Here is a 144,179-nt window from a genome sequence, read left to right on the forward strand (position 1 = left end):
AAATGCTCAATAACACATGTCTTGCTGTACCACATTATGGCAATGCACCAAACCCATGCAGTGGTGCTGCATGAAAAAAATGCTATACATTGATCCTGTGTAGTGGCGCTGTACTCCTAAAACACACCAAACAATCCTACATATCCCCTCCTTTTTTTGAGAATTTGGCTAATCCGAGCAACAATTGGAAAAAATCCAACTTGCTCCTTTTCTTCTTTCAAAATGTAACAATCCAATGCAATTAACATTCTTGTTGTGAAGATGAAAATTGAAAAATCACTGTTCAATCCTTAGAATATTAAAATTTCATGAGTCCATCAGTTCTTTTAATATTTTTTACATTTCTTTAATGGAAGTGTCCATAGTCCAGTGTCCTATTTTTTTGTACCCGAGTTCAATCACAAAATAAAAAAATAAAACAAATAACTAAAACAAATAATTAACACAACAAATTAAAATAATTAATTAAAATAATAAATACGTGGAACTCCATACGCCAGGATGCTTGTCTTCCTCTGATATGTCACGACCAGCAATGTCACATCATTTGGTTCATTCAGGTACTCCGCCATCTTGGCACTCTTGGATCTTTTTCCATAGGAGTCATCCCTTGGCATTCCGGTTATTTTGTCTTCACCTCCACCCGGAGGCAGGTATCATCATCTTCATCCAGGGACTCCAGGACTCCATCGTCTCCCGTGACTTCCGGTACAAACATGTTAATATTCTAAATCAAAATAGAAAAAAAACAGATTAAGTATATAGCACAATACTAATTTCACCCTTTTGCCAAAATAAAACACGCTTTGTAAAATATTTCGCCCTTTTTCTTTCGCCTTCTGAAATTAAGCACAGGTTATAGAGAACAAGCATACATAAAACAACATTCAATATTTAATGCATTTTCATTCTGCACACCGGCACACCGACCATGAGTTTCCATTATTTTTTTTTATTTATTTACTTTTTATATTATCTATATTTTATATATATTTACATATATTACAGTGTTTATGTACCATTTCAACCATCTTTTTTTTAACTTCTCTGTCACTGCCTCCTGACTAGACATATTCACTCCACCTTTTTATGTTCAAGGGACTTTATCTGTTTCTACATGCTCAAGCTGCCTGATCTCGTGTCTGGGATGGCATGGCTTAATCTGATTTACGTGCACAAATTGCTGTATTGTTGTTTCACCTTCAGTCTTTAAAAGTTTATAAACTACAGCAGAAACCTTATCTATAATTCGAAATGGCCCCTGCCAGGCTGCTAGAAATTTAGAATTTTTCTGTTTACTTTTTCCAAAATGAAACTTATACACCTGATCCCCTACACTGTATTCTCTCACTGATGTTCTTTTATGGTAGTATGACTTTGCACTGTCAGCAGCTCTTTCTAGATTTCTCTGCACAAAAGCAAATGCATGTTGCAAATGCTTCCTCAATTCATCAATGTACTCATGAACTGTGGATGCACTCACAAGTGTCTGCTCATGTGTTCTGTATAGTAGGTGTTGTGGTAATACCATTTTCCTACCTGTTAAGACCTCATGTGGACTAATACCTGTTGCTTTGACAGGAGTTGATCTGATTGCCATCAAAACCAACGGTAAACGTAAATCCCAGCTGGAACCTGCTTCTGCCACACATTTCTTCAATATGTCCACAACAGACCTATTTCTCCGTTCAACTCCACCTGAAGAGGCTGCCCGATATACGATATGTAGTTTCCTTTTCACACCCAGTATTTGCCATACCTTACTCATTAGAGTACTTGTGAAATGACTTCCTCTGTCTGACTCAATTCTTTGTGGCAACCCAAACCTTGAGAACACATGGTTCACCAGCAATGTGGCTGCTGTTTGCGCACTACAATATGGTGCAGGAATACATTCAATCTACTTCGACATCAAACATATCACACTTAAAATGTAACGGTTTCCTCTGCTCGACCTTTTTAAAGGGCCTAAATAGTCTATTTGCAAATCTGACCATGGAAGAGTTAGGCCTCTTTTCATCAATGGGGCTCTATGCATTGGTGAAGCAGGTTTAAATTGGGCGCATACTAGACATCCTCTAGTATATAATTCCACATCTTGGGACATATGTGGCCAGTAAGCATAATCTTTTAGTATTTCCAATGTTTTTTGTGAACCTCTGTGGCCTGCAGTTATTGCATCATATGCATGTTGTAGCATTAGCCCTCTGAATGAAAGGGATACCACCCACTGTATTTGTCTAATCATGAGTCCATCCTGCAGTCTCACTTGTTTTTTATTCTTTAATAGCACCCTCATCTCTTCTTTTCCCACACAATCATTTTCTGCTAAAGGGTTTTGTTCAGGATCTATCAAATGATTATAATAGATTCGCAAAATGCGATCATTCTTTTGTGCCTCAATCAAATCTTGGTCTGTCCTATCATGACCCCACTGTAAAACTGGTTGATCTACCTCCTTTGGTGCTTTAGAATGTGTTACTGCATCAATTTGTATTTCACCCAGTAAATCATCTATAGGTAGCAACTTTCCCATCACAGCCCCAATTTTAGCCAGGTGGTCTGCCTTATCATTTCCCTCCTTATCCTCTCCGGGTGTTTTTAAATGCCCCCGAATTTTTCTCCAGTGTATTGGCAAATCATTTTCTGACACCAATTTGTCTATGGCTTGTATCATTTTTCCATGTTTCAGTGGCTTTTTGTTGTATGTAACCATGCCTCTCGCTTTCCAGCCAGGTAAATACTCCACAAAGCAATTTCGTGCATAGTCAGAATCAGTCACCAGGACAATTTCACTGAATTTATTATCAACTGCAGTAGCAATTGCTTTATAAATGGCCGCCAATTCCACCACTTGACTGCTTCTAGTTCCAATCCTCATCCCTACACTGGGTACACCTTCACATTTCAACGAGACATTTCCTATTCCTGACACTAATTGTTTATTACTGTCATTTTCAATGTGAAAAGCACAACCATCCACATATACAGTTGGCAGATCCTTGCATGTTTTTTCATCAAAAGCGTTGTGTGGTGATTGTTCAAATTCCTGCAAACTAGGTTCCACTTCCATTTCGTTTGATACTTGTTCAGCTGCACAGTCATGTAAGTCAGCTAACCCTGGAGCAATTGGACTCTTCTTATTTTGTCCATATCTCACTTCTACAAGAAAACCTTGTAATGCCAGCGTCCATGAAGTGATTCTGGACTGCGCTAGATTACGTGACCAAATTCTTTTACTCTCTAAAAACTGCAAAGGTTGATGATGTGTTTCAATAATCACCTTTTCTCCCTGAACAATAGGGCGGAAATGTTGTAGCGCCCACACAGTTGTTAATAGGGCCTTTTCACATTCATTGAATTTCATTTCAACTTGGGAAAATGCTTTTGCATTGCATATGCAATGGTTTTGTGATTCACATCATGTTTTTGTGATAACACTGCTGACATACAATGTTCAGAGAACCCTATTTCTATAAAGAAATCCCTACCCTTTATGGGATATGCTAAACATGGTGCCTTTACAAGACATTCCTTCAATTTAGCTACTGCCTCAGACTGCTCTTTTTCCCATATCCAGGATGTATTCAGTTTAAGCAGTTTAGTCAATGGTTGAGTGATTTCAGCATAATTTTCAATGAACTTTCTGTTATAGCCTGTCATCCCTAATAAACCTTTTACCCCTTTCACATTTTTAGGGTCCTTTATTTTTTGTATGGCCTCTATTTTCTTCTTTTGTGGATTTAGCCCATGTTTAGTCACTGCATGGCCTAGAAAGTTCACTTTTTTCTTGCACCATTGTGCTTTTTGTAAAGACACTTTGGCGCCTGCTTTCTGCAATTGGCCAAGCACATGTCTTATTTCATCAAAATGGCTTTTCAGGCTTTCATTTTTTATCAGGACATCATCCACATAAACTATGGTTCCTCTTTCCGCTGCATCTGGCATGGCCTTTCTCAAAAATATGCCAAATTCACTCCCACTATTGATGTACCCGAACGGAGCTCTAATCCAGGCGTATTGAGTCCTGTCAAATGTAAAGGAAAATAAAATCTGTATCTCCTCTGCCAATGGCACGCACCAATATCCAGAGGTGAGATCTAATGTGGTAAACACTTTTGAACCATGTACCTGAGCTAGGCCCTGATCAATGAATGGCAGTGGCCATCTGGATACTGGCACTCTTTTATTTAACTCCCTCAAGTCTGCACATAGCCGCCATTGACCATTTGGCTTTAACACACCTAAAATAAGTGTATTGGATGTGCTATGAATGGGCCTGATGATTCCCAGAGCTTCCAAATTCTTTATAATCTCTGCTAATGATTCTAAACATGCCAGCGCTAGTCTATACTGGCGTACAAATACTGGACTTCTGCTACACCCTTCCGGAAGTGTGGCCACATGTAAATCAGTTAAACCGCAATCATAAGCATCTTTTGCAAATACATCTTTAAATTCCATAAATATCTTTCTCAGTTTGTTCCTATCCCCATCGTTGTCACATTCATCCGCTAAGGAGATCGGCTCTTCTACCATTTTGGAAAATTCTGGAAAATCTTCTGGTAAGGGAATCTCGGCGCTTTCCTCTAACTGTGTGGCTGTGTCTTTTTGTAAATCTGCCACTTTTAAATATTTTGGCATATCAGCTTCCACTTCAATGGGCTGATTTTCTGTTTCATTTTCATTTAAATTAAATATTATGCAATCCTCTTGATGGCAGCACACTGTCTCATTTGAATCATAAGGATACACAGAATGAATTTTAAATATTCCTTTGGGCTGAGAGTCCAGGTGTTCTGGCAACTCACCCTTGGCATCTACATACTTTTCAGGGATATTTCCAATCACCATTTTATTTAAATCTGCCGTATAATGTGATTTTTGTATGGCCATTCCTAATGGGGAGTTTTCCTCTAAATGAATATCCTGACAATCTCTATTATTTACTATAATTTTTACAGATCCTTCACTAATATCTACCAATGGAATGCATTCAAAATCCAGGCCTTGCTGTTCTATGGATTCATTCAGGCATACAAATGATCAGAGTCTTTCATCTGCTGTCCATTTTTGCATTTCAGTGTTATTGCAAACTGTTTTGTAAATGCAGGAATAATAGTATATTTCCTCATTTGTAATTCCATTGCACAAGGAACCAGTTGTGCACAATGATAAGCCCTTCTTTTGTCTTCAAAATCAGGTGCCGGCCCACCTAGGCGTGACCATATTTTTTGATTAAGGAAATCTAACACCTTACACATTCTGTGCATGATGTCATTGCCCATGTAAAAGTCATTTTGTGCTCCACTCACCATCCATACATTATGGTAAATTGTTTTCTGCCCAATGCTAATTTTAAGCATGCATCTGCCTGCAATTCGGTTTTCAAAGTCTGGACTGTCCAACCCAGAAACATATTGGTTTTTAATCCTAAATTTCGGGATGTCTTCCCTCTCCATTATCTTTTGCAACAATTTCTCATTAATGAAGCTCCTCTCCTGTTCAAGCGCTAAAGTGGCTTTTATTGTTTTAAAACAGTCATTTATACCAACATGAACCCATGGTTGCTCATCTTCCATGTGTATTTCAGCAAGAGTGGTAATGTGTTTTTCTGAATGTGTTTTAGGAGCAATATTCTGTTTGATTGTTTTCTCTTTTAAATAAAAATGTAATGTGTGCTCATCTATGGCAGTCTGCCAATTTTTCCTTGGGTCCAAGTATATTTGTACAGGTAGTTTTTCATTGTCGCTCTGCATTTTGTCTTGACACATTAATATAACCATGACACCAGGTATGAAATATTCTGGAGATATACCTCCACAGCATCATTTGTTTTGGCAACGGTGTGACATTCATTTATGTTGCTGTTTTGTGTTTTTAGTTTCTTAGGTCTCAATGGTTTTTTGGTTAAGGACCACAGCACTCCATTCACCCCATCTATGAGAGGAGACAATCTTTTCAGGCAATCTGTCCCTATTAGAAATGGAATTTCACAAATAGATGTGATCAATACCTCTTGTTTCATTCTGTGCTTTCCTATTTTATGTCAACCTCAGTTACACCTATGATGGGCACCTCCTCCCCATTAAAGTTATGCACTGGACCTTGATTTTCCTTCACTGTGATCTGATTCTGTGGGGGTCTCCCTTCATTGATACTCTACACCAGCTCCTTGGACATAATTGTGGCCTGTGCGCCAGTGTCAATCATAGCAAATGTTTGGCATTTTTCTTCTACAGTGATGGGTGCATAATATCTGTCCTGAACTTCCTCTAATACACATAAGAAGTGTGAATTCTTACTGATTTCAGGGCTCACCTTTCTCAGGCCTTTTTCACTTTTGGCTAAGCACATTGGTAAATGGAAAGACATTTTTCCCTCCTTTTCACCCATTTCTGCGAGAGAGACTTTATTCATTTCTCCATGTTCAGAGGTTTTTTGGAGTGTGGCCACTGTTCGCCCACCCATCTGGGTATCATCAGGGACCACATTACAACCTTCCAACTGAACATGTGTAACAACATCATTTAGTAATTTGTTATTGTTTAATTCTGTGCATTTGTGATCATTTAGTGTTTTACCAGCCCTTTCAGCTTCTTCAAAAATATGTGGCTCCAAGAATTCTTCAGGTGATAGATTTGTACCCTCCTTTTGAGTAGTTCCTTTTTCTGTCTGTGTTTGTTCACCGTTTTGACTGTCCAGGGAAGGAGCTATAGCATCCCCACTTACTCCCTGTTCACTGGTGTTCCCCATGCATGAGTCATTTTTCTTAAATCTGTCTCTTTGTTCTCTTGTACTTTCAGGTTTTCTTATTTCATTTGTACAAATCTCCAATGTTTGATTTAGCTCTAGGTTAAACCGTACCTCTCTTTTAGAATTATTTGCACTTTCTATTACATGTTCATTCATTGGTGCTTTCACTTTTACATCATTAGGCATCTCAGAGTCATTGTGCAAAATTACATTAGGGCAATCTGTCTTTTCGGCGCTGTAGGTATCATGAGTACTTAGTCACTTTTCAGAAGAAGCCCCCCGGTCATTGCTATGGCCATCAGCCCCCTCTTTGGATGGTTGTTTTTGCACTGTTTAGAGCTTCCCTATTTGCTCAGCTAACATTTTCACTTGGGCCTCGAGGCACTGGAACCTTTCCATCTCTCTAGAATCCTCTTTCTGTGGCCTAGATCGATATTGGTTGTTTTCCCCCTGATTGGATCTATTCTGATACCTTTCAGGTGAGTGATTTCTATTGGGATAGTTCCTGAACTCTTGATTCATTTGTGGAGGGGAGCGGGGTGCACCCATCCTTTGGTTGTAGTCCCCTGGTGGGGAATCATTGTACTGACATGGAGTATAATTCATGTTCTGTCTCATGTCCTGTCTCTCATGTTGTGGGTACTGACCCCTATGTTGATTCCCATTATCAGCAAATCAATCCACATATTGGGGTGTATCCTGATTACCATATATCATGGTGTTGGGATCAAATCTGCTCTGTGTCCCCAATGTCTGATAGTGACCATCATTTCTTTTATCTTGATTTTGTCTTTGGTTATTATTCATACCTGACATATCAGGCTGATATCCTGCCCGGGGTCTATCCCCTAAATACCTAGGGCTGATGTAGCTCTCCCTATTACTAGGATCATGTGATTGGAACATTGGTGCAGAGTGTGATGACCTTTGTTGATTAACCCTTTGTTCAGGTGCCGATTTATTTTTCCTGGACTTTGAGCAGACTCAAGGGACATTTTGGCTGACCTGATTCCATCACTGTGGCTGAGGGTTCTTTAGATTTAGGTCTAATATCCTTAATTTTATCACTTTCTCTACCCTGACAATAGAGTACCTCATATAGTTTTGTGCTTTGATGTACAATCCATTCAAGGGACTTGTCACGGTCAAATTCACTGACCAATTGTGATGTGATGTCTTTCTGTAGCCCATAGAAGTATGCAGTTTTAAAATCATTGGAATTGGGGTCAAAAGATACATCAAAGCAAGAAAATGCCCTTTTTTAAGTCCTGTAAAAATTGGTGAGGGGATGTGTTAGGCTCAGCAGTGTTTGTGTAAGCGACTTTCTTTGCCTTCTGCAATGACTGAAAAGGAGAAAAATGATGCCTAATTTCTTTTTCAAACTCCACCCATGTCATATTCTGCTGTTCATGTAATCCCCTTATGATGCTGGCTGTCGGGGCATCTAAAGTTAAATGGAAATATTGTCTGTACTGTTCCTTAGGTATCTGGAGTGCTTTAGAAATGTCATGAACCGTTTCTAAGTGATCCTCTATACAGCATACCCCTCCTTTTTTAAATGGTTTGATCAGGGCTTTAATGTATTTCATTATCTTTATGGGGCTACTTGTTGCAATACATGGAATTGCACCACTTTGTGATTCAATCCTGGTTTCAGGTGTATGGGATTGGTGGCTGCCCCCAATGGGAGTATCAAATCCCCCAAGGGCGCTGCAACCAAGTTCAGTCACCGGCCCAGTCACTGGAGCACTAGCTCTTTGGGCAGAACTAGAATTCACCTCCACTCCATTGAATGTAGTACCCTGCCGCCTCTCCTGGGACCTGGGAATGCACATTTGTTATTCTAAGTCTTTTCACGTTTTAAGGAGCCTGCGTGCTTCATTTTGCAGATAGTTGTTTTCATCACTCATTTTATTTATTACCTCCTGCATGTCGCACATTTGCATTTGGCATTCATTGAATTCTTTGTTTCTCTTGTCTTTTTGTAAAATCTGCATTTCTGAAACAATCTCATCTTTATCCTGTCTAATGTGGTCCACTAAGGCTTTTAAGTGTACCAATTCTTGCTCACTGTCCTCAAATTGTTTCTTGCTTTTGGACAACTGAGCATCAAAATCTCTGCATTTTAATTGCATGTCTTTTTGGCATACATCCAATTCTGCTCTTAACATCTCCTCTTTTTTGCTTGCCCCATCTAAATCAGTCTTTAACCTGTTAATTAGCTGGTTATCATTTTCTTGCATTCGCAGGGACCTATTCAAAATAAACCAGATCTTGGCGCATAGCCGTATTAAACAGTCTTTCTCTGCAGTTTTATCGGCTGCATTCAATAACCTTGTAAGGCAGACCTGAATTATGCTGCCTTCTGCAAAAATATTGTCTAGTTTTTCTTTCTGCACCTCACCCTGAATGCGGTCATGCCATTCTAAGGTACTGTTCGATGACCACGTCCCATGCGCAAACAACTTTGCCTCTAAATATTGCACTAGGTCTGAGAATGTGGTTTCCCTCTGTGACATTCTGAAATTCGTTTTTAGTAACACACTGTTATTATAAAAATGGGTTCCCTTAATGTACAGATGGCAGTGTGAGACACACTTGCCACGCCCAGTAGGTTCTCTGTGATCACTTTCCAGGCCTGCAACTCACCATAAATATGTTGGGTATTTTGTATAGATTTGGGGCCTAGCAGTATTTTCTTACCGCCAAAATGAAAATAATTCAGTAATAATCACTCTTTGCATTCAGATTAGATTTGGTATATAGTATTATAGTATACATACATTATTTCAGCACACTGATACATTTAGTGGTATACATTATGTTGGTATGCGTTATTGGTGGTATTTCTGGTGAGCATAATCCTTTGTTTTATATATGTGACCACAAAATGCAGAACCCCTTATTTTTGTTTAGTTTGTTCGTGTGATCACTAGAGAGACCTCGGTCTTGCATTTCAGAAACACCACATTTCCAATTGGAGTGCCACCATGGGCTGTTCTCACTGACTTATCTACGACAGCAAGCTATATGTGGTATTTATCACCAACTTATTTACGTTTGGTGAGCTATGTCCAGGGCCTCTTTTTCTGCCGACTCATAGAACTTCGGCGGCAGGCTATTTCATTTTGTTATTATTATGTTCCATTCAGAAAACACACACACTCATACACTGAATGGATTCATGCACACAGCTACCGCCATGTCTTATCTTTTAGCAACTTTTAAAAATGACAATTGCACTGTGCAAAGATCTTCCCATATTACCAGTGTTATAATGATAGATGCACAAAGGACAAGATAAAAATGAAACACACTTCCCGCCTGCTTTCAGATATTTTTTTTTGCATTATAAAACTTGCATTTCAACATGAGCTTACTCTTTGTTTACAGAAATAAATGGAAAACTCACAGTAACAACATTATCTGTAACAAAATGAAAAGAGAGTGGCGAGGAACAAGAATTAAATTTGCAACATTAAACATGTGGTTAAAACACAGGAATCTTCTCTCCTACTCTGACTGAATATTTTCGCACACATACACCCAGCCCCCACACTTCAGCGAGATAATTACCAGGCTTGTTCAGCATGTAACTTCTTTGGCTGGTCGCCTTCTGGAGGGGTTCACCCAGCAAGGACAAGCATTTGCTGTCACTCAAACTGAGACTTGTTGACTGGAAATCCCAGTCTCTGTAGCAGTATTGAATCTGCTTTAGGAATCAGGCATCCCCAGCTATCAACCCAGTCCTTCTCAGAGCTGTGTCAAGATGTCGTCTCCCTTTCTCCCTCCCCGAGATTCTACCGGAAACCTCTCATTTCAGCCCACAGGGTGACGTGCACCCAATAGAAATCCATCATGTCCTATCCTCCTTCTTTACACAATGGCTCACCTTTACAGTCGCAACTGTAACAAAACTGATTTCCTGCTATTCTAATCCTTGCTTCCTGCAAATACTGTGGACAGAGCACAGAGAAGCAAGAAGAAAAAAATCTGCACACAGTCTGAAATGAGTTTCAGCCTGCCTCATTTTGCAGTGGAGAACACATTATATTATTAAGAAGTTAGAATCATGTTAGTACGGTTAATTATATTAGTTCATTAATCTTCAAGTGTGTCTCTTGCTACATAGGCATTTCAGATGAAAAAAAAAAAATGGTGTGCATTTTGAATGTGAAAAATAAAATGCACTTTTAAATGAGAAAATGGTTTGTTTTTAACCTGTGTAGCCTGTCTTCATTTACATATCCATATGTTGCACTGGCAACACATAGCTTGAAGCAATTGCATCAAACCCATGCAGTTGTGCTGCATAAAAGAAAATGCTCAATAACACATGTCTTGCTGTACCACATTATAGCAATGCACCAAACCCATGCAGTGGTGCTGCATGAAAAAAATGCTATACATTGATCCTGTGTAGTGGCACTGAACACCAAAAACACACCAACCAATCCTACAATACCAAGAAACAATTTGAAATCTTAAAATTCAAGTCGGAAGCAATCAAAAGCTGTTTTACATGTGTCAGAATTTCCCAAACACGGAATTCGTGGCAAACCTTTTGCTGCACAATAATCGTGATAACGGGAGAACCATATGGATTTGGGATGCAGATTCAGATGTGATTCAACCCTGTGGATGTTAACTACAAGCAGAAGTTGAAATTTTGTTTCTAGCACAAAAACTGTGGAAGTTATGGACGTTTTAGTGGAGGTCATTTTTCGAGATAGGCACAGGAATGGAAACAGGAATGCACTTTAAAATGACAAAAGGATTTCTTACAGTAGAGGATGACTATGAACAAAACGAATGCCCCACACATACACAGCCACTTGATCAGAATGACTGCCTGCTAAGGACTTGCCTTCTTCAGATGGGAAAAGATCAGCGCAAAGATAGTTTTTACAATACTATTACAGGAGGAAGATAGAATGGTTTGGAGAGAGTTCAGATCATTCAAAAATACTCCTAACAATACAGGTTCTGAATACAAGATAGGATGGGTTTAAGATAGGGATTGACTATGGACAGTACATATGCTAGTGACACAGTTCTATCTATAGATACTCACTAGATATGTTTTTAAACGGAACCGTCAGGATTCTGGTCCATCAACATTCTGGTCAGGGAACTGGATCTGGTTCTAGGACAGACAGCTGGGCACATCAGATTGTATCTGCAATAGGCAAGGTGCTCTGGTCACAGCACGGCACAGGACTGGACTGGATCTGCCATGCACTCAGGTCACAGCACGGCACAGAACTGGATTGGATCTGCCCTTTTTGGTTCTGATGATAATTCTTTTAGCAGGAAAGCAAGCAGTACGGCGCAGCCTGGCTGTATTTTGATGCTTACCCTTTGGTGTGTGGGGTTCTGGTTCTGGAATTTGAGGCCTAACTGAAAATGGTTCAGCTATGCAGTGGGTTTCTGCTTTGTCAAGTTTCTGGAGTCTGGAGCAAGGAAGATGTAGAGTTCAGCAGCAGGGTGCTACGCCAGTATCAGGATAGTGAGTGAATCTGTCTGCCCTTCTGAGTGGTGAGCTAGCTCTATTTATGATATGATAAAGGGGTTTGTGTGCTGGTTTATCCTACGCTCGCCCCTTTGACAGGTGATTGGGTCAGAGTCTCCTCTCTGCCTTGATAGGAGGAGAACAACTGTGTGTCACAGTGTGTTACCTTTATGGTGTGATTTTATGAGGCTGAGAATCCACCCCTCGCCCCTTGAACACAAAATCTACTTTTGGCACAATACATAATTACATATGTGCAACCTCTATAATAATCATATATATATACAGAGTACATATTTTATATAGCAGCTATCCCTCAAAACCCCGTAGCTGAGGGATCACGTCTCGGCTTTTCACAGAATTTTGCCCTTTTCATCAGGAACACAATGTCCAATGTTTAAGCACATTTCTACCAGTGTGTGTGTTTAACATGGGCATACGTGTATAAAGTTTCATACTTCTAGTAGCAATACATTTTGTGTAAAATCACATTTCTTGCCCCCTCTTGAAACGTGCAGCCAAAATTTAGATTCACAGATCTGTTATTTTCATATTTTTCACAATTTTAAACAGTAAGTTATCTGTCTTTTTAAAATGTGTTATTTGTCCTTGTTAAGCAACAAATGGTTGTTTTAGCTCCACCCCTTGGTCTCTCCCTGGAAGCCCAGGATCCATCCCCATGTTTGCTCCTTGCAGAAGCCATTTACGACTGTCTTCACACCCCACATTTCTTTAGTAGCAGCTGTGCATTGTTCCCTTTTGCCTCTGTAGACCAAGTTCTTTCCAAACCCTATAATTATGGCTTTGGTGTGATTTCCTGGTGGGGGGAAAGGCCATCCGTCTGTGGACAAACCTGATATTCTAGTTTGGTAGCGTTTAGCCAGGCTTGATTTAATTGTTAATTCTGTTGCATTTTCCCTTAGCTTAAAACAAACTTGTGATTTCAAAACAGCAGCTAGAATTCTGATTCAAGATTTTAAACCATGGGATCAAAACAATTACAAGATGGTTTCTCTCAGTAACAGGCCTCTTAGTTTGCAAACATTTGATTTCAGTTTATACATGTTTAAAGTTTAATAAGGCAGGTTCTTGACAGCTGTCAACTCAGCAGTCCACTGCTGCACAGAGATTTTTGACATCCACAGACAGGCCACTTTTGCTATAGAAATCCCTTTATGCTTTCAGATTTTCAGGACCTTTCCAGTTCACAATGATTTCTTAGTGAATTGTAGCACCCAGCAAGAATTTTGGATGTTTGATGGTGTTTTGTACTGGCATACTGCAGTTTCAGCAACCCAGAAAAAAGGGATTTTAAGCAAGATTTGGGGTTTTCATTAGCAGAACACCGCTTTTTCCTTCTGTACTCCATGTTCACGTTTTGTGGAGCCCAGTGACATATTCCAGGAGTGATATCTCTGTTCCACCACTGACATCAAGCGTGGCAGATTGGGAAACCATCTTTTTGTGCTTTGCAAAGCACGATTTTCAGGGGTTTTGGCGCGCACAAGGGTTTTGCATCCATTTTGATGTTTCTGGCACCATCATAACACAGTGCTGCAGCATAGCAGAGCAGAAAGTGAGTTAAAACATCCCACAACACTTTCATAAGGACCCAGAATCCCAAGACAACCTATCGTTCTCTGGTTATAAATACATGAGTGTGATTTGCTTCTCATAGAACATGGGTGTAAAGTCTCCAAGAGCACATATGAAACATAAGTCTACCAGTTCCCTGATTCCTTTTTGACTCTGCTAATCTCTGAGTTCATGCAACTTATTCCCATCTAAAAGGTTTTGAGTTTTGTGACCCTCATCTATAGTCCCAGTCTTGCTTGTTTTTTCTCTAGTCACTGTGGTCATGCTTCTTCTCAAATGAATGTTTGTTGTCAGGCTTTTGTTCCCAATTGGTGGTGTTATGCTTCCCCCCACTTCAGTCCATATCATCATGATTCGATTCACCCCCCCCAACTCTTCCATTATCCTTCCCAATCTGATGACCGTGTCATATCTGCTTTTTTTGCCCCAAAACATTTCTCAAAATCTTGTCACCTGTCCTAGTAGGATCGTTGTCTGTCTTCCCTCTGTTTCCCCTCCCTTCTCTAGTCGCGTCTTGAAACACATGTTTATAGGCGCGTTATAAATGCTTTATCATATCATATGATATGATATCATAAGGTCTGATACTGTTTACACTGCAAGAACTAAATGATTTAATAATGTCTGTATTATATTTAATTGTGGTGCAGTAAAATTACATGATCCTACAAGAAAATGTCAAACTTCCTGAAAAATCTTCCAAAAGTAGCCAAGCAACAGGTTGATCAGTTTGACTTCTGATATGACCTTCTGCATATTACCTGGAGTGTTAAGGAAATGATAACCTTTGTGACAGGCCTAAACACAACTAAACAATCTCCAATTCATTCTTATACAGAATCGTTGGTTTGAGGAAATAAGCCAGAAAAGCCTGTATCTCTATCATGTGGTCGCCTTGTTGGACAATTTAAGTAAAATCTACAGCTATACCCCGATTCTCATGCTGCAGAATGTAGAATGCTCCTGTGGAAATCAGCTTTTCCTGGGGGTTTTGTTCCGCATCTACTGATTCCAATATGTGTAATGTCACTGTATGCAGTGCCTCTGTTTAACTATGACTGCTTATTCCATATGGCGTAATGTCCTTGAAAATGCATGGATTGTCCATGGTTTTTCTGAGCCTGCAGTGACAATGCACTGTCTCTGCAAATGGACCTGGTAGAGGAGGATGCGGTTGTCATTCAGATTTCCAATGTGTGCATGTATCATGGCATACAACACCCCATATCCATGCATGTGCATGCATGAGGTGTAGAACTAGACCAACAACTAGAACACTCAGGACACTCAGGACTTCCTGCAGCAGTGAATCACTCATCCATCTCCAAACATGGCATAGATTAATAAGAATCATATGCAGTGGTCAGACAAATGAGGCAGCAACTAGACTGAAGTGTTGTGTTAAGGCTAATTAAGGTTTGTGAGAGCCTACAAAGGAACTAAGCAGGGTTTGATGCAGCAAGTTAACACACGTGGTGCACGATTTGCAAAGGTTCCCACTGGAGCAAATCAGGGGATGCCCTAAGCATGTCAGATTCATTGCTGCAATACAATGCCTGATTCTAAACCCTAAAAGAAGTACACATCATGAGATGCCTAGAGTATATCTGAGATGCCCTTGAGCACATCTTTGTGAATCAAATTTACAATATGATCATCTGAAATATGGAAGGTCCAGATGATCTCCACCTTTCAGCTTTGTGAAACAGGACAACGTAACAGGAGCACATCTGGGATGCTCTTGGCATCTCCTGATGTGCTCCTTTGCAAATATCTGTGAATCAAATCCCATGAACTTACAACCCTTGATGGAGATGTACACCCTGGCAATAGAGCTCTATTTAGAATTCTGTAAAACTTAATGTGGGCAAACTCTGATGGCCTAGCCAAGGACTCCATTATGAAACAACAACCATGGTGTTTTTTTTCTGTACATACGTTTTTTTCTGAAATAGTTGTTGTGACATACGTATCTTTGAAATAGTGGATGTCCGACTTCTTGACCCTACCATTATCCCCGGGGTGATTTGAAGGAGCTTAAGACTGAAATAGTAGTGTTTAGCTGCAGCCCACGGGATGAGTACATGGCCGAAAAACGGTTATTCTGACAGCTGGCAAGGCAAGTAAACAAACCGCACTTTCAGGTGACTCCAGAGTTGAATAAAAGAGTTGTTGAGTGACAGCTACACTAATGGGTGTCATTCATAATGATTCGCAACAGCAAGCTTCAAAAAGGGAGTGTCACCTGTTGTCTGACTACGCTATTTTAGCAGCGAAAAATGCAAACACACAACTGAAAATGACACAAGTCCACAGACGAATGTAACGCTAGATCTTGGATTAAAATGTAACACATAGAAATGGACATGTTGAACTTGTATTGTGTTTATTGAGCATAGTCAGTTTCCGTTCACATATCATGAAATGGTGGTGAGCAAACTATTCTACTTCCATCATTCTTTCATTTCTCAAACATATTATTCTTATTTGCAGACAACAGATTATTTTACTTTGACTTGTTCTTGTGTTGGATTTGCTTGATCAGAATTTTACCTTAGGGTTGAATACCTTTAATTTACTTACAATTGGACTTTGCTTATAACTAGGTTGCTTAAACTTTGTCGACTCTCTGTATAGTGACCGCTGAATAATCTACACTCTTCTCGCACAGATCCCAAATACTGTCTTGGATATTAAAATTCCTCTTGGGATAAGCTCTGATATATTACTGTGAAACTTGACAGTAATTTATACATTATTGAAAATATGTTCATGCGGTCCAGATGCGATGAATGAAAATATGCTCATGCCGCTGAGATATGATGATTGGACGTCGGAAGATTATGAAAAAAAAAGAGTGAGACACAGGGCTTCGGACTTTGGCTCCATGTCATTGTTTGCATGCAATTCTGGAGCAGGGCGATCATTCGGACTGTGTACAGAGAAGCCCACATTCGTCCTGTGGATGGGACATGGAGGGGTTGGGGCCGAGGTTGGCGGTGAATGCGTAGTTGGCCACCGCCCTTCACCTCTTCCATATTTGCATTTTCTTGGTGTATATTCTCTACATTCAGTTAATGTGCTATATCACTCAATGTTAAAAGATTTAAATAATGTAAACATTTAAATATATTTTGAATTGTATGGTGCTTTCTCAGCACTGGCTGTCTTCCTGAAATTTGAATATTGCAAAATTAAAATGTTAGAAGTTGGGTGAACTGTATTTGCATGCAAGTGTGATAATACATAATTGGCGTGGATAAGAGAGTGTGTCGGAGTGGACATCTGTCTGACAGAAGAGCTCAATTTAATAAAGCTCGTAACTTTACACCCGGGAGCCATTGTATTAACACCAGAGCGTAAACGGCTCCCCACTGCCAAACTGTCATTATTTGCATGGAGGGGTGCAAATGTGCATGGCAAAAGGTGGCATACATGTGTGTAAGCCACCTTTGCCCTGGCCTTTTGCACTTTGCACTCTGCCATGCAATGTGCGTAAACACTGCCTGGCACATTTACTTTTAATTGTGTGCGCCACTTGACATGCTCACGTGGCTAGCAGCACTCAGAATTACAATTAAATGCTGCCCAACATTCTCGCATGTCGGGCTGCATTTAATTTTCATTGTGAATACTGCATATTTTGCGCCCATGGAAAGCAGTGTTCACAGTTACAAGTAAGTGTGAGCATGTGGGGCAGCCTTTAATTTTAATTGTACGCAATGCCTGCCATGAGAACATGGCAGGCAGAGATAAAAATGGATCCCTATGGGTTCTGCATGCTTAATGCTGTGTGCATAAAGCCGGTGAATTCCATAGAGATCTCCATGCCAGCGCAAATGCTGGCACACTTGTTTGTTGGAGAGGATTGAAGTGGTAGGAAAGCAAGTTGTGTTCCGCCCCTCCTTTCCGACTTACACATGATTTAAATTGGGGCGTGACAAAACAAACGTGCATAAAAACCTCATGGAAGGCTATTATGCATGTTTGTTACGTTACACCCCTGACTGACACGAGCCCCAGAATGTCTTTGAAAGTTTGTGGCTTTGTGGTAGAATGTCGATGTGTGTCTTTGTGGCAATGTCTTTGACCATGTTTAGGTAAAAGCAGTTGCAACAGTTTCTGGATCTGTGGCAGTGCATTGTGTTAATGGACCTGCCTGGCAATGTGTGCCAGGTAACTTTGTGATTCTGTATCACTGTGAGTTTCTGAGAGTGTGAATGTGAGAGAGTGTTCCGTTCATGTTCTTATGTGTATCCTCAATGCACCCCATGGAGGTGTGTGTTTCAACAACCTATTCTCATTTCAACCTTCAACTGCAAGGACAGTTAATGACCGTGAAGGGCATATGTACATTAAAGTCACATCAATCATTTGCCTCTTTCCTGTACCTAGCGACACTCTATTACCCCACTGGGTGCTGTCTCTTATTCTGCTCGAGACCTTTGTTCTTAGGTATCTTGGAAAGAAGGAACTTGGTGTATTCTCTCTTGGTGAAGGTGATCCTGTCTGCAGGGTTAAGGATCTACAGATATCCAGTCTGTGACACGGCTGACGACCCCCTTAAGTGCTTCTCTTTACTGTGAATTTAAAGATGCCTTAGATATATTTATTATTATTTTTATTATTATTTTTATTATTATTATTATTATTATTATTAAAAACAATAATAATAATAATAATAATAATAATAATAATAATAATAATAATAATATGAATCATGTCCCTTATACACACTGTAATAACAGTTGTTTTTATTCGCCACCGCAATGTGATGCTTCCAAAGGATGCAGAGAGGTAATCATCCAGCCCTACCGGAATCCCAGACTGTGACTGCTGTTTGTAAACAGATCGGTGAAGCAACATCTTGACTCTCTGAGCTACTTAGTAATCTCAAATGCATTCTTTTGCAGAATCCTAATCAAACAACCAGTCTTATGTTTAAAATAGAGAGACAGAAATATATCAGCAATTAGTGACGCAAAGAAACATTATTTTCCACAACAGATTCATTCTGCAGCAAATTCACCAAGAGAACTGTGGAGACATTTAGAGAACCATCAGAAATCCACCCCCGATATGAATATGGGCAGGCATTCCTCACTGTGGTGCAATCAGATCCAGGGCCATTTTTCTAGTAAAATGACTAAAATCAGAAACTTTATCTCAGAAAACATGCAAACTATGAGGCATGGTTATACCAGACAGGACTAGATTATAGATCCCACATTTGCACTAACTAACTCTGATGCTGATTTAGAGCACTCCTTTGATTGTAACCCACTTCTCCCACACAATACTAAATTGAGCATTCTTAGTAATCGCCATACTAGCTGTGCAGGGTATCCTAGGCCATCGACTGTCATAAAAGACTGTGTAGACGTAATCTTCCCGACAAACACAAGATGTATTAATGCATCATTCCATGATGGAGGGTTGCAGACAATCTAATACAGATTTGGGTTACCCACTATTTAAAAAGACTAACCTGAACCCCAAGCATTGTAGCAACTACTGTCCGATCTCGAATTCCCTATTATTGCTAAACATACTGGATTAGCCTGCCTCCATGAAGTCCAGACCATTTTAGACTCTAAGCATATATTGGGGGACAGTCAATCTGGATATCTTCCACAAAATGTCAACAACAGGCTCTCATAGATGCTAAAGACTCTCTTCTTCGTATCATGGACCAAGGAGCTGCAGGTGTACTGATGATATTAGACTTGTCAGTGGCATTCAACCCACTGGATGGCTCCGATCTTTTACAACAGTTTTCAAACATCACGGGTGCCTCAAATAAATCCATCTCTTGGTTGACCTACTTTCTCAGCAACAGAACATCACAGATAAAACGGAATAATACATCCTCTGACCCAATTACACTGAGTTTGGTGTCCCACAAAAGCCTGTATTTCTTCAATTCTATTTATCTACAAGAATTAGGTGTTGAATTCCAAAATGATGCTGTGCTGATGATACTCGATCATTATGAAGATGGAAGGAGAACCCTAAAACAATCAAACTAAATCAAACACATTTTTGAAAGCCTTGAAATATGGATGTTTGAAACTTTTCTGTGTCTAAATACAAAAAAAAACAGAGAACACGATTGTCAGCACACCTACATGCTATGTCAGAATATTGGAAGGCTGTCCAGATTTCAGCTGAGGCGAGCACAAGATAACACCTGCAAATGCTGCCACAACCCTTGGAGTCCTGCTTGTTTCTTAGCTCTCCAAGATTCTGCATATTCTGTGATCAACCAATGTTCCTCCTATGCATCTAAGGCAGATGAGACCTCTATTATCGGAGCACCACTGTGCAATTATTGCTAGAACCATTGTGGGAGCAAGATTAGATGATTGCAATGTCCTTGTTGCCAGAGCTAAAAAATCATCTACACATTCTTTACAGTTACTTCCAAACACTGCAGCTCAGATAGTCATCAACTTCCCAAAACATGCCCACATTTCTCCAGGCTTCAAACTCTTCACTGGCCTCTTATAAAATCATATAACATAATTACATTGGTTTATTATATGAAAATGTCCCCACTTATTTAAAGAATACAATGTTATACATGTTGTCACCCATTACGATGCTCCTGTAAATATTCCATGTCTGCCCCTCATATAGACGAAACCAGAGGATATGGCAGATCAAGTACAGTACAAGCAGTTCAACTTTGTAACCGTGTACCACTTGATGAGGGGAAAATTGGAGTTTTGGAAACACATACAAACTTTCCTATGTTTAAAAAACTAAAAACAAGTTTGGAGAGTTCCCTGCCTTTCGTGCACATTGCATAAGCGTGCATGCTCACATACTGTAAGTTGTAGCTCCTCACTCAATCTGCCCTCCCAGCCTGCTATAGGAAAATTACGATAACATATGATACAATATGCTATGTGAGATTTATAAAGCATGCCTGTGAAATTTAAACAGACATCGTGGTGCTAATGACCTTCTTCGGGGATCGCTCAATTCTGGCCTATAGTTGAAATTCAACATGTATTTAAAGAGTAGTTGGGAGGGCGGTGCTGACTAGGTGTCCAAAACCTACTGGCCCTCCCCATTATGGTCCAGCATGGATTTGAGGGGTGAAGGTACTAGCCGGGTTATGAAAACCTAATGACCCTCCTCCTCCTCACCTTTCAAGTCGGTTTTGGTAAGGTGGTGTGTGTGCGTATGCGTGATGCGTGGCTGGTGTGGGCCAATGCTATCCCTGGAAGCCATTGCCTGTGGTGCTGTATTTATGAGGAGTTGTAGGGCAATCATAGTGTGCAAAGGTAGGGCCAGGGTTTACACTGGCAGTGAGGGTTGGTGTAACTTGTAACAGATAGATAGATAGGTAGATAGACAGACAGACAGACAGACAGACAGACAGACAGATAGATAGATAGATAGATAGATAGATAGATAGATAGATAGTGTCAGCAACACGACTCTGTCAGAGAGGAGCAGTGGCCCTCTCAACTTGGGTAGGTGGCCTACCCGGTCATTACCAGAGCCTGTAATCATCCATTTTCACAGTTAATCGACCTCATTATGACCACTTATTTGAAAATAGCTTTCAATCTCAATCGTTCTCTATTCCGTATCCTCATATGAACATATTTTTCATCCTCCGTAATCCTCTAATCCTCATCCTGTATTCATCAATTTTAACAGTTGAGCACTCTCACTTAGTCCATTTATATGAGCATAGTTGTGCATACTAAGTACTCGCTACTCAATACCCGGAGTTATCTCCTACTTAATGGGAGCTGCCTGATATCTTTCTCATCAGATAATCGGGACTAACATCAGGCATTTTGGCACTTGCCTCATTGTTAGCCACAATTGTTTGTCCTTAATACTTTTGAAAGTGTATTAACAAATTGAATTTGAATGCCTCTATGTGAGTAAAAGGAGAAAGAAGACAAGAACTAGAGCTCCAGTCCCACTTTAGCAGTCGTAATAACACATCACGTAGGAATAGCCATTGGTTGGAAGTGGAGGGTGGCATTCAGTAATTCCCCAAATTCCTCTGTGGTTTCTCCCTCTTGGCACAGAGAAACTCTTGCACCAAAGCACCTTTTATAAAACAGCCCGATCATTGTATTGGAAAATACCAGGTTGGGCTGTGTGTGATGCAAAATACAATTAAGGAGATGCTTGCTAAAATGTGAAATGGCCATTTAAAAATGGCTTACATGCAATAATGCCCGAGGTTCCTGAATTGCTTCTGCTTCATGGCCCGCATCTGACCACCTGTGATTGGGTGGCCTCTCTTGAAGAACCAGATGTCCCTGGAAGCCAGCAGGCATTGCCGGCCTCCTACAAAGGCCCACTAATAAAGCCTGTACTGATCCCCTCTGTCTTTCCCTGTCTGTCCATAGCTGCCAGACCATTGGATGCTTTTACCATTCACATGGGATCTGTGCTAATCCGACGCCTGGGCCCAAGAGACGTCCTCCCTCACATTAGGTCCACCACTCTCACCCTTCAGGTAAGAGGTGCACAGTCCTGACTCCACTCTTGTAAAAACACCTACCTGCAATCCCCGATTCCATCTGGTGGTTGCTTCGTCCCATACTCCCTCGACGTCCGTGATGTCTGTGCATTTCTGACCAGTGCTGTATTATAGTGCTCTATTAACATTTCAAATCTAGATGTAGTTCAAATCTGCACACTGATCATCCTCAAGCGTACTGGTCTTTCTGCTAAAATGTGGAATTTAGACGTGACTTTAAACCTGCTCATCAGGCATTTCTGCAATGCTGTATCTCTGTCCTATGATGTATGCATGCCAAATGTAGCCCTCGTAACGTGAGGTGAGGCTCTGCCAGACTATATACTGCCTCCCATTTTGTCATATGATGTCTGTATGCCTGATGTAGCCCCCCGCCCCCGCAACATGAGGTGAGGCATGTCAATGTTGGATTTCACCTACCACCATGATGCTGTAATCCTATTGCATGTTGTTGGACCTAAGAATTGTAACCATCACTTACTGTAACTAGAGTCTAGATGCCTCAGGCTTTGTGCGCTGAAATAAATAAATAAATAAATAAATAAATAAATAAAAAAAATGGAATGGCTGCTAATTTAAGTTGCCCGTTTTGGGAATTACAAACAGTACATTAGTAGTAAAAAAGCTCTCTCCCAATATAGTGAATCACATCTCAATCCACTTTAAGAATACATTAACACCCTGGCAGTTGGAGGGGTGGAGGGCTGGCATACTCCCAGACAATCAAGAAGCTCAGAAAAGAGCTGATGGTAAAGCCCCCGTTTTGAGCCTCCTCAGAAGCAGGAAGTCACCCACCATCAACCCTCCCATGTCAAAGGTAAGTTCACATCTGCACATCCCTCATCCCATTTTCACCACCTCTCACCCACAATTTCCACATCCCTAACCCCAAACTGCCCTCACCCCCACTTATCTGTCAATCCCTTGTACTTTGCTGGAACCAGGAACACTCAGTGTTCCCGGAGAATATCTGTCACGGGAAAGGAAAGAGAGAAGGGACAACATGTAGTACCATTCTCCCTTGTCCATGGTGGGCAGTGTGGTTTGTAGTTTTTTTCAAGTTGGGAAACGGCTAACTATTAGCATTCCAGTAAAAAAGCATTCCGGGATGCTAATATCAATACACACCTCTAGGAGCAGACATTACTCGGTCTGGTAAGGCCTAGAGATAACGGTTAGGCCCATACTTCACTCAGGCTTGTAACTCAGCTTGGGGACATTACCTGACCAAGTAATTCCACCGCCTGTTAGGGTTTATTGGTTCAATACACATCTATACCAGGCTATGTATATATTTTGTTTCCGGGAAAATGAAATAGTTATTTACCATGTTGGGATAGATTTGCTCCAGACCACACATCATTTATCATGGAAGATGTGCAAAGGTGCTTCTTTCCACGTTGGGACACTGTGCCATTTCAAGTGCAGTCTGGACGTGCCAAATGTGGAGACATTTTAAGATAATTTTCTTCTTTCTATATTTTAAATTTTCTGTATTTTATTATAGTGTATTATTTGTTCATGAATTGTGTTCTATTCCCTCTTTTAGAAGGTTCTGAAATATTTAAGGGAACACATTTTACAACCCTTTACTGGGCAAGTTGTAGCCACCATACTTTTTAATATGAATGTGAAAACTATTAAATACGTGTTACTGTCCTTGTGAAAATGCAGAGTGCAGTAATTGATCACCTGTAAGCAAACGTGATCTCTTTCTGGGCCTGTGAAAGAGCTAACCTGCTTAGCCTGTGGACACTGTGAATACCTGTTACTGTGCATGTGGTTAATAGCCTAATGTTAGAGAACAGGAATGTATACATTGGGGATATGCCTTCACATGCATCAGTTTCGCAAATGTTCCCAATAATGTCAGATGTATCCTTCCACACCTCCTTGAAGTCTTCTTAAAATCTTAATCCCATAATATTTTATTCACTTGCATAGACACTTTATAATTAAATATCCTACTATTAATTGACACTACCACTGGTAAAATTTAAGAACAACAGATTACTTGTTATATTGTAAACGGCAATGGTGATCTGTGAGTTGTGCGCCAGCCATAGACATATGTGTTCTGCCTGTAAAATACAGGTTTGAATCCCGGCAGGATGATTTATCCTTTCATCCTACCTAGGTGGAATAATTGGTTATCATTAAATTGGGTAATAATAACACCTCAAGTTACAGTACTTAGAAGCATGCGGAATTGGGCATCATACAAAACTACACTTTCTTGGGTTGTCGGCTGCCATCTTGTGATTGAACTGTTTATCCAAGGAAGGGATGCCACACACCACATTTTCCCAGAACCCCACTGCTTTCTACAAGGTGGTTTTGTTGGACTGCCACCAAAAAATAGGGAAGTCAAAGAGAGGTTGGGTTAGAGTTTGATAGCTTTCTACACATGGTGATGTTGATGATGGTGCTAGGAAAGAGTTGGATCTGGAGATCTGTGCTGCATGGTCATTGAAGGCACATCCTCTGAAATGGTGACTTAGTCCTGGTAAGGCTAAGAAAGATTGGATCATGAATATCATCTACTCCTAATCTAAGTGATTCAATATAAAAATTATTGTTTAATTGAATTGAGTACATACAAATTTGACATTTTGTATGATTTATTTGTGATATGTTTTGTGATTTGAATATTTGATTGAAAAGTTGAATTTGATTTCTCAAAAAGGTTAGCTGGATTTCTAGCTGTATCTGTGTGCAGGGGACGGGGGTGTCTCAAGTTGTGAACACTCTGTTTGCATTCAATATTATCATCAGAATAGCGTGCAGGCCAATACTGAATAGTTTGTCAAGTATTCAGTGAAGCCGAATAGTTATTTTTCTTAAGATACCATGTTCCAAACAATGAAAATGCACTTTCAATGTTGACTATTTTAAATTTTAAGTTTTTGCTTCCAACATTAATTTACTTCTCTTTATTTTAATATACATCTCATCCTTATTGAATGCACACAATCCAGTAAAGAACAGATTAACAAAAGAGCAGTGACCATATGGAGGGTGGATGCTGCACACACAACACAAATGCTAATCAAATTGTAAGGCTTCACAAATGCAAAGTTCTTCTTTGCAATGAACAAAAATGGATACCGCAATTTACACCTGCCATTGCGAATCACACACACACTGCAACCTCTTGAAAGCTGCATGGTAGCTGACATGGAAAGTGAATTCTACACCATCCTTCCATCTCACACATAATTGTATGAGTGGTTTCTATTCACCCATGCAGTACACATGTCGAGTCACATTTAAGGTTAGTGGATTCCACTTCCCTGCTATTTTTAAAGAGAGGACTGCATCCCCCATATGCTAAACATGGAAGATGACTCAGAGGCGGATGGGTTTGGAACAGAGGTAATCAAACAGGAAATGTGGACATGTGACAGAATCTACTGAAAACCCTCAAGATCTAAAGCAGCATTTTCCTTTTTGGCTGTCACTGATTTCCACCAAGTCTCAGTCCATGCCTACTTACCGTACCTCAATCTCACCACACTGGAGGATGCAATCCTTTATGATGTTTTCTATTGATATCACTCTTCAGCCCTCCAGCACATAATACCAGCAGATTCAATTCTCTTGATCACTCTCTTTCCTCTCTCACAAGTTCCCCGTGGGATACACGGTCCTACAATGTTACTCAAGAGATCTCTCAATATGCAAGTTCTCCTAAGAGACACATATTGGATTGGAAATGTACACTTCATCGTGGGTTCCCTGACAAGTAGCAAACTCACCATAGCCATTGTTGACATGGAGTAGGCGGCCAACTGTTGACAAATCTCTGATCACCAAGCACGTTCCGCTTTGACCAGTTTCACCAACAGGCCATTTCTCTTTGACTATGTGCCATATTCAGTCCTCACACCTATCTCTCTAATTCTCCATGTTGCAGAATGGCCCAAGTGAGTGTTCCCAACATGAAGCTCTTCCAAGGCTTCTTAGCTGGGGAATGTCCCACTGCCTGACATATAACTGACTACCTCAGCCCTATTGATCTCCACTAGTTTTTATGAATTCATCAGGTTTCTCCATAGACATGTCCCATAGGGCCAAACTATGCTCACCTCTCTCTCCTCCACACCACTCCTCTCCAATACACAATCATGTGTACCTTAGTCTTATACGCAAACAACAATGCTTTCAGACAGCGTTTAATTTGATTCCCTGTTACAATCTGCACTGCATATTTGCATCTCTGACTTGTTACATTGCATTCAACTGAGCAGAAAAAAGTATTTGGCTGAAGCCGAATGTCAAGAAATTATTCAGCCAGATCCGAATAGCTATTTAGTCAGCAGAAATTTGGTCAAAAATGTACTTAAAGCTGAAGTTTGTTACAACCCTAATTATGACCAGTAAATGGGCTCTGGAAGGGTGAGTCTTGTGGCATACATTCGGAAGCATAGGTACGATCCCCGATCATCTGAAACAACATTGGGCTTAATTACGTGTTTGGCAGTAATTCTGTGGTAAATCCATCAAATTACTACCAAAATCAATTACTGTTGCCGCACTTGATACTGTGGAGTTTCCACTGGATTTCAAGAGGTGGTAATTCTCCATTCTAGGAGTCCATAGGACTCCATGGAAAACTTTGGTGGATTTGCCGACTGCGGAATTACTGTCTGTTAAATCTGTCAATTTTTGTCAGTAAGGAAGAAGATTTACCCACAACTTTTGCTGGAGGTAAATCTTCCTCCCTACCGCCAAACACGTAGTAATGTGGCAGTAAAGTGTTAGTAACAAAACTACCATCACGTTTCTCCCATTTTTACCCACTGTGCTGTACTTGCAATGAAGCCAATTGTCTGGAAAAGTATAATGAAGTGGCTGGAACTAAGATGCCATCAGTTTGTTTTCATTGCAGTGAGCCTTTGAAAAAGGATGGCGTGCTGGGATAATGCAATAATATCAGTCTTTTCATAGCACCTCATCCTACTCAGTGCTGCAAAAATACCTGTCATTATCAGTCAAGTTAATAGTATTCAATGTACTTATCTCATATGGATGTAGGACTTGGGATTTCAGCATCCTTGCACGAGGCAAAGGTACGTGTTTGACCTGTTAGGCATGCACACTGCGCAACATTTGAGCACACAGAGAGCAGTGGTGGTACAATATATTCCACTACTAAGCGGCTTAGTTTGTGTGTATTAATCTGTATTAATCTGTTGTGGGATTGAGGTCACACAACAAGCAACGCTCCCACCTGGTTTTGGAACAAGTATAAACGTGTACAGGGTGTTGATTCAATCATTCCCAAAACCCCTCAGTATCAAGCGAGGTATTTTCATTCCTTCTTTGTTCACTTTACAACATAGAAAAGACATGTATTCCTTAGATTGCTTCAATTCCGACGTTTTATTTCAACGTAATGCATATTAAGGTTGAAGATGGATGGCACATTTCGAGTCACCCCCGCACCCCCCGTTCTGGATGTTTGTCTGAAACAAATCTTCTTGAAAAGTTAAAATATTTGTTTTCGATTGTAAAAAGCAACAAGTTTAGTGCCATGTCTTTCAGCTGTAAACAAGAAATAAACATTTTGATGAGATGATATTTCAAGGATGGTACTCCTTGATGTTAATCCTGGACCATGATCCATACCGTATGTGGACATGTATATCTAATGTGGTTCAGATATATCATTTTCCCTGTTTAATCAAACCCTGTACTTTGATGGTGTCCATGCTTTCACTATATAAAAGTCCAATTTGAAAACAAATGAACATAAAACCTAATCGGTTCTGTGAGAAATCCAAATCCCTCTAGTGCTGGGCCACAAAGGAATAAAATGTGTGGTTTCTGTTTTTTTAGTTAGACAATATAGGGGAGATGTTCCACCTCCCTTTCCATATACCTTTCATCTATTTCCCATTGCCTAATCTGTTTATATTCTCCTCTCTCATTTTCTTTCCTCCAGAAAACTGGACAATCCCTGTGAGGGCACAGTGCGACACTCCATGGGCAAGCCTAATTGCTCTGATTCTACTACGGTGGTGACCTGGCACAGTATAATGGCATATTATTATATGTAAGCGATGTTCAATCAACACTACAGCTAAGTCAATGCCTAGTCTGGGATGCTGAGGAAAACCCTTATCGATGTATTTTTATGTCCAGTTCAGTACTCTGGATGACAACCCTTGTATAACACCCCCTCTTAGAATTCCCCTGACCCCACTGAGCCAAGAAGTAGGTTTGTTTTGCAAATTAAAAGGTTTATTTGAAAAATTAAACAATATATATATATCACACTTTATAATAAATTAATATCTGATAGTACACTTAGAATAAGACCGTGATCAACAATGGATAATGTTACAGGGGTACACTGATTTGGTTACTTAGGAGTAGTGTAGAGGATGAGGTAGCTGAACATGCTTGATGGTTTCAAGGAAATGCAAGGTGGAATAAAATGCAGTACAGAAATAACTTGTTATGATTTTAGCAAAAGGTAATATGATCACTTTTTTTTTTGACAATTCACTCCCCCCTATGCAATACAAGAAATAGAAGGAGAGCACACAGTCTTCAAGAATCCCAACAACTCACACTTTATAATGCAATACACAGTTCCAGTTCCCCCCAGCAAGCTTAGAGAAAACAGGGATGAGTTTTAAACACAGGCGAATTACTTGAATGTGGTTTGCAAGGAAGTGAAAAGGTGCTAAAATTGCTTTTAATTCCCTCTAGAGGTTCAGGGTGAGTGAGAGATGCTTGTTGGTATTAGTTCAGGCTCACTTTAGCAATGCTCTATGAGTTATTACCAGGTTGCAAACGGATTTTAACAAAGGAAAGAATGGAGCTGCTATTTTGACAAGTGGAGAAATTGAGCCAAAATCGCAAATCGCGGTAAATTTAGCGAGTGCATAAATCGTGATTGCGGAAAAAGTATAAGGGCTTGTTGGAAAGCTTAGATTCTAAGCTTTCAGAGGAAAGTTAAATCTCGTTCCTAGCCCAAACTGTTCCAGAGATACAGACTATTTAATAAAGGTAGTTTTTCGGATTTAAAGCAAACACAAAATGACAGGTGACAGCTTGCAGCTGCAGAATTGACAGGTGACAGTTGTGCAGCTTTAAAAATGACAGATGACATGATTTCTAGGAGGCTGTTCTACTTAGGTTAAAATAGTTTGGATTAGATTATTTTAACTAAGAGATTGGTTCTGCACAGTTCTGCTAGGTACTCACAATATCAATTTGAAATAGGCCTCGTCACGGTCTGGTCAGGTTGGACGGGACTTCCGGCGGGTGGTTCTGAAGTCCCAGCTATCTGGGTCAGCTCTGCTCTCTGGGTCTGTCAAGCACCGGATCTGCTCACAACGGTCTGGTTTGTGGTTCTCTCGGGTTCCGGATACAGCACTGCTTTCTGGATACTGCTACAGGTTCTTGCAAAAATTCTTGGCAAAAATTCAAACAGCTCGCCCGGCTGTTGAATAGTTTGGTTGGTTTTGAGGCCTGCTGAAGAGGATTCGGCTGGTGGATTCAGGCCTCTCTGCTACAAATTCTGGAGTTAACTTCTGCTACAGGTTCTGGAGATTGATGGATTTGAAGTCTGGATCTCTGGATGTGAAGTCGTTGGTCAGCATGCTCCGCAGCAAATGGAATTGAATGTCTCTACCTGTCCCAGCAGTCTCTTTTTATGTGTTTTAAAAAGTGGGTGGAGAGACTAGCATTCCTAGGCCTGCCCCTCTCTTGATTTGATAGGTCAATAGATTCTTTGGTCCCTGATTTGGGAAGGGATGGTGTGTCAGAGTGATGTCATTTTTATGACCTGCAGAAATGACACTCCCCTGGTCAATGTGCACACAAACCTATTCCTGATCCAAATACATATTTCCCAGGTACACAGTTGTTTGACATCACATACACACATCATATATTACTAAAGATAGTCCATGTCCCGACTCTGGCGTTTCTAGGAGCTTGCATTCAAAAATGGCAACTTATTTTCGATTTTAGTGGTTTTTGCAACATTGGTTTATCATCAAAAATTATACAAAGGTACATTTCCCTTCCACATATATCGCAGTAACGTTCCATGTCTCTAGCTTAAACACATTGTCTACAATAATCATAATTAGTGGGGTTTGGCACCAGAACATGGTACAAATTGGAGTTTGGACTCAAATCGTGAGGGCATTTTTCAAACTAAGACTCTCAAAGTTGTACATTCCTGTCATTTGGTTACAATAAATTATCACTGTTTCTATAAAATATATATTTGTTGCAATCCAACTCCCCCCAGTGTTTGGGTCCGCCTCCAGAAGTCTGGGTGGGTCAGTGATCACATGTCTCTCCTTGCTGGCAGAGGGCTGTTGACAGGAAACACTCAAAAGTAACATACCCCATTCAACAGAAAGAGCCTTTTGTGTGGGCTCCAGCAGGCTGCCTGGAAGTCTCTCCTCAATCAATCAACAGGGTCATGTGATATCCTGCCTCCTGGTGTGGAATCTCTGATGTGTTAAGGTTTCCCAGCCTCTTGGCCTCTGGGAAAAGCAGGTGGCTAAGATTTCCAATTAACTAACAAGCTTTGAAGTCCCTGCCCCTCTTGCAACTCCTAAATACAGTTTCCCTGTCAGAGTTTAGACCGCTAGCGCCACCTTGGGGAATTTGTCGGTACTGCATCCATTTTTGAGTTGTCTTGAATTACTGCATTTCAATAGAGTGGTCATTTGCTTGATAGTATAGGACCCTTGCTTAACATTGTTTTGATGGCATCCTTACAGTAGAGTGGTGATGTGGAACTCCCCACAAGAAGGTTGTATCTTTAGAGTGGTCTTGTGCCAACTGCGCAATTCTCCTATTCTGGCGTGAATGTGGGCGGCGATAGCTCATCCCCACATCCACCCAGTCTATTGATTTAGTTTGTTCTGGATAGAATAATTGGCGACGATAGCTCATCCCCAAATCTACCCAGTCTATTGATTCAACATGGGTCAAAACCCTTGACATATAACATGACATAACATAAGCTATTTATATTCCTCCTGAGTCAGTAGGCTTTCGGACTTCCAGTTGAGTAGGTATTGTCTAGCTCTGTTTTTATTTCAATGATGCGGTCTGGTTTTAATTTAGTATAACATGCGGTGTGTGCACTGTGTTTCAAAGGTTCTTATATATACCGTGTGCTATCCATACCCATCACATTCCCATTTTCCTTAGTTTTCTTATTGGGTATTTTGTCATCATTGGTTACTTTATAGCGTGTGTTTCATTTGCATTGTATTGTAGTAGTGATTTATATAATGACTTCTCCCATTTGTATGGCCTCAAACCTCTTTGAGGTAGGAGCGCCCACAGCGACCGAAGACGAGGTATGGGAACGCTCTCAGAGGAGGCTTAAGATGTGTTTGTGCATTTGGCCAATATTAAGACTCAGGGCTGACTAGGCTCCAGTAAGCAACCCAAGAGGTCAGGCATGTGCAAAGGTGCTGAGGGGGCTCACAACAGAGCGATAGTGCAGGAGACTTGATAGGTACCCAACTAGACCAAAATATGTCATAGGTTGTAACTGTATTCTAGTGGCAGAGCTGTTGAGGCAAGTGCTGGTGTATAAATGTGAGGCATTTATGTGACCAGCTAGACTGAATTTGTTACAGTTGTATGATATGATATGATGAGTCATTTATAACACGCCTGTACACAAGTGAAGAGGAATTGTCGCGTATCGTCCCAACGCCAGTTGCCCCACCCATTGCCTATTAAGTTCACACCAAAGTATGTGACATATGAAGAACAGTTGAATCAGCAAAGAGCAGCATATGGGCTCTGCCCAGTACCTATCAGCATGACAGCACCTATTCATATGACGGTTGTTTGAATAAAATACCCGAAGAAGCAAAGAAGATAATGAAGGAAGATGAATGGTGAAGTCATAAGAAATCAGACTGATGCACATATAGAAGATATAATGACCTGAGAATATTGGCAAGAGACAAAATATAGAGAAGATACCATGGATAAGTGACATTTTGAGCCGAAGGTGAAGAAGTTGATGTCAAGATGAAGAAACGTATGCCACATACATGATGAAGATATTTAGTTAGTTTAAACGTGTTCAGATACAAGTAACTACGAGAGGCAAAGAAATTGAGAAGCTTTCTTATGCTAAATAGTCGATAGATTGTAGCAAGCGTCAACGTTTACAAGTATATACCTCAAGAAGCACTTTATGTATAGATGCAAGTCCACTACACATATGAGCAGAATTGAAGAAAGGTTAAAAAAGGCCTCAAATTGAGTGTGTTGCAGCAAGAAAATCGAGAATCAAGAAGGAGCAAAACTCAGCTAAGGACGACCATGCCAAGAAGCTGAGGTCTTATCTGGCTGGAATAAGCCAACATTGGATACAATTAAGGAGAGAAAAGAACAGAGGATCCTGTTCAGAAAGGTCAAGATGAGCCACAGACGTCAGAGAACTGTTAGAATTAAATCAAATATACAAAAAGACATGGAGAAAAGCCGATTTCACTTTGCCCAGTCATGTGACAAAGGCAGGCTTGAAGGGTGAAACTTTCACTCCTAACATTGGATCCACCATGCCCATACTCCTTAAAAGTTTTCAGAGCATAGAGCAGACTCAAGGCCAAACTACAAAGAAGTAATTGACACATGACTACTGAAGTGATGATTGATTGTAGCATAATTGGTGGGAAGCTGGGGTGCAGACGAGCTTCTCTGCACCTGGATGTCCTTTCTGCGTGCTGCTAGATGTAGGCGGAAAAGTATGAGTGGGGTTGATGCCAACCCAATCATGGTGAACCATGTAATCTAGGGTCCTATTGTGAGAAGAGCCAATGGGACGTCGTACTTTTAGTGACGTTCATAGCAGACATTTTGAAGGCAGGGCTTAGTTGCCCCACCTGACAGTAATTATCCAACCCCCTCTCCCAGTTACCACATACAGATATAGTACCTATGTTAAGTTACATTCCTATAACCAATCACATTGCATGTTAGGTTTTTAAGGTTGCCACGTAGAATGATGTCAGTACGTGCGCAGGTTGTGTCAGCAATGACACATTTTTGCTATAAATATTGTGTTTTTTCTAAAAGAGAAGAGAGCGAGAAGATTGTGCGATTGCTCGTGTTCGTTGTACTGCACTTGCACTACTGAACTTGTCATTAAAACGGTCTCACTTTGCCAAACTATTGAGTTGTCTTAATAATTTGATGCATGAGTATGAATCTGCATCCCCATCGATCTCGAGGGTACTGCTACTCTTAAAGGGATGTTTGGAGATCATCCGTTTCACAAGTGTTTCTAGGCATGAGCTGCATTCTAAAGTACATGGATGGATAACTATGCCTGCGGCAGATGTCCACCGAAATGGTGCATTTATACATACCTTAAACTCCGATGGACCTTATCTTTGAGGTCACTGTGTCATCCGATCTTCTGTGAGGAAGGAAACATGTGCTACCTTCGCAGACATTTCTAGGAACTATGGAAAGGCTACCCTCAAGTCTACCAAGTGCAATCGAATGTTCATCCTAGAACATCTTCTAGGAGAGATAGACATACTATCATAGAAACTTGAAAAATGTTATTCTCTAAGCACAAAAGACAGGTTGCCTTTGTAGTCTTACTACATATCTTCCACGTTCTACAAACGCTCACCAAAGAAGTCTACTAAGTGCAATATCAAGGATACCTTTGACAATATTTACTATTTTTATAACTGCTTGTACAATTATTTTCTAGTTTCTATCACTGAGCTGCCGACTACTGATCATGCCCTTAACTCTGGATGAACTCCTTAATGAAATCACCTCTGGGTTAAGTATTTTTTTAAATGAGGCTCATGTGTCCTGCCTCCACTTTGCATGTGGGTTCTCGCTGCTGCTGAGTTGTTCCAAAAGGTCAATACAATAGCTCAAGTCTTTTTTATACAGCAGTGCAACCCCTGGTGTACTGCCTGGCTGCAATTCTTGCTGCAGAGTGCTACATACCTGTTTTTGTGGTATGGTATCCTATTGTAGCGACATCCTATAGGCTTTTTAATGGCTGTTGGCTGCAATGTAATGGCATTCATTGGCAAAAATGCAGGTTCACACTTCTGAATACATATCATGATCAGTCCATTTCCGTGCCAATGGTCAGCAACGGTTCCAGTGTTTTCAAGAGGGCCTGAGTCCCACAACTATTAAGGAAAGGGCTTAAAGTTATTTCTATGTTCCAGCTTGACACTCTCCTTGAGGAAGGTCATAGCTGTCAAGATTATGTGTAGTATTGGACACAGGGTGAAGAACGATTGCCGCTACTTGAGGTGGGCCCTGTGATGGTACAGAGGGACATGTTTGTGATGTGCTTGAAAACAGGTGACCAACATAGTCCTCGAAAGCTGGGAGATATTGTTGCTGTTTAAAAGTCAGCATGCAAGGTGTGCCCTGGCCCTCAGGGTTCATTGAAGCCAGTAGAGGAAGGTGTCATAACCAGGATCATGATCCACCCAGAAGGATATAAGGGTGGTTCACTGTAGTCGGCCAGCCCGTGGGAGGCAAATAGGGAAACAAACTGCCACAAGGCAAAATATGCTTTTTCACCCAACACAAATACCAGCAACTGTTCATGTACTGCTAAGCTTCCTTTACCACAGCATTCATAGAGCCCACAATATTTAAAAGGAACAATATACAGTACCTGAAATCCTCAGACCTAGCTCTCTCCAACTCTGCCACAGCACACCAGAACTCTGTGATGACCCTGCACTATTCTTCATCAAAACAATTATCAACAATCTGAAAGAACATATCATTCTCTTATGCTCCTGCCAACCCTGAACATTACACGTGTGACCACGCTCACTTGAAGGGAGCGTCTTGAATTCCCGCTCACCTGATAAGGGACATATGTCTCATTTATTAGAAATCCCAGCTCATGTATGGGCCCATGCCTCCACTCTACTTGGTCCTGCACTGTGCAGTCCAATAATCAATCACTCTCTCGGCACAGATTTAATACCCTTCCCTATGAGTCATTGAGTGGTACGCCCCATGGATCAGCCACAACTAAACACTACTTCTTTCGTTCAAGTCTTGCATAACGTCCTGGATACTGATGGGCACTCCCCAGCACGAGCCTCCTTTGAGATCAAAAGTTTTAGGGTATTCATCTATAGCTGAGTAGTTTTAAAATATTACTCATATTACTATTAATGTTCTGTGTTGGTAGTATATAGGCTTCCATTTGGTGGGGCTGTGTGCGAGTGGGTTGTAGTTACACAACCAGAATTTGTTTAAAGCCACTACCCCATTAATTAAAATTAAAATTACATGTTATATTCATTAGACGATCCATATTAAATCTTTCTTTCACCTTACAGTAATAGGGTAAGCAGCAGCTGTAATCTGGTGGTGCAGTATGTAATAACTCAAGTCCTGGTTTGATAGCCTAACAATTACATTACAGTTAGTTAGTCGCTTGCAAGGTGAGTGACTCTGAATAGCTGGTAGGCCTGGGATGGAGTCGCCCACATGGAGATATTCAATGATCTCATATTTTTGTTTGTCAAGTGCTGAAGCCAAGATTAGAACCACATTTCTTGCCCTTGTTTTCTGAAAGGGTAGCAGTGACATCAAAATTGCCCAAGTGTTGCATTTTGACACACCAGACCCATTTGTTTCATCTGGCTGAACACATGATTGACTCATGTTCTGATGTGGACAGAACTCATGTGCAGTTCAACATGCTGGTCTTGCAGACAGACAGTAGGAAGACTGTGTGGAAGAGAAGACTGGTATCTCTGTGTTCAGGGTAATATAACTATCACTGTGATGGTCTATGTTGAGGGTTCTGAGATGAGACGTCTCTTCCACAGTCGTCTATACTTTACATAAGCTAAGGCTATTGAGCATTTCGGAACATTCCGAGTAAGTCAATTCACCTTTAGTATCATGTGATAGAACAGAGTTTACATACTGAAACATTTACTTTGAGGATGTGCTATGGTTGATGGATTACAACATCTCATTAGGAAAGACAACACAAACATGCCTGCTTTTATACCTCAGCATCACCAATAGGTAAACAACTATGACTCCTCCCACATGCTCATGTCCATTGCATATAGCTCACAGAATGTTACTGGCATATTACTTAACCTCCATAAAAGGCATCATGAATGATATACTTACTCTAACATTACTAGCCACAAACTCATTGACCTGTGCCTAAATTTTATTTGTGATGTCATCTTCATGTACTGGCTGTTTGTTTTAGCAATGCCGGGTGGTGCTTAGCTTACCATAACTGGTGAACTTCTGGGGTTTTTCAGTTTTAATTGTAACTGGCTCAGGAGGATAGCTCATGGGCTACTTGCTCGCCTTGCAAGCAAGACGACACAGAGCTTCATAGGTTTGATTCCCGGGTCCGCGCTTAGAACCCTCTGGGTATTAAGCAAGTTATAAATAACCTATCATATCATACCATACCATCACTTTAACAAAGTTTTTTTCATTGAATTTCATAGGTTTTTGTTAGTGCAACTTAAACATAATGTCCCTTTAGCAACGTGTTTTCATTGAATTGCATGGATTTTAATTGGAGAAATTTAAGCATAACATCCCTTTAACCAAGTTGTTCAGTGAATTTAATGGGTGTTTACCAGTACACTCTAATTTGTTACAACTTACTAATATCATTCTTACTCCAATATAGCAAAATTGTTGTCCAATTTAGAAGGTTTCACCTTAAAACACTGCCATTACCCACCTTTTTAACCCTTCTATAAGCTTTTTGAACTTTTCCCACTGCTTTTGTGTTTGCCGATGTTCACGAACATCTGATGTTATCGCGGACTAGCCGGACAGTGTCACGTGACCATGAAGACGTGTCCGTGAACGAGTCTGCACTTTGTGAAAGGTTCCTTGCTTTGCGATAAACATTTCGAAACTGCATTTTTTCAGCTCATCTAGAAACTTTAAAGTTGAAAAATGTACCATTGCACAGCTCCTACACCTATTCTTACTCATTATCCAGAAAAATCTAGCACACAACACATACTTTGAAGAATATTAGGAAAACTGCAATTTATCTTAGAAATGGCATCAGCTATTGACATCCCTCCTCCCAAGGAGCCACCACCACCACCAGCTGGAGGACCTACACAACGAAAGACGCACAATACTTCAAAAGACAATCAAGAAGTTCAGGGAGGTGAGGTAGAAGAAGTGCCTACTTTTAGCACCCAGAGAGAATCATGGGTGTGGCCGTTCTTTACCACTGTTGGAAATGTACCAAAGGCTAAACCTACCAAAGTGAAATGCCTACTCAGTCGTGGACAAAATGGGCAGTTCTCCTACCGGACCTACGGGACCATCTCAATGGACAACCACACCAAATCCACACCAAATCCAACCACTGCAAGGCACTCAGGAAGGCTTTTCTTTTCTTAGGAAGTAGTAGGCTGTCTTCCTCTACCTCATCTTCTTCAATCAATGCTTTAACCGCACAGCTACCTTGCAAGCGATAACAAAGGCTGTTGATCCATATATTTCGAAAACAACAGTACACTGTATATACTGCAACACACCACTCTGCAGGGGGTAGCAATTCCAGGGTGCTTTTGAAGCTGTAATCAAGGAACATGAGAAACATTGACCTCTACCTTAGATTTAACACACGTGCAACATCTTCCCCTGTTCACCTACCCTTCCATATCTGTGGTTGGTGCCCCTTCCCTCATTTCCCTCGCACCTTACTTTCTGGCCTCTCCTGCAAAAAAAACATTTTAAAAAAATGTCCATTTAGGACCCACCTTTCACAGTTAAACAATAGAACTTAAAAAATAAGTTTATACACTCCATCTAATTTACATTTTTCAGTAAAGTAGTTAGATTCAATAAGATTCTCCAAAATTCCTATTAGCATGTTCTAATATGCTAATAGAAATAATGGACCATTTTATACTAGAGCAAAAGAAAAAAGCACAGAAACAGAATTCTCTCTGACATTTTTCTCTCTGGCATACAATAAAGACCATAATCCATTCCTGTGTATAACTATCCACAGTCTCCGCATTCCCCTGTCTTGCACATGCACACTATCACACAAAACAGCCCTTCTACTCTTTTTGCTGTTATGTTAGTAACACTCCCCCTATTGCCTGCTTTAAACCATTCACACATATATCCAACAATCACTTAAAACAACTCTACATATAGCCTATTAACATATTAAACGTCCACCTCTCAACTGCCACTTAACAATGATCTACAAGTCCTTTGCATCTACATTTTCCAAACATATACCAAAAAAATGTGCATAGTGCTCCTATAAATGTACATATGATATGATATGATATGATATATGACATTTATAACATGCCTAGACACAGGTGTATATGCATTGTGCAGTGAAGGAAGTGCATATATAAAAGGGGCAGTACGGGTCGACAAGTGCTCATGGGAGACCAGGAAGGAAGTGATGAGGGATGCCAAGGTGGGAGGCCACTAGCTGAGCAGAGAAGTCCCAAGTGTTGGGTACATCTTAAATGTAACGTCTCTTTAACTATGTTTTTTCTGTCAATGGAACGAGTTTTCATAAGTGAAAATGTTTCATAATGTTACATCACTATATATAAGTTATTAATAATTAATCTTTTAACATATATGAAAAAACTACAAACCTCCTTCAACAAACATATTTATTGCAACACATACTTATCTGAGTCATTATCAGCAGTGCATACCGTAATAGGCAAATCAGAGTAGACTTTTGTCCTTGCCGAATGCCTGGCCCTCTGCTCAAGGCAGAAAAGTTATATCAATATTGATTGTACTTATATTTCAACAATTTCAAAAAAGTAAAGCACTGGACAGATTTCCAGAGGCATCCTTTTATGTTGTTGATGATGCTACTTGCACAACTTTGCTGCAATCCCGTCAGCTCTGGGCTGCAGCCACAAGCAGATTATTTTTTCTAATTTAAACCTATAGCTTTGGCAATGCCGCATGCCTCAATAAGTAAATAAAGGTATGCATTCATCATTGTCGAGAGTCAGGCCATTGTCCATGCACCAAACTTATATTACTATTTTTGTGTTTACATTTGGACACTTTGGAAAAATAATACACAAAACAGATTTGCAAAACCATGCTTTCAGGTCCTTGCTGATGCTCCCCGCGCAGGTTTGTTGTTAATTCGGTACAGCACTTCAGGCTGTAACCGCAAGCAGAATATTTCTTCCCATTCATTCCCCAATCATCAAATAAAAGTACACGATTATCAGATTACCCTGCTGCTGGTGATGGGGTTCTTTTGTGAAGGTGCCTTTCCTTCTTCAAGTGTTAGGTTTCAAATAGGAGAGTGACCCCTGTTCACCTCAGCGCTGCGTTATTCAATAAGAAACTGTTGTCGTAATGAAGCAGTCTTCAAAACCATTATTGATGCTATATTTATTGTTAGAAGTCAGCCTACAGGTGATTCGGCTCTCTAGGGTCTTTCTAAAGGCATGTGCATTTTGGGCAAGTCATTGCTGTGAGTTTGTGGAAATGAGTCCGGCATCCAAATCCAATATCTTGTCCCACTATGGTCACAAATAAGGGTGATTAATGATTTAAAGGGGTGGCCTGGTAACCATGTGGCAACCTGTTTTGGCATTCTAGGTAATTATCTGCTGATTAGCATTATCTTAGAGTGTATGCAGCGATAGTCACAGCATTCTGTTGATGCACTCCTGTGCATCACTTCTGGGTGTAGCCACAGACAGAATTTTAGCCACAGGCAGAAGTTTGTTTCCCGTTCAAACCTATCCCAATTTTGAAAAACATTACCACATAGCTAGTCCCTGGTCGCCATGCACACCATCACCCCATTGCCAGTCCCTCGTGGTCATGGCCAGTAGCCAGATTGTCTGTGTCATGGACTTAGCCACGACTCAAACAATGTTGCCACTGCCCATGGCCAGAGGCCATGACTTGGAAAATCTGTCCACTGCCCGTGGCCACCGGCTATACCTCAGTCACCAAAGGTATATGATTATTTTTGTACCAACATTATGACACTTTTCAAAAAAACAGCAACACATTTGCAAAACCGTGCTTTTAAGTCCTTGCCAATTCTCCTTGCACAACTTTCCTGCAAATCCATCCATGTTTTATTTTTTGAAACTTGTCATAATGTACGTACATAAAATAGTCATGTAACTTAGGTCCCAGTGACAAAATCCATTCAGACTTTGCAGAAAAAGTTATGGTTCGGTCTATAATCTTTCTAAAATCGTTTGTGCACATTTGTCAATGTTGATATGCCCCCTCTAATTTTGCCCCCACTTCACAAAATCCCACCAAACTTTGCAATAACATTCAAATCTGGGTCTTAAATCATTTTGCAAACATTTGTGCACATTTGTGAAATGGCACCAAATTTATAAGCCTCTCAACCCCCCACTAACTTTGTTCCCTCTTGGGAAAACAGCACCAAACTCTGTAGAACCATTCAAGGTCACGTCCAGAATCATATCACAAAACTTCATACAGTTTCATTGAGTGGCACAAATGTTATACACCATCCAAAAACTGCTTTTCACAAACCCTGTAAAGCAAAAATAGTATGGATGTCCTGAACATCTGAGATGTTGCCGAACATTAAGGGGCTTTTTGCGGACATTGGAGATGAAAAACCACCCATTTTTTGTCTTTTGCTGGTCATATCCCATCCCATCCACATCGCCCCTCATCTCCCCAGAGATTGTTTTATTAGCTTGACAAGTGGAATGGTGTGATTTTTAATATCTTTTTACAGCAAATCCAACATGGCATGCATTTCCCAAAAATATGATGCACCTTATGCTTTTCACCATTCAATCCGCAGGTGTGTCCGGTGTCCAAAGACATCATGCTGCCTCCAGACCAATCGAAGGCCTGTCCACGGACCGAGTAGGGCAGTGAGTCCACTGACCGAACCAATTCTGTCCAGCGGTTTGGGCTGTAGGCGGGAGCACATTTTTTTTCCATTGCGTCTATGGGAAAATCCAAACATTTTGGGACCCTTCCTATAACGTTTCTCCCCCTGCACAAAACCTCTGCAATCTGATGGGGACATATACTTTTTTGCAAAGTTTAGTGAGGATTTGCACAGGGTGGGCAAATTTATAATCTGCCCAAATAGTGGTCTTCCTTTGGGTTGTGCAACATAACCATAACTACACGCCCACTACTGCAGGGTGTGTAATATATATATATATATATATAAATATATATTCTTTGAAAATACTTTGTTAACGGGATGTTATGGTTAAGTTGCACTAATAAAAACCTATTAAATTTAATGAAAAATCTTTGTTAAAGGGACCTTATGGTTACAAGTAAAACCGAAAAAAAAACCTCTGAAATTTGCCAGTTATGATAAGCTAAGCAATCATAACTTGCGCCACCACGGTGCACTGCTAAGACTAACACCCAGGACAACAAAGATGACATCACAAATGTCATTGATGAAATCACATATCTAGGCCACTTGTTTTTGTTCACTGACATATCTAGTCCAGGTGGTTTTGTTCACTGACAGTCAAAATATTAAAATTCAAAATGTGCTATATCGAGACGTTAACCATGTCATATGATGATTCTTTCTTCCTTACTTTATTGTCCCTGTATGTGCCTTTGATTTGTATGCATTGCGGGTCTTCATATGTATTGTTTGTACTAACACAAGTATGTAGTAAGTCTTGAATGTTTAACTAGTTATTACATTTTTAACATTACTCAAAACTCTGATAAGGTAGCATTCATTATTTTACTATCTAAAATTACAAGATGATAAATATTGGACTTCTCTGGTGCATGCTGCAGCCATTGCCTGTGCTTATGTATGATTAGGTTCCTACATTGACAACAACACTCAAATACAATGTTGTTTAGATGAGTACATTCTTTAATAGATTAAGTAGTTCATGATAGGTCTCCCGATCACCCCTGACATCTTGTTACCAACATTGTAAACACAACCCCTTATAGGGACTTTTCATAAAAATGAATTTCACATGTGTTGTCATCAGTGATGTAATTAATGCCATTTGTGATGTCATCTTTGAAGTCCTGTGTGTTAGTCTTAGCAGTGCACTCGGTGGCGTTTCCTAGCTTACCTTAACTGGCAAATTTCTGAGGTTTTCCGGTTATACTTGTTACCATAACATCCATTTAACATTTTTTCTTTGCATTTCATAGGTTTTGATTAGTGCAACCTAACCACAATGTCCCTTTAACAATGTTTTTTCAGTGAATTGCATAGGTTTTTATTAATACATGCTATTTTCCTACAACTTACTAATATCATACTTACCCCAATATAGCATCATTTTTAACACTTCTATACTTCTTTTGCAACCTTTTCCACTGTTTTTATGTTTGTTGATGTCCGAGAGCATCTGACGTCATCACAGTGTCATTCACAGTCACGCACATCGCCGTGACTGGCGATTACTTCCGCATTGGAGTTTGAGGAGCCACAGAGGAAGGGTGCTTTAGTCCCTTCTCTGTGTTCACTGCCGCCTGCTCCAAGCACGGTACGCAACGCTGCCGGGAGTATTTAAGACCCCGCCTCCCGGCAGGACGTTGCGTTGCAACCCCCACTGTTTGTTTATCTCTCGACTTTGGGTCCCTCCCTAGTCCTCTACTCCCCGCCTTGGATTTCCAGAGGAGTTTTTCTTCGTGTTCCACTTTTGGATGTTCCCGTCCTCGGAACACGGCTCTTTTCATCTATTCATTTTTCTCTGCCGCTTACCTGAGCGGCGCTTGCTGTGCCTTATTCCTCCAGCGGTCTCTCTCTCTCTCTCTCTTTCTCTCTCTCTCTCGCTCTCTCTCTCTCTCGCTCCTTCTCCCTCTTGCTCCTTCACTCATATTCTCTCGCTCTCTTCCACTTACCTTCATTTTTCCTCGTTCTACTGGGCCAGGCAGTTTGTGGACATACTTCCGTGCTTCCCTGAAGACCCTTCCGGAAGAGTTTGCTACTTCCGCAGCCTCCTGTTGCTGCCTTCTCCGTCAGCTCGTACGGCCTGGTGTTACCATTGGACTTGGACGTATTGAGGGCTTCTACCTCAGTGTTGGAGATCCCCTATTGCTTTACCACCTATTGAACCACCGGCCACCTGTCAAGAGTCTTGGCACCTCTGATCAGGGTTTTTTTTCCCTTACGGGCTTTTCCCTGCATTTCTGGCTTGATTCCGGAAGGAAGGTCCCGGTGCCGCTGTTTCTTACCCAGCGGTCACTGTGGCTTCACTCCGTGACAGGCACACGCACCTTAAAAAGGAGAGAGACTACCTGGCACATCGAGGCCTTCAAGAGACCATCGACTCGGAAGCCTCAGGTGAGGAGAGTGTGTGCACAGGGGAAGAAAAGCCAAGGGTACTTTACAAGTCACAGATTGCAATGCCAAAGAGTGTTACGATGTCAGCTGAGGAACAGGTCCAAGAGCTATGGAAGGCTTTCCAGGCCATGTCCCAGGAGCTACAAGGAGTCAAGACTGAGAACGCTCTGCTCAAACAGATGGTAACGGCTAGGGAACCGACTCCCTCGGAATTGCCACCCATAGCACTGTCCTCTGGGAAATTCGATGGCTCCCCCAAGGAGGTGAAGGACTTTCTAGAAGCATGCTTGGTGTATTTCACATTCAGACCCCGTACCTTTGCTACAGACCAGGCCCGAGTGGGTTTCCTAATATCTATTATGACAGGAAACGCTCTGTCCTGGGCCACACCATTGGTGACTAGCGGAAACATCATTCTGCATGATTTTTCCGGATTTCAGAATCTTCTCAAACAGACCTTAGAGCGACCAGAGCTCTCTTTTACAGCCTGCGAAGACCTGTTGGATGTCAGAGAAGGCTCACTAATTGTTTTGTCATACATCTCCTCTTTCAAGACATTAGCAGCCGGAGCAGGATGGCCCGAAACAGCGCAGTATGCCATTTTCAGAAGAGGACTGAAGGATAAAATTAAAGACGAGTTGGCCAGATCCCCTCGTTCTCCTACATTCTCAGATCTGCTTTCTGCTGCCCTTCATATTGAATACCGACTACAAGAGAGAAGGGCTGAACGTCGCAAGCAAAGAAACCCTGGCTATACCCCAGACACCTCTGCACACGTTCTCCCTGGTCGATCTACTAACATTTCTTCCGAAGAACCAATGCAGATTGGTTCTACCAGGGCGCCTTTGTCCGCAGCAGAAAGACGTCGCAGAAGAGAGAAGGGACTATGTGCCTACTGCGGATCAGATCAACATTTCCTCAAAGACTGTACGGAACTGCCAAACAAGAGGTCGGGAAACGACTACCCTTTTCGTCAGTAGGGACAAGCGACCGGGGGTCTTCAGGAAATCTTCATCGTCCCTATGTCTCTCTGTCAGTGACCTCACCCGAATCCAAAGAGGACTCCAGACTGATGGTGATTCCCGTACAACTCAACCTCGGAAACCATCAGGTGGAAACACTGGCTCTATTGGACTGTGGCACAGCAGGGAACTTTGTTGACACCCTGTGGCCAGCCAGGGTGGGTCTCCGGAGGATCCCACGGGCAGAAGGTCAGAAGGTGGAAGGTGTGGACAGTTCGCCTTTGTCTTCAGGTCCCATCACCCATACAGCTGAGGATCTATCCTTGACTGTCAACCAACATAAGGAAGTTTTGTGCTTTGATATAATCAGGGCCGCCCATTTCCCTATCATCTTGGGCATCACATGGCTCCGTCGACACAATCCTTTGATTAACTGGACCGAGAATCAGATAAGCTTCAGTTCCCCATATTGCGCATCCAACTGTTTTTCACTGGAAGGTCGAGCTGATCTGCAGCCAGTCAAAGTGTTTTCCAACAGCCATGTGGGTGTCCATGCTTTACCCAACTTCTGCTCTGGGTTTTCCGAAGTTTTTCAGGAATGCCTCCATGCCAGACTTCCACCTCATCGGCCAGAGGACTGTACCATCGATCTGGAACCCAATGCCTTGGTACCTTTCGGACGGATGTTCGCTCTCACCCAGACCAAGAGACAGGTTCTTCGGAGATACTTAGATACCAACATGGAGAATGGTCTCATCCAACCTTCAAAGTCTCCAGCAGGAGCCCCTTTGTTTTTCATTAAGAAGAGAGATTCCACCGACCTTAGACCCTGCATTGACTACAGGGGCCTAAATAAGGTGACAATCCGTAACCGGTATCCTATGCCCCTTATCACGGACATTATCGAGGCTGTGCAAGGTGCTCGAGTCTTTACTAAACTGGATCTTCGCAACGCATACCATCTGTTGCGTGTTGCCAAGGGCGATGAGTGGAAAACCGCGTTTCGTACTATCCTGGGCTTATTTGAATACAAGGTAACGCCGTTCGGTTTGGTGAATGCCCCAGTGATATTTCAGAGGTTCATGGACCGAATGTTCTCCGACATGCTCTCCATCTCTGTCATCATCTATTTGGATGATATCTTGGTGTATTCCCCTAACATGAGAGAGCACTTCGAACAAGTGCGACAAGTTCTGGAGCGGCTCAAGGAAAACAATCTAATGGTCAAGGAGGAGAAGTGCAGATTCGCCGTATCTTCAGTACACTATCTGGCCTATGTATTGTCAGAAGGAGGGATCACTATGGATCCCGACAAGGTGCAAGTCATTCTCGACTGGCCAGCCCCGACATCCGTCCGGGAAGTCCAGAGGTTCTTGGGTCTTTCAAATTTCTACCGGAGATTCATTCCCAACTTTTCGGAGGTGGTGTTTCCCATCACTCGTCTCCTGAAGAAAACGGCCTATCCTTTCTCTTGGTCCATTGAGGCGGAAGAAAGTTTCTGTCACTTGAAAACCCTCTTCTGTTCCGCCCCGATTCTGCAACAACCCGACCAAACACTTCCTTTTATTCTGGAAACAGACGCCTCCGCTATATCGGTTGGGGCTGTCTTACTTCAGACTATCAAGGAGGTGGAACATCCTGTCGCCTATCTCTCTAAAACTCTTTCTCCCAGCCAACTCAACTACTCTGTTCTGGAGAAAGAATTATTGGCAATGAAGTTGGCTTGTGAGGAATGGAGGCACCTTCTCATGGGTGCCCGTCATCGGTTCCTCATTCGCACCGACCACAAGAATCTGAAGGCCTTACAGGACATGGAATGTTCAAACTCCAGGCAGGCTAGATGGGCCTACCTATTTTCTCAGTACAACTTTCAGATCACGTACATCCCTGGGTCACTCAATCGTCTAGCTGACGCTTTGTCTCGCAAGGACTCTCACTCGGAATCAGTAGTGGTCAAGACTGAACCATTGTTTCACAGAAATCAGATCCTAGCCACGGTGGGTTCTTTCCTTCAGGAAGTCAAGGCTGCTGTCGCACAAGAGGCACCTCATATCTCTTTTTCCTCTGACTCCCCCTTCCAAATCAAGGACGGTTGGGTCTTCTACAAGAAAGGGTGGTATATCCCTGAAGGGCCGCTACGCCGGAAAGTCCTAAAATGGTGTCATGACTCACGCCTAGGCAGACACAGAAGTGGAGACGGCACGTTGGAACTTATCTCGAGGTCGTTTCTTTGGCCCAACATCAGGAGAGAAGTGTTAAATTATGCGAAGACCTGCCCGATTTGTGCCAGAGCCAAATATGCCTCTGGTAAGCCCCGAGGACTTCTCACCCAAGCAGAGATGCCGACTCGACCGTGGGGACTCATCTCCACGGACTTCATAGTGGAGCTTCCTGAATCCGAGTCATGCACATGTATCATGGTTACGGTGAACACTCTATCCAAATTAGCTCATTTCTCTCCTCTTCCGGGACTCCCTTCTGCCACTAAGATGGCAGAGACATTTGCTCGAGATGTTTTCAAACTTCATGGCCTCCCCGACAAGATCATATCTGATCGAGGAAGTCAGTACATTTCTAAATTCTGGACAGCTTTATGTACTCGATTGGGAATAGAAAAGGCTCTTTCCTCTGGCTTCCACCCGCAAACTAATGGCCAAACGGAACGACTTAACGCGACTCTGGAGCAATACTTACGATGCTTCATATCTCAGCATCAAGAGAATTGGGTCTCTTTACTCCCTACTGCGGAATTTGTTTACAACAATTCCAGGCACACTGCCACAGGTTTTTCCCCTTTTTTTTGTACCTACGGAGTTCACCCGCGATACCTAATGCCCAAGGTGCCCAGTTTTTCCAACTCTCCAACCGCCGAAGAGGTGTTAAGGAATATTCGGGACGCCAGGAACAACGCGTTACTAAGTTTGGAGAATAGCAGACGGCGGAACAAGGCTGAAGCTGACAAGCATCGTAGAGAAGCACCTTCATGGAAACCTGGAGACAAGGTGTGGTTGTCCACCAGATTCCTTCCCAGATGGACAAGACCTTCTGAACTGTCCCCACGTTTCTTGGGCCCTTTTCCCATTCTCACCAAAGTCAACCCTGTTGCCTTCCGTCTACAACTCTCTCCATCTCTTAGACGAATACACCCTGTCTTTCATGCCTCTCTTCTTAAACCTTACTATCCAGATCCATATCGCCGGTCTCTCAACCGGGATCTTCCTGTCACTGCAACCGACCAAGAGGAATACGAGGTTTCCGCCGTCCGTGATTCTAGGTTTCTTCATGGTCGGTTGGAATACCTCCTGTCATGGAAGGGTTACCCAGAATCGGAGGATTCCTGGGAGCCGGCTTCTCAAGTACATGCCCCTCATCTGTTGGCCAGGTTCCATCGCCTGCACCCGGGTAAGCCTGGTTGGTTGCACTCTAGGGGGGGGCATACTGTCATTCGCAGTCATGCACATCGCCGTGACTGGCGATTACTTCCGCGTTGGAGTTTGAGGAGCCACAGAGGAAGGGTGCTTTAGTCCCTTCTCTGTGTTCACTGCCGCATGCTCCAAGCACGGTACGCAACGCTGCCGGGAGTATTTAAGACCCTGCCTCCCAGCAGGATGTTGCGTTTGCAACCCCCACTGTTTGTTTATCTCTCGACTTTGGGTCCCTCGCTAGTCCTCTACTCCCCGACTTGGATTTCCAGAGGAGTTTTTCTTCGTGTTCCACTTTTGGGTGTTCCCGTCCTCGGTACACGGCTCTTTTCGTCTATTCTTTTTTCTCTGCCGCTTACCTGAGCAGCACTTGCTGTGCCTTATTCCTCCAGCGGTCTCTCTCTCTCTCTCTCTCTCTCTCTCTCTCTCTCTTTCTCTCTCTCTCTCTCTCTCTCTCTCCTTCTCCCTCTTGCTCCTTCACTCATATTCACTTCACTCAAAAAGGAGAGAGACTACCTGGCACATCGAGGCCTTCAAGAGACCATCGACTCGGAAGACTCAGGTGAGGAGAGTGTGTGCACAGGGGAAGAAAAGCCAAGGGTACTTTACAAGTCACACACAGACCTTACGGACATTGTCAAGTGACCATGCACTCGCCCGTGGCATGATGAGGTGTCCACGAACGTGTCTGCACTTTGCGATCGGGTCCGAGCTTCGAGGACAGTGTGGAACTGCATTTTCTACTGATCTAGGAACTTTCAAGCTCAAAATGTATCCTTGCACAGCTCCTACACCTACACATACTCATTGTAAATTAACAATCTAGTACAAAACACGTACTTGGAAGAATATTAGCAGAAATGCTATTTATCTTAAAAATTGCATCAGCTTTTGCCATACCTCCTCCCCAAAAGCCACCACCACCACCAGCTGGAGGACTTACACAACAAGAAAAAGTGCAGTACTTCCAAAGACATTGAAGACGACTAAGAACATAAGGTAGAGGAAATGCCTACCTCTAGCACCCAGAGAGAGTCATGGGTGTGGCAGTTCTTTTCCACTGTTGGGAATGTATCGAAGGTTAAAGCTACCAAAGTCAAATTCACTCAGTGCAACATTGTATTCAGTTGCAGATTGCTTGGAAAGTACTCCAACAGGACCACCACCATGCGCCGCCACACCGAATCCAACCACTGCAAAGCTCTCAGAAAGGCTGTTCCTTTCTTAGCAAGTAGTAGGCTGTCTTCCTCCACCTCATCGAACCCCCAACCAATACTGTAACCACACAGCCTACTTCTGTGGGACACACAATCCCACCAGCTACCTTGCAAGCAGTAAAAGAGACTGTTGATCCATATCTTTCGTAGACAACAGTCCTCTGTATATACTGCAACACACCACTCTGCAGGAGGAAGCAATTTCAAAGGGCTTTGGAAGCTGTAATCAAGGAGCATGAGAAACATTGCCCCCTACCATAGAAGTAACACACGTGCAACATCTTCCCCTGTCCACCTGCCCCTCCATATTAGTGCTTGGTACATCTTACCTCATTTCCCTCCCCAGTTTACGTTCTAACCTCTCCTGCAAAGATAAAATACATCAAACAACAGCAAAAGGAAGGTTCCTTTAGGAACCACCTTTCACAGTTAAAAAATAGAGCTAAAAAATCTTATAGTTTCCATCTACTTTTCATTTCTCAGTAAAGTACATAGCCTTAATAAGATTTTCCAACATTCCCATTAGCATTTTGTGTTATGCTAATGGGAATAATGTGGCATTCATCAACCCATTCCAGGGACTGGACTGGGGGATAACAGCCCAGCAGCCCAAGTTATCGGCCCAAGCAAAGCAAGGGCAGATAATGAGGGCTCCAGACCATTATCCCCTGTTCCAGAACCTGCAATGTGGGCTGAAGGGCATTAGCACCCCGGGTTCCCAAAGCGATAACCAGGGTGCTAAAAAAAAGGGATTTTTTCTTCCTACACCGGGAGGTTCTTCCTAATCCTTTTCCAAAATGGCCAACATGGAAAGGGAAGGTGGGCTCCATACAGATCCCCTCTTCCCTTTCTATGGCAGCCTGCAGAAGGCGAAGAGAGAACCCTATGACCATATTACCATGAGCACAATTTCTTTTCCCTTTCAAACCTATCCCACTTTCGAATAATTTTACCTCATAGCAGGTCCCAGGTGGACATGGACACTTTAAACCCATTTGTCATCCCTCGTGGTCATGGCCAGTAGCCAGATTGTACATGCCATGACCCAGACAATCTGGCCACTGCCCATGGCCACGGGCTATAGCTCAGTCACCAAAAGTATTTCACTATTTTTTGTATCTACATTATGACACTTGTCAAAAAATAAAACATGGGCACATTTGAGAAACCATGCTGCTCCTTACATGAGTTTGTTGGAAATCCACCCATGTTTTATTTTTTCAAAAGTCTCAAAATGTATGTACATACAATAGCCATATAACTTAGCCCCCACTTGACAAAATCCATTCAGACTTTACACAAACATTCAAGGCTGGGTCTTTAATCTTTCTGGAAAAGTGTGTCCACATTCGTCAAAAGGCAACAAATGTATAAGCCATTTACAAATGTACAGACCCCTCCTCTAATTTAGCCCCCTCTTGACAAAACCCCACAAAAATTTACAAAAACATGTATATCTAGATCTAAACTGTTTTTGCAAACTTTTGTGTAGCTTCATCAAATGGCATCATATTAATAAGCCCTTACATTTTTTTGGGACCCCCTCTAATTTTGCCTCCTCTTGACAGAATCCCACAAAACATTGCAAGACCATTCGGAATCAGGTCTACAATGCAATTCCATAATTTCATGCAGTTTCATTGAGTGGCGCCAAAGTTATACGCCATCCAATAACTGCTTTTCACCATCCTTGTATTGCAGAAATATGCATAGATGCCTGCGAATATCACAGTACTGTACCCGAACACCTGGATTGTTTGCGGATTTTGGGGATGAAAAACATTTTTTGGCATTTTACAGCCATATCCTATCCCATCCTCATCACCCCTTACCTCCCCAGAGATTGTTTGATGAGTTTGACAAGTGAATTTTGTGTTTTTTAATATGATTTAACCACGATGTCCGCGGAAACCGGCCGCTGTCCACAAATCCAACATGGTGGGTGTTTCCAAAAATCTGACGCACTTCACACTTTTTACCATCCAATCAGGGGGCGAGTCTGATGTTCACGGATGTCACTTCGCCCTCTAGGCCAATCGGATGCCTGTCCGTGGACCGAACAGGGAAGTGGGTCTGCAGACCGAACCCAGTTATCACTATTTTCTTTTACCTACTTTTGGGTCATTTTAAAGAGAACTACTGGATGGATGTACACCAAATTTACAAAAGCACACTTTCGGGACCAAGCCACCGCTCCTGCTGCAAATTTGATGAATCTCCGTACAGCGGTTTAGGCTGTGGCTAGAGAAAATAATTTTTTCCATTGCGTCTATGGAAAAAATATATATTGGCACTCCCCTATAACTTTGCGACCCCTCACCAAACTTGCCAAGAAAATTCAGAGCGGGCCATATACCATTTTTGCAAAGGTTGGTGAGGATTGGTCACAGGGCAGAGAAGTTATAAGCTCCCCAAAAAGTGCTGTTCCTATGAGTTGAGCAATTTAACCATAACTACACGGCCGCGTATACATTCACTAACAAAAAACATAGTTAAAGGGATGTTATGGTTAAATTGCGCTACTACAAACCTATCCCCTTTACTGAAAAAAACTATGCTAAAGGAAGGGGCTGGTTACAGTGGCCTACTAAAAACCTATCAAATTCAGTGAAAAAACGTTGTTGAAGGGACGTTATTCTTCAGTTGCCCTAAGAATAACCTAGCAACTTCAGTGCAAACACTTTTGTTACAGGTACGTTACAATTACTTTGCACTAACAAAAACCTATCCATACTATGATTACAAGTAAAACCGAAAACCCCCAGAAATTCGCCAGTTATGGTAAGCTAAGCAACCATAACTCGCGCCATCACTGTGCACTGCTAATACTAACACCCATGACATCAAAGATGACATCACTGATGATATCACATCTCTCTTTTTTTTGTTCACTGACATATGTAGGGCAGGTGGTTTTCTTCACTGACAGTCAGGAAGTAAACATTGAAAAGGTACTATGTTTGTAGACCTTACCCATCTGATATGTTCCTACACTACTTTCCTATGGGTTCAGTCACAGCATATGATACATATACAAAAGGGAAGAAGCAGGCCTGAAACACAGCAATCATTTGTGTGCATGAAGATAAGCAATAAGGTTATGAACACTTTCTGGTAATACTGCTGCTTTATTGCCTATTTTACTTTGCCTGTATATGGGCTTATTTTTGTCTGTGCGGTCTCTTTTTGTTGTGTGTGTAGTAGTGCAAATTTGTAGTCAGTGAGGCGTTATTAGCTACTTATTACATGTTTCACAGTACGCAAAACTCTAACACTAAAGCATTAATCATTTTATCATTTAACATGGCAAACATGTGCTTATTGCGAGTCTAGGGTGCATGCTGAAGACAATGCCTATGTTTCTTCATGAATTGTTTCCTATATTGGAAAGAACTCTGTACTGCACTGGTTTTTACAGCAATGCATTGTGCTATGAATTATGTATTTCATGATAGTTCTCCCAATGACCTCTGACAGTTTCCTCCCAACATTATATTGACAATCCCTTGTGGAGGTTTTTCATGAAAGGTAAATGCACATGTGATGTCATCAGTTATGTCATCAATTAAATTTGCGATGTCATCTTTGATGTCATGTGTGTTAGTCTTAGCAGTGCACAGTGATTGATGGTTGCTTAGCTTACCATAACTGGTGAATTTCTGTGGGTTTTCAGTTTTACTTGTAACCATAGTATGGATAGGTTGTTGTTAGTGGAAAGTAACTGTAACATTCCTGTAACAAATGTTTTTGCACTGAAGTTGATAGATTGTTCTTAGGGCAACTGAAGCATAACGCCCCTTCACCAATGTTTTTACACTGAATTTGATAGATTTTTGGTAGGCCACTGTAATCAGACCCTTCCTTTAGCATAGTTTTTTCAGTAAAGGGGATAGGTTTGTAGTAGCGCAACTTAACCATATTGTCCCTTTAACAATGTGTTGTGTTAGTGAATATACATATATATATATTCAGTGAAACCATAATATCCCTGACTTCATATACATGTAACATAGAACATACTGAACCCCCACGTAGTGATTTTGATGTCCGCGGACTACCGCCATGTCCGCGGACATATCGAGAATCTAAGCGGGGTGAATGTAAATTTAAATAGTGTGCCCCATTTCCCCTTTGAAGTTGGCTCTGAAAAGAGCCGTTTTTTTAAGGTTTTTTTTACAGATGCTTGACAGACACCTGTTATTTTGTATTTTTTTTCTTGTTTTTTTTCTTACTTTACTCCTAAAATCTTCACATAACCTTCTCCAAAGCAACCCTTACATTCAACAATAGAAAGGCATTTCCCGTAAAAGATAAAGAGATGCCATCTTCTTTAAAATGAACAGTATTACTGGCATCAATATTCTCATTATTACAGAAGAACATACCAGCTCTAAGCATGAAGGCACACATGCCTCGGTTGATGACACACCTAGCAATGTTTTGCTGAGGACAAAAAACTGAACTATTGTCCCATATTGCCCTAGATAGTAATCCAGAAATAATTACTTTCGCATTTGGAAGGATCTTCATTACGGCTTGAACCAAGCGTTCCAAATCAGCCAACAAAGTAGGGGCACTGACGTTGCCCAAATGGAAAGCACCATAGTGCAAAACTACCACATGCGGACTGCTCATCGTGGCCATATCCTCACAAACTTGTACAATTCCCTGTACATTGCAATCAGGCACAGTGCTCCATACCACCTCCACTCCTTTCACATCAAAGTTCTTTTCAACATGCCTGCATCGAGCGTACTGTTGTAAACCATGCACAAACATATCTCCAAGCACCAACACCCTGACTTTCTCTACTTCTGCCATCTTCACCACACACAGTCTCTTTCAACACAAATCCACAACCTCGACATCTGATTGGCTAATCCGTACAGTCTTCTTTCCATGTTAGATTTGCTGGAAAACCCCGGATGCAGCATGCCCTGTCCACGGACAGCCGCGGTGTCCACGGACCGCGTAACTCTTCGACACCCCTTTTACCATTTCCACTTTACTCTCTCTGCCATTCCCTCATTGCATACAGCTAAGCAGTCACACAATACGAAGAAAGTCCTCAGAACACCCCCATTTTGTTTATTTTCGAACATTTCAGGACAAATATCATTTCATTATTCAACATATTAACATTGCAAATATTATACTTTCATCTTGTACACTGCACACAATGCTATGTTTCTCCATTAGTAGCTCAGTATATTATATAGAACCCCATAATACAATGCTATTTATATCAATGCATCGTTCAAAGCACTAATTACGGTATGATATTTATTGCAATGATCCTTGACACTTTTTTCGCAACATTATAATAAAAATCCCTAGTACACAAATTTCATGAAAAGTAAATGCACGTGTGATGTCATCAGTGATGTCATCAATGACATTTGCGATGTCATCTTTGATGTCCTGGGTGTTAGTCTTAGCAGTGCACTGTGATGGCGCGAGTTATGGTTGCTTAGCTTACCATAACTGGCGAATTTCAGGGGTTTTTCGGCTTTACTTGGAACCATAACGTCCCTTAAACAAACTTTTTTTATTAGCACGCAAACAATATACAAAGATGTAGTGTAAACAGCAAGTTCTCACAGATGGCTTTACACAGAATGTTGCAAAGTAAGCATTTATGTTCGTTCACAGTGAAGGTCAGCTGCTTCCATTTTTTTCTCGCGGCCCGGAGAGGCCCACGACTCCCAGTATAAGGTTCTATTTTTCTTTTACCTTGACAGACAGAGATTGTGCTGAAAGACTTCTTTTGAAGAAGTGTAGCAAAAACGTAAGACAAGATAAAGATGAAATTTCTGAAACAAAACCACTTTTGTATATTATATCACTTTGAGAAAGATCGTTGGCACACGCGGAGTCGTATTTTGGGACTGCACTACACTTGGACAATGGAAAATGCAATTATAATGTAACCCTTTAGATTACTTTATACTGGAATATAATAACAATAGCGTGGCATTAAAGCCCAGTCAAGTTGTACTTATTCGTTCAATGTGGCATATTGTTTTCTACCGCGCACTATCACCGCCGAATTGATCCCCTGTCGTTTAGAGGGCTCTGAAAAAGGCAGATGACACAGGGTGGGTTAATAGAAATAATTTAACCGGTCTGTAGCCGGTCAAGTGCTCTACTCGCTGTGTCACTTCACTGTCGCTGGTCAAGTGGCACAGCAAGTAGAACGCTTGCTTTGACATCCGTGCACAGCTTGCTAACGCAGGTTCGAATTCTGGCACGGCCAAACTCAGTCTTTCATCCTTCTGTGGTCGATAAATGAGCACCACACATCGTGGGTAATAATAAGCAGCGCTGAGATACCTGACGGTTCTTAGCGCTATATAAATGCGAAAATATTATTATTTTATTATTAACATACTCCATTCAATAGCAAATAGTTTCACGCACTAATAAATAAAATGAATATTTTTAATAAAGATCGGCTGATGAGACTAATTTATGTTTTTTAAAACAGGTATGTTGCCCCATTTTGCCAATGTCACGATTTTCAGACTCCAGCGGATGGATTTTTCAACTGCCAGGTGCAGCTCCATGTAAGCAACTTCATGACCCTCACCATTTTATGGGACAATCTCCAAGGACCAATATGCCCTTACGCAGTACTAGCGGCTAGAAGCAACATGCCAACCATTATGGTGGTCTAATGCCTCGTTGTTGGAGCAACCTTCCGATTATCAGTGCGACCATTTACTGCTTTTATCATAAACCAACAGTCTATCTACCGCAAAGGAACAGCGTGTGGCTCAAAATAAACTTTTGCTGATCGACAACAGAGACAATTGCAAATCGCTGAATATTCACTAAACATTTCATGTGAAATAAATGTACTTTACCAAATGTACAATCCTGCGGTTTACTTTTAAATCACAGTTTCATATTCCGAATTGTGGCGCGCTGTGTTGTGACATAATGTGTGTTGTCTTCCGGGTTCTGTGTAAAGTTGCGTAGGACTGGAGACGACTGGACGCGTTTGATGATGCACCCTGTAACATCACGGAGAGAGGCGGGGAATATGAATGCTTTCATAATGTCAGGCTTAGGGGCGGGAGATATGATTTAGTGTCGCAAAAGCAAGTCAGCCAGGTCAATAGCGCCGGTCATAGGATTATCACATAATGTCGGCACACACCAGCCTGATTTATCATTTCTTTAGTGGACAAAAAGTCGGGTGAGGCCCATAGGAAATCGTACTATCAGTGGACAAACGGAGGGTTCGTAGAACACTTTCAACCTGACAACGAACAATACAAACAACGTTCTCAGAACACCCCCATTTTGTGTAATTGCAACCATTTCGGGACACCGCAAGTGTTCTTAGAACACATTCAACTTGACAGATTACAATACGGACAGCGTCCTCAGGACACCCCCAGTTTGTGTATTTACAAACATTTAAATACACTGCGAGTGTTTTAGCTCAATTTTACCTTCTTTGCAAACAAAAAGGACACATACTCTGTCCTCTGAACACCCCACCATTTAGTTTATTTACAAAATGTCAGAACAGCCGTGTTCTCCGCGGACAAATCGAACACAACAAAAGTGTATAGCACATAAAAAAACAAAACATTGAACCTATCTCATACTCCCCCACCCTCCCCAAACACTCTTACACACCAACACACTCCACTAAATACAATTTTTAATCCAAGTTTCACTGCGCTGTACGCGGTCGACGGCGAATACAAGATGGCGGGTGCCACAGAAAATCTGACGCGCTCCACGCCCCACGCCGTCCAATCAGTGAACACGTTGCATGTCCACGGACATGACGCAAGCCCATGGGCCAATCGGGGTGCTGTCCGTGGAGCGAACCGGGAAGTCCGTCCGCGAAGCGAACACAGATATCACTAATTTTTTTGCCTTACATTTTGGTCATTTTTTAAAAAACTACTGGACGGATTTACACAAAGTTTGCAAAAGCACGCTTTCGGGACCAAGCCGCCGCTCCTGCCGCAAATTTGGTGTAAATCCGTCCAGCGGTTCGGGCTGTAGCCATGCGCAAATTTTTTTCCCATTATGTCTATAGGAAAAAACAAAAGCTTTGGGACCCCCCCTATAACTTTGCCCCCCCTGGACCAAACCTCTCCAGACTTTGCAAAAAAAATCAGAGTGGGCCATATACTTTTTTTGCAAAGTTTGGTGAGGATTCGTCCAGAGGGAGCGAAGTTATAAGCCACCCAAAAAGTGCTCTTCCTATGGAAACACCAACTTAACCATAACTACATGGACGCTACCGCGTCCATGTAATATATATATATATATAAATATATATATATATATATAAAAATATATATATATATATATGTGTGTGTGTGTGTGTTTGTTGTGTGTTTTGGTAGTCAAATTGGGGTTCCTGGGTATCAGTGGAGGTCGTGGGGTGGGTTAGATGGGGATAAGGGGGGAATAAAAATAAATCGCCAGAAACGGCTCTGATGATAACACCATGGGTAATATAGCCATACTGAAAATACCTGCAATTAACACATATGCACCCAAAAATATACACAAATGCAATATACCTTTCTACCAAAACATTAAATCCACAGTTTGAATGTCAGATTAAATTGTATGGTATTCCAAACTGATGCTGAATGTTTTGGGGCAACAAATGTGACATGCTCTGTTTCTTGATCCTTACAAAACAGTTATGCTGTTTAAAGTGTGTGCATTTACACCGATTACATGATTTCATAATCTAAATGTATTAGCTACCAGACTGATTCATGTGTCTGCTATGAGAGAGAGAGACCCAGATCCTCTTTGAACAAAAATGTCTAGTAAAAGACATTTTCCTTGGAAGTGAATCCTCCCTCTCCCTGTATAGCAACACAAATGAAGGATGGGAAGAAGGCAGCATAATGTAATCAGGCTAATCAGTAGTAGTGCTACTTTCTTGCTGATGATGTCTGTAGTCATTCAGAGGGCAAGTCAAAGAGAGAGTGTGAGACAGGGAAGGGGAGGAGTTCTAATCCTGGCTTTGGCACATGACCAAAAATAATGTGTGATTTTGGGTCAATCAGTTTAATTTCCTAAGCCTCACAATATACATATACATAATGTAAATAAGGTAAAAAAAGAATGTATAATGTGCAATATAGTACTTTTGCAATAACCTATAACAACACGGTTTCTGTAACATAACCTCAACTAAACCATACAATAAGTCCAGTCAAACTTATTACGCTAAATTCTGAATCACATGTCCTTTGTTCCTTTCGGAGTTTAGGTACAGTGGTTTTGGTAAGTTCATGCCTCCAATGTTATAAATGGGGAACACATGGTTGGATTTTGTCATCAGTCTTCTAAGCAATGGCAGGAATTTGCTAGAAAATAAAATACGATTTACTTAAGAGAGAGCTATAATGTTTAAGATTTAGTTGATGGAAATGGTAGAATATTCAAATAACATGTAGATGAGGTAGGGATTAGGGGCCATTTTTATAAAAATCGTAAATAGCGTGCCTCGGCCCCATCACATTAGCAATTATTTGCTGTGCGGTCCTCTGCATGCAATTTTACAAGTCCACCAGGAAAAGCGGAGAAGGAAAGAGTAAAAGTGAGACAAACTCACGTTTGCTCATTCCATTTCCTACTCTGCCTTGTGAAAACAAAAACGCTGCCTGCATGTGCGGTTTGCAGGTGATCTTTAGGTCTGGATCCCTAAAGAATTCGCCTAGTCTTGACTGTGTGCAAAACCAACCCGCTTTCTACAGGAATCCGTTCATTGTACATCTGCATGAAAATCTCATGCAGGCAAACAAAGAGGCGCACTGGTGAGATAGAGGTCTGCACGGTGGAGCTCTTATCCCTGCTCCAGGCCCCTCCTCAATTTCGTCACTGCTGCAAAATGAGGTAGAGTGGTAAATGTATGCCTTGCTTTTATGCTTCAGTTTCCCACTTAAAAGCATGCACAATTAGTCCGATTGACAATTAAAATCAGAATTTGGTGAGGTAGAGGTGGACATTTAAAGCAGCATTTAGTTGTGGCAGAAGCAGGCAGTTGACATTGGACATGCCTGAGGGTGTGTCGTGGATATGTTTTTGTGACCCCTAAGGGAGGTGGGAATCACAGTAATAAGATTGCAAGTCGCACACTCTCATTAGATGTCTTGTCAGAATTGTTTGGAAGCAGGAGATTCCATTCACTAATTGCAATTGAATGTACCATATATTTGTGATAAGACAACACATAAGTAGCAAAGAGAAGACATGCTGTTTGCATTTCCGGATATTACATTCTGTGAGTTGGGAGCACAATTCTGGAACTACTTCGCCGCATTGGTATTCTTGTGCGTAGCCTGCTGCTTGTGCTTGTATGTCTTAGGATAGTGCGTCACTGCCGTAGAAAGCAAACATAGGAGAAAAGTTGGAGACCCACACAGTGACGCTGGGTACTTGGAAAATATATGTTTAAAAAACTTTGATACTAGTATGTTGTATCTTTGAAGGACGTGGCAATAAAGTTTAAAGTTGAGTGTAACAAATGTGTTTTAGTCGTGTACATATTTGTTACACTCAACTTTAAACTTTAAAAGTTGTCGCCAACGTCTTCAAAGATACAACATAGCAGTATCTAGGTTTATTTAAACATATATTTTGCAATTAACCTCCGCCATTGTGTGGGTCTCCTACTTCTCTGCAGGATAGTACATTCACTAACTCTAACTGAATGCACCATTTTTCGGCGATGAATCAGCACGTTGGTAGCACAGAGAAAAACATTTGGTTGGGGACAAGAGATTAGATTCAGTAGCTCAACATGAGTCTACCAACTCTTTTGTGATGAGAAAGAATGCTAGGAGTGAAAATAACATCATAGAAATGTGTGGAAACAGGCAATTGTGTGCATTGTCTTTACCTGAGTGGGCCATCATTGTGTGATGAGACACCATGGTATTATAAATGAGAAAATAATTCAGTTGTTTGGAAACAAGACATTAAATTCAGTGTCTGTAAATGAGTATGCAATCTTTCTGTCATGACACAGAATACTAGTAACTACAAGGAACAATCATTTTAGTAGCACCTAAATGTGCCAGGTTGTGGGGGCGAGGGGAGGAGTATGGCGATGTTAGATCAGCAACACTAGCTGCTTTGTTCACCAGGATGTGAGATTTGTGTGCATTCAGCATTCAACAGCAGATTCAGTGCAATTGATAGCAGTGCATGCTGAAGGGAAAAAAGAGGCTTTGGATTTCAGTCAGGACATAATATCATCAAAACTCAGACTCTGACAGCAAAGGGGTGTGAGACTCTGGTATGTGACTATGATGTGAATCTGGTGTGAGTCAGCTATGTTTACAAAGCAAAAAGAAAAGAAATGAGCCTAGATTTGCACGGCAGCCATACTGCACCTTTGAGATACCAGAAGATGTCTCACCCGCTAATCCCCGTGGATCTGTCATACAGGTGGCCAGGACACAGCCATCTCTTTTGGATCCAGTTCCTGGGGTGGACCAGTGTGGGAGGATCACCTGGATGAGGGGTCTTCGGGCAGTGGGACACCTGATGGCGAGACGCGGTATCCCCTCCCTGTAACACATTTACCCCATCCTACACAGTAGGATATGTGAGGACTTTACCCCCCCTTCCCTTCTTGAACACCTTCACTCGAACAGCCCGCTCTGGGAGAAAATGGACTCACACCCGAGCATTTTATTTGTATTTTGTTTATTTATATAGCGTGCCGGGCCCAAAGGCATCTGGGCACATATCTTGGGAGACAGAGTTAGACATACAATGAAAAATAAGTGACACTACCGGCTTACAGTCAACATGCGGGTAGAACTACAGTATGACATGTGTATATACAATATATGAAGCAAAAAGCATGTGCAGGCAATGAAAATATACAAACGGTTACGTTAAAAGTACAGGCATGAACATATAGGAGGTTCACAAGAAATATGGGAGGTTCACAAGAAGATAAGTTATCTACAAACAAGAAATATATATAATGAAGAATACAAGTGTTATATACATGTAAACTATACAACAGAATGCAAAAGTGAGTGACAGAGTGGCAGTATCCGTAATATAGCATCAAAATATCATTAGTTTTGTGCTGAGAGCCACAATTTAGTTTTGCTCTTAAAGGATTGGTAGGACGGCTCAGCTCTGATAGCATTAGGAAGGGTATTCCAAAGCTAAGAAGACAAGACAGGGAAGCTCGCACCACCAGCTTTTTGTAGTTTGAATCTAGGAAGTGATAGACTATGGGCTTGGGCAGTTCTCATGGGCCTAGTCGAAGTGTGAGGTGTGAGTCGGTTGGCGAATAACCTGACATTTCCTGCTACTATGGTCAGCCAAGGTCAAGCAATTACTGGAAAAAACACTCACACCTGACTTCCATTAAGCTTCCCCACACGGATAAAAGGTGGAGCACGAGAGCACACTATGTGCGAGGCAAAGCAGACAAAGGAACAGCATTTTCCAAAGGGCAGATGAACGAGGGGAGAAAGATGTTAAATCAAGAAGGATGCACAAGGCGGGTGATACCCTTGACTTTTCCGGTGAGAAACTGTTACTTTCCGGAATTCTTCATATTAAAAAGTGTAAGGTCAGGAAACCAGACAAAACAATCATGCATTGTGTGTCGGCGATACCCAGGGCCCGCTTGCATGGCTCACCGAGTCGGGGACAGCAGCAGCCACTGTGTTACCGTCCTTCGTGCCAGGATCAAAATAAAACCAGAGAGATCAACACAGCCAGTGAGTTGGGGAGATGGATGCAAGACCGATCTGTGTTGAAGTCAAGCTTGCAAGCGGCAACATTGTATAAAGAGTGCAAGAACAAAGATTAGTAATGTGTTTGATGAAAGACGCAAAGAAAGCTTAATTGCTGATGTATGGTTCAAGAGCGGTCCGGCACAACCGTTTTGCTCAATCGAATGTCTCTGTGAGGTAACCAGCCAAGAAGTGATAGAAGTGAAAGTAAAAAGCGAGAATGAGAAATTAAGTGAATCGAAATGGTCCTGCGATGGTTTAAGCAAAAGCCATCACACAATCGAAAGTCTTTGATTTCTTTTTTCTTCTTCACAATTTATACATTTTCAAGCAATTCACAGAAACCAATTACAAACAGTATGGTCCTCAATTCGAGGTTGGAGGTAAGGGGTTACCGGCACCGGTAAGGGTGGCGGTGCCGGTAACGCCTTACCTCTGTATTCTGAGGTCCCTTAGTATATATAATCCAAGGTCTTTGATTTTTGATACAGTGAAGAAAGCTTAGAAGGTGAGATTACATGGTCTGAGCCTGAATGAGAGAGACCAATTGTAAATATTGTGTTTAAGGGGTCTGAGCCCAAACAAGGGAGACCAGTTGTGAACATTGTGTTAATAGGAGGTCCAACCCTGAAGGAGGGAGACCCATGGTGAAAAGATGACTTGAGAACATATGAATGTGAAAATCCTGAAAGAGTGGAACTTTGGTGCTGGTTTGTTTCATCAGGCGCTCTGCAATAAGAGACTTTTTTTGGGAAAGAGACTTTGGCAGAAGGCCCTAATACCTATGCTTTGAACTATATCATGGTGGCAGAGAAGCCAGAGCGTGTGCGATGCTCGAGCACGCCACCTTGTCCCCTGCTGAAAACATGGGGAAGGGAAGACAACTGCTCAACTATCCTGACATATCATTTCTTGAACACTTTTCTTTTGCATACATTATTGTCCCACACCATCTGTATTTAGAGGTAAGGTTTGGCAATAGGTTTAATAGTATAGGCCCTTTTATTTTGACAGAGATTCTACTAGGACTGCTTTATTATTATGTGATGATCATAGCTTGCTCCCATCCTTAGATTTAGGGTTAGATAGGCATTGAACCAACCCATTGAAGTTCAATAAAAACCCTTGAACTGTGATTACTTATGTCTGTGTTCACTGTTTGATACCATGTCTTCCTTACATAGCATAGTGCACCACAATATGGTATAGCATGGAATTAGTTGCAATGAAGCAAACGATTAACAATTATTAGACCATAACCTACTAATCTCTAATAACTTGGTAATAGTTACAGCTCAGTCCTAGCTCATTGCTGACAAACATTGGTACAAATTGGCCCAATTCATGAGTTTGCAAACACAGGCTGTGCGGCGTTGCTTGAAAAATGAAAGAAGTAAAGCTGCTTCTTCATTGAAGATGTGGAATGCGCAATGTGAAAAGCCACATTTTTCAAAGAAGCCCAATTGTTCATATTCGGATGCAGGAAGCCAGCATAGAGAAATGTAACTTGTTGGCATTTGTTTACTGCCCTGAATCTCAGTGTAAAGGTGACAGGCAAAACACATGTTCTCGGGAACCTTCTAGAGGTTTGGCCAATTGGGGGGAGGTGTCTGATTGGCATCTGACATCACAGTCAGGGGCATGCAATTCTTGCACTTCCTCTTCGAAAACATAAATCAAGGGACAGATCACAGAGAGAGGCCTTAAAAATGGAAGTGCAGAGAGAGTTGGGGGATGTCTCTCTGAGGGCTTGCTGACTGAGGATCTAGCGAATGTTCTGCTGGGTTTGTCCTGCTGCAAAGAAAATGAGGGTGCGCTGAGCATGAGACAGCCATGCTGATGCGGTGAGACCAAGGGCATACTAACACCATTCCTCGCTGAGTCTGCGGGTGTGAATGTTTCAAGCTTTCTTTAAGAGAGCATACAGTACAAGTGAGGTGTGTGTAGCCTTTTACAGTTATAAACGTAGATATCTATTTTAATGTGCTTATTTTCACCGTCCAAAAGCAGATTTCAAATATAACTGAATGCTTTAAGCTGCCAAGATAAATGCGGAATTTCAAGGCCAAAGATTGCAGAGTTTGGCCCAACTATCTAAAAGGGTGATGGAAGTTCATTGCGTGAAAAACTCTCTATCGCGGGGAAAGCATTATTATGGAATGTGCTCTTAGTGATGTTTTAGCCTGAAGAATAGAAACTGTTCTCACTGCATAAAGGAAAATATGAAATAGCAATGGTCGCTTTCATTTCTGTATTGGAGAAAATATCACAATGTATGCATTGCATTGCACATGTCATTTTATATTACTCATTAACCCTAATTGCTAATAAAGTACCTGAAAACGATTATATCAGCCTTGGTCTGTTTATTGTGTGTTCTAGTCACTGTGATGGCATATTGACAGGTACAAAGCTAAGAAGGTATTTTTACTCCCGTGGACGGTAAAAAGCAAGGTACGTAAACAACACTCTGAACTGGGGCAAATCAAAAAGAGCTGATTCCCCATATTACAGTTTCCATGTGACCTGGTAAGTCTATTCTGAGCCCCTACCACCAACGAAGTACCACCAATAAAAAAACACCAGTACAATAGTGCAATACCACTAACACCGAAAAATTGTGCCCTAGTGCTTACCAGGTCTGGTGTGTGGCTTGCTGCTCACGATCCCAATGTAAGAATAAACCCAGGTGGTCATGTATGCTCAGGTATTGCAGCCGGAAGAGAAGAGAGTGAACTGTCTCTTGGTCTAAGAGACATTACAGCTGCGTCTTTCCCTTCCTAATAGAGCTGACGTCATCCTCCCAACCTAGCTCAGATTACCGTGGGATGCTGAGGTGATGGGCATGCAGTTGAGCCTCCAGCTCCCTTTTACTGACCGCCAGGCCACAATGCAGGCAATGTATGCTTTCATGCTATAACAGGTGATCAGGCTGGCTGCTTCCGCATTTAAGCAAAGTCAACCTTCCCACCACTGTGGATGTTTTTTTCTACACTGTTCTGGTGACCTCTTTCTCATGCTTCTGCGTTACATTTAATGTTAAGAAATGATCTGATGGATACAACGTCCTTTCATCGGCAGACATTTCAAAGCCTGCATTTTAAACGTGTAAAGAATAACAAAAAAGTTCATCACGTTTTCTGGGGGGGGTTTGAGAAAGGGCCATCAGGAGTTTTGGGGGTGTTGGGTATAGTTACAAATAGGTTGGGAAGTGGGGGATTGGAGGTTTCACCCCCAAAAAAAAAAAACTATTTCATGAGCTCTTTCGTTAATTATTTTATGCATGTTTAAAATGCAGGCTTTGACATGCCTGCCGATGAAAGGACATAGAACCATCTGATGCTTCCTTGCACCACTATAGGAGGATACATAGATGTCACACAAGACTTAAAGGCTGCCTGATGCAATCTCTGACTGTGGATAATCAATGCAGTCATATGCAACAAACAATGCTCACTCTCCTTGCCTGGATGCAGTTTCTTCCACCTCTTCCCAATTTACACATGCTTCTACACATGCATCACCTCCTGTTCCAACTGCTGCTCCATAAACCGACAGCTTGGTTTCTGCCAACTTCTGCCTAGGAATCTTTCTGTTCAAGTGCCCGCCATATCTGCATTCCTGTGTTATGCCTCCTGCTGTCCTCCATCACTTTCTTTTCTGTTCCAGTTGCACTGTATTGTATTCCCTCAACTGCTGCATCTCACCATCAGTCTTCCACTTCAAAATTCCCTTCTTCTGTCCCACAGATATTATCTCCTCCATGAGAATCCCAGACTCAGTCCCCACCTAGGACCCACAACGGAGGGGCGGGGGGTCTCCTGTCATTGTGGGATACTGTTTTGAGCCTCCTCTCATTGTTTGTGTCCAACATGGTTATTTGCCACTTTTATAATCCTCCAAGGCAGAGGCATTGCTAGGGTGGGAGGGCTGAGGGGGCTATAACCCCGGACCTTTTGTCTGTAGCCCTGGATAGAAGATCAAGGGTTACAACCAAAAAGGCTAGCTAGCCCCCAATCCCGACAGTACCAAAATAAGCATAGCCCCAGCTATTTTCCAGACCTAGCAACACCCCTGCTCCAAAGCTTCCACATCTATGCCCTCAGACAAGGTTTCAGCCTTAGTCTCATTGGGCTGAGCATTTATGACCACAACCAAAATCCACCACCTCTGCCATATCCAAAGATGACCTGCTTCCAAAGACATTCGGATGTTCTTTGACTTTACTCAAATTAACCTCTTGAGGGGACTATGGGAAATGGTTTCTAACAAAAGGCCTCTTTGTTTCTTTATTTCTTCTTTTTGGGGAAAGGAGAAACAATAAGGGAATGTGTTTTTAAAAAAAACATTCACATATGTGTCGCAAAGGTTTTCATCAAAGGGAGTCAACAGAGTTAGGAATGTAGCAAAAAAGTTGTGAACTGTGATTATTGTAGCTCATATGTCAGTGCGACCATGGTGCAAGACTTGTACTAGGGGATTGGTAGCAGCGGCATGTAGACGGCCAGGTTGGTGGGATGCATAACAGATGCAGCCTTCCAGGAGGGTTTTCATTCTGTTCTCTTTGGACAGATGCCAATTTAATTGTGACAGATATGAAGGATTTCAAAGGTTTTGCATCTGCACATTCTAAAACAATATCCCTTGGGCAGTCATTTCAAATCTCTTTGTCAATCCTAATAAGGTTCTTTGAATGTCGGTACAATAGGTCCATACTTTATTCATGTATAGATGTTCAAGTGTACAAATAAACTGGTGCTAAAGTGTTTTTAGTCCCCCGCAAGAAATTGTAATTCCAGGGGGGAAAATACTGACATGTAAGGGCACCACAATAGTTGTGTCAATTCTCCCCCAACTTCTCTCCACATGGTATGAGATTCTGTTGGAAATAACCTCGACGTGATCCAGGATTAGATGTGTTTATGTGACCAATAAAGTACACACAATTGAGTCAGGAAACAATGGGGAGGGGTCAAACACCAATGCCATAGGGATACATAGATCCAGAAATACATTATTTGTTGTGTTCATCAGGGTCTTGCTGAGTGTTTATGAAGAATACAACAGATACCTACTTTAATGAATATGTGCTTCTACACTTGTATAGCATATTTCAAAATGCACTAATTTAGGCTCTCCCTAAAGAGCCCTCCACACTCGCACAGGTGATAGAAAGCAATGCTTTAGTGTCAAACAGCTCAGCAGGAGTGCAACTTAGGCAATTAGCTTCCAGAACCTCATACATAAAAACTAGAATCGGGGTAGTCCCTTAAACCATAAAGTGGATTGGGACTTGTGAAGAGTATGTATATTTTTGTTAAACCAACAGTATCCACTATGCTAATGTACAAACATCGACTTAATTTGTTGTGTATCCTAAATAGCGGATATCACAAGTATTCTTTGCCACTATATTTTCTGAAGACATTCCTTTTTGTTAAAGCAATTTATTGTGAATTTTACAAAACTACATTTTAAAGAAAAACATGTTGAGATTTGAATGCACAATCATAAATGATGAAAAGTTGTAAGACGGAAATACATTTGAAAAAGACTTTAACTCAATTCATATGGAAAAGGCTTGAAAAACAAGTGTCAAATTGTAAACAAGAGGTTTTAGAAACCAAAAAGGAAAATTTCTTTAGAAAAGTCCAAATCTTACAAGTAAATAAATGCAGCCAGTAAATGAACAAATACATATGAATAATAAATAAACAAATTAGGGAAAAAAACAGAAAAACTGAAAAAGAGACTATAGCGGCCCAAAATTTAGTATTGCAGGTTCCGCTATTTAATGAATTGCAGGTCTGCCGACGTATTCGTGTTTGGAAGAAGAAACACCTAACGTGTACACTCATGTGTTTGTGTTTAAAAGAAAGCCTAAACAATTACACTTACAACTTAGGTTAGGGTTAACTTCAAAATTGAGTTTAAAAAGATAAAGTCTTCCTATCTAAGATGGAGACAAACATCCATATCACGTTTCGGATATGCCCCCTGCTGGGCAGATACTTTGTACTGAAGCCTTCCTCAGGGCGAGAACAGGAAAAGATGGGGAGCCAACTTGACCCTGTATGAAGGCAGACAGAAAAGAATTGCAAAGGAAAGTACTTTAAGGAATGTTTTCAGATGATGGGGCATTTGTCTGAATCTAGACGTTTTTTTTAATTTGCAACAACAAATAAAAACCTAGTGGGAGCAACGTCCTTACCCTAATTGTGGGCAGGGACTGGATCAAGAACCCACTTGGGCTAGGGTTGAAGTTTTCCACTGGTGAGAAGGGCGCATCATGGAACACAAGGTCCCCAGGGTGCAACCATCCGCTGTCCTTTGATCAATTCTGGGACGAGATAGAGAAAAATATCTATCAGGTCTCAATTGCCAATAGTGTTTAACTAGGAGAGGTACTTAATTAATTGTCTCCTACCTCCTGTGAAGGGAGACGTATTTCAATTGCTATTTCTTGGTAGGTCTTCAAGAAACTTGAACGCGCGTGTGGCGTTGGGTCCAGCTGTACTTGCTACAGTACAGGGAATAGAAAATAGAAAATAGAAAAGAGAAGACAAAGAAAAGAGCAAAGTTGGTGTTATGTTGTCCTCAGACACCAATTTAGACAGACGTTATAATGTTGTCTGTCATTGTAAAAATAATAATCAATAGTGGTCTGATACTTGCCTTGATTATTCAGCAACCATGAAGACGCGTGAGTGCCTCGTTAATGCAGCACGGCCTCAAAGTACCCCTGAGTGGGTTTGTTACGGACGATGGCAAAAGACTGCTCAGCGTCTGAAAGGCTGAGTCATAAATGCAGAGCGAGACCGTCGCCATCGCTTCTGCGGGTGTGTCTCGGATTGCACGCGCTGGATTGGCTGAGGCAACACTTCCTGGTTGCCCCAATGTCAGCGTACAATGATTGGTGCAGTGAAAAGTCTGTTGCTAGTGCTTGGGAGGTGTGTCCCTACAGCATTAGATCTCATTGGACACACGCTTACTCACGATGTTGAAGCGTTGTGTACGAGCATACAGATGATCGTGGGTAAATGGACCCGACTTGCACACGCTACACCTGCCGTCAAGCTGCGGGGTGAGCTGAGCATAATTATTCGGTATCTTTTGGATATATTTATTTAGATTGCAGGAATTAACGCGCTCGTGCTGGGATAATTGTTCGGTATCTGTTGAATATATTTGGATTGCAGGAATTGACGCGTTAGCTTCCAAAAACCTATGGAATCAAATTCAGAGGAGTACTTAAATTGCATTAATGGGTGGTTTTGGAAAACAGTTGTAATATGTAGTGGGACTTTGAACAGTAAAAAGTAAGTAAATAAAGTAAACGTAATAGAAGTAGGGAATTCAGTTGCTGTCAGTTCCTGATGACTGCAAACGCTGGGTTTGGCAAAGTTTTTTTTTTTGTTGGGTGGGGGGCGGTTCCTGTGCAGGTAGGAGTGAAAGGGGGAAAAAGGGAAAGTTGGGTAAAAAATAACGTGTTTCATCAAGGATTTCACAAAAGTATTTCCAGACCTTAAAGGAACTTCCCAACGCATTCACACACACAATTAAAATGATACAAACTGGGAATGTAGTGTGAAAAAGACACAAAGGGCCTAATTCACAGAAGCATTGTATAATGGCATCACCCCTTAAGAAACACACTGGGCCTCATTACGACCCTGGCGGTACGGGGTAAACGGCGCAGTAAAAGGTGCCAGCGCCGTTTACCCCATACTGCCTCATTACGAGGTCCCCTCGCGGAACCCAGGAAGCAACGCCTGGTCAAACCAGGCGTGCATACCGGGTCCCGCCAGGGGAAGAAGGAGCAAAAACGGGCCAACTCGTAATGGCCCATTGTTTGCTCCCTCTCCCATTCCCATTCAGCCCTATCGGGGCTGAAATGAGAATGGGGAAGGACTGGGTCCGGGTCCTTGGAGGGAGGAATTACTGGGCCTTCCGAACTCGGAATGGCCCGGTAATTCCTCATTCTGAGGACCCGGACCCGATTTCGGCAGCAGCCGAGGTCGTAATGAAGCCCACTGTGTATCAGAGCCAAAATGTGCTTTGAAAGGCGCCAGCACAAGCTCACCTACTCTCCTTTAGTGCGGTTCATCCCTGTATCTCCATCTTATAGAATAGCACAGGTGACCGAGAAGTCATAATGGCCTTATACATGACCAACAAACCTCCCTAGAGATTGTAGGACTCTAACTGACCTGCTGAATCACCCTGACACGTTTGGTGGGTATTTTGGGCCTGCCAAACTCAAGCGTGTCTGCCAAATTCAGATGTGAGTCTGAGAGCCAATTTACGCTACTGCCACATCTCATGGGATCTTGCAATCTTGTGAATTCCCAAATATGAGTTGCGGTTTGACACACAAATTCAATGTGTGAGATGTTCCCCCAGCCTTACCTGACACATTGGGGATAGGGGATACTGGGCACCGGTAAGGAGACCGGTGCTGGTAATCCCCTACCGCCCAATTCTGAGGTCCCCAAACGGGAACCGTAAGGGATGTGTGGTCAGACCACACGTCCCTTACGGTACGGTTCCCTTTAGGGGACCAAGGCGCAAATTACGGGTCTGCCATTTACAGGCCCGTAAATAGCGCCTTCACCATTCCCATTGAGCCCTATGGGGGCTCAAATGGGAATGGGGAATGGTTGGGGCAATGGGGACTTACCGGTCCCGCCAGGGTAGGACTAAACCTAAGAAAGTCCCCATTGCACCACACCAGGTCCCGTTATTGGAGGCAGTCATGGCGCAATAGTCCTCCAATCTCGAAATGAGGCCCATCATCCTCTTCGATTTAATGGAGCATATTGATCTACTGCTGCTAATCCAAAAATGATATCACGGAAGGTCAGAAACATACCCCTGTATCCTCTAGTATAAGCCCATTTTTCGAGAACTTGGAGTGCTGCTGGTCAGTGCCTTTTTCCCTTCCTCGCTCCACCTCCCCCCACCCGCTCCCCCTCACCACTGAGCACCTATGTATTTTCTATGCACGTGCTAAGGGTGTTTACATTGAAAAATAAAATGTACCTACTTTGCATTGCAGCGCTGTGCAGTCTTTCTGAACTCCCTTTCCTTGTTGATGACATTGAGGTCATCAACACAGAAAATGCACTTCACTAGGGTCTTTAACTTGGGTGGCAGGCCGTTACCAGCAGGGTCGACCCGCTGCATTGGTATGTATCGCCCCAAGAGACACAGGTGCCACATTGGAAGTGACCAGTAAGCGGTTCAGGCTCTGTCCATCAGATTCTTCAGATTCACTGCATCTAAGACTGACAGGCACTGGAATCCGGGCAGACGACCTCAGGTCACATGCCTCTCGCCGATGCATGCAGTGAACCTATCTACATCAGCAATGATGGCCACCAGCATAGACATGGTGGCAGTCATCGCAATGGATCCTACGGACTGTGCCTGCTTTTTGTACTTCGAAGAAGTGGTCAGCAGACCATACCAATCCAAGATCTCCTCTGAGATCCGAGTACCCAGCCCTACAGAGAGGCTTCGGGTGTCCCTCAGGGAGTGAGAATATCCACGAAGCACCTGAAGTACCCAGTTTCCTCAGGGGGTTATCACACTCCATTATGAAAAATAGGGGCAGGATCGCAGAAAAACAAGGAAACACCTTTTTCCAACCAATAGGAATGAGTCTGGAAATGGGGAGTTTGGGAAGACATACAAACGGATGACCATTTCGTCCATCACTGTCCAAGGTATCAGAAAGCTGAGAGGAACACATTTTCAAAATCTCTTGAAAAATACACGAGACAAAACTTTGGAGCACACGAGTAAACTGTACATGTAGCTGCCAGATGTGTAACACGCAATCACCAGATTAGGGACGAGCAGTGATGTCCGTCGTGTCTAGACTAAGGTATGTGCGCAATTTTGCGGCATTGCATCAATTAACAGACGTAATCTGCTCTGTGTGCGAGACAGAGGCAAACAAACCCACGTGGAGAGACGGACAAAGAGATGGGGCACGGGGGCAGAGAGGGACACATGAACACAGAAAAAGAGAGTAGGCGTGTGACAGCAGATGAGTGTGTGAGAGGAGAAGAGTAAGAGAGGTAGCGAGCCAGGGAATGGCAGAGAGAGAGAGAGAGGGGGAGGAAGAAACAGCAACAGCGAGATATGCGTAAACAGAAATATAGAAACAAGGGGAGATTAACGAGAGAGAGGAAAGATATAAGCATTATTGAAAGAAAAAGAAATAGCCGATTGGAATTTCGAGAAAAGGAGACAGGTGAAAGAATTCGAGAGAATGAACGAAAGGATAAGAGATGAGGGGGCGGGGTGTTAGTGCGATGAGATTGGAGAGAGGCATCCGGAGAGAAAGACAGGGTGACGCACACGACCGAAGAGCGACACACACGAACAGACCGCGGAATAGACGCAAGGCGGAGGGGGGTAGAGGGAGGTGGGCAGCTAGAGGGCGAATAAAGAGATGGAGAGAGGATGGCTGAGGCGAGAGAAGACGCCTAGACTGGGAGCACGGGCGCGCTAGATCCTTTGGCTGCGCCTTCGGTAGCCTGGAGACCTGATGGTAATGAATGAGTCAGGGGCACATCTGCACTCAGTGGAGGAGATCCCTGCCAAGTCGCTGCACGGCGGGATCGCTCTCATCTGTCTCTCTTTAACAGGAACAAATGGGAATGAGCGAATCAATTAACACGGCACATTAGCGGGATGTCAGCGCCTCGGAATTTCACTTAACCCCTTCGCACCGCCGGGCTGGCCCTTCCCAGGCGACATGAAGGTTGATTCTCCCTCTGCAGGCACTTGCTGGGGGTCCTGCCTCAGTCTGCTGGGTGTTGCACAGCGTAGTTAAGCGAGACAGGCTTTTGTGTCATACCCAATGGCGAGTCCTCCTTGTCCTGTGGGACTTTGCAGAATAATTATGGCAAAGTCACGTGACTTACACTGGGATGGAGCCAGAGTAAATCATTTTTTGGAGGGTGTGGCCGCCTTCTTCTTTGCGAATCTGCATTTGTGTATCTGAGGAGCTATGTTTTGGAGCCTATATAGGGTCTAATTCACAGAAGTGTTTTATAATGGCAAACCCCCATTGGAAAAAGACCTGTGAATTAGGTCCTATGTGTGCGTCATTTCCATTTGTTGGTCACTGCAGGGCCTGCTTTGCTAATCCTGGGCAACATGTTAGGTGCACGGTTAGTAGCACTCGTGTTTTGTTAGTACTAGAGAGCAAGTAGGCATGTGGACACAAGAAGGTGCATGGATTTTGGATGCTCTGATCCTCTGTTGCTATTTGGACACATGGATGTGTATAGTTTTAGGTGTCTATGAGGCCTTTGTGGTGGGTTCTTCAGAAGTTACATTTGCATGTTTTGGTTCCCTCGCAGACCACACAGGCCACACAAAATGTGTCTTATTGACCCCTCAGTGGCTACACAAAGGTTAGATATACATAGATATAAATGCTTGCACCAACGCACCCTGGAAAAGGGGAGTAGCACTGAAGGCAACAAAAGATGTGGAGTCTCTAGCTGTAAACAATTGTCGTAGGCGCCCCTCTACGAGAACGAATAAGGCCAAGTAACCTGTTCCTTGGGAAGGTACCCACTCGAGAGTCCGCAGCCACACGTTAGCTCACTGTACCTTTCACAGAAGGGAAATATACATTTGCATATCAGTCTTTGTCCCGCCTGCATGGGCAATCCAGCAGCGAAATACTATGGCAATTCTCTTCTAAATAAGTGTACAAACAGCAAACCACATGGGCAGGACAATGATTGATATGCAAATGGTTATTTCCCAGCTCAATTGGCCTTGTTCGTTTTATTTCCCTTGTGACAAGGTCAGGGACGAACATGTCTGTGATTGTCATGGGTATGACACAAATGTATGGTGTGTACATACTGTATAGCAAATGTGCAAGTACTGACTACCTCTTATAAAACTATACTAATGTCCCAAACTGATACAAGCTGTCCCAGATGTGTTTATGGTGGAAATCCTGGGTCACAATACTGCATGTTAACACACTTTATTTTTTATTTTTCACTTTAGGCATCTGTGCAAAATCATAGATGAGCAGTTGACACAAGATGATGAGAGCACTGTTTGGGAGCTAAGTGCCACCCTGTTCCATGACCACAGACCAGTTTCAGTAAGATATCATCTACCGTGCTCACCAGGCTCTGCACTAGAATTGCAAAGTCATGTATTGAACCATACTCTATTTCACCCCACTCAACCTAAATTCACTCACCAACTACACCTCAGCCACTCCACAACTATGCTTCACCCCACTGACCCACGCTGCCTTGCCCGACTCAAACACTGTAACTCAACCACTCTACCTCACCAGAATCATCCACTCTACCCAGCCCACTCTAAGTCACCACACATGCCAATTACAACTTACCCACTCCACCTTATCCACTGTACCACAACCACAACCAACTCAACCAGTTTATCTCTCAACACTCAACCACTCTACACCACCCACTCCATCTAATCCACTCTATCTCGACCCACTCAGCAATTCAACATAATCCCACTCACCCATTTCACCATACCTTACACACGTCACCTAATCCACTCTAACTCACCCATTCTATCTTAACAAATGTACCCAATATACCTCACCACATTCTACCTCACATCACTCAACCACTGTTTCTCCTCAACTCATCTGTTCCTCCACTTTATGTCACCCGCGCCAACTCACCAACACAAACTCAACCCAAACTACTGCACCCCATTCAACCAATTTACCACAGCCACTATGCCTTACCAACTTCACCTAACCCCGTTCAACACTCTACCTGACTCGCACACTCTACTTCACCCCACTCACCCATTCTTCATCGTCCACCATACCTCACCCCACTGACCCACTCTATCTCACCCACTCTATCTCATCCCACCTAGACACTCTACCTTAACCCCACTCAAATACTCTCCCCTACCCACTCTCCCTTACCACATGTATTCACTCTACCTCACCCACTGTACCTAACCCACTTCACCTCGCCCCATTCACAAACTCAACTTCACCCCAATACTCCACTCTACCTCACCCCACACAAATAAGGTGCTATTTATTTTTATCACAATCATGCCTTGCTCCTGCCTTATGATCTGTAATGTGAATAATGAGATGCTGGTGGCCAAGATAAAGTCTCTGGGTAGAGACAATATAGCACTTTGAGGATGTGCTGTTCTTGGATATGACTACAATTGCATGGAAAGATTCAACAGGATGGCATTTAGGAGGAAAGGATAATTTCAAATCAAGCCTTGCCCAAAAAAATCTAAGTATATGTCTCGGACAGCATCTCGATGAAGGGCTTAGAATTCTTAATTTGTTTTGAGGGCACAAAAAACACTGCCTTCATTTATTGTGAAGGTGATATTCCTGTCTGTAAGGTAGAAGTGCTTTGAAGACATCTGCAAATTATGCATTTTACAGGACAATGGGGCTCATTCCGAGTATGGCAGTGTGCTTTGAAAATAGGCAGTAACGGAATTAGCGCCACTTTTCCTGCACCACCATACTACGAGTAAAAATCGTCAGAATTACCAATGAACTCTCAAAAAATGTACAATTCCACTTGTAATCTGGCAGTAATTTCACTAGACCATGTGGCGGTAATGGTAATTCCATTAGGTGGCATACCAGTGCATTTACCGCTGGAATACCGCCCAACATCCATCTTGAAGTTTTTGAAGCAGGTCCCCAACCCAGATACCTGTACAAGGATGATAACTCACATTAAGAAGGTGCATCCCATGGTTGCGGAGCACAAAGGGACAGCAACCAATATGTAAATGCACCCCCATTAAATGCTCTTACCATTATATTATGTTAATCAGCTAATCATGTTTTATACTTCACCAGTGAGCCAGTAAATAAACTATTCCGCAAAAAGTACATAAACTTGCAGAACTGTTCTCAATTGTTTCATTGTGAGCAAGAATACAAGTGCAACACATAAGTGTTTGGTAAAAGCAAAACGTTGCCTACTCAGTGTAACTGAAGGAGTGAAAGGTGAAGGTCCAATCAGAGTTGGCAGGGAAGAAAGGCTGGTGGCTGCCACTAGTGTCGGGGATCAGGTGAAGAAGCTGTGTGTGTGGTAAGGGGGTCAGGTTTACAGCTGCCACTACTGGAAGGAACCAAGGGCAGGAGTGGTTGCTGGTTCACAGGGGCAAGTTTGGCAGCGGATTTAGGGCGAGTGTAGTGGGCTGTGAGAGGGAGGACATGAAGTATGCTATGGATTCTGATTTTGCGTTTGCAAGTATTTGTTTATTTCATTCTTGCAAAGCTGGGCATGGTCACCCTCAAACCTTGCAGGCATAAAGGCCAGGATGCTGGCTCTCAGAGAAACAGGAAGCCTTGTTTCATTAATGTTTACTCTCTTGCACAACAGATGATATTGATCAAATGTGACCACATGTTTGAACAGTGTGCATGCCATATCAAATTGGATGTGACTAAAAATATAAAAAAATCACTTGCTCATTTTCTGCTCAAAAGAATTGCAGTGCATAATCAGACAAAGAGGGACCAACATCATTTTTGTTCAGAAACACAGGATGAGGGATTGGGGGTTTGAGGCATGCAGGACATTCAACAGGAAAGTGGGGCGGAAGTCAGTGGTGTCAAAGAAGCAAGTGTGAACTTCGCTGGTGTGGGTGCAGAGAAGGTAGAGCATGGGAGGGTGGTTGTGGGTGAGGTGAAGGCAGGGAGGAGAAGGGATGTATACAAGGGTGGTGATGGGTGAAGGGTAGGCATGGTTATGAGGAAGAGGACAGGTGAGTGGAAGGAGTGTGCAAGGATGATGGCTCCAACCTGACCCACCGGACTCTCTTTTAAAATTTCAATTTCAAAGGTGGGTGCAGGAACTCCCACCTTGATCTCCAACAGCATGCCCATATTGTCACTAACGAGGGGCACTCTGCACAAAACATTTTTCAAAATCTTCCTGTGAACACCTAGCTCAGAGAACATCTGTCACATACTGGGTCCTCTGGGTCTGTGGTGTGGGTTGGAAAGTGATAAGTATAGCATTGTGCACTTTTGTGGTATAGGTGATTGGCCCTCCCACGAACCAGCACCTCCTTGCCTGCTACCTTACTTTATATTGGTAGAACATAATGAAGCAGCATGTATTTTATGATTTGCAGAGTCTCTACATGGGAGAGAGGCAGAAAGGCAGTGTGAGACAGATATACAGGAGGTCCTTCCCCCACACACCTCATGCCTCCATCAGACATCCATGGATTATCATGCTCCCATCAATAAGGCAGAGACAGGGAAAACAGAAGTCTGGGATTCAAAAAATGTCTTTAATCATCAAGAAAAAAAAAACATACTCAATGCATGTCTGCATCCAACCTATCTTTATAGATTGTCCAAGATTGTGCAACATTTGTATGCAAATTAGCACCTTGAAAACAATAGGTTTTGATAGGTCAAGTTAATCAAAGGGCAAACATCCCTTCATTACCATTGGATAACTTTATAACATGTTTACAACAATTTTATATTAACATAACTGACATCCACACATTTTCTCTGATGCACAAAATGAATATGCCTATTTTAGACTTGGCTGGAAACAACTATGAAAGTGATCAACTCCTGCCAAGAACATTCTTAATGAGTCAATGTCTGCACCTTACCTACTTTCTGAGGTTATGCCAAGTTTTCTGGTACACAATACTGTTAGTGAATATATATTACATGGACGTAGCGGCCGTGTAGTTATGGTAAAGTTGCTCCACCCATAGGAAGACAACTTTTTTGGAGGGTTATAACTTCGCTGTGCCTAGACGAATTCACATGAAACTTTGCAAAAAAAGTATTTGGCCTGCACGGAATTTTTTGGGGTAGTGTGGTAAGGTTTTGTACAGGGGGGCCAAAGTTATAGGGGAGTCCCAAATTTATTTTTCTCCATAGACTGAATGGACATAAACATTGCGCACACAAACAGGCTAAACCTTTGGACGGATTTTCATGAAATTTGCATCAGGAGCGGTGGCTTGGTCCCGAAGGCGTGCTTTTGTAAATTTTGTGATAATCAGTCCTGTACCTTTTTTTGAAAGCAGGTGAAATGTATGTCTCAAACAATTACTGATATCTGGCTCCGCTCCACAGTCCCATTTCCCTGTTTCCTAGACGGTCAAAAGTCTGATTGGGCAGGAGTGTGGCGTGCTGTCAACAACGATTGGACGTGCCCAGTGGTTGGCTGGAGGGAAGCGTGATGTGCGTCAGAAGTTTGGGTAATGCTGCAATGCTGTAGCAGAGAATAGGGCAGTGGCGTAAGGGGCTGGAAAACATGCATTCAGGCATATCGTGCCAGGAAGAGGGGATGGAAAGTGTGGGGGAGTGTATTTGTGCATATTTCACCATTTTGCAGGTACTTCGTTAGACGACTACCTCGTATGGTGACTGCACGCAGCCTTTGTTATGGCCCGACAGGTCCTGAGGCGGCCTCTTTCTGTGGTGAGTGCTGCTAGGCTGAATTTCAGTTGGGAAGTGGATTGCACATGACATCAGCATTTTCGCACAGGGTGTACTAGGCTGTGTTGTGTGTGGTAAGCCCCCAGTGACTTGGATGTATACTGGAGGCCTTGCACCAAAAAGTTTGTCCACTTTTGCAAGTATGTTTGACATTGTTGCCTTGTGTGTGTGCTGCGTCAGTATTGTACACATTCTTGGATGAATGGGTGTGGTGATTGTTAGCACATCTTACAGCTTTGGGTGCATGGCTGGACATGATGAGTCAACAATCCTGCAGTGTGTGTACTGGGCGATGTGTTGGAATATTGTGTGAATAGAAGTGCATCGGGTTCCAGTGATTGTTTTATGTGGTTGGGGTTTGGCCATTGCACACATTACAGAGTATTGCACTGTAACATGATGCATTGCTTCTGTGTAGTTAATAGACTGCTCGGAGCAGGGGCAATGTTCCAAAGATTGTGACCATTGCGCAGATTACTGAGCACTGTACTGTACTATGATGTATTGGTTCTGTGTACTTAATAGACTGCTGGGAGCAGGGGGAATGCTCTGAAGATGTTGTGGTTTGTTTGGCAGTAGTAAAATACTATGTGGGTGGAAGTGGGTAGAGGTGCAGAAGGGTGTGTTACGTTTGTGGATTCTGATAACTGCCTACATGTTTACATGCATGGCTGTATTTTGGTGTGGGGGTTGGGTAGGAGTGCCTGTGATTGTATTACGGTTGTGGGTTTTGGTACCTGGTCACATGTTCACATGCATGCCTGCATAATGTTGTGATGGGTGTGGCTAAGACCTAGGGTCTTGGGTGCATGGCCAAAGGCTGCAGGAGTGCCAGTGGCTGTATTACATTTGTGGGTTCTGGTACCTGGCCACATGTTTACATGCATGGCTGAATAACGTTGTAGTGGGTGTGGCGAAGGTGCAGGGTCTTGGGTGCATGGCCAAAGACCGTAGGCCATAGGCCATGCACCCAAGAGGGTAGGCCTTGGCCACACCCACAGCAATGTACTGCAGCCATGCATGACAACACTGTGATACTGGTGTATGGACTTTCTTTTTCACTTGCATAGAACCTGTACATTTGGGGCAATTCATGCATACCACTGAAGCCTATTTTACAATGAGCTTTTCCCATGTTGATAGAGATGTATGACAGGCATAAAAACAAAATTAAGCGACAACGTGCTACCATTTCATTGTGCATTTCCGATGCTAAGTCCTCCAGTTATGTAGAACCACCTTTTATATACATGGAGACATGCTGGTGCCTTATACATGGTGCAATGAATGTACAGCTGACACAATATATACATGTACATTTATGGGCCCTATATGCTATTTATATGTGAAGTGTGTTACGAATTAAAAGTGTATGTTGGCACACTGTGTGTGTGCAATAGCTGCGCATACGTGGGTGGCAGGGCCATCTTAGGTACTTTAGTGCCTTTGGGGAAGGAGATTTGTGGGCCTCTTTTTAATGAAAGGAAAGGAATTCCTTTACAACATCTTCAAAGATTGTACGTGCTTTCTAATGTACACAGCATAGTGACCTGACCTGGTTGTGTCGCCTGTGTGGTACATTACGGCTATTGGTGTGAACGTTTTGTTGCCAAATGATACTTGTGCGTGTGTGATGTTAGTAAGCTTGCAGTTACCGTTTTTTTCCCATCTTCATTTGAAGGTGAAAGCATTTACATTATGTATTGCCTATGGGATTGTACATGAAAGTTGGAACGATTATCAGAATAGCACGGCCTAAACAATATGCTATGGTTTGCATTGTGCACCTCATGTTAAAAGGAAATGGAATCAGTGTTAGGTATATATTCATAAAATTCATAAAGAAAGCATGTGTTAGGGACTTCTTCCTGAATGACATGAGTGCAGAGACTACATGTATGTTTCCACGTGTAGGAAATCTGGAAGATTTGATTTATGGGTATGTTTTTGTTTTCCAAAACCTGCACTAAGTACATTACCACTTTCCGTGGAACAACTTGTCTGTTTAACAAGCATTTACCATTGAAGTCTCAATGCACAGTAGTCTCATTCCTGTCTTATTCCTGAGCCACTGTAACTGTTTGTAGGATTGTGTGCAGAATTTGTGTGCAGGCTTCCTATTTCTAAACACAACTGGTTTGAGCCATTTCAATAAATGTTTTGAAAAATTGGTGCCATTTGCAATACACGTTTGCTTGCTACATTTGTATATTTCTTTGTATTAGGTGTTCTTTTTCAACTTTATGTACAAAATCTGCTAGGGGTGCAATAGTATGTTCGATGCTTTTAGGTAGAGGTGGTGTTTTTCTGTCTTGTTTTCAACTGAGTTCCTTTTTGCTAGGCATTCTGTAGCAGCTCCTGGAGAAGAAAAGAAAGTGTAGTCTTGCACATTTTGTGATGTATATGTGTTCATCTGTACATGAATGGATGAATATGAGGGTAGGAATACAGATACAGGTATGTGCTTTTGTAATGGTTTGTTAGTGTACGGTGGAAACGCTATATTGCTATTTGGGAGTTGCTATAATGCCGGCGCCATGATAACACAAAGTGAGCAAATGCTGAGGACTGTACTGTCTCAGTAAGAGGTACACCTACACAATATCATTGCAATTACTTTGTTGGCTGTCGAGAGTAGGCTTCCTCTGGGTTGCATTTTGAAGTTGACACACCACTGGCCTTCAGGACAGAGGAAGTAACTGCAACTGTGAAAGAAAACAATAAAACATATGTTTGTTAATGGCATACTGACTGCATTTGGAGAATGCATTACAGATAAGGGTACAGGGATGTGTTGGCAGGAAGACTTAGAATGTGACTGTAATTGGATGGCCTTGTACATGAATGGGGATTTGGGAGCAGCAGCATTGTTGGAAAGGGGTATGTGGTTCATTTGTAAGTGTACCGTATGATGTGCCGTTTAGCAAGTGTGTGCATTGGTGTAGGAGTATTTACTTTGCAAGTGGATTAGTCCTACTTGTAGAAGGGTGAGAAAACGATTGGGAAAGGTGTACAGCTTGGAAAGGAAAATGTGTGTTTTGTGTGAAATTCCATTACCTTTTCTGCACATATATGCTTCCTACATGACTGCAGCACTTATTTCACTGCTTGGACTTAAGTATCCACATTTACGAATGGTACTGTTGTCAATGCACATATACATTTTTTCCCATTGTAAGTAATGTTACATTTTGCAAAGTGTGCAAGGTAAGTGGCAGAGACCCTATTTTAATGCATGCAATGTATGTACTTGGTGTAGGTTTGGAGGATACATTTGGTGCTCCTTTTGTGCGATACATTTACAAATTTTGTGGGAGATGTGTTAGAGTGGGAAAAAATGGTACCACTGTTGGAAGGAAAGAAGAGAGTAACTGTTTGGATATTAGAATGGCTGGTATGGGTAAAGGAAAACTTTCCAAGCACATACCATTGAACTGGTACTTGATGGTAGGTGATGGGAGAAATGGCAGTATGGTTTTTGAGTACGTTATGGAGGTTCACTGAGAGATACCATGCTCAGAGGCACTTATAACAGAGTTGTAAACATACTGTACAAAAAGTATTGATATCTGTACTTTGTGGTGATGGGTGCTGATGTGGATGAATGTGGATGCATAAATCTTGGATAGTTTTAAAGAACTTTCTACTGGAGGTGCTTTCGATTCACACGTCACTTGCACTGTGAATGTGTAATGGTACGTATGAAGTGTTGTAGAGAACTGACAGTGTTAGATGCTGAGGTCTTGGATGTGATTGGTGGGTGCATGTGTGACTATTTAACAGTACGCAATGAGGGAGTGCTGGAAAAAATAGTAGACAGGGAAGAAGGACTGCTCCTGCTTTACTGGGGTGTGGCCCTCGCGGTAGTTGGGGAAACGCACATGCCACATCCGGCCCTTATCAGCATGCTGGCAATGGGAATGGGACTGTGGGGATTATCCAATCAGGTGTTGAGGGTGTACAGAAACATTTTTTTTTATTAGACTGCGTAGTGAGGCTGGCAAAGGTGGAGAGACACACAGGGCCTCATCACGAGTTTGGCGGTAATTCTTTAATCCGGCGGTTGCGCTATTACTGCTGGATTTAAGGGCCCACCAAATCAGAGCTTCGGCAGATTTCTCCCCAGCTCTGAGCTGGGGGGAAATCAGCCGAAAATTTGAGCTATTACCGCCGGCGGGAAATCCGCCGGCGGTAAGAGCGTGAAAATTCCCCATTGAGCCCAATGGGGAATGGGGCATTCCCGAATGGGCTCAGTGGGGAATGGGGAATTCTATTACCGCCAAACCCATGATCCGGCACTAATAGCGCTGGGGGGTTTGGCGGTAGGGCTAATACTGCTGGTGGTAATACCACCGGCGTTACCGCCCAACTCGTGATGAGGCCCACAGTATTAATCGTGGGTGATGCCTTTGTGCTAGATCTGCATGAGTGTGCCCTGGAAGGACACTTTCATGGCAATTTCAATTTGGAAGGAGCGGAGGCTCTGTGCTGTGGAGTTGATGTGTGCAGTTTCGGCGTAGTGTTTGCACTTTGTAGAGAAGTGGCCACTTTTGCTACTGTTGATGTTGTGGTGGTGCACTATGGAGCCTTGCATTTGGGTTTTGTGGCTTGTTCACATGTGTTCCACCAACTAAAGAAGTTGATAAAAGCAATGAAGCACATGTTTCCCACTGTGAAGGTGCTTTTCTCATGCATACCACCAAGAAGAGTATGGTACTATCCCAATGTACTTTGTGACCAGCCAGAAGTCGGAAGGTGTCTCATCAACAGAAGCATGTGTGATTTTTCGAGAACTGCTGGAATGTTCTCCTGTGACAATGACATAATTGATTCTCGAAATGTGTACCTTTGCAATGGAAATGGCATTTCTTTGTCCACCATTGTAAATTCTATTTTGTTTTACAATCTACAGGCTGGGTTGAAGACGTTATTGTAAGAATGTGAGGAGGAGAAGATAACAAAAACCCCTATAAAATCTGAAAAAAGGTGTTTCTTTGCAAGCACCTAAAAAAAGGCTCTTTTCAGAGCCACCACTACAAACAAAATCCCCTACCCTGGTTCAAATGTTTTCCTCCACTCTTGCCCACATCGCACAAAATGGCTGCAGACTCTGTGGTAGTTCCAGGATTACACATGCCACATCAGGCCCTTTTGAGGATGTCAGGGATGGAAATGAGACTGTGTAGGCTAAGGGATTGCTCAATAAGGTTTCTGGTGTGGTGTGTAGGCACAGACTGTGCTAGAAGGTGAATTTGTAGAGAGGAATGCAGAAGCGTACGTTTATGACTCTGTAAGTTTCAGAAGGCAGACTATATGGATTTTGAGGGAGTCCTAGATACATTGGTTGAAAGTGAATGCAAAACACTGTGCAGTGGCTGTTCATTTTGGATTCTATCATGTGGATGTGCACTGGTATGCAGTATGTGCAGTAAAGTAGCTGAGTTTGCTTCCTCTTTGTGCCACTTTGGTGACACACCATCATCCAGACATTATTATTTTTTATTGTGGAGGGAAAAGTTTGTTACAGGAATTTCTCTGCAGTTTGCAATGAACGAGGTACTTGGCCAGGTCATGTGTATGTTTCCAAATTCTTGCATAATGTATTGTCACAATACTCAGACACGGATGTGGCTGTGTTCTTCTTCATTTGGTCCGCAAATGGAGAAAGCAAGGCACATTGTCAAGAAGGCTATTTGTGCCTTTTTCCAACATGTGTCCTACCTCCACAATGGAAATATCACGTTTCATAGCACAAAGATTTTTCACACCAATGGCATTCATCTTACTGATCCTGGCAATCAGGTTTTTCTGTGACCTATCCAAAATGCATTGCTGCTCTTTTTGGAAGTACAACAAGCATTTCTCTAGTAGGTCTTGCACACTTACTTCAAACCTTTGAAATGCAAACAAACACAAGAAGAAGCCTCTTTTTACAGCCAGCCCTTTGTATGTGAACTGACTGCTATGTTTTTCACAGAGCCACTCCTTCCATTAAATGCCGTACAATGTGCGGAGTGTCTAGGCTCTGCGCAGCCTGCATCCTTTCATTGGCAATTCAATTTTTTACCTCCTAAAGGAGTTTTCCTTTTCCCTTTTTCCTTTTCCGCTGTTTTGTATCATTCTTGGTCTTGTAGCACATGACATTGAAGTAAAGAAAGGAAAGGGAGGGTACGGAAGGGCCACCACCTACAGGGATAAGATAGGGCAAGTGCATAGAGAAGAAAATGTTGGGTGGCCTTCACTTAAGTAGGCGGCAGTCATTGTCATGCTCCCGGAACGAACATTCCCAAGCACTGTGAAGTTGCTCCCTCCTGCAGAGTACTGCATCACAGTACATGCACAATACAATGACCTTTGACAGGTAAGGGTCTGCTGCACAGCATATGGTTTGCAAAGGTGCTTTAGGGATCTGCTGCCCTACAGGAGTGTCCCTGGTGTTGACACGAGTAGATGCAGAGAATGGTGTTTAGGAAAGTAACCTACTGCATTGTTTGAAAGGCATTACCCTGCGCACTGCTGCCTTGTGTTTTAATTTGAGGTGTTGTTGCATGGAGTATGGTCACTTGATGGCACGGCATTAGCCGTAGCACCGGTATTCACAGAGATGACTAAATTGTCATAGACAAGAATGCTTTCAACAAGGAGAAACGCAGCTTTATGACGTGGAGCAAGAACATCATTATTCGGGCAGCCCCACATGGCCACAGTCCCTTTGAAACCACCACTGATATTCTTTGAGATCTTGAAGACAAGAACTTGACACTTTACCTCACGGTGCTCAGTGCGGAGACACTGTGGGCCTCATTAGGACCCTGGCGGAGAGGGTATTACGCCAGCGTAGTGCATGGCGTACCTCTCCGCCATACTACGAGTTCCCGTAGCGCCATGGAGGTTTTCTCCGCCTGGTTTTACCAGCCGGAGAAAACCATGGCGCTACGGGACCTCGTTGTTAATTACGCCACCGTATTTTACGGTGGCGTAATTAACTCCTTCCCCACTCCCATTATACCCTATGGGGCAAAAATGGGAATGGGGAAGGGCAGAATGGGGATTGGGGATTTACCGCTCCGCCGAGGTCGGAATGGGGCGGTAAATCCGCCAACCCCCATGGCGCTATCGGCGGCTTTCCGCCATGCTTCGCGGTGCATTTAGCACCGCGAAATCCGCCTGGGTCGTAATGAGGCCCTGTGTCTGTTTAACATGCCCACCATACACTGGAGGATGCTGTTCCTTGCTTGCACTGGCCTTCAGGCAGCCAGGCCTGCTGCAGCCATAAATTGGTAGGTTTGGACAGCAAAATACGTAGGCAGTAAGACTGCTTGAAATGCGTTAGGCTACTGCATGAATCGTTGGGGTTGGCGACAGGGGCGGTGTTACCAGGACACAGAGGATGACATACATATATGCATAGCTGTGGAACAGACAGATGTGCGCTCCCACAACTAATTAAATGTGCAATAGAAGATGCGGACATGCAGCCAGTACTTGAGTCTTACGGATACCTGCATTGTGATTGCACATATGCCGGCCAGGCGCAGTCTCCATAGAAACCTCTATTTTGCTTACCTGCTGCCATCTCAGACAGTTTATTGCGCAACAGACTCACCGTGCAATTTTAACAAAAAAGGAAAAGCCACTCACAAACTCACCAACACTTTACATGTACATCCTTAATGTGTACGATACATAGACCCTGTTAGGAAAGGGAAGGGGAAGCACAAATGGATACAAACACAGGGGTATTTGGGATTTCAACAAGTTAGTCATGAGGGGAGCCAAGGGTTGAGCTCTCATCGTAACGTCTCTGCTCACAGGGATGTTGTTGGAGATGGTGGATTGGGAAATGGGGAAGGGGTACACGTGAAGGTGAGGCATTGGTATTTCATTTTTCCAATAATATGTCCTTGTACAACATCTTTTAAGGCAGCTAAATTGTTTACCAATTGTTCAATGTTGATGTCAAGGCTGTATAGTTTGCTTTTTTAAGTGCTTCCTTCATTTCCTGTGGCCATTGTGGAAGAGATGCCTTTTCTGATGTATTCCTTTAATTTACAGTATGTCCTGTTAAAGATAAAAATATCTGTTAGGTGTATATGAAGCAATACATATCAACTGTCTCACTTTTCAGACTGTGCTGCATACCAATGGCGTTGCAATCGTTACTCATTTCGTGAAGAGGGAAATTCTCTTCCAGCAATTTTAGGGTGCTTTTGCTGTGCAATTATACGAGAAGCTCAGTATACTTACCACCTTCTACTGACGTTCTGCTCTCAATAATTTGCAGTCCTTACTCTGCCGTTTTATTCTTCGTTTCTATGTGAAGCAGGAGTGTGGTAATAGTGTTGGACACAGACATCACTTCGCCTATTGGTGCATTCTATTATGGTACAGAGTTTGCAGAGCTACTTAATTTGTCCTTGCAATGCACATTCTCTTTGCTGTATGCTACCACTACGTAAGAGAACCCCTGCCTTTTTATGCTTTTTGAATGCTCGCTGCAATCAGCGAACAGACGCACAATCTGTGGTTAGTGTGCCCATCGGCATACAGACATCCATTTTTTATGCTCTATGGTACATCTATATAAACTAGGGGTATCCTGGTAAAACCTATGATATTCAGTGAAAAATAGTTGTTAAAGCGACGTTAGGTTGTGCTACTAAAAACCTATGAAATTCAGTGAAAAAACATTGTGAAAGGGATGTTATGGTTAAGTTGTGCTACTAAAAACCTATGAAATTCATTGAAAAAACGTTGTTAAAGGAACAATACAGTTAAGGAGCCCTACTAAAAATGTAGTGAAAAAAAGTTGTTAAAGGGACATTATGGTGTACTTGCTCTAAGAAAAACCTAACAAATTCAGAGCAAAAACTTTACTAAATAGACGTTATAATTACTTTGTACTAACAACCTATCCATATTATGCTTACAAGTACAACCGAAACCCCCCAGAAATTCCCAAGTTATGGTAAACTAGACAACCATAACTCGCGCCAACATTGTGCACTGCTTACACTAACACCCATGAAATGAAATATGACATCACAAATGTCATTGATGACATCACTGATGACATCACATGTGCATTTAGCGTTCATGAAAAGCCTGAACAAGGGAGTGACGTAATGTTGCCAGAAAACCATCACATTTCATTGGGAGAACTATAATTAAAGCGAATGTGCACACCATTGCATTACAGCGTTCTTTCCAGTACATGAATCTTGTCATGTCGACACATAGCCATTGTGTGCAGCATGCACCATAGAGGGCCAATATTGAAATTGATGCCATGTTGGATGGTCAAATGCTAAATGCTAAATGCTTTCATTTCAGAGTTTTGTGTATTCTGAAACATGTAATAAGTAGCTACAAACGCCTCACTTGCTGTATAATGTTACTACTGCACACAAAATAAACAGACAACAACACTTGAAAATATGTGCATATATAGGAAAAGTAAAGTAAGCAAAAAAGCAGCAGTATTACCAGAAAGTGTTCATCGCCTAGCAGATTATCTTCATGCACAGAAATCATTTCTATGTTTCCCTCTTGCTTTTTCCCATATGTTTATGTATCATATGATGTGCCTGACCCGTGTGGAAAGTAGTGTATGAACACATGAGAAGGGTAAAGTGTACAAACATAACACCTTTTCAATTTTTGCTTCCTTAATGGCAGTGAAGAAAACTACCTAGCCCACATATGTCAGTGAAAAAAAAAAGAGGGATCCAGACATGTGATGTCATCAGTGATGTAAACCCCTGAAATTTGCCAGTTATGGTAAGCTAAGCAACCATAACTCACGCCGCCACTGTGCACTGCAAAGGATTAACATCCATGACATCAAAGATGATATCACAAATATCATTGATGACATCACTGATGGCATCATATGTCTAGCCCCTTCTTTTTTTATTCACTGACATAGCTAGGCCAGGTGGGTTTATTCACTGACAATCAGAAACTTAAAATTCAAAAGGTATTACATTTGTAGACATTGCCATTCTCACATGTCTTACACTACTTTCCTTAGAGTTCAATCGCATCCTATGATGTACATACATAAAGGGGAGAAGCAGGCCTGAAACACAGCAATCATTTTTGTGTGTGAAAAATCATGTAGGTTATACACAGTTGCTAATGATACTGCCTCTTGTTTGTTATGTTGTATATAAGCCCCATATTTGTATGCATTGTGGTCTCTGTATGTGTTGTGTGTAGTAGTACAGGTATGTAGTGATATATTATCCACTAATTAGTACTTGTTTCACACTGATACAGAAGCATTCACTGTTTTACTATCAAACATTGGAAAATTACAAATATTGCACATTTATGGTGTATGCTGCAGCCAATACCTACGTTATGTATGAGTAGGTTCCTGTACTAGAAAGAACACTAACATAAACAAAAGAAAAGGGTGCCTGTACTCCCAGCAATCGGGTTTACAATATAATCATTCTAAAAAGTGTGGACCTGGGACAGTGAGGTTGGATTAAACACACTTGTATCAATATCTCATACAAAGATGTATTCCAAACTTGTGTCACCAGTTATAACTAAAAACAACATGGATATTGTACAAAGAGTCAATTATGTCTTGAACACCTACCATTTGACACCTTTCATACCCACTCGTACATCACTTTCAATCTTTCACCAATGTTTCTGTTGTACAAGAGAAGACAGTTCACAATACAATCTCTCTTGCCACCCTTCATCATATATTATGTTCTTCGAATGGCACCCTTCTACCTTTCGTGGTGTGCCTCTAGGTCCAGTACAGTTTTCATGTGGACTCTGTCTACATGTTTCGGTCGATTCAGGGCAACCCAATATCATCCATAGTTTTTTTCAACCTTCTTCATGACAAAACACACAAGAGTGACCCAATTTTCGCTCTTGCCAAAATATTGGTGGAAGATGTCTTCAACAGTTTTACAGTTCCATTTCACCTAAAACCAAACACATATACAAATATTTTTAATCCAACTTCATTTCTTGACAAAGGCATAACCAAATTATGCATCACAACCAAAAATATATTGTTGTGTAATCTCACACTGACCTCCAATATGTCAATTATATGATATGATATGGCATTTATAACATGTCTATACACAAGTGTTTCAAGGCGTGAATGATGGGTGTAGTGCAAGCACTGGGAACACATCCCAAATGTTCGAGAGAGCAGAGTAACACAACTCAAATACGCTGTCTTCTATTTATTAGGAGCAGTCCAGGAGGGAACCTACAAAGCAAAAGCCCAGAGTCAACCTCTATTTCCACGTGAATGGATAAACTGTCCAACCATACCCATATATGGGACAACACAACTTATTTCATCCTGGCATATCTGTTTCCCTTTCGCTTGTATGTCACTATTCAAAGTGCCATCGTACAGTTTTATACATTGTCTCCAGCATACTATCCATCTGCAAGATAATATGAGACCAATCAATCTAGATATAGAAAGCATTTCCAGACTGTCTGAAAAGAAATTACAACCAGAGCAAAAATTGGTACACACATACCTGGAAAAAAAAGTGAACAGACAGTCATAAATCAATGGGGCTTACCACCTATTATGGGCCACCATAGGTGTGGCCACTGTGCTGCCTTCCCGTACACCGAGATAAGACACACATTTGTGTATGGGAACATCAAATGGACCCTAACTGGCCATACGAACTGTCTTGCTAAAAATGTGGTATACATTATCTTATGCCCATGCTCCTATATATATGTAGGGAAGACTATGAGGCAGATGTGCATGAGGATCTCAGAACACAGATCCTGTGAGAAACAAGGTGAAGGATAAGCCAGAAGTGGAACACTTTGTGAGGGCTAAACATACATAAAATGACATAAGATGGTTTGTGTTGCAGACCATTAGGGCCCCATTACGTGGAGGAGACGTGAGTGTGATTCTACGCAAGGTGGAACAACTGTGGTTTTATGCCCTAGTTTCTATTAAGAACGGCATGAACATCGCCATTGCGTGGATCAGACTAATCTGATTGGATTGTCTACACAAGTAAGTTAAGTGTCCATGGAGATATATGTCATATGTCATGTATGACAATAGATTCAATTATGGCTATGTTGTGAGCCATTGGATAGGGTAATATCTGGAATGGATGGCTGTTACTATGTAACGCTTCCATTAGATGCCATGATCTGGATCTGGAATTGTTCATAAAGAAAAATCAACACAAATATTTCCAATATATTCTACAATTGGTTTTCTCCAAATGGGAATTAACAACACAAGTTTATATATTGATTAGGGCCCCAGTGAATGTGACCAGATGGGTGGAATATGGCAGTAAATGCCTGTCAGTGAACGTTATGATGCAACTCGATAAATAATAGTCCTCTTTCTATGACGAGGAGTTTTTGCAGGGTTTTTTACCACAATGTTTTTAACCCATCACCCATCACATATTCTTCGTTTCTATGTGAAGCAGGAGTGTGGTAATAGTGTTGGACACAGACATCACTTCGCCTATTGGTGGATTCTATTATGGTGTATACTCTATGCTTTTTCTCTGTTTGTTTGACAGGTACAGAGTTTGCAGAGCTACTTAATTTGTCCTTGCAATGCACATTCTCTTTGCTGTATGCTACCACTACGTAAGAGAACCCCTGCCTTTTTATGCTTTTTGAATGCTCGCTGCAATCAGCGAACAGACGCACAATCTGTGGTTAGTGTGCCCATCGGCATACAGACATCCATTTTTTATGCTCTATGGTACATCTATATAAACTAGGGGTATCCTGGTAAAACTATGATATTCAGTGAAAAATAGTTGTTAAAGCGACGTTAGGTTGTGCTACTAAAAACCTATGAAATTCAGTGAAAAAACATTGTGAAAGGGATGTTATGGTTAAGTTGTGCTACTAAAAACCTATGAAATTCATTGAAAAAACGTTGTTAAAGGAACAATACAGTTAAGGAGCCCTACTAAAAATGTAGTGAAAAAAAGTTGTTAAAGGGACATTATGGTGTACTTGCTCTAAGAAAAACCTAACAAATTCAGAGCAAAAACTTTACTAAATAGACGTTATAATTACTTTGTACTAACAACCTATCCATATTATGCTTACAAGTACAACCGAAACCCCCCAGAAATTCCCAAGTTATGGTAAACTAGACAACCATAACTCGCGCCAACATTGTGCACTGCTTACACTAACACCCATGAAATCAAATATGACATCACAAATGTCATTGATGACATCACTGATGACATCACATGTGCATTTAGCGTTCATGAAAAGCCTGAACAAGGGAGTGACGTAATGTTGCCAGTAAACCATCACATTTCATTGGGAGAACTATAATTAAGCGAATGTGCACACCATTGCATTACAGCGTTCTTTCCAGTACATGAATCTTGTCATGTCGACACATAGCCATTGTGTGCAGCATGCACCATAGAGGGCCAATATTGAAATTAATGCCATGTTGGATGGTCAAATGCTAAATGCTAAATGCTTTCATTTCAGAGTTTTGTGTATTCTGAAACATGTAATAAGTAGCTACAAACGCCTCACTTGCTGTATAATGTTACTACTGCACACAAAATAAACAGACAACAACACTTGAAAATATGTGCATATATAGGAAAAGTAAAGTAAGCAAAAAAGCAGCAGTATTACCAGAAAGTGTTCATCGCCTAGCAGATTATCTTCATGCACAGAAATCATTTCTATGTTTCCCTCTTGCTTTTTCCCATATGTTTATGTATCATATGATGTGCCTGACCCCTGTGGAAAGTAGTGTATGAACACATGAGAAGGGTAAAGTGTACAAACATAACACCTTTTCAATTTTTGCTTCCTTACTGGCAGTGAAGAAAACTACCTAGCCCACATATGTCAGTGAACAAAAAAAGAGGGAGCCAGACATGTGATGTCATCAGTGATGTAAACCCCTGAAATTTGCCAGTTATGGTAAGCTAAGCAACCATAACTCACGCCGCCACTGTGCACTGCAAAGGATTAACATCCATGACATCAAAGATGATATCACAAATATCATTGATGACATCACTGATGGCATCATATATCTAGCCCCTTCTTTTTTTATTCACTGACATAGCTAGGCCAGGTGGGTTTATTCACTGACAATCAGAAACTTAAAATTCAAAAGGTATTACATTTGTAGACATTGCCATTCTCACATGTCTTACACTACTTTCCTTAGAGTTCAATCGCATCCTATGATGTACATACATAAAGGGGAGAAGCAGGCCTGAAACACAGCAATCATTTTTGTGTGTGAAAAATCATGTAGGTTATACACAGTTGCTAATGATACTGCCTCTTGTTTGTTATGTTGTATATAAGCCCCATATTTGTATGCGTTGTGGTCTCTGTATGTGTTGTGTGTAGTAGTACAGGTATGTAGTGATATATTATCCACTAATTAGTACTTGTTTCACACTGATACAGAAGCATTCACTGTTTTACTATCAAACATTGGAAAATTACAAATATTGCACATTTATGGTGTATGCTGCAGCCAATACCTACGTTATGTATGAGTAGGTTCCTGTACTAGAAAGAACACTAACATAAACAAAAGAAAAGGGTGCCTGTACTCCCAGCAATCGGGTTTACAATATAAACATTCTAAAAAGTGTGGACCTGGGACAGTGAGGTTGGATTAAACACACTTGTATCAATATCTCATACAAAGATGTATTCCAAACTTGTGTCACCAGTTATAACTAAAAACAACATGGATACTGTACAAAGAGTCAATTATGTCTTGAACACCTACCATTTGACACCTTTCATACCCACTCGTACATCACTTTCAATCTTTCACCAATGTTTCTGTTGTACAAGAGAAGACAGTTCACAATACAATCTCTCTTGCCACCCTTCATCATATATTATGTTCTTCGAATGGCACCCTTCTACCTTTCGTGGTGTGCCTCTAGGTCCAGTACAGTTTTCATGTGGACTCTGTCTACATGTTTCGGTCAATTCAGGGCAACCCAATATCATCCATAGTTTTTTTCAACCTTCTTCATGACAAAACACACAAGAGTGACCCAATTTTCGCTCTTGCCAAAATATTGGTGGAAGATGTCTTCAACAGTTTTACAGTTCCATTTCACCTAAAACCAAACACATATACAAATATTTTTAATCCAACTTCATTTCTTGACAAAGGCATAACCAAATTATGCATCACAACCAAAAATATATTGTTGTGTAATCTCACACTGACCTCCAATATGTCAATTATATGATATGATATGGCATTCATAACATGTCTATACACAAGTGTTTCAAGGCGTGAATGATGGGTGTAGTGCAAGCACTGGGAACACATCCCAAATGTTCGAGAGAGCAGAGTAACACAACTCAAATACGCTGTCTTCTATTTATTAGGAGCAGTCCAGGAGGGAACCTACAAAGCAAAAGCCCAGAGACAACCTCTATTTCCACGTGAATGGATAAACTGCCCAACCATACCCATATATGGGACAACACAACTTATTTCATCCTGGCATATCTGTTTCCCTTTCGCTTGTATGTCACTATTCAAAGTGCCATCGTACAGTTTTATACATTGTCTCCAGCATACTATCCATCTGCAAGATAATATGAGACCAATCAATCTAGATATAGAAAGCATTTCCAGACTGTCTGAAAAGAAATTACAACCAGAGCAAAAATTGGTACACACATACCTGGAAAAAAAAGTGAACAGACAGTCATAAATCAATGGGGCTTACCACCTATTATGGGCCACCATAGGTGTGGCCACTGTGCTGCCTCCCCGTACACCGAGATAAGACACACATTTGTGTATGGGAACATCAAATGGACCCTAACTGGCCATACGAACTGTCTTGCTAAAAATGTGGTATACATTATCTTATGCCCATGCTCCTATATATATGTAGGGAAGACTATGAGGCAGATGTGCATGAGGATCTCAGAACACAGATCCTGTGAGAAACAAGGTGAAGGATAAGCCAGAAGTGAAACACTTTGTGAGGGCTAAACATACATAAAATGACATAAGATGGTTTGTGTTGCAGACCATTAGGGCCCCATTACGTGGAGGAGTCGTGAGTGTGATTCTACGCAAGGTGGAACAACTGTGGTTTTATGCCCTAGTTTCTGTTAAGAACGGCATGAACATCGCCATTGCGTGGATCAGACTAATCTGATTGGATTGTCTACACAAGTAAGTTAAGTGTCCTTGGAGATATATGTCATATGTCATGTATGACAATAGATTCAATTATGGCTATGTTGTGAGCCATTGGATAGGGTAATATCTGGAATGGATGGCTGTTACTGTGTAACGCTTCCATTAGATGCCATGATCTGGATCTGGAATTGTTCATAAAGAAAAATCAACACAAATATTTCCAATTTATTCTACAATTGGTTTTCTCCAAATGGGAATTAACAACACAAGTTTATATATTGATTAGGGCCCCAGTGAATGTGACCAGATGGGTGGAATATGGCAGTAAATGCCTGTCAGTGAACGTTATGATGCAACTCGATAAATAATAGTCCTCTTTCTATGACGAGGAGTTTTTGCAGGGTTTTTTACCACAATGTTTTTAACCCATCACCCATCACATATTCTTCGTTTCTATGTGAAGCAGGAGTGTGGTAATAGTGTTGGACACAGACATCACTTCGCCTATTGGTGCATTCTATTATGGTGTATACTCTATGCTTTTTCTCTGTTTGTTTGACAGGTATAGAGTTTGCAGAGCTACTTAATTTGTCCTTGCAATGCACATTCTCTTTGCTGTATGCTACCACTACGTAAGAGAACCCCTGCCTTTTTATGCTTTTTGAATGCTCGCTGCAATCAGCGAACAGACGCACAATCTGTGGTTAGTGTGCCCATCGGCATACAGACATCTATTTTTTATGCTCTATGGTACATCTATATAAACTAGGGGTATCCTGGTAAAACTATGATATTCAGTGAAAAATAGTTGTTAAAGCGACGTTAGGTTGTGCTACTAAAAACCTATGAAATTCAGTGAAAAAACATTGTGAAAGGGATGTTATGGTTAAGTTGTGCTACTAAAAACCTATGAAATTCATTGAAAAAACGTTGTTAAAGGAACAATACAGTTAAGGAGCCCTACTAAAAATGTAGTGAAAAAAAGTTGTTAAAGGGACATTATGGTGTACTTGCTCTAAGAAAAACCTAACAAATTCAGAGCAAAAACTTTACTAAATAGACGTTATAATTACTTTGTACTAACAACCTATCCATATTATGCTTACAAGTACAACCGAAACCCCCCAGAAATTCCCAAGTTATGGTAAACTAGACAACCATAACTCGCGCCAACATTGTGCACTGCTTACACTAACACCCATGAAATCAAATATGACATCACAAATGTCATTGATGACATCACTGATGACATCACATGTGCATTTAGCGTTCATGAAAAGCCTGAACAAGGGAGTGACGTAATGTTGCCAGTAAACCATCACATTTCATTGGGAGAACTATAATTAAGCGAATGTGCACACCATTGCATTACAGCGTTCTTTCCAGTACATGAATCTTGTCATGTCGACACATAGCCATTGTGTGCAGCATGCACCATAGAGGGCCAATATTGAAATTAATGCCATGTTGGATGGTCAAATGCTAAATGCTAAATGCTTTCATTTCAGAGTTTTGTGTATTCTGAAACATGTAATAAGTAGCTACAAACGCCTCACTTGCTGTATAATGTTACTACTGCACACAAAATAAACAGACAACAACACTTGAAAATATGTGCATATATAGGAAAAGTAAAGTAAGCAAAAAAGCAGCAGTATTACCAGAAAGTGTTCATCGCCTAGCAGATTATCTTCATGCACAGAAATCATTTCTATGTTTCCCTCTTGCTTTTTCCCATATGTTTATGTATCATATGATGTGCCTGACCCCTGTGGAAAGTAGTGTATGAACACATGAGAAGGGTAAAGTGTACAAACATAACACCTTTTCAATTTTTGCTTCCTTAATGGCAGTGAAGAAAACTACCTAGCCCACATATGTCAGTGAACAAAAAAAGAGGGAGCCAGACATGTGATGTCATCAGTGATGTAAACCCCTGAAATTTGCCAGTTATGGTAAGCTAAGCAACCATAACTCACGCCGCCACTGTGCACTGCAAAGGATTAACATCCATGACATCAAAGATGATATCACAAATATCATTGATGACATCACTGATGGCATCATATGTCTAGCCCCTTCTTTTTTTATTCACTGACATAGCTAGGCCAGGTGGGTTTATTCACTGACAATCAGAAACTTAAAATTCAAAAGGTATTACATTTGTAGACATTGCCATTCTCACATGTCTTACACTACTTTCCTTAGAGTTCAATCGCATCCTATGATGTACATACATAAAGGGGAGAAGCAGGCCTGAAACACAGCAATCATTTTTGAGTGTGAAAAATCATGTGGGTTATACACAGTTGCTAATGATACTGCCTCTTGTTTATTATGTTGTATATAAGCCCCATATTTGTATGCATTGTGGTCTCTGTATGTGTTGTGTGCAGTAATACAGGTATGTAGTGATATATTATCCACTAATTAGTACTTGTTTCACACTGATACAGAAGCATTCACTGTGTTACTATCAAACATTGGAAAATTACAAATATTGCACATTTATGGTGTATGCTGCAGCCAATACCTACGTTATGTATGAGTAGGTTCCTGTACTAGAAAGAACACTAACATAAACAAAAGAAAAGGGTGCCTGTACTCCCAGCAATCGGGTTTACAATATAATCATTCTAAAAAGAGTGGACCTGGGACAGTGAGGTTGGATTAAACACACTTGTATCAATATCTCATACAAAGATGTATTCCAAACTTGTGTCACCAGTTATAACTAAAAACAACATGGATACTGTACAAAGAGTCAATTATGTCTTGAACACCTACCATTTGACACCTTTCATACCCACTCGTACATCACTTTCAATCTTTCACCAATGTTTCTGTTGTACAAGAGAAGACAGTTCACAATACAATCTCTCTTGCCACCCTTCATCATATATTATGTTCTTCGAATGGCACCCTTCTACCTTTCGTGGTGTGCCTCTAGGTCCAGTACAGTTTTCATGTGGACTCTGTCTACATGTTTCGGTCGATTCAGGGCAACCCAATATCATCCATAGTTTTTTTCAACCATCTTCATGACAAAACACACAAGAGTGACCCAATTTTCGCTCTTGCCAAAATATTGGTGGAAGATGTCTTCAACAGTTTTACAGTTCCATTTCACCTAAAACCAAACACATATACAAATATTTTTAATCCAACTTCATTTCTTGACAAAGGCATAACCAAATTATGCATCACAACCAAAAATATATTGTTGTGTAAACTCACACTGACCTCCAATATGTCAATTATATGATATGATATGGCATTTATAACATGTCTATACACAAGTGTTTCAAGGTGTGAATGATGGGTGTAGTGCAAGCACTGGGAACACATCCCAAATGTTCGAGAGAGCAGAGTAACACAACTCAAATACGCTGTCTTCTATTTATTAGGAGCAGTCCAGGAGGGAACCTACAAAGCAAAAGCCCAGAGTCAACCTCTATTTCCACGTGAATGGATAAACTGTCCAACCATACCCATATATGGGACAACACAACTTATTTCATCCTGGCACATCTGTTTCCCTTTCGCTTGTATGTCACTATTCAAAGTGCCATCGTACAGTTTTATACATTGTCTCCAGCATACTATCCATCTGCAAGATAATATGAGACCAATCAATCTAGATATAGAAAGCATTTCCAGACTGTCTCAAAAGAAATTACAACCAGAGCAAAAATTGGTACACACATACCTGGAAAAAAAGTGAACAGACAGTCATAAATCAATGGGGCTTACCACCTATTATGGGCCACCATAGGTGTGGCCACTGTGCTGCCTTCCCGTACACCGAGATAAGACACACATTTGTGTATGGGAACATCAAATGGACCCTAACTGGCCATACGAACTGTCTTGCTAAAAATGTGGTATACATTATCTTATGCCCATGCTCCTATATATATGTATGGAAGACTATGAGGCAGATGTGCATGAGGATCTCATAACACAGATCCTGTGAGAAACAAGGTGAAGGATAAGCCAGAAGTGGAACACTTTGTGAGGGCTAAACATACATAAAATGACATAACATGGTTTGTGTTGCAGACCATTAGGGCCCCGTTACGTGGAGGAGACGTGAGTGTGATTCTACGCAAGGTGGAACAACTGTGGTTTTATGCCCTAGTTTCTGTTAAGAACGGCATGAACATCGCCATTGCGTGGATCAGACTAATCAGATTGGATTGTCTACACAAGTAAGTTAAGTGTCCTTGGAGATATATGTCATATGTCATGTATGACAATAGATTCAATTATGGCTATGTTGTGAGCCATTGGATAGGGTAATATCAGGAATGGATGGCTGTTACTGTGTAACGCTTCCATTAGATGCCATGATCTGGATCTGGAATTGTTCATAAAGAAAAATCAACACAAATATTTCCAATTTATTCTGCAATTGGTTTTCTCCAAATTGGAATTAACATCACAAGTTTATATATTGAATAGGGCCCCAGTGAATGTGACCAGATGGGTGGAATATGGCAGTAAATGCCTGTCAGTGAACGTTATGATGCAACTCGATAAATAATAGTCCTCTTTCTATGACGAGGAGTTTTTTCAGGGTTTTTTACCACAATGTTTTTAACCCATCACCCATCACATATTTTTTAAATTATTTTTGTGGGGGGTTTCCTCTCCAAATCCCCCATTTTCTTTATTTTTTATGTATTCCCAAACACCCACATATATATATATAAAATTTACTAACCCCCCTAAAAAATTCCATGTTTTTAAAAAAAATAATTCACGGTAAAAAAACATGAAAAAACATTGCACTATGCTGCCTTCCCGTACACCGAGATAAGCCACACATTTGAGTATGGTAACATCAAATGGACCCTAACTGGCCATACGAACTGCCTTGCTAAAAATGTGGTATACATTATCTTATGCCCATGCTCCTATATATATGTAGGGAAGACTATGAGGCAGATGCGCATGAGGATCTCAGAACACAGATCCTGGGAGAAACAAGGTGAAGGACAAGCCAGAAGTGGAACACTTTGTGAGGGCTAAACATACATAAAATGACATAAGATGGTTTGTGTTGCAGACCATTAGGGCCCCGTTACGTGGAGGAGACGTGAGTGAGACGTCGTACCATCCCTTCCTCACCTACCATCCAACATGTAGAAAGCCCTAATTACCCTGTATATGTCTCCATTTCTGCTTCCCCGCCTCTTTCATAATTTCTATATTTTTGTACAATAATAAAGTCTTATGAATACTGTTCGCAATTAACCAAAATGGGTGTGTCCTAAGGACACTATCTGGGTCATTATGAGTTGGCCGGTAAGGGATTACCGGCATCGGTAAGGAGGTCCCTTAGCGGGAACATTAAGGAACGTGTGGACTGACCACACGTCCCTTACGGGTCCCGCTAAGGGATCAGGGTGCTAATAACGGGCTTGCTAGTCGCAAGCCTGTTATTAGTGCCCTCCCAATTCCCATTGGTGGCTCAAATGGGAATGGGGAATGGTTTGTTCAATGGGGACTTACCGGTCCCTCCAGGGTCGGAATGCACCGGTAAGTTCCCATTGAACAAGACCAGTGCCGGACCCGGTATTTGAGGCAGCCATGGTGCAAATAGCACCATGGCTACCTCGAATCTCAGAATGAGGCCCTATGTCTGTTCGCACTGTCCTAAATGAAAATTGAGGTGTCGGTAGAACAGATAATCTGTCCGCCTGTCCGTAATTAATCAAAATGGGGTGTCCTAAGAACCCCCCCCCCGTTTGTATTGTCCACAATCAAAATGCAGGTGTCCGTAGAACACATAACCCGTCGGCATGTCTGCAAAGCTGTGACGCACCTTTAGTTAATTCGGGGACCCGAACCCTGTCTCGCAGACACTTGGGCACATGCGCATCCCATCCTTGGGGTCCTACGAAAATCAAGCCTGTCCGTAACTGTCCCTTGCACATGTGTCGCACTTTTAATTATTTCGGGGACCCAAACCCAGTCCATAGAAAACCTGTGCGCATGTGTACAACTGACCCCGTGCATTCGATATCCTACGGACATCCGTCCCATTCATGAACGTGTCCGCAACATCATCATGTGACCGCACCCATGCTAAGCGCGGGTCCTTGGCTGCGGAAACAGTCTGGGTCTCCGGACACTACAAAAAGTACTTTTTTGAGCTATCCAAGGAATTTTACTGTGAAACTTCACCCTCTCACATGTCTCAGACTATTTCCCTAGCAAACAGGATATTTTGTTTGCATCTTTTTGAGCCCTTTTTGGTGTTTGAAGTGTTCACAGAAAGCGCGGCTGTCCGCGGAGCATGCACTAGCACCCCTTTAAAAGGCCACACCCCAGAGATGCATCTCATTCTGTTTTTGGAGTTTCAAGACAGACACTGTTCCACATTGCTGGATTGATATTACCTGTCTGCAGATTGCTCACTTTGCTGTGCCTCCTGACACATTTGAGATGGCATCCATGGTTGCTGCTGCTCATGCTGGTGCTAGTTCTGCCTCAACACCACCCCCGACCCCTCCACCACCACCTCCCCACGGGCCTAGAAAGGGCAATAGGCGTGAAGATGCAGAGAGTGAAGATGAGGAGGACGAGGTTCAGGTAGTCGAAGTCCCTACTACTCACAGCCCTGTGGATCTTGGGTGTGAGGCTGTTTACCACCATTGGAGGGGTACCCAAAGCTCATCCACACAAGGTGTTCTGCACTGAGTGCCAGATGGATCTCAGTCATGGCAAACCGGGTTTGCACAGTTATGGGACTACTTCCATGCCACGACACCTAAAATCGTTCCATACAGGGGCAATTCGGAGGGTTGTCTCCTGCGATAAAAGTAGTAGATTTGAGTTCCTCTACAGCAAGCTCTGTTTCTGCTCCTGTCAACACAAGAAACACTCCTGTGGCGCAGCTCATCCCTGAACCAGCCTCGCTGGCCAAACACGCTGCAGAAGACTTTTACCTTTCAAGGGTCACTGTATTGTGTATGTAAGGCGACATAGTACTCTGCAGGGGGGAGACACTTCAAAGTACTTTCGAGGATACAGTCTGGGAGCATGAGAACATCTGCCACCTACCAGATTAAGGCCCACCCAACACCTTCCTCTCTCCACCTGCCCTTTCTTATCCCTGTGGTTGATGCCCCTTCCTTATCCTCCCTTCCCTTCCTTTCCATGTGTGTCTTGTTAAAAAAACAAAAAAATACAAAACAAAAAAGGCTTCTTTCAGAGCCGCCTTTCACAGTTTAAAAATAGAAGTGCCAATGAAAGGCTGCAGGGCCCTATGCATTTTTAGAAGTCCACCTACAGTCAGTGGACATTGACATTTTTAGGGTATGGCACTACCAAAACCGTTGGACTCTCCTCCGGGTGGAAGTGGTGGCTATGAAAAGAGCCTTTTTTGGTGTTTTTGTGTGTTTCAAAAACTTCAACTGGAAAAGGGTTTGCTATAATTTCAAAAAGGGTTGCAATGCATTCTGTATATTTCAAAGAGAAATATTATTCCCAGCATGAGTGAGATGGACTCCATCTCTGTGAAACATCTGTGTGCTACGAAACATAATATTTTCATTGTGAAAAGAGGACATACCAATATCTCTCAAAAAAGCACAAACAGCCTTGTTGACATTGCACCTCGCTTTCTCTATTTGTGGACCAAGTGAAGAAGAATGCAGCCACATTTGTCTCTGTGCAATACGAGAAAAAATTACTCGGGAGGTTGGAAACATGCCCAGGACTTTCCCAAGTTCTTCTTTCATTGCAAATTGAAGGGAGATTCTAGAGACATGTCCTAAACTGTTCGACTCCACAATGAATAATAATAATAATAATATCTGGATGACAGTGTGTCATCAAAGTGGCACAAAAAAAGAACCAAAACTAACCACTTCAATCCGTGCACTCCATGCCAGTGCACAATCACATTAGGGAATCCAAGATCTGCAGCCACTCCACAGCGATCTGCTTGCACCTCCAACCAATTTAACCACAAGTCTCCCAAAATCCAGACAATCTGCCTTCTGAAAGACACAGCAATAGCTATCTGCTCTCCTCTCAGGAAACAGACTTTCTGGCAAAGTCTCTCCTTACACATCACACCCAGTAAACCTTATTGACTGATTCTTTGGCCTGCACAGTCTCATTTGCATGCCTTTCAGTCTCAAAATCCCAGAGTTTAACACAAACGGACAGCCGCGGTGTCTGTGAACAGATCATGAAATCTGAGAGTGGGGAATGAAAATGTGAATAATTATTATTATTCGGCACTTATATAGCGCTACGAACCCCCGGGTATCTGAGCGCTGCTTAATTACCCACGGTGTGTGGTGCTCATTTATCGACCTCGGAAGGATGAAAGGCTGAGTTTGGCCCCGCCGGGATTCGAACCTGCAGGCTCTGCACGGATGTCAAAGTGAGCACTCTACTCGCTGTGCCACTTGACCGGCTTGCCTTTTGATGGTCGGTCTGAAAATAACCTTTTGTTTTTTAGCTTTTTGGAGGTTTTTTTTCAGATTTTGTCTCCTACATGACATCACAACAATGTTCTGATTGAGTTATGAATATTACTAAGAAATATTTCATTACCACAAACTGTGAAAGTCATTCCATCACAAAAAAAAAATTGCATCATCTACCAAAAGGTTCTCATTTTGTAATGATGACATTCCGACAGAATACATAAAACAATGCATTCCTTCATTAACAAGACATCTTGCTATGTCTTGTTGTGGATTTAAGACACCACAAGACATCCATGCAGTCCTGGGTGGTATTTGGGAAAACATCTTTACAGATGGAAATAGGTACATCAATTCCTTTAGCAACTGCTTCAGTGCACACTGCAAATTATTGCACTTAGATACCTCAAATACATGCCTGCACAATTTACCCCCAGGATATCTGGAGTGTTAAATAAAAGCTATATTTTTACAAACCTCAAATACACCTTGCAAATTTCTCCCTGGCACATCACAACACATAGCTTCCACTCCCTGCAATCCAAGATTGTCAGAAATGCTATGCATGTTTGCATACCACTGCAGATTAGTGATAAAACCATCTCCACTATCCACCCTCTGACTCTGTCCATCTCTGCAACCACAGCAATCTTCACTACATACAGCAATGAAAAAAATGATTACCGTCTCTCCCTATGAATGACACCCTCAGCACCTGATTGGCTACTCCCCCTAGTTCTATTTCCATGTCAGATATGCTAAGAAGCCCCGGGTGTGGCACGCCCTATCCACAGGCGGTGTCCGCGTACCCCGTAAAATGGGAGCAGCCCTTCTTCCCTTTCCACTTCACTCTCTACACCATTCCCTCATTGGCTGCTGTTAAACAGTCACACAACCATCCACAACCATCCACCAATCTCATCCAAAAACTCTACATCTAACTCTGTAATCAAGGTTTAGCACTTTAGATGTACTGTTCATCACTCCGAGTACAAAGATCCTGTGATTGCAAAGCACCTACAGCTAAAAATACTTAAAACTCTTCATGATTGCTCCTGCCAGATTCATCGACATCTACATACATCAATACAAACTACAGGTATGAATATTTTATTTATAGTAAATTTGCAACTCTTTTATAAATGCATGTGAAAAGGTTACCTGCCATTCAGCCTGCATAATCTGCAAAAAAAACATACTGTCTGCTTTCCAAATTTTAATTTACCCATATTACTCATTGCAATGTCCAACCTATAATTCTCCTATTTCCTTCTGTCATTTTCACGCCCGCTTACCCCTTAACACACTATTATAAATTCCTAGAATCCACACAAAACAGGAGACCAGCTTTTATCTTACAAAAGCATTGCAAGTTCATAAAATGCATGCATTTAAACAGAAAGCTTGACACTTGCCATGCTTGCAAAACCAAGCAAATACAAGTGTACATTCAGAACAGTGCTAATAGGAATGTGGATAACAAAGTAAAAGAACTGAAAGTTTTCCAGCACTCATGTAGGAAACAGCTATGCACAAAATAAATTAATGGAATTACACACACAAAAACATTCTCCTTTTAAATCTGTACATTTTTCCAAGCTTTTTTTCTCATTCTACTACAACTTCCACTAATCTATTACAACACTAAACAGTGCAACAGCAACACATACTTTCAAAATTTCACCTCATAGGACACACCTTTAAAACTTCACTAACCCCCTTAGGAATGAAACTGATGCTCCACAGTCCCAGTTGATATACAAAACTATGCAATTTAACACATTCAGTACCTCCACCCTACAAACAATTTATTTTGCAAATGTAACTAATCTATTCTTGAAGTGAAATTACTGTGACGTTGACACACATACGTACTAACTTCTTTCTTTCACAATTGCAGTCAAGACCACACTCCTGTAAACCAGCAGAGTCTGAAGTACAAGACAGAACCCAGAAGAAACCTATTCTTTGCATCCAACAAAGTAAGTGCAATACTGTCATAATGTTCTAACTGTTACTCAAACACTGTAAAATGTTAGTATTGTAGAACAAAGAATTGTATCAACCCACCAGCATTAAATTCAGTATTACTGATTGCACCTCAACAGGTGCACATTTTGTATTGTTACCTCAACACCAGTATAGTAACACACAAATATGAGAATAGCCTTCCCAACCTGAAGTTACAGCCCATTCAACAATCACACACCTCTACATACATGCCGACCATCATACTCAGAAACTCATGCACAATGCACACATACATTGCACAACGTCCGGACCCAAAATTTCGTTTTTCTCCAAAAGACACCCAAGAATGGCTACCAAAAAGCAACTCCGTAGAAAGCAATGCAGAAATATAGCAAATCAAAATAAAAGTGTACAAAATAGACATCGGCCTCTAGCAGAATTTATACAAAAAAATCAAACAAAACAGCTAATACAGTCACTAAACGAAACTAAAGCAGCTTGCAGTAAAGAAACTTTAACTCCTCTTTCAAAATGTAAAACTAAACAGATAGTTGTTAAAAAGACTGCAGCTACCACTAGTGCTAACGCTGCACCTATAAATCCTGATGTAGCCACAAGTAACCATACCAAAAAAATGATTGTACAAAGTCTTTTCCACCATAGTCCTTCAGAACCTTATAAAAACAAGAGAGAAATCATGCTCAACCCTTAAAACCTACCACAGAAACTAATTCTGGAAGCTATCATAGACAGTGTAATCCTTCTCAAAAGGACATTTTTATATTAGTTTAAACAGAATTAAACCACTAACAAAACTAACTACTAAACTACAACAAGGACTTCTCAACAAACAGAATATCAATAAAGATAGCTTTGCAAACATCTGTGCAGGTGAGTGGAGTCACACCACCAGCACAGAACCATATTTCAATGAATAAGCATACAAACAAAAGCACACAAACCCAATTGCCATACATAGCTATGGACGAGTGTATGAAATGATTAATAATACCATCATGGAACAAGAAATGCGGCTCACACAAATATCTCCAGCAAACTTAGCATCAACTCTCCATTCTACTGAACCAATATGTTGAGTCTACAAATGGCCGTGCACATCAATGTGTAACATAGGCAAAACATCTTTCACATATTTACGCCAGTTCCTCATTCAGTATGTGAAAGGCAAAGACAAATTGGAAATAAAACTATTACAAACTATGGACTTCTGTCCAGTGCGCTAATACACAGGACTAGAAGGACATTCATTAGCCTGCATTTCTGGACCTATTTACAAAAGCACCTTCCACCATATCAAAATGATAGGAACACACCATTCAACTGTAAGAAATCTCGTTCATAAACTGTACTATGCCATAAATCCTGCTTTAGCACTGGCCAATTTAAATCACATTCTTCTACATTGTGGGATGTTTTAACCCACTAGTCTGTGCCCTGCGACATCCCTGAGTACTGGTGGCACCAAAATCAGCAAAATGGCCGCAAAAGCCCTATGCGCGCCAAAACCTATGAAAATTGTGCTGTGAAACACGAAAAAATGGCTGCCAAATCCACTTTTCCTGTGTCAGTAGTGGGAATGGGACCTCACTGCTGAAACCTGTCACTGGGCTGCCTGCTGAGTAAAAATGGAAACTGCATGAAAGGCAGTGATTTATTGCAAGAAACCCAGAAATTGCTCTTAAATCCTTTTTTTCCTTGGTTGCTGAAAATATAAAATACCAGACCAAAACACCACAAAACATCCAATATCTTTGCTGGGTGTTACCCGCCACTTCATTTAAGGAATCAATATGAACACACAATGTCAGGAAAAGTGGAATCTATAATGAAAATAGCCACACTAAAAAGTGTGCTTGCCTGTGAAAATCTGCCAAAATATGGGCGCAGTACCAGCGGCAGCTTGTGACTGTTTCAAAAGCCTGCATTTAAACTGCAAAGTTGCACCATTAAGATCTAATGTCTTAAATCTAAGTGACCTGTCATTAAGAGGAACATAGGTTGTAACTATTTAATCTCCATGATTTAGAGACTGGAATCAGAGTTGTAGCTGCTTGATTAAAAATTGCAAGTTTTATTTTAAATTAAGAAAATGTTATAATTTGACAGTGTATTTAGCTGAAACTCAGAGTCATCAAACTAGTTTCACCCAGATTTCCCGAACAAAAGGCATCTCTCCTGTTTCTCACCAAAGGCCAGGAACTCTCATTCAGGTGTTGATTAAGAGGGGAGGAGATTTGGGCTGCTGCTCCTGGAAGAGACAATGAACCTTCCTGGGCGGAAAGGAATGCAGATTGTAAGTTTCAAGAGTGGCCTCTGCCAGAGGAAGAAGGCGGGGATTGCTCTTGAGCTACAAGAAACCTTTGGTGGCGGGGATAGACATGTTTGTTGATTCTCAGTGGACAGAAAGCATATTTTTGGAAAAGACTGACAAAGGACTGTGCGAATTTTTAACAGTATGGTTAATGTGATTTTTTTTGTGCACATTTTAAAAGGAGCCAGAACTCTGTGGGATGTTCTGGGAAGGTGTAATGAAAATTCTGGATTTGTAGCAATTGTAGCAATTGTAGCAAATTTATTCATTCAATTGTATTCATGTCAGAAGCATGAAACATCATACGATTATGCACATATACAATCCGCACATATGTATAAAATTGTGGACAAATCAGATGTTGTGTCCCGGATAAAAAGTGTGAAAAATTGTCAAATGCAGACCCAAGACCTCACAGCTTTGGGTTTTGAAGAATATGTGCTCCAACAAATAGTGATCTATGTAGGTCATTGGTATAAAGATTGTACACATGTAAAGATGTATTATATCAGTAATAGATTTTATGTGCAAAAGGCAAAGGGGGGGTATTCCCTGTCTCATAAGCCGCATCATCATCATGACATTCTGTTTTCCCCTCCAATCAAGGGAGAGAGCAGACTTTAGCCAATGGACTACCTAGGGGGTGCGCCTAGGATAATTCAGCATATCCACTCTTTATGAAACACATAAATAGAGACAACTTAGGACCTAGAGAAACACACTGATCCAACCACCATCTCGAGATTGGCAAAGCACTTTGAAGGAGATACATCCATACTCCTTGTTCCAGACTCCAAAAACTTTGCAAGCAGAAACGCCCATTTCCAGAGCATAGCTGAACCACTTTATGTCATTGATGCCAACTCTTGCAAGCTGTGCACAATTCAATGAAACAATGTTGAAAAAAGGAAATGCAACCAATAGTTCAAAAAGCCACAACACAACTACATACCTTTTAAAACGCTATCTCTAACACAGCTGGTTTAGAGAAAATATTAAAATGATCTTTAAACTGTAGAGTAATGTTCAAACGTAACCGTGATGTGGAGCAAGGACTAGTTAATGGAGCACTTGGTACAGTTGTTAGCTTTCAAACATACCCACGTGACAACAACATTCAGTTTGTCAATATTCACTTTGACAAACTATCAGAGGTTAAAAGGATAGGAAGCTCAACATCCTGATTCCTTCTTTTCAACAACATGTATGTATGCAGACAACAATTTTCTCTCTCTCTAGCATAAACAGTCACCATTCATAAATCACACAGTCTGACCCTAGATCAAGCATTGATAGATATTAGCAGCACAGTGTTTAAAGAAGGCATGAGCTATGTAGCAATATCACACCTACGTAAACTTAAAGGACTATTTCTAATCAACTTTGATGCAAGTAAAGTAAATGCTGATATTCCTTGCATTCTAGAATACCATAGACTATGTGCACTCTACACACCTCATCCCAAAAACCTATCCTGTTCCTCAAAAAGCAACAGTTTGTAAAGGAAAACTAGTTCAGACTCAAATTATACAGGATCTAACAACCAAACCTCCAAAGAAATTAAAAGAATCTAATACTTCATCAATGACCGCAACCCAAGAAGGATCTACTGCATAAACAATACCAACTACCTCTTCAAAGAATCAATGCACACTTCCAAAAAATGATTTAGACACAGAACTGCCTAGTCCATTCAAATTTTCAAATACAACTGGTGTAAATTGCTATGAAAATGTAGCAATCCATATACTATTCCAACTGCCACCAATTATTGAAAACATTTATTTAAACAGGACAGACCAATTATGTTTGCAAATATTAGTCCTTCAGAGAAATGCAACCAACAATCCTGACAACACACAGTATTTCTGGAATAGGTCAAGAATTGGACTACTGTGCTAGAATGGTCAGATTCACTAGAAACACAAGAAGATCCACAATAATTTCTAATGTACTTACTACAAGTACTGGAAAACAAAAACATACCTATAAATGAAATCTTCCAGATGTGATGAACATGGAAACATACATTCACTCTCTGCAACCATGTGACACAGGAACACATCCATAATGAACGCTTCATGTATGTATCCATACCTAACTGTGGATCCATTCTATTTCAGCAACTTGTACAAAATGCAAACCATGGCAGATTATGAGCTACTTGCAATTCTGATAATCGTTCCACTTTACAAATACAGTCACATAGTGAAAACGTAATAGTAATGCTTTTGCATTACAATGCAGAGGGTACCAAAAACAACTGCAAGCTGACTGGATTCACACATGGACAAGTATCACTTGGTAAGAAAACCTTCACAACAGTAGGCATAATCTACCAAGCAGGAGAAACAACCAATGCAGGTCACTACACAGCATAAATAAAAAAGAAATATGGATGGTTTCAATGTAATGATACTTCCATTACTCTAAAACAAAGATTACCAGCAAATCTTGCAAATGCTTACTTAATATTCTTAAAACCAAAATGTATTCACTAATCTGAGTATAAACATCTACAAAATGTCCTCAATAACCTTTACATCAATAAACTATTAGAATAAGACAACAGCTATATAATAGTGAAAAACTATAAACAGTTAGAATACGCCAACTGGTATCTAACTACAAACAGACAACTGCAATATACATTTTTGTAAGGAAACCCTACAACACTTATTATGTTTGAAAATACTCTCAACAACTTCAAAACTATCAACAGTTAGAATACTCCAACAGATATCTAAATGCCTCAAAATTCTGCAACAACCAAACAGATAAATGAATACTGCTAAAATGCAACAAGAAATAAACAGTTAGACTACTCCAACAGATATCTAAATGCCTCAAAATTCTGCAACAACCAAAAAGATAAATGCATTCTAATAAAATGCAACAAAAAATAAACAATTAGAATATGCCATCTGGTATCTAATTACAACAATAGTACCATTACTTCCAAACCAAAAAACATAGACCTATGCAATTCCTCCTACTGAAATCAACCACAGAAAAATATAGTACCGTAAAACCAAAAAACAGAAACCTATTCAATTCCTTCTACTGAAATCAACCACAGAAAAATATTGTAGCATAACGTAGAACGTTTTTTTTTAATCCTACATGGATTTTATTTCCCCACAGACCCAATGATTTTACGAACAAACACAGGAATTGGGCAAATTGAACAGAACACTGGTTTTAAGGATAGTGCTTGTAAAGTACTAACTATGAGGGTCGACAAAGTACAGAAATGTCTGCTATGCAATGCAATAACTCATTACAAACTACCTTCACTAACACCTGATCTTTTTCTTTCATCACAGAGAATGAAAAAACGATGTCTGCTCCAATTTCCCATACCATGCAAAAACTGCATGCAACCTCAGCAAAGCAAACAGTAAGTATAGAATGATTGGAGTCACAAACACTGCAACATAACACACCCATGAAAGCAAACATCTGATCACTCATCACAACCCAAAATGGATGCTTGCATGGGTATATTATGCTGCAATGGTTGTGACCAGTGCCTACAGTCTTGGGTGCATGGCGAGGACAAAGCATTATATACAACCTCAACAAAGCAAACAGTAAGTATATAATGAATGGAGTCACAACCACCGCAACATAACACAGCCATGCAAGTGAACACCTGACCACTAACTACAACCCAAAATGCCTAGAGTCTTAGGTACCAACATTCTGAACACAGTCTAACAAACCAACTACCACACACCATGTCCATTGTCCTATAAATACTATTACACTACTGGCAACCAGTACACAAACATTTGAAAACATACCCCCTATGCAGCCCACATACCACAGTTAAAATGTTTGCTTGCATGGGTGTGTTATGCTGTGGGGGTTGCTTCCAGGGCCTTGAGTCTTGGGTATACAACCACTGCAGCATAACACACCCATGCAAGCAAACACCTGCCAACTGACCACAACCCAAAAACATAACGCAACCACCTCAAACCCTATCCACTTCACTTGACATACTAATACAGTACTTGCAGCCAATGCACAAACTCTACAATGCATGCCCTCTCCACCCAATACTCGACTAACTACCCAAAAACAATTCATCAGAGCATAATAAAATACCCAATAGTGCAGTAAATGGTTGGTATGTCTGTGAACAGCCGCAGTGACCGCAGACACCGCAATCACATCACAGCCTTTTCCCACCTAAACAAATAGAGCATTTGACCCATCTCTCACTCCCCCAACCTCTCCAGCCATTCTTACACACCAACACACTCCCCAAAATTGGATTCTGCTCTGTTCCCTGCAGATGTTTGCGGATCCAATATGGCGAGCGCACTGGGAAAATGTGACGCACTTCACACTTCACTCCAACCAATCAGTGAACATGTTGCCTGTCTGCGGACATGACGTACACCCGCCTGGCCAATCAGTGTCCTGTCCGTGGAGTGAACAGGGAAGTGTGTCCGCGGACCGGACACATATATCAATCATTTTTTTGGACCTTCTTTTTTGTTGTTTTAAAATTAAATTACTGCACAGATTTCCACCAAGCTTTCGGGACCAAGCCACCGCTCCTGCCGCAAATTTGGTGAAAATGTGTCCAGCGGTTTTGGCTGTAGGCGTGAGCAAAGTTTTTCTCCATTCATTCTATGGGGAAAAAAGAAATTTGGGGACCCCACCTACAACTTTTCCCCCCCTTGACCAAACCTCACCAAGCTTTCAGAGCAGGCCATATACGTGTTTTGCAAAGTTTGGTGAGGATTTGTCCAGATGGAGCAAAGTTATAAGCCACCCAAAAAGTGCTCTTCCTGTGAGATGAGCAACATAACCATGTCACAAGATGTTGCCAAAACTCTTTTTTACTGCCATCATCAATAGTTCTAACTCTTCTAAATCTGTGTGTCAGTCCTTCTTGCTTATCTCAAAACCCCTGGCATTGTTTATAATTCCCACACCTGGCTTTATAGGCCTGGAAACCATGTGCATTTGAGTATCCATTAAAAAAAATATATGTATTTAACATGGTGCTGTTCTTATATCAGTGAGCTATATTCTGCATTTATTTCATGACAAATAGATATTTACCTTGTCTCTTGTGCAGCTGTGTATGGCTTGACTGAAATGTCATCACATGCTTCTGTCATCAAAGAACGGAAAGGGGAGGGATGCTAGGTACCTCCTCTACACAGACATTACCAGTGACTGGCATTGTCAGCGGTGCATGGTATGCACTCCACTGTAACCTATAGTGACATAACACATGTTTACTATACCTTTTCTTATTGGAAAAGCTTTTCGTGTGATTTAACACTGACATCTTCAGGGAAGATCTCTACATTACCGCACCTCCTTCTTCTTTGTCAAAAACCTAATTAGTAATTCTATCTGACAACCACATCCCACTTCCTCGTCCTAGTACTCAATAGTAATCTTACCTATAACCCCAAATTCCTCTTCCTCATCTCAGTACTCAATAGTAATTTTAAATGTACTCTTAAATCCCTCTTCCTTATTGAAGTACCCAATGGTAATCTTACTATTATCCCCAGCCCTTTCTTCCACCTCGTGATCCCCTATTCACTCTAAATCAATCTTCCTCATCACAGTTCCCCATTAACCCCACATCACTCTTACCCATCACCGTTCCCCAACATCCGACCTCACCATTTTCTCATCACAGTCCCTCACTACCCCACCTCAATCTTCTTTGTCAAAGACCCCCAAGACTCCAACCTCACTGTTCCTCATCACAGTCCCCACTACCCGCACATCCCGCTTCCTAATCACAGTGCCGCACTGCACGCACCTCCCTCTTCCCCATTGCAGTCCCACAGTACTGTACTTCACTTTTCCTCATCACAGTCCCTTAGTACCCCACCTCATTCTTCATTGTCACAGACCCTCAATACCCTAAATTCACTCTTCCTTATCACACTCCCCACTACCCCACCTCACTCTACTCTAACCGTGCTAGCTAGACCAGACTGTGATTATTAGCTTGAATCGCATCTACACAGAATTTTGATTATTAGATTGCATCTCACCTAGACAGAAATGTGAATGTTAGCTTGTGTCACACCTAGATGAAATTGTGAATATTAGCATATGTCACATGCAGATAGAAATTAGCATGTTAGTTTGCATCTCATCTACACAGAATTGATATTATTAGCTTGCATCACATCTCGACAGAAATGTGCATGTCAGCTTGAGTCACATATACACAGAATTGTGATTATTATATTGCGTCACATCTAGACAGAAATTTGAATGTTATCTTACGTCACATCTAGACAGGAATGTGAATATTAGCTTGTGTCACATCTTTGTGGAATTGTAGATATCATTATGCTTCTCATCTATATAGTAATGTCTATAACCAACCCTACTAATAAAAACAATCACCCCTCTGCATACACCTCTCAAACCCTGAACTAAATACAACCATACTTCTAAAGCACAACAAACGCACACACTTGAATACACTGCAGCAACAAAACAAACCACACATAGCCTCGCACAACAGCACATGAAGCCTACCAACTGAAAAATACCCCTAAACTCAGTGAACAGTGTAAACCGAACGGAAACTGCCAACAGCACATCGGAGCTTTGTTGCTCTTTCTCCCGCTCTGTCCTACTAACTCAGCCTACCCTCTTGCCATTCAGAGCCACCAGAGCACCAGGAGACCACTCTGGTGGTGACAGTGAATGGTGAATGGTATAAATATCCTTTAACATTAACATTAACCCTTCTTTGCCACAGTACCCCACTACACCCACCTCACTCTTCCCCATTACATTCCTCCACTAGGCCACCTCCTCTTCCTGATTGCAGTCTCCCACTAACACACAAGACACCTACTCTTCACAGACCCCACTAGATACACCAAACTCTTCCTCATCACAGTACCCCATCATAATAAATGGCATTACCCTCACATCCCCCTTACTTGTCCCAGTACCTAATTAGTAATACTACCTTTACTGTCCCCTCCCTCTTCCTCATCCCAGTACACAATAGCAATCTTTGTCATTACACCAACATCCCTCTTCCTCATCCCAGTACATAATGGTCATCTTACCTTTACCCCCTCATACCTCTTCCACATCCCAGTACCCAGTGGGAAACATACCTTTTCCCCACATTACTCTTCCGTATCCCAGTACCTAATAGTAGTCTTACTTTTACTGCCACATCCCTCTTCCTTGTTTCAGTCCCCAACTACCCACACCAATCTTCCTCATCGCAGTCCCCACTACCCCCACCTCGCTCTTTCACATCGCATTGTCCCACTACCCCTCCCTCTTCCTTACCACAGTGCCCCACTACCCCACCTCACTCTGCCCCATTATGGTCCCCCACTACCCCACCTCACACTTCTTTGTCATGTCTCCCACTACACCCACCTCAGTCTTCCTTGTCACAGTACCCCACTGATAATAAGTAACATTAACCCCACACATCCTCTTCCTTGTCCCAGTCCCTAATTAGTAAACCTACTTTTACTGTAACCTCACTCTTCCTCATCCCAGTACCAAGGGTAATCCTTCCTTTACCCTGCATGACACTTTCCCATCTTAGTACCCAATAGTACTGACTTTTACCAAAACATTTGGCTTCCTCATCAAAGTCCCTACTACCTCACCTCAGTCATCATCTTGTCACAGTCCCTCACTACCACACCTCGATCTTCCTTGTAAGAATCCCTCACTACACCACCTCATTCTTCCTCAGTACCTCTTCACTGTCCCTTCTACCTCACCTGAGTCATACTCTTGTCACAGTCCCTCACTACCACACCTCGATCTTCCTTGTCACAATCCCTCACTACTACACCTCATTCTTCCTCATTACAGTCCCAAATGCCCCAACACACTCTTCCTCATCACTATCTATCTATATCCCCTCACTATCTCTCATCATAGCCCCCCATAATCCCATCTCACTTGTCCTCATAACAGTGCCCCACTGCCCCAACACACTCTTCCTCATCACCATCTGCTTATACCCCTTCACTATCGCTCATCATGGTCCCCCAAAATACCACCTTACTCATCCTCATCACAGTCCCCCACTACTCCACCTACTTTTCCTCATTACAGTCTCCCACTACACACCTCACTTTTCCTTGTCAGAGTACCCCACTACACTCACCTCACATTTCCTCATCACAGTCCTTCACTACCCCATTCACTCTTCCTCATCACAGTCCTCTACTAAACCCACATTATTCTTCTTCATCACAGTCCACAACTACACCACCTCACTCTTCCTTGTCAGATTCCGCCACAACGCCAACTCACTCTTTCTCAGCATCATCCTTCACTACCCCCACATCTCTCTTCCTCTTCACAGTCCTCAATTAACCCCAACTCAAACTTACTAGTCACAGTCCCTCAGTAGTCTCATCTCTCTCTTTGTCATCGCAGTCCACCACTACTCGAAACTCCTTCTTCCGGCACAGTCCCCCATTAACCCAACTTATTCTTCTTCATCATAGTTTCACACTACACTGCCCTCACTCTTCCTGGTCACAGTCCCTCCCTACCCCACCTCACTTATCCTTGTCACAGTCCGCTACTACCCTCACCTCAGAGGTCCTCGTCACAGTCCCATACTGCCCTCACCTCACTCTTCCTTGTCACAGACCCCTATTAACCCCACCTCAGACTTCCTTGTCACAGTCCCACACTACCCTCACCTCACTCTTCCTCATCACAATCCCCTACCAACCACACCTCAGACTTCCTCATCGCAGTCCCACACTACATTCACCTTACTCTTCCTTGTCACAGAACCCCACTAACCCAACTTCACTCTTCGTCAACACAGTCCTACACTACCCCTACATCACTGTTAGAAAATATTTCTCTTTACTGCACCTTTCCTTCCCTTTTAATTGACCCCAAACATGTTGCTGTCTTTTGCTCATCTGTTATGGGGAAACAGACATGTCCTTCAGGCTTTCAGTACTGGGAAACATTGTTTCCCTTAGTATCCTTAGTATCATTACTTTGTTACTACTTTTAGTAACTTGTTATCACTTGTGGTAACAAGTATCATTGTACAGGGCATCTTACACTGCAGTACACTTTGGTACACTTTTGTTTTTGCCCTAAACTAACACTCAAAGGATTTTTGGTTACTCTAAGTTTGCTAAATGGAGAAGCTGGGGGCAGCAGTGACCTTTTAGCATTTTTTGGCTACTAACTGTAGCTAGTGACCAAACATGGCCATGCCACGAGGATTTTCGCTTCTCCCTTGGCCATCTTGTTTTTTAGCCTTCTTTCTGGCCTGTGAGGCCTGGAAAATCCTTACATGGACTTCCAGTGCCCAGGAAAGCAGAGGCTTTTTGCGGGATACTGGCGGGCTATGTGTTTTCTGGCAGGATGTCGGTTGGGACTGCCTGGTTCCAATCCACAAACTGATTTCAGTGTGTTTGAAAGTCATCCATGAGTGTTCCCACCAGTGGTCTGATTGGACAGCTGCTGGGGTGTGTGTGGGTCTAGTTCTGCTATTGGTTAGTGGGAGTTTCGTCTCTTACCTGGTTTTTGGGATAAGAAGAGAACCCCTGCACCCACTCTAGAGAGATCCAGGAGTAATGTGAAGGAGCCAAGACTCCTGTCCAGCTGTGAGACCTGTGAAGATACTGGTGACCCGTCTGAAGGAGGCCTGGCGACCAACTGCTGCTGCTGTCCAGGAGGAGCCTTGTCTTGCTATTGATCTTCAGCAGTCCTGCGAGGGAGCTGTGACCTATGGAGTGGAGGGAACATCCATTCCTGATGTCTGCTTTGTACCCTGTGAAGAATAGCCGTCAAAGGCGGGATCGTCCTGTGGCTGACCAGCTCTGAGTTTCGGCTACCATGCTGCCGATGTTTAGGCTACCATGCTGCCAATGATTTTAGGCTACTGTGCTGAGTTTAGGCTACCATTCTGTCAGGTTCCACTTTGATGCCTGGAACTTGGGGGATCCCCAGCTTGTCCTACAAGACTTACCTCAGCAAAAATTCAGAGTCCTAATTTCAAGGGGACCTGACATAGCAGGGAAAGTCTGACAGTGCCAAGTGAGCCCCTTTGAATCACTGTGCTGCTGTGACCACCATCCAAAATAGCTTACCTGAGTTGTGTTTAGTCCTGAGAGGTGTCCTGCATTGTGTTTTTCTGCATTCTTCATCTGAGAGTCCTTACACCAGCTAAAGACACCGACCAGAGATTTGCTCAAACCTGAAACCCCTGCAAATCAAAGACTGATGCTGATGGCGGGGAAAGACCCTCAGATCTTCTTCCATTGAGCTGGCATGTCTGTTTGTTTGTTTATTTTATTTATATAGAGCACCTGATCCAGGGGTATCTGGGCACTTAAATAAAGATTACGGTTACAGGTGTACAGAAATACAGATATGTACAGATATATAGAGATACAATAAATGCAAACATGTACAAATATGCAGATGTTACACGTATGCAAGGTATAAGCTAAATGAGACATAGAGAAGTGTAGGAAACATATGGTAGAACTTGGGGTAGAAAAGAAGGAAGGAATATGAACATAAGTGTGCAGGGAGAGTGCGGGTGTGTGAAGTTAGTTTTTGTTGAGTAACCATGTGATAACTTCACTTCTGAATTCTTCAAAGGATTGAATGGATTTGATGTTCTGTGGAAGTGTGTTCCATATTTGGGCAGCTAGAACCAGGAAACTTGTACCACCAGCCCTTCTAAGGTTGTATCTGGGCACCACAAGGCAGGAAGTGTTGTTGGATCTAGTAGTTCTAGCTGACAGCCTTTGGGTACATTTGTCAGTGAGATATGGTGGGGCATGGTGGTTCAGCACTTTGTGAGTGAGGCAGAGGGTTTCTAAGTCAATTTATTCTTATATGGAGAGCCATTTGCAATGTTTTCTAGTTTCTGAGGGACAGGGGGCATAGTGTTTGCTTGGGGGTGGGAGCCATGGGGCATAGTGTTTGGTTGGGGGTGGGAGCCATGGGGCATAGAGTTTGCTTGGGGGTTGAGGGGGCCATGGGGCATAGCGTTTGCTTGAGGCGTGGGGGCCATGGGGCATAGTGTTTAGTTGGGGGTGGGAGCCATGGGGCATAGTGTTTGGTTGGGGGTGATGGGGCCATGGGGCATAGTGTTTGGTTTGGGGTGAGGGACAGGGGGCATAGTGTTTAGTTGGGGGTGAGGGACAGGGGGCATAGTGTTTGCTTGAGGGGTGAGGGGCAGGGGGCATAGTGTTTGGTTGGGGGTGGGAGCCATGGGGCATAGTGTTTGGTTGGGGGTGAGGGCGCCATGGGGCATAGTGTTTGGTTGGGGGTGAGGGGGCCATGGGGCATAGTGTTTGGTTGGGGGTGTGAGCCATGGGGCATAGTGTTGCACTCCAAGAGTGAACTCAATAATAAAGCTAAAACAGGCACAGTTAGGAGATTTATTTATTTATTTATTATTTATTTATTCGCATTTGTTAAGCGCACAGGCAGCCCATGGGCATCGTGGCGCTCGTTACAGATATGAACATGACTTGTTATACATACAGAAAAGTCATAACTTAGTTGCAAGAGAAAAGTAGTAGCTATAGGAGAGGAGGAGAGAAGAGAGGAGAGGGTCAGAAGACAAAAGTTGGAGGAGTTAGTTGAACAAGGTGGTTTTCAGTTTTTTTCGGAAGGCAGTGAGCGAGGTTTCTGCTCTGAGCGTGCTAGGTAATGCGTTCCATAGTTTAGGTGCGATGTAGGGGAAGCTTATTCCCCCTGCTTTAGCTCGCTTGATGCGTGGGACCCTAAGTTGGTTGGTGTGGCATTGTCTCATTGGTCTATTGGAGTGAGATCTGACTAGCGTGTCGGACAGGTATGAAGGTGCAGACAGGTTAATACATTTGTGTGCGGTGGTAAGTATTTTGAATGTAATGTGCTCTTTGACAGGTAGCCAGTGTGCTTCCCTTCTGGTTTGCGCGATGTGGTCCCTTTTAGGTATATTGAGGGCTGCTCTTAGTGCATTATTTTGTGTTATTTGGAGTTTATTGAGATTGGAGTTGGAGGTGCCAGCCAGTAGCGCATTACAATAATCTAGTTTGGCTCCAATGGTGGCTCTGGCAATGGATAGGCAGTTATCTTTAGTTAGGAATGGTTTGATTGCATTAATGAGCTTAGTGCTCAGGGCGGAGGCAGAGACAATGGAGTTGACTTGCTTGTCCATGGAGAGTGATGCGTCAATGTGGACTCCTAGTGTTTTAACAGAAGGTAGAACTGGGATGACACAATTGTCAATGCAGAAGTTGGTGAAGAGGGGGTCGAGGTTTGTGAGAGTGGATTTTTGGCCAAGGATGAGGATTTCGGTCTTGTCTCCGTTAAGACATAGACCGTTTGTGGCCATCCATGCTTGGATGGTGGCGTATATATTCTGAAGGGTGGCTGCGTCCTGGTGGTAGAGTCCTGTGAGCGGGAGGAGTACTTGGGTATCGTCAGCGTAGTTGGTGTATGTGATCCCAAGTGCGTCCAGTTTATCAAAGAGAGGTTTGGTAAAAAGATTATAGAGGGTGGGAGCCGTACATGAGCCCTGAGGGACTCCATACCTGATGGTGGTAGGTTCTGCGTTGGCTGTATTGGAAAACACTTTCATCACTCTACCTTCGAGGAAGGAGGTGATCCAATTTGTGGCTTGTTTGGAGAAATGTGCGGCCTGAGTGAGATGGTTGGTGAGGATGGCGTGGTCGACTAAATCAAATGCCGCCGAGAGGTCTAGGAGAAGCAGAAGGGCCGGCTTGACTTTATCTAGGATCAGGGTAATTTGATTCTTAAGATCTAGTAAGGCGGTTTCAGTGCCATGACCTTTGCGGAATCCGGACTGCCTTTTACCTAAGACAGAGTTGTTTTCCAGGTAAGCCTGCATATGTGCAGCTTTATCTAGGATTTTTAGGAGAAATGGAACCGTAGTAATGGGCCGATAATTATTTGGTTGGGCAGGATCCAGGGTTGGTTTCTTTAGGAGTGGGCGCACCCACGCATCTTTAAGGCTGTCAGGGACTTTGCCTGTCTTGAATGAGGCGTTAATGAATGCTGTGATGATTGGTGCGAGGGCTGTCGCACATTCTTTAATGATGTTGGGGGGGCATATATCTCCTTTGCATTGAGATGGTTTGAGATGTTTGAGGATGTGGAGAGTGTCTGACTCGGTGATTGGGGAGAAATCGAATTTGGAGATGTGCTCATCTTTGGTGTTATTGACGGAGAGGGTCTGTTGGGGGTGCAGAGCCTTAAAGTGTTCTGCTATTTTCTTTTGAAGAAGGTCTATTTTATTTAACATTGCTGTTTGAATGCTGTTGCACCAGGCCTCATCCTTAACAATCTCATCTGTGCAAATTGGGGGGATAGTGAGCTCTTTAAAGATGGTGAAAAGCTCTTTTGAGTGGGAGTTGGCTTCCAGGATACGTTTATTGTAGGTTTCTGATTTCGCCTTGAAAATGGCATGTTTGTATTTCTTAGAGATACTGAGAAAGTCTACTTTGGTGGCGTCAGAGGGATTGGCCTGCCATGTTTTGAGGGCTTGGCGCTTGCATTGGCGAAGATTTAATAAGTCCTCCGTGAACCATGAGTTGGAGTGAAACGATTTTTTTTTTTTTTGTTTTCAAGAGGGGCTGCGGTGTTGATGGCATGGGTGAGTGTGTCTTTGAAGATCTCTGCTAGTATGCTGGGGTCAGAGGAGAACGGTGGCGCTAGGCAAGGGATGTTGAGAAGGGGACGTATATTGTCTGCTGTAAGTTTTTTGGCACTTCTGGCTAGCATGGCCGGTGCTGGTATAAGAGGTATGGAGTAGGAGGTTATGGGGATGCAGAACTGGAGGCAGTTGTGATCAGACCATGGAAAGGCTATGTTGGAGTTGAGGGTGGAGCCACAGTTGTGATCAGCCACCCAGTCTAGGATACAGCCTTTATTATGGGTCGGGGCAGTGACTATCTGTGTGAATCCTAGATCTGTGAGGTTTCTGGTGAGGGTGATAGCTTCTTTGTCAAGTTTATCATTATAGCCAAGATTAAGGTCTCCTAGAAGCAATGTTTTGGAAGTTTGTTTAATGTTTTTTCCAAGAAGATGGTTGACTATGCCTTTGAAATTATTGGTGGGGCCTGGGGGTCTATATATGACATGAATGTTTACTGTGTCTTTGGGGGAGAGGGTGAGTTTGGCTGAGAGGATGTCAATGAAGCCTTCCCCTGTGGTGGGAGTCTGTCTTAAGGCTAGGGTGTCTTTAAAGATTAGTGCGACTCCACCTCCCATTTTAGCTGATCTGTCCTGTCTTAAGATCGAGTAACCTGATGGTACAGCTAAACTGATAGTCGGGCCAGAGGCAGGGTGCAACCATGTTTCTGTTATGGCTAATATGTCTAGGTCTTGGTTGGTAACGATGTCATTGACTTCTAAAGCGTGGGCGTTGAGTGAGCGAACATTTAATAGAGCACATTTAAGGTGGTGGAGCTTTTTTGGTAGTGGTGGCTGGAGGTTGGTACTAGGGGTATGCTTTTTGGTAGCGTGAATAGGCTTGTTAGTCAGGTGATGTCTGACTTCACATTGGTCGTGTGGGGTTGGAGCGAGCTTCGGGGACCTGATAAGGTGCTTGGGGGTAATAGTGTATGGTGGGCAGCAGGTCTTGGCGTGAGTGCGAGAGCCTAGGCGTGAGTTCCTAGGTGTAACCTGCATGGGTGTGGAGAGGAAAGCTAGAGGGAGTGTGCGTGTTCTGAGTCTGTACTGTCTGAGTATTATCTCGGGAGGAGTAGCGTGTGTGGTGGTGTGTCTGAGTTCCATGAAATGGCTGTTGGGTTGCCCTGAGGGCACGGAGTAGTCAATAGTACTAGTCAGTAAGGTGTAGACTAGACCTGTGAGGAGGTACAGTGTGTGGCAGGTGTACATGTTGAGATAGGTTAGCGAGAGCTGGTGGGTTAAGGTCTCAAGCGACCATAAGGCACTACACAATATCACAGTGGTCTCTGGGTGACCATAAGGTACTACAAAATATCACAGTGGTCTCTGGGCGACCATAAGGCACTACACAATATCACAGTGGTCAATAAGCGACCATAAGGCACTACACAATATCACAGTGGTCTCTGGGCGACCATAAGGCACTACACAATATCACAGTGGTCAATAAACGACCATAAGGCACTACACAATATCACAGTGGTCAATAAGCGACCATAAGGCACTACACAATATCACAGTGGTCTCTGGGCGACCATAAGGCACTACACAATATCACAGTGGACTCTGGGCGACCGTGGTGCAGATGCAATTATCAAGTGGCAGCATAAAGCAATGCAGGGCCAGGGCATGGTTAATTAGCTACAGATTAAGCATTGAAACATTATGTTGCAGTTCGAGAGCACAACGGTGCAGGTGGGACCTTGGACGTAGCAATGTTAGGAGGTGCATGTACGCCGGGTCCGTGATGGATGGGAACAGTTCAGGACTCTGGCTCGAGGGTTAGGAGTAGATTGTGGAGGGGGGCAGTATGCTTACCCTGTAGCTGGAGGGCAAGGGGTCCTGGCTCTGGGCTCGACGGTGTAGACAGGCTGGAGACAGGCACAGTGCCTTTGTGGGTGCCTTCGTGGTGGGCCGGCTCCAAGCCTGCCGGCTTGTGGTTGGCTCCCAAGTAGGGGAGAGGAGCCAATCACGATGCTTGCAGGGCTGTGGGGCCGAGTGGAGGGTTGTGGCAGTGACGGTCGGCCATCTTGGAGTGGAGCAGACCTCGTGTATCTCAATGGTGGCTGGATGCACTCCGAGTGCAATAAGGGGTCAAATCCTGAGTGGAAGTGGGCCACTGGGCAAAGCAAGTGCGGCGCGGATATATTAATAAATAATCCGCCGCGAATTGACTAAAAATGGCACACTCGCGCTCCGTATTCCAAAATGCATCTGAGGGAGGCTTGTGGCATACCTGGAGTTAGGCAGGGCTCGAGGGCGTCAGTGCAGGGCTGACTACTGCTCCAGCAGTAGAAGGAGGGATGTTCTGCTCCTCCAGGCTCAGCATACGAACATACGAGATGTACATCCTTTGGTTTTTTGAGGAAACCTGACTCAACGAAGGCCATACTCCTCTTGGGCAACTCAAACAGCAAACTATAGCAGTCCAAAATAACCGAATGTCCAATCAAGGGTCAATAAAATATATATACTTTAATTAAACAGACGATATACAATAACTGCATTGAAATAAATGATAACAATGGAAAATGTGTAGTACAAAATGTAAGATTGAAATGCAATAAAAATCGTTACCCCTCAAAAACATATTCTTTTTCCATGTGTTTAATACAGATTGGGGGTTGAAAAAGCCTCCTGACATGTCCCGACTACCGCCACGCCCACTTTTACTTTTCGGCCCACTATAGCCCTCATCTAATGTACTTTCGGCCCTCTGTCAAAATCAGTTGTGCACCCCTGCTCTACACGGATCATTACGCTACTTCCTTCTTCCCAGTACAAGCAGGGTATCAGTCTCTCCAGAGTCTCCTTCGGGCGGTAAACTTAAGTGACCTTCTATCTCATTTACCAGGATCAGGTTTGGGAAGGGAAAGAAGTAGTCTAATTCTCATTCTTTATACTTTGTTAGGCTTTGCAACTATTCCCTCTGTTTTCTCCAAATCAGCCATCCAGGAACTTAACCCTCCAGTCTTCTGGGCCTGATTCAGGTGTTTCTAGGGTAAGCCTTTTAGAGATCAACCGATATACTCTCTTTGGGTATGTTACATTTATCCTTTGTGTCATTAATCCCTCTCTGTGTTTACTTGCACCTAGCACCCATATATCTTGGAGGAGATTAGGAAGTTCAAACAAAGGGGCTAATTATTATCCACCGGAAACATTTCCAGGGAGCAGTCTTCAGGAAACTACGCTCTCTAGCAGCCCTTCACAGGGTTTTTCCCCGTAAGGGGTTTTCCCTGGAGGCTCCACCACTGTCGGACTCTGCAAAGTCGGATTGTGGAGGGGCTTCTAGGTATTTTCCCATTACTTCTGAGATTAAAGAACCATCAATCCCGAAGAAGAGAGAGGTAGGAGTTGTGTTTGTCCGTATTAGAGTCGGAGTGCATGTAATGGTTTTGAAAAATCACAGCCACCCTATATCTTTCTCTCTGCACCTGGCTCTTCTTATCCCCGTGGATGGTGTCTCTTCCTTACCCTACCTTGCCCTCCTCTCCTAGTGTGTCATGTCCATAAAAGCAGTGAACTGAAAAATTATAAACATTTTAAAAAAGGCTCTTATCAGAGCCAGCTTTTTCAGTTTAACAATAGAGCTATGAAATGACCGTTGAAGGCCCCTGCGCTTTTTTTTAAAAAGTCCGCGGACAGTCTTGGGACACACAAAAAATGGAGGGTCCAAGCAAAGCAAAACCAATGTACTTTTCGCTGGGAGTAAGTGGTGGCTCTGAAAAGAGCCTTTCAGTGGTGTTCAGTATGCTTCAAAAACTGTAGGGTGGAAAGAACGGATTGCCAAATAGGTGACTGATTCCCAAAAAAGTTGCAATGCATGTTGTACATTGCGCCGAAAAATTTGATTGCCAGCAGATGTGAGATGGACGCCATCTCTGTGAAATATGAAAGAACTGCGAAACAAAATGTTTTCATTGTGGAATGAGGACATGCCAACATCTCTTAGAAAGGAACAAACTGCCTTATTCACATTGCGCCTCGCTTTATCCATTTGTGGGCCAAATGCAGATGAACGCAGCCATTTTTGTCTTTGTGCAATACGGGAAAAAACTATTTGGCAATTTGGAAACATGTCCATGACTTTCGTCAGTCCTTCCTTCATTGCAAATAGCAAAGAAATGCCAGAAACATGGCCAAAACTATAGCCTCCACAATGAATGATAAGTATATCAGGATGACACTCTGAGGCCGATTCATGGAATTATTGTGCACCGCGCAAGTGTGTGAAAGCATGCGAATCGCAGAGCAAGCGTGCGAAAGCCGCGCATATCGATTCATGGACGTCTGTGCGCATGTAAATCCTGGGATGTGCGTAAAAATCCTGCGTGGCTCCCGCGGGCGCACACGTCATCAAACGGCATGCTGCGCTTTGCGCACAGTGAAAGAGCACATAGCGCTGCGCACACAACAAAAGTAGGCGGAACATGGGGCGTAACACGTGGAATGGGGAACAACGTGTGAAAATGTGGTCGTTACGGGGGAAGTACAGGAGGCAAATGTGCAGAACACACACATGCACGCCTACAACACGTATTCATGGAATCGAACAGGGGAAACGCATGTGTCAAAAAAAACGCGCTAATCCGGAAACACGTACGCCAGCAGGAAGCAGGCATACGTGGCCCCGCGCAGCATAAAAGTGAGCACAAACAACAAACAAGCTCAGACGCTACGATGAATATACCATTCCTCGCAGCAGTGGTCGTGGGGCACCGCAGGAGGAGGAGGATAGCCAGGCCCTGAATTTTTACACCCAGGACCGGCCTATTTGGGATGCCTGATGACCAAGTGTATGGGAGGTACAGGTTCCCACCACACATAATACTCGACCTGGTGAGTGAGTGGGAGGATGACCTCACATCACCCACTTTGTGCTCCCAAGCACTGAGCCCCTTGGAAAAGGTGCTCAATGTACTGCACTTCTTGGCCACTGGTTCATTTCAGTGGACAAGTGCCATAGTGCGGGGGGGTGTCACAGGCCACGCAGTCACGCTGCCTACACCAGGTGTTGGCCATCATGACTGCACGCTCTTCAGTCCGCAGGCACATATACTTGCCCAGAACACCTGCAGATAGGCAGGCTGCCGTCCAGGACTTTTACGGGGTGGCACACTTCCCCAAAGTGCTAGGTGCCATTGATTGCACCCATGTGGCTCTACGTCCTCCCAGGGCAACTGAGCACATCTATAGAGACCGCAAGCACTGGATTTCCATCAACGTGCAGGTAGTATGTGATGCCAAGGGAATCATCACCTCAGTATATGCCAACTATCCAGGGTCCATCCATGACAGTTTCATTTTCAGAATGTCACCCCTAGACCGGGACCTAGAAGCAGAGCGGCATGGCGATACATGGCTGCTTGGTGAGTATAAATGCCTCTGCACATGCATGCATGTCAGATACTGAGTAATGTCACAACCCCACTAATGATACCCATCATCACCTCCCCAGGGGACAGTGCCTACCCTCTGAGCACCCACATGATGACACCAATTCCGAACCCCACCACACCACCCGAGGTAAAATACAACACAGCCCATATTGCAACCTGGGGCATAGTGGAGCGCACATTTGGAGTGCTCAAGTCACGCTTTCGCTCCCTTGGCCGCTCTGGTGGGCAGCTGCTATACGCGCCCCCAGTAGTGTGCAGGATCATAGTGGCAGCATGTGTCCTGCACAATGTTGCAACACGCCGGGGCCTGCGGGTGGACATGGTGGTGCCCCCACATCCCCAACCACATGCACGGCCACTGCACATGAGAGGGGAAACGGCACGTGGTGAGGCAGCCCGTATGCAGCTGGTGGCAAATTACTTCACCTAAAATCACACCCCTGTGGAGTGCACACAGCCCTGGCACATACCAGCTGTCAATCAATGATGATGACATAAAGGACAGTCAACTGGTACAACCATACCAGCCTGAGATTGGTCACCTGGAAGTGTTACATTGTGTGCATCCCTACCTACTGAAAGACAACCAATGCTGTGTCACAAAAAGGCACACATTTATGCTGCATGAATGACTACCCCCTTGCAAAATACAACATGAAAATAGTGCCATGTCACCCAACCCCTCCTCATCTCAGCTACCCAACACACCATGGCATGTCATGCAATGTCAAACCAAACAAATGAATGCCCAACACATGACACAAGTGTCACAAAGTGCACTGTCCCAAATGGAAACAGGCCACAGACAATATGCTCCCAGTAATCAATAACAAACAGCACACATGAACAAATACTTACCAGCAACACAGGATGAAACAGGGCCAAAATATGACAGTACAAAATCAAAGTAGTGCAAGTCTTACAACCTGAATAAGCCAGCACATCGACCCCTTCCAACTGCAGAGTGTTTCTGTCAGGCAAATGTGTCAGCGTACTGCGTACAACATGAACTGCATCTGCAAAGGAGACGGCCTTGTGAAGATATGAAGAAGGTACCTGTGAATAAGGAGGAAGACATGGATGCACAAGCACATATCAATACACCATGCAGTGTTCAATAAAACAACAGTCCCCACTAGGGATGTCCACACAGTTTTGAGCACAGACTGCCCACACAGCCCATGGGAGCCCAATGTCACTGTGTAAGTCACTGTCACTTGGTCACACCCTTTGCAAGCCCATGGAAAGGGGGACCAGGAGGGGTGTGTGTGTGAGGAACCCAAGCATCTAACCCAAACACAGGACAAGCCTGCATGTGCCCAGCTGGAATACACAGTGGATGCCCACGGGATCCACACAAGGCAACACACTGTAAACAAAAAAAAAAGAAAAATAAAACTCAAAAGTGGCCATGTGTGGGCCGGTGGGGGGAGGACACCCAGGAGGTTCGAGGACAGGGTGCACACCAACACCCACCTGCGTGGATGTTGCGAAAAAAAGAATACCTCCATGGGCTCATGGCCTGCACGGCTACGCCAATGTGGGAGAACTGCTGTCGCTCTCTTCACCCTCTGCTGCTACATCAGGAGGTGGCGGTGCTATGGGAGGCAGCCCACGCAAAGCCCTGGTATGGTCCTCCATGGCAGCAAGCGCGCGGGTGTGGAAGGTCTCTTTCTGGAGGATGATAGTACGGAGATCCCCATGCAGCACCTCATGGGTTGACTGCATTTCTGCATGCATGGCCTCGCGTGATGCCCGGATCTCCTCACGAATTGCCTGCAGCTCAGCTGAGAGCAAACATGTGAGCTGCTCCAGCTGCTGTTCTGCTAAAATTTCGGGAAACCTCAGGTTCTACCAGATTCTCCCTGAGGAAATGGATTTCTAACCTCAGGGCTTCCCTGTGGCCCTTGGACTCTACAGATATGGCTTCACACAGAGTCTCCAGTGCCGCCCGTCAGTCCCTGTGGATTCCAAAATGTCCTCCCTGTCTGATTGGCAAATGGACTCTGTTGCCTGCTGTTGGAGCTCTGTCTGCCTTTCAGGGGGGAGAATGGAAGTGGCCACCCTCTCCATTGCCTGAGCCATCATTTCAACCGATGCTCCCTGTTGTGCTGTAAACCGTACATGTAGTTTTCCCATACAGTATTGTCTGTTGGCGCACGGCCACCGCGTCGGAAGGCACCACACCTGTTTGGGGCAAGGCGATCTGCACCTTGGTGTGCTGGCACTGCCTGAGGCTGCAGGACTGCATTCCCCTCTGATCTGCTGGCCCAGGAACAGGATCAGATGTTGTGGAGTGTGACCCTGCATCCGTAAAAGCCAAAGGCGGAGTTACCAACACTGACATCCCCATAGAGGGGTCTACCCCTGGTGCAGGTGGGTTGGACAGAACAGCATCCCTGCCAGAAACACTCACCTGCGACAGCACATAAGTCTCATCGTCCAATTCAGCACCTGAATCATAGAGGTCTGGGAGGTGCACCCAGAGACACCACTGGACAGTATGGTCTGCAGGAGGATTGGGTTTTCACCCACCACCACACCACGTCCTCCACTGGTTCCCGGTCGTGCCTGAGATTCCTCCTGGGTCTGCACCATCTCCTCCACCTCTACAGCATCAAGTGCCTCATCACCTGCAAAAACATGAAAGACAACAAATGGAAACAGGCATGAGCACCATAGCACACACATAGGCCTGACAAGCCAGATATCCAGTACATGAACAACACATGTCCCACATGACCATAACCTTGGCACGTATGCACTGTCAATGATTTGGAAGGGGAGGCAAAAAGCAGACACTGAGGACTCCAAGATGGAAAATGAACACATGTGCTGCATGCTGGATAGCACTGCCATCACATATTAGCCTGTGAGTGGCATGGTCAATCCACCTACATGGCACATGCCAGCACACAGATGGCACGTAGCATAGCCATGGTACATTTCACAAGTACAGCATATGTCAGTGAATGAGTACTGTTACCCATCCATGTGAGATGGACATGATGAGAAGAAAAATGCAAAATAGTGTGCCAAAATATGCATGTGCCACACACTGCAACACATCCAGTGTGCAATAATACATTGATGGCAGGCAGATGGATACATCAATGGTTGATCACTTCAACATGACAGAACACAACAGTCATGTTCAACATTCAAACAGGGACCAAAAAGTAATGTGAGCAGGCCCTTACTCAATCAGCCTGAATGGTCAAATCATTCCCATAAAAAGGTAATAAATGTGGGCCAATGTGGGTTGTAATCTATGACAGAAGCATGTCACATATGTGGCATTAGGGCAGAAAAATGTGTTGCAAAAATGGGAGGATTCAAACAATCAGGCTGAATGAACACTGAAAAATCAGTTCAATGTTGTTGCAAGATGACAGTTCAAGGGCAACTGCAGTAATGTGACGCTAATTGGCTACTGTGGTCAGAAGGGATACTGTCATACCTAAACCCAAGGCTGGTGAATGGTTTGGAGGAAGCACATGGGTGACCCATACCACTCAGGAGTACACACCCTCACCTGGCACTCAATCATTACACATCACCCAAGAAACATACACATGGATTACACACACTTGCATGGGCACTCACCGGACAATGCATCATAATCTGGTAGGTCTCCCACGCCTTGGAACTGTTCCTCTGTGACAAAGGTTCCAGCAGCAGACTCATGTTCAGTGAGTTGGTCGTCCTCTGGTGGAGACCCGCCGCCAGTCACCAGAGTAGAAGCATGATTTGAAGCCAGCTTGTTCTTTGCTCTGCGTTTCAGGTCATTCCACCACTTGTAGCAATCATCAGCTGTGCGCCTCACAAATCCAAAGGCACTAATGTGGTCCGCGATGGTCTGCCAGTGGGCCCTACATTGAGCAGGCGTAGTCTTACAGCCTGCAGTCACCAACATTTCGCGGCTATGTGCCGACACATGGGCCACAAGTGCATCAAGTTCGGCGTCATTGAAGCTAGGCTTCCTTGACCTGCCGGAGTGTGTAGCCGTGTCTGGGGTCTCAGCCTGTAGTGCAAAAGCAACCTTCTTCTTCCTCTTGTAAGGTGGTGTGGATCCTGAGTGGCTTACACCGCTCTGGTCAGTAGGGGCAGAAGCGTAGGTGGACTGGGTACTAGAAGCCTGTAAAGGCACAATGACCATAGGTCTTGGTGCAGGCATTGGCTGCAGGTTGATGTCAGCAGGGCCAATGTCGGTGTGATCGACCTGGACTGACACTGTCCCAGCTGGGAGACTCGGAGCTGGGGTGGATTGAGCTGCAGCTGCCCCTGCAGCCTCCCCACCCTGCCTACTTGGTGCAGCAGATGTCATTGCTGCCCCAGATCCACGTGGCCTGGTGACAGCAACTTTCACTGGCACGCGTGGATTAGACTTGCTGACCTGGAAGTCAGCCTGGGAGTCATCCTGTGCCGGTTCAGTTGAAAAAATGGGCCGGTCCAACAAGGGCTGAGCTGGGATGGTGTCAGCTACATTTCCCACAACCATTGGGGGGGGTATAGGTGTCCCCGATTGGTCCTCCACACACAGGGCTCTAGGGGCATCCTGCAAATCCTGGCCACATCCCCTACCCCGCCCACCACGCCCTCCTTTTGGAGGTCAGCCACCTTTGCCTCCCTTACTGCTTGGTCGCCTCCCAACCATGGCACTGATGTTGGTGTGCGTATGGGAGTTGCAATAAACAATTGTCCTGGGCAATTGGGATGAAAGGGGTAGGGCACTAGATGGAATTTGTACCCTTAGTGCTCTAGCAAGGCTGGATGTGACCCCTGGGGGAAGATGACGGGTCATGCAACGCACAGGCACCCCAAAAACGAAAGTACACGTGCATGCAAGCCCTGGTAGACCATGTGCGTGGAAAAATGAACCCGCACTACGCTGTGGCACCCAGAAACACAAAAATAAGCATACGCGTTTTACATGCAGCCTGGGGTACGCGACACACGGGGCAACCACAGTTGGAAAATACGTGTGCGACTCACCGTCTGCCTTGAAAAAGAACATGAAAAAGACACGGGCAACACCCCCGCCAAAAGAAGAAAAGAACGCAGTCTGAGGAAACAGGGAGTACAAACTGGAAACGCTGTGAAGTAATCGTGTGTGAACCGACAAGAAGTACAAGAAACACCCGCTCGCTCTCCACAAAAAGCACGTACAAGAAAATAGCGTGATACACGTATCTTTTAAGCCAGCCCACACGTGCAACGTCACTTACGCACTTACGCGCTAAGGCCCTTTCCTCTAATAGCACGGGTGACGTGCAGTTTTCTCACGCGCTGAATCACAATGCACCCGTGTTGTGGGGAACGCCCGCGCATAACGTCACTTACGCACTTACCCGCTTAGGGCATTTCCTCGGATTTCACGCTAACGTGCACTTTTTTCACATGTCAAATCACTCCGTATCAAGCTGGCCATGCGAAAACACACGGAAGACCACGCTCCTGCCCAAAAGGCCATTTTCCTGCCCCCAAGAGCCCCGAGCACGCTCCCACCAGCCATCTGCTGCTGCCTGTCTGCTGCCCACGTGCCCTGCTATTTGGTGCCTGCACGTCAGCCATCTGCAGGGGTCAAGTTGCTGTGTCCACCCCTGCTGGAACAGAAGACTCCCGACTGGGATACCATCACTCCACAGCCCAGCCCCAGGACCCAGTTGCCCACCCACGCCTGCCTCGCAATGTCGGGGCAAACACCATCTGAGACCATTGGCGACCCCCAGCCAGAGAGGCAGAGGGCCACCAGCTTCAGTGAGAAGGAAGTTGGTGTCCTAGTGGAGCATGTCCTGGGGCTTTATGATGCCCTCTTCGGAACATCACGCGGCAACAAGGAAGGACGGGAGAGGATCTGGGAGGATGCAGTGGTTGCCATCAATGCAGAGGGGGTGGCAACCCGCGACATCAAGCACGGCCGGAAGCACTGGGAGGACCTCAGGTCCAGGACCCTCTACAAGGCCTGGCGCCTCACGGAGGGGGGCCGGGTCAGCATGAGCAACATCCAGATGAGGGTCCTGGAACGCATAGGCCCACGCTCCACGCCCAGATCCTTCAGAGGCAGACCCGTCTGGAGTTGAGCGGTAAGTGGCCAAGCATTGCTGTCTGAGACAGGGCATGCTACAGTGTGCTGGTAGTCTGATACTTGCCTGTATGTTTGACATAGGCCATGTATGGATGTGTGTGTGCAGGGTCATCATGGTCATGCATGTGAGACCAGTAATGTATGAACCACATGGATGGTGCATATGTTACAATGCAACATGAGGAGCTGTATGTGGAATGCACACATGAATGCATGCCAGTCTCTGTTCTTGGACATGGAGGGGGGTGAGGGATGGGTGCTGCTCTCATGTACATGTATGGTGCACATGTGTGTGTGTCTGAGACGTGTGTGTGTGACTTTGAAACACCATGGATGCATGACACATGTCTGTGATGATGTGTAGATTCACTCATGCAGTGCGGTCACAGTTGTATCCACTGTGTCTATCCACTGTGTCTGTGGTGTACAAGCCATGATGCATGACCCTCCGGTGATGTGTGTGCATGGGATCAGTGGGAGCCATGATGCATGTGAGTTTGAAGGCAACATTTTGATTAAAAGAGGCCCTTGTACATGGATGCTGATGTTGATTGCAGGCGCCGTGCCTATTTCTGCATGTGTGTTGCGTGCATTCACCCATGTATTGTGGAGGGACAGGATGGAAGTGACATTTGACAGAGCCACTCATGTGTTATTGCTTCCTGTCTAGGGGAATATTGTACTGTACCCTGATGCTTGTGTTCTATGTCTCCCTCTACGCAGCGTCAAGTGAAGAAGAGGGCAGAGACGGCGCTGTGGAGCCAAGCGGAGGGGATGCCTCCACCGGGTGGTGACGCAAGGCCCAGCCACCCTCCTAGGAATTGCCATCATCCGGGAGCGAGGGCCTGGTGCCGCGTCTGCCACTACAGCTGTAGCGGAAGGGCCGGGTGAGCCCCCACAGGGGCTTGCAATGGCGGAAGATGGTGTGGAGACATCCAGGTTGGTGGTCTCCACAGTGGAGGAGGAGCCCGCTACTGAGCCGCACATGTGGCCTGGTGGCATTAGTACCACTGGCGCAAGTGGAGCAGTCCAGGGCCAGGGTCAGGAGGCATCAAAGGTCACCGCAGAGGGGCCTGTACATGTCACTGTCCTTGACCCTGTGACTGCACCACCATGCACCAGCAGGGATGCCCCGTCCCAGGCCCGTCCGTAGGTAGGGGGGAGTGCCACGTCATCTGCCTCTCCACTACCTGCGGACGAGGGGTCCCACGACCGTATGGGCTCTGTCCTATTTGGTGATGCGTTGCGCACGCGCGACATTCGTGATCACGTGCATGCTTCCTGGGCGGAGCCTGCACGCCATCACAAACAGCAGCGTTGCGATGTGGCACTGTTGGGAGGGGCCCTGGTCGGTAGGTTCCTACATGTGTTGCGCACTCTGGTGGACCTCTCCTCCTCTGTGGAGACTATGCGCCAGTCGTTCCCTCTGCCGTCTTCCGGCCCAGATTCCACCAGGGCCCCCTGTGGACCTGGCCTGACCAACACAGCCAGCTTGGTGGAGATCCCATCCCTGCCACAGTCAGGAGTCGGCGGTCCAGCAGGGGTGGACACCACAACAACTGGAGACCAGCTGATGGAGGATGTGCAGGCATCATCAGACAGGGCACATGGACAGCAGCAGCAGCAGGCTCTCGGTGGGAGCAATGATGGCTCGGGGCCATCGACATCAGAGGGGCAGGCATCGGCCAGAGGGCAGGAAAACCCTGGAATGGGTGTGTCTTCCGTGTGGCTGCGGTTGGGCCGGCATATAGATGCGTCAGGGTGGAGAACTCCATACGGAGGGCACTGAGATGGCCCGAGTGCCTCGAGGCCTTTCGCACGGAGTTGGAGTCCAACATGGCATCATCCCTGCAAACCCTCGGGGCCATGGAAGAGGACCTCCTCCAGGACATCGAGCAGGAGTTCGATGATGCCCTGGCCCAGGACATCGGAAAGTGAGCCGTGGGACTAGCCTGCCGCCATTGTAAATAGATTTTAGTGTTAGGTTTCATTTTCGTTTTCATTTCTTTTGGGGTGATTGGACTATGCCCCACACTTTTGTATATAGTTCTTTTCTTAGGTAGTTTTTTTTAGATAGGTTACATTTCTTTCGTTGGGCTCATGGACCCTTTCAAAATTGATTGTACATAGTTGGACTTTGGATTTATGTGTGCATTTTATTTGGATTTCACCATGGGGCAATGGATTTTTGATGTTACGTTTCCTTTGGATTTCTTTTTGTGGACAATGATTTTGGACCATTTTCCTTCAGTTTTTTTTGGATTTCATCTACATTTCATTTTTCATATTTTTGGACATGCATTTCATTTCATGTTTGTTTGATTTTTTGGCCTTTCATTTAATTACATTAATTTTGTTAATAATACATTGTGATATTTTAATTCCATGTGTGGGATTCGCTCATTGGGTTCATGCATGTGAAATTGTGGTTTTACACAATCTATGGCAAACAGTGTGTGTGTGTGACGGACATGTGTTAATGTACATGGTTGACCTTTGATTTGTGTCCTGACATAGGCATGTCGGTGTGGGGTGGATTGGTGAAATCATTGCATGTCAATACTGGGGTGGCGTGCAGTGGTATTTTGGTGCACATGAGGGCCATGATTGTGCATCTTCCTTTCGTGTTGCAAGGGGACATGAGTCGGGCCCTGCTGGCAGGTGCCCGTCAATGCTGGGTGGGTGGGGGTGCTGGGGGACCTGAGTCGGGCCCTACTGGCAGGTCACCCTCACTGATGGGGGGTGGGGGTGCTGGGGGACATGAGTCGGGCCCTGACCCTCACTGATGGGGGGTGGGGGTGCTGGGGGACATGAGTCGGGCCCTGGCCCTCACTGATGGGGGCTGGGGGTGCTGGGGGACATGAGTCGGGCCCTGCTGGCAGGTCACCCTCACTGATGGGGGTTGGGGGTGCTGGGGGGACCTGAGTCGGGCCCTGCTGGCAGGTGACCCTCACTGATGGGGGGTGGGGGTGCTGGGGGACATGAATCGAGCCCTGACCCTCACTGATGGGGGTGGGGGTGCTGGGGGACATGAGTCGGGCCCTGCTGGCAGGTGCCCGTCAATGCTGGGTGGGTGGGGGTGCTGGGGGTCATGAGTCAGGCCCTGCTGGCAGGTGACCCTCACTGATGGGGGTTGGGGGTGCTGAGGCCAATCGCATGTGAAACTTCCCATGCTCCCCAGTAATACACGTACCCCGCTCGCACAGGGCCAATCGCGTGTGAATCTTCTCGCGCACACCAGAAATCCACGTACCCCGCTCGCACAGGGCCAATCGCGTGTGAAACTTCCCACGCACCCCAGAAATCCATGTACCCCGCTCGCACAGGGACATTCGCGTGTGAAACTCCACACGCAGGGGTGTACGTGTATTCGGAAGGGTGCGCGGGGAGTTTTACAGGCGTTTTCGTGGTTGGGGGCCTGTATGCTTGTCCACTGGCCTGTGCGCCGTGTACGGGATTTGTGCACTGTGCATGGTGCACGGGGAGGGGTTGGGGCATAACTGGCGCTGCTGCAGGGTCGCTGCGCCACTCTGCACCACAGCTGGTAATGGATGTTAAAATCCATGAATGCGCTGTGCGTGGAAATGGATTTTGGAGCATGCAGCTGGCGCAGACTGTTGCATGCGCACACTGTGCGCCAGTCGCGTGCGCCACTTGTGCGCTGAATTCTATGAATTACCCCCTCTGTCTGTAAAGTAGTGCAGAGAGGTACCAATCCAACCACCTCATTTCGCGCACGCCATGCCAAAGCACTTCCTCATGAGGAAATCCAAGATCTGCAGATAGATCGCAACTTTCCGCATGCACCTTCAGCCAATGTATCCATGAGTCTCCCAAAATCCAGATAATCTGTTTTCGAGCACAAACGCCATGGCTGTCTGGTCTTCTGTCAGGGAAAAGACGTTCTGACTAAATATCACCTTACAGAACACACCCACTGACCTTTACTGACCAATCCCTACCTTCGCACATTCTCATTTGCACGTGTCTGCACCCCAAAATCCCCGTTGGTAAAAGGCGGCACCTGCAAACTACCACCATGTTCGCGGACATGTACAGGAGCAGAGCGTGACGACTGAACATTTAAATATTATTCCCCTTTTCCCCTTGAAGGTGGGCTCTTGAAAAGAGTCGTTGTTTTATTTATTATGGGCAGATGCATTACAGACACCTTTTGTTTTTCTTTTTTTTTGTTATGTTTTTGTTCTTATTTTACTCCTACAACCATTACAGAACCTTCTCCAAAGCAAGCCTCAATTCCAAAATAACATGGCATTTCCCAAAGAAGATAACGCAACACCATCTGCTTCAAAATAAGCTGCATTACTGGGAACAATGTTCTCGTGGCTGCAAAAAAACATACCAGCACATAACATAAAAGCACACATGCCGCGATTAATGTTACACCTCCCAATACATTGATCAGGACAGAAAACAGAACTATTGACAGAACTATTGTCCCATTTTCCTCTAGGCAGTAACTCAGAAAAAAATTATTTTGCAGTTGGAAAGATGTTCCTGACTCCTTCAACCATCTGTTCCAAATCTTTCAACAATGTATGTGAACTCACGTAGCCCAAATGGCAAGCACTGTAGTGCAAAAGTACCACATGAGGAGTGGTCATTGTTCACATCTCAGTGCAAACTTGGAGAAGGGCCGCAACATTGAGATCAGTCTCAGCGCTCTACACCACCTCCACTCCTCTCACATCAAAGTGATGTGCCACATGCCTACTTTCGGCATATAGTTGTAAACCTTGGACAAAAATGTCTCCAAGGACCAAAACCCTGACCCTCTGTCATCTTCAGTATACGCACCGTCTTTTGCCACAAAGGAACAATGTGAACATCTGATTGGCTGATGCCCACAGTCCCTTGTACATACCCGTATATGACACGCCCTACCCGCGGACAAGCGGTGTCTACGTGCGGCACGTAACTCTTAGCCAGTCCTTCTACCCTTTCCACATCACTCGCGATTCCATTTCCTCATTGGGCACAGCTAAGCAGTCACACAACCATCCACCAATCACATTAACCATCCCTACATCTAAGTCCGTCATCAAAATTTTGCACTTCAAATATACCATTGACCACTGTGAATGCAAGTCGCATATCATTGCAAAGCACCTACTTCAAAAACAACTGTGCAAGTGTGGCGGATTTCTACATACAGCTCCATCCATGCACATACGCATACGTATCAACTACAGGTATGAATATTTTACTCAGAGAACATGTGCATTCCTTATGATTTCATTTAAATAAATTATTACCACTAAATCTGCATACGCAATACATACCAACGGTCGTTCTTTAAGTACAAGATGTCCGCTTTTTCATTGACAGACCACACTACTTCTTACTGTCTCCTGCATAACTTATACATACGTTAGACCCCTCCCTTTTTAGTGGGAAACTCGATTTTCCATTAGAAAATGGCACAATTTTTGATTGTGTACCGTCTACATAAATGTGACTTCCAATGCGATCGTATTAGAAAAAGTGAACGCTCCCGATTGCTGTGGTGACATATCCCTTCGAGGGTCTCCGGATTTTTCGAAATCAAACTTATAATGTGAAAGTACAACATTTTTCCCCATTTACTATAATGACCTATCGCTTACAAACCTGTTACGCTCACCTCGCTCCCACAGAGGCGTCGATCGGAACTGGACAGCTGCGGTCTCCACCAATGTGACGCGTAGGGCCGAGATGACGGACTGGACTGGCCCACCTAGCTTTGTTTGCTTGGCCCGTAGGAATATTCTTCTGCAAATGGAGAAAGGGAATTAAACACCCGTGGAGTTGAGCGTAAATCCCCCCACCCCCGCTGTTCTCCCCACAGATCGCCTTTGATGTCCCCTCTTATAGTCTCACCTGATGGTTGGAAAAGATGAGCTCTCCATCCTGCATTGAGCGCAGGGGCGCGTTGATAACCAGTTGCTTCACTGGCTCGAAGGAATTGGTGAGTTCCAGAACAATATTGACTCCGAGATTCCCGGCAAGACGCCGTAAGTATAAAGTTCGTAAGAGTTCAAATGCCTGACTTTCACTCTTGTCCGATTCCTTGCAGGTTGCAGCTTGACCCTAATGAAGAGTTCCTTGTGGAAACCGGTAGTATTCTGGTAAGGATTTGTATTTTCCAACACAGTTCGATAAAATAATGTCAATATGTAACCTGTTGCTTTCTCCCTTATTCAGGCGCTGAGAGAAAGTATGAAGTCTTGGGGAATAATACCTCCGGCAGTAAAATCAGGTAAGTCTATTGTGGTGAGGAGGGTTCCCCTTGTTAGTCCCTTTGTTTCACCTTGCTGTCCTTTTGTTTCCCCTTAGGGGCCGGGGTTCGGCAAAGATGCAGTGGAAGCTGCGCCGACCCGTGAAGAGGAATAGTACCCCGGTGGTAAAATCAGGTAAGTCTATTGGGGGGTAACTAATATTCCTCTGTGTATTCCCTTAGCTCACCTTGCTGTTCTTGTCTTCTCCTCAGGTGCTGGAGTGCGGCGGGAACATGCAGGAGGATGCAGTGGAATGTGAAGATGCTGTGAAGGCCGGTGAGTTCAGCGCGGCGCTGCAGCAGGCGAGGCGATGCACATAAAATAACTTCTTTCTTCCAGCTCGAAGGCGCGATGGATCAGGAATTCAGGTAAGGATTAAAGGTATTGCTCTTGTTTTAACCTTTTCTCCTTCTTTCTCCCTTTTTCTAGGAGCTCCAAACTCGAGGCGGGCGTGGCAGAAGGCTGGATGCAGACTTGCAGGCACGGTGAGCGTTACGCTGCTGGATGCAGAATAACGCGAAACGTGTGCTGCTCTTCGGGCATGGTTTAAATAGCCTCCAAAGTAGTCCCAGGTAAGTATTCCTCCCCAGCCCCGCCCGAGTAAAAAAAAGTCCCTAAGTAAAGTAGTCCCTTCCTAGCCTCTTTTAGCTTGGAGCTCTTGCAGCATGGTCTACATCAGGTAAGTTTGCAGCATTGTCTGCATCAGGTAAGTTTTAATCTATGAGCCTGGCGCCTATGGCGCCAGGACTGACTCTCCATATGAGCCTCGCGCCATAGGTGCCAGGACTGGACCCAAATAGCCCCTAGCAGGGGTTGTTGGGCTTGCTTAGGATAACTTGATGCCTGCTTCCGGGGTTGCTGGATGTGGTCTGGGTCCCCGGGGGTAGGCATCATGACAAAACCTCTCTGCTATAGATAACACAGCTTAAAAGAAACATGACATTTTCGTAACCTAAAAAGTGTACGCATTTTTGAAGCATGTGCAACTGACCTACTGCAAGTAACATAGAAAGGCAGCACATGGAGAAGTGAAATGCACACATGCACTGTGTTCAAATGTCAAAGAAGAATACTGCAACGAGAAATACAAAATTAACGTGTGCTGTAACATCACAGCTTTAAACACACAAATTTACTAACTTCTTATTTTTACAATCACAGTGAAGACTACTCTCCTGAAAATCAACAGCATCTACACTGCAAACGACATATCCGAAGAAACCTGGTCATTCTGCAAAAAAAGTAAGTACAGTACAACCTTTATATTCTAACTATTCCTCATACAGACTGTGTGGGTTATGTATTTAATTTCTGCACGAAAGCAAACCGTGATTTCTGAACCATTGTACCCACAAATCGCCATTTACTAAACAAAGAATAACAGGCAGAATGACTCACAAATCCCTCTATGTTTGGAACTCAAATAACATACAGATCCCTTAGAATGTTAGTTCTAGAAAACAAATAGCTGTTTCAATTTTATGCCGCTACGTTCACTATTAATGCTTCTCCTCACCACTAGCCCACTTTTTACTCTCATCTGAAGCACATTGTAGCAGTATGTAAACAGAAAAGTAGACTTCCCAAATCATTTTAAGAGGCCAATGCACATTCACACACCACCACAAAGTGCTTACCCATTCAAACTCATGCACGCAAGCACACAGCACACATACATTGTACAACAGACCAAACCATGCCTTTTCTTTTCAACAGACCCCAAAAAATGCCTACCAAAAAGCAAGTTTGTAGAAAGGAACGCAGAAGTAGAGCAAATAAAATAGAAGTTTCCAACCTAAGCATCCATCTGTAGCAGAGTTTGTAGAGAATGTTGGAACAAACCGGCTAATACATTCGTTTACCAAAACAAAGCAAGCCTCAACTACCGAAACTTTACCTCCTCCAACAAAATGTGGCACGAAGCACAAAACTCTTCACAAAAAATCGGCTACCAGTACTGCTAACAATGCTCCTATTAATCCTGATATAGTAACAAGAACCTATAGTAAAAAAAATATTTTAGCAAAAATGTTTCGCCACAGAGTCCTTCAGAATCTAATAAGAAGAGGACCGAAATCATCCTCACCCCTTAAAACCTCCCATGGAAAAATAATCCTACAAGCTCTCATGGACAAGGCAATCATTCTCAAAAGGAAGTTGTTTATATTGGTGTTAAAAAGAATGAAACCACTAACAAAACTAAGCACCAATCTACAAAAGAAACTTATCAATAAACGGAATGTGAACAAAAATAACTTCTTACATATTTGTGGAGGTGAATGGAGTCACACAACAACAACAAAACCATATTTTAATGAAGAAGCATACAAACAAAATCAAACAAACACAATTGCCATCCATAGCAGTAGACGAGGATATGAAAAAATCAATAATACCATCATGGAACAAGAAAGACTGCTTAGAAAAGTATCCCCTGAAAACTCAGAATTACCTCTCGATTCAACTGAATCAGACCATCCAGTATACAAATGGCCGTGCACTTCAATGTGTGCCATTCCTAACAAATCTTTCAAATCTTTACGTCAGTTCCTCAATCAGTATGTGAAAGGTAAAGACAACATTAAAATGGAAGCTCTGCAAAATATGGATACTTGTCCAGTCCGCAAATACACAGCGCTACAAGGACATTCATTAGCCTGCATTTCTGGACCTATTTGCAAAAGCACATTCCATGATATCAAAAGGATATCAATATATCATTCAAATGTAAGAAATCTAGTGTATAAAATACACAATGCTAAAAGTCCAGCTTCAGAATTAGCCAATTTAAATAAGACTCTTCTGCATGGTACACCCAGGTATCTAAAAGAAGAAATGGACTGAATCCAGAAAAAATATTTTGGCAGTGAAAGTCACTTACAAAATGCAATAGTTTTAGAACAGACTACCAACATTTCTGCACATAGCAACCTTCTATAACACACATACAAAAAAGAAATACTACAATTTAAAAGTGCAGTGGCTGAAATACCAAACCATGTGTGTGTGTGTTGCCGCAGAACCTTTTACAAAAGGAAAACAAAAAAATGAAGACATAGCATACAAAATAGAAGACAATGAAGATTCCAAATGGTTTGAATTAGCTCTCTACCTTTTAGCAGAAAACAAATATGAAATAAGTGAACCCCTAATATGTTCTAGTTGCTGCACTACAAAACTAGACAACAATCAAAGTCCTTCACGTGCTATCACAAATAATTTGGAATTGTTCCCACTACCAAAAACCTTGCAACAACTCAATTTGCACGAGAGCATCATAATTCAAACAGTTCATCCATTTCAAGCAATTATACGCCTTCACCCAAAAACAGCAAAATGACCTCCCTCTGAATTGGCGAAAGGTATTTGTGGCAAAGTAGTTTATTTGCCATTAGATCTTACAGAAAATGTACACACTCTAGGAGTGCAACGTTCAATAGAACATTCTTTATTTGTGTTGGTAAATGGTGTACCAACCAACGACAAAAACATTTGGCAACAACTGGTGGATTTACATAAAGTTAGACAAGCCTTTCAATATATAAAAGACAATAATTAATACTACAAGGAAATACATATTGTAGAAAGCTTAATGGAAACAACTGAAATGATTGAAGAGTCATCAGAAACTGGACAATTCGAACTTCTGGATCCTGCTGCAGTATCCACTCTTTTGGACCAGTACACAATTCATCCATTGCATTCCAATGAAAGCATAGATGATGCACTAGAAACTTACCAAATGCGACAAACCAAAGGTTCACCAATGAGCATATGGGAAAAAAGTATAGAAGCACATGCTTTTCCACTGCTATTTCCTACTGGGAAAGGTGGAAGGTACGATGATAGACCCACTCAGATTACGGCATCAGAATACCGCTCATTATGAATGTATTAACAAGAGCCCAGGTTTAGACATAATGTGGAATACATATTCCACCTACTCTTTGAAAGTGAACTAGCAACCCTATGTTACAGAGTTTCACACATTTTGAAATCTGGAACCCACTTTCAAAATATGTCAGCTAAACAATTAATACAAAAGTACAAGAAAAAGATGAAGGTTTACAGTCAAGTATAACAAATTTGTTTGTAAACATGCGTGGTACAAGAGAATACTGGTTTCGATGGCCCTGAGACGTATGTTGTATGATCAGAAACCTTGGACCACCGATTTGGTTTGTTACACTAAGTTGTGCAGAATATGCATGGGAAGATTTACATGACTTCCTACGCATATCAAACAACAACAAAACCAACATACATATATTAACACCTGGAGAACTTTGCTCTCTAGATCCAGTTAATGTGTCAAGATATTTCCATCATAGTTTCATTGCTATGCTACACTTTATTTGCAATAAAACTGTTCCTCCATTGAGAGAAGTGCAGCACTTTTTTGGGAGAAAAGAATACCAAGCAAGAGGAGCACCACATATTCGCATGCTTTTATGGATCAAAGGTGCACCTAAATTTGGTCAGGACACTGATGCCACTGTTTTGCAGTTCATCAAAAATATGTCACTTGTGAAATCCCTTCAAAACGGACACATAGTGACCTGCACGGGCAGATATCACAATTTCAAAGACACAAATGTGGCAAATATTGTCGCTGCAAATACAAAAACAAAGGGAAATACTACACCAAATGCCGGTTTGTTTTCCCTAGACCAGTTACAGAAACAGGTGAAGTGAAAATCTTCATGTCTTCAGTTCGACATAGTGTAAAAGGTAAATCACCTAAGAACACGTACTTCATAAAAAGAACCGAAGAATGTAAATATGTCAATGATTACAATGCAATCATTGCCCTCTTATGGAATGCCAACATAGATGTGCAGTACATTGCAGACAATTCCACTGCGGTTGCACGATATGTTACAGCCTACTTAACAAAAGCTGAAAAACAGAGCTTCAAGACCTCTGGGATGACTTATCATCAGACAAAACACTATCTCAGAAATTGTACAGCCTAGGCATAAAAATGCTCTCTCATAGAGAATGAGGCGCACATGAAGCGGCAGATCGTTTAACTGGTACTGCTTTGTATGGAAAATCAGACAACATAGTATGCTTAAGTCATGGTCCTGATAAATCTAGAAAAAGAGTTCTAAAATCATATGAGGACATAGAAACAATTGCCAGAAATGATCCCAACAGCCAAGACATTTTAAAAAACAATGTACTGGACACATACTATCCAA

The sequence above is a fragment of the Ambystoma mexicanum genome, chromosome 11 (genome assembly GCF_040938575.1).
Source record: "Ambystoma mexicanum isolate Mex_15411 chromosome 11, UKY_AmexF1_1, whole genome shotgun sequence".
Taxonomy (NCBI): Eukaryota; Metazoa; Chordata; class Amphibia; order Caudata; family Ambystomatidae; genus Ambystoma; species Ambystoma mexicanum.